The sequence below is a fragment of the Sturnus vulgaris genome, chromosome 3 (assembly GCF_052056855.1).
Source record: "Sturnus vulgaris isolate bStuVul1 chromosome 3, bStuVul1.hap1, whole genome shotgun sequence".
Lineage (NCBI taxonomy): Eukaryota > Metazoa > Chordata > Aves > Passeriformes > Sturnidae > Sturnus > Sturnus vulgaris.
The window spans coordinates 86,173,488-86,301,907 of NC_142245.1; the positions used below are offsets into that span (position 1 = coordinate 86,173,488).

Here is a 128,420-nt window from a genome sequence, read left to right on the forward strand (position 1 = left end):
AGTGAGGAAAGGGGAAAAGTCTAAGGAAAAAGGACTTGAACAAGAAAAATCCTGAGGAACACAGCCATATGGTCACCTTGGAAAGGAGGGAGTAGGATTATGTATAGAACACCTGGCTATGGAAGAGTACCATAGAAATGGACCTATAACAGATAACAAAAATAATCTAACTCTTCCAATTATTCTATGAAAGTCGTGGATGCTAACTATTGTTCTTGACATGGCATTGATTAGATCTTGGCCAGAGCAATATTTCTTGTGTTGAAGTCCACATTTTAAGAAAAATACAGATGTAGTGAAAAGACCTTTATTTATTATGAATTTTTAAAATAATTTATAGGGAAAAAAATGTGTTTTGAAGAGAAGCAGATATGAAGGGGAGGTATTGATGGTAGTTGTCAAAAATGTTGCTATAAATGGAAAAGTGGCCAGTTAGTTTTGATTTGCAAGGAGACAGTAACCAATGAGCATAGAGTAGCAGTAAGACCTGTGTAAAATATCAGGAGACCTTTCTTACCATCAGCATGGTTAGATACTGCATCAGGAGATGGCTGGATTATCATCATGGAAAATTTAGACAATTGCTCCTGGATTGAGACCAGTGGTTGTCTACATTTCCTTTTGTGTCTGGCATCTTTACAATTTGCTTCTTCCTAGCGACATACCTTGATTTTTAAAGCAATTCAGTTTGTGCTACATTCAAATTCCAGCTGCAAGCTCTTTATTTTGTTGGCCATATGCTTTCAAGCACAGAGCAGTGTGCTGTGCTTGACAAGCTGGAAGGCTCCAGGGACATCCTGCTGGGACAGAGAAGAAATACTGGGAAGGTGAGTGAAGGGGGAAAGAACAATATATTATCTCTGTGGCTCAGTGGCAGTGCTGCAAATGCCACCAACATAGAGCCTGTTCCCCAGTGCCACTAAACCCAGCTAATCTCCAGCTGAGTGTGTGAGCTCAGAGCAAGGGTACAGTGTAACTTTTATATTTACAGTATCATGGCCACTGCTAGGGTTCAATGAGAATTTCGGCGGGGGAGAAGATGCCATGAACAGATGGAAAGGCAGCAGTACTCTGCAGACATATTGACAAAGCATACAGGCCAACTGGGTGCTGACCAAGACCAGCTGTCCCTTCTTTTTCATCTAGAGTATTTGAGAGGAAAAAAGAGGAAGAGTTTCAAGTAACACTCCTAACTCATGAGTTTCTGCTTGGTGTTGATATAGTGTGACCCTTTTTTCATGGCCTGTCTTATCCAAGACAAGGATGCCATCTTCACTGCCTTAGAAGCACCACCATTCACAGTCTGCACCAGGAGGCAGCAAACTCCTCTGACTTATTTGTATTTTGTACAGGCAAGCCTGTCTAGAGGAGAAAAATGGGAGCTTAGGGAGGAGATGATTTGAAAAGGTGCCTTCTCTTCCCTAGCCATAATAAATCCTTGGCTGTTTTGGGACTGTAGGGTTATTGGACAGAGATCACACCTTTCTATGTGCCTTTTCACGTTGCCTGCCTAATGTCTCCCAGGATCTGATACAATTACTTATACAAGACACATAAGAGTATAAGATAAAGAGATATCCCAGTTTTGCCAACTAGCTCCCCAAACTTCATGTTTGGGGAGCCAGGCGTATGCCCTACATCTTTGAAATGACGTGACAGTGTCCAACTGCTCAAACACTACAGTGCCATAAATCACTCAGAGATGCCATAAACCACTTATCACCTCAGAGATACATCCTCAATATCCATTTACAAAACACATCTTTATAAAAAACACAGCAGTGTCAGCCAGTTTTTTCCTTATGGTAAGGGCCAACCCCGAAATAAATATTATGTGATGAAATCTAGCCAAGACAAGAAACTTTCCTATCTGCGGTTTCACAATGTGAGGTGTCACCCAGCTGCCTTGCAAGAGAGCTTGAAAGTCTTGTCATATAATACCCACTTACCATGGTGATTGCAAGCTGTCTCAGTGTTACTGCTGTCAGCCCAGATCCGGTTTTGAACAGTGAGATGGAAGATAAGAGACTCATGCAGCACTGATTTAGTCTTCAGGTAGAGAAAATCATGCTTGCCGAGAAGTTTGCTTGCATCTGGCAGTGCTGGTTTAAGTCCGTGCCTGGTTATGCTAAAACTATTTATTCTGTCAATAAAGCCTCAAGTAGGTCTGAAACATAAAGATGTGGGAGGTTCCTTTGTGATTTCAAGAGAAACTGGAGAGGAATCCTTGACTTCTCAAGGACAAAAAACAAACGAAACCAAGCCAAATCAAGCCAAAACACAAATCATCAACTTGAGGTCCTTAGAAAAAATCACAACACAGTGAAGGAAAACATTTTCTTCGTGAGGATTAATTCCATAGAGTATCCTAAAACTGTTCCTTTTTGAGGACTTTTTTTTGAGGGTTCTTTGAAACCCAAAGAAAAATTTGTATGCCTGAACACTAGTCTGCTTGGGTTCTTTTTTTACTGTATCATTGTATCATGCAGTCTACCAGAAGATATGTCTTCTTAAAAGCTCGCTTGACATTTGCTAGGACACTGGTGCTACAACAACATTACCTCATTAATATAACATTACATTACAAAAAAAAAAAAAAAAAACCAACCAAAAAAAACCAAAAAAACCCACCCCATGGAATAAAACATTCAGCCTTCTTCATATGAAGACCAAGGGTCAAGTAGCATTTTTCAACCATACAGCTTTTAACTTTCATCTCTTTATACCAGAACCTACTCAAAATATAAGCAAACTGAGTTGATACCAGAACATGAGGACAGCTCAGGGGTTTGTGATACGAATTATGTGAACACAGGGGAAGGGCAGGCAAACAGCATAAGAATGGTCCTCCTTGCTATTATCCAAAAAGGCAGATTTAAAAGAAGATGAAGGGTTTGCATTTCTGCTAATATTCTTGTAACCAGGGAGAGGTGGGGGAGTAGAGGGAGGGAAAGTTGGGGGAATGGTTTGTGCATTAATTTTTCTAGGTTGAAAAGCAAAGAAACACTTTAATTTTTGTGTAACTTCGTTGCCCCTGAGGGTTGTCTCTGGACATCACGTTTTGCTCAGCTCCACAAACCTTTGCCACTTGAACAAATGCTGTAGTTGTCACCTGGAATGTGGCTCAGCGCCAGCACAAAGGTCACTGGCACAGGTTTCAGACGTGTTTGTTGTCAGCAGATGTTTGGTGAGAGCATTGATTTCCATCCACACCCGTGCCTGCAGGACCTCCTCTGAGCAGATTATTTGTACATCCATTTCCCACCTCTTCCATTCCTCATCACCAGAGCTCACATCACAGAAGGGTAATTGAATCTTTTCAGTTCAGGCTTCAGATCTGCACTTCAAACTTACTTTGCCTTGTGTATAACGGGTTTATTTTCATTTAAGACAAAAATGTTTAGTTTTGTTATGGCTTCCATCCAGCTGTGCTTAGCCCTGTTCACTTGCTCATCCCCCTCGCACTGTGTCACACCCTGTCGTGCCTGCCTCATCCTGCTCTTTCCCTGCATGGCATTTCAGAGCTCTGGGGGACAGGTGTGATACCTTGCTTGTACCAGCCACCCATGACCACTGAGGTCCAAATGGGCATTTGCAGCTCTTCTTTCCAAGAATCTGTCAGTGGTTGCTATAGTGATAAACAAGTTGGCTTATTAGGAAAAGGAACAAAGAACCAGAGAAAATTATTTCAAAATGGTCTACATGCATGGATAAATGTGCAATCTCACTTCTCATTGTCAGCATGGGCAGGTGGTTTCCTGTTTCTGGAGCAGCAGAGACCCCTTATATGTTATTTTAGCAAGTCCAGCCCAGTCTCCACTGACTGTGTTTTCTGACACACTGTGTCCTGTATGAGGGTCTGGGGCTTTCTCTTCTGAGCTGGATGATTAAACTTCTCAGAGGCTCCCATAACTGGATAGGAAAATGTGCTTTCTTAGAAAAACTGTTAGGTGGTCTAATGAGGCTGAAATAAGTGTAAAGGAGCAGAAGAGGACAGAAGAAATTATGCTTTTGCTGTATCCTGTGCTACGGCTTCATTTTTTTGTACATTTTTGCCCCTTGCTGATGCCAGGATAGCTCTGTGCAGACACTTAGAATGTGATCTGTGCCTGTCAGATGGCAGAATATCACCTTCTCTGTAGGATGCCTGGCTTACACATTGGTCTTTTGGACCTTCACTAATGTGTAATAAATCTGTTCTCATTTGAATCCCTGGATACACTGTGACTCCACTGAGATCAGGCTTGTGCCCTTGAGTGTGTAGTACACAGTGGATGTTCTCTGATGCTCCTGTTGGATGCAGCCTCAGTGCCTTTTTTTTTGCTAATTACACATTTTGATTGACTGAGCAATGCCAAAAGGTGTGACTGCAAAACACTAGAAACTACACTGCCTATATTTCATTCAGACAGGCAGGCTACTATTTTGCCTGCTGTGATTTGAGTCACCTGGCATCTGGATTTACCCATCACAGAAACCAGGTTGATGAGCCCCCTTTGCATGCCAGAGCTAATTACCCACCTTCAGTCACCAGCAGTCATTGCTCTTGAAAGAAAAATATGAAACAGCCCAAAGAAATGAACCATCCTTGGGTTTAATCTATTCAATTACAGCCATGTGAAATAGAAACTATTTCTCTGCAGTGTTTCATCCACTAGTTAAAAATAATTGCACATTTTTATATGTTTATCCAACTGATTTTGCTTCTGCTTCCCATGAGACTGTAATAGTTCTATCAGCTGCAGAACCTATGAAACAATAAATTTTAATAGCTTTATTTCAAATGCTATAACTCAGACCAACTTTACAATAACTGGGAAAAAAACCCCAAACAACATAATTCTTAAAGTACCTAGCTTTAGCAAATCCTGATGTTCAGAAACTGGGGAAATTCAAATAGAGCAAGCAAAAGGCTTGGCCAGTTTGTCCCTTGCCAGGCATGCCCAACTGAGAGTCTGGATGGGAGTGCTGGGTTGCAGCAGAAGTCTCTACACAGAGCTGCCTGATGGGTGAGTGACCCTGAGTCAGGAGGGGGAGAAAGGCAAAAAGAGCCGAATGGTTTTAAGAATTGTGGAACAGTACATCTATTGCACAGCTAAGGCCACTCTCCTGCCACATCTATCCTTTTCTACAGACGTTGTAAAGACTGAAAGCAATGAAGAAGAAAGGAGCCAGGGCACACAGCTGCTCAGCTGCTGGCTAGCATTACACAACCCCCTGTGACTGTATCCAGCCAGCATCTGCTGGGTGCTCCTGTTTGAAACAGGCAGCCTCCATGGGCCTGTAGAGAGCCTGTAGGGATGGGATGTCTTTTGTTATGGGTGTGCATATGCACATTTGCACACACGAGCTGCTTTCTAGGACTGTGTTAAGCATTCTCCTGCCAGAGTCAGGCATCCTCTGCTGGTAAGAAGCACAAGAAACTGAGGCACAGGTAGCTGTTTTTGAAAACAAATGAAAAATTGGATGCCAAGTCCTGACATGTCTCTGAAAAAAATATTTGGAGAACAGGGGCAGCAATCACACCACCATAATAGATGAGCCAAACCATAAACTACTGCAAACAAACAATTCTGGACCAGATCCTAAAGAGAAATGCCTGCCCACACACTCTGATACTACCCAGAATATGCACTGTGCTGCATACTATGTGTGAAACCATAGGAACAGCCTGAGTCACACAGAGATTGGTACCATCCATCACAAGTTAGAAACTCATCCTTTGTTTCAGAGTTGCACCTGAGGCCTCAAATCAAATGTGACAATTTTTATAATAACCAGTGCTAAGGTGTTCAGCTGAAAAAACTATCTCTGTAGACAGTTTTCCCCCACAAATAGAGTGGTAATTTGACTGGGTTCTTCCAATTTCCAGAGGAAGAACGTTCTGCTTTGCTTATCGAGAAGCAACAATTTAATAGATAGCAGTTGGCTTGTATGTAGTGTCTTCATTATGATTTACCATTCTATCCAAAATAATCTCCACGTGAAGCTAACAGAAAATGCTGCTGCATTATTTGATATCATACCAAATGTATGTGGCTCATGACCTCCCAGCCTGTTCTGTGGCACCTGAAAATGTTACAATGGTTCTGAGGGGAAAATGTCATTACAATTTGCTATCAAATAACCACCACGTCTCATATTGCTCTTACAGCAGCCCTGATAGTAGTAAAGGAAGTAAGTATTTGCTAGCAAGTGTGGAGACACAGAGTTGCCAGCTTTCAGGAATACAATTAAAGAGATGGAAGATCACCACACAGTTCATCGGGATACCTCCCTAGTGCTATTTGTGCTCCTTCCTAAACTGCTGCAATTATATTCAGCTATTCCTATTGCTGCCCTTATTGAGGACTTACAGCCATAAACTATTAAGTATCCTCTATAGGCTCTGAATACAAGACACAAGTTAGCTAAAGATAATATTGTTGGATGAAAGGTAATATAATGGGAAAAAAACCTGTATTTAATTTTTTTTATATGTTTGGCTGTAAAGAATGCCTATTAAACACATTCATTTGTAACCCTTAGTTTTTAGGTTCTGCCCCAATAAGTTTTTAAAAATTCTGACATGGTATCATAGAGTATTTAGAAGTGGCAAGCTTAGAATTAACTTCTCCAAATGATGGCTGACTTGCAAATGAGAACAAGCAATATCTTCTTGGTATGTTGCTTTGATACACATGTTTGCATTATTTGAACGAATTATCTCTGTAAATAGAATTGTACTGGAAATGAGAAAACAATGGTGTGCTCAGTCACTGGAGAGACACAGTTTAGGTGATCGTCCTCTAGATAAACTGTATCAGCATAAAACTGGCAACTGTAATTTTGTGTCTGAGATGTTCTTGATTTGAATGTATTGAACTATTTATGCTTGCTCCATTCCTCCATATTATTTCATTAATCACGTAACAACCCTTCCACTCCTCCACTAGACATGCTAACTCTAATTAGCTCTCTGCTACACAGATGTTTCTTCATTCAGATGTTCAGTGCCTGGCCAGGTGTCGCCCTCACTTAGTCATGAATTTCAGCTTACATTACATCAGGTCGATGTCCTCTGTGTGTGTGTCCTTTTAAATAACAAATCGATTGAGGACAGATATGAATGATAGATGGACATAGTGTCCACATTATCTACGTTTGTCATACAGATGCAAATGTGAAGGATTAATATAAAACAGGAAAGAAAGCAGTGGTATAAGCCCAGGAGGCTGGCATGCAGGCATCCCCGACTTCTGCAAGCCATGCTATTCCTACCAAAAATCAAAATATCAGTGACGAATCATTCTATTCCTTATCTCAAATAAGCCAGTGAGAACTTCATTCGATCTCTACGTTTTAATCAGAGAATCGTGGAGAATTCAGTAATTTGCAAACTCTACTGCTGTGCTTCTGTGTTCTTATGCAGCATGAAGTTTCAAAAGCATAATTCCAGCTGTAAGGAAGTGTTTAGTTATGACAGCAGGGAGTGTTGAAAAATGCATCGGAAACTTCCCTGTGAGGAAAGGATTTGTAAGACGTTTTAGACTGTGCATTTCATGTGTATAGCAGCACCTGATGAATGCCTTTTTCTCCATATAAAGACAGGCAGATTATTATGAAATTCTGATAAACGTATGCTTTTTAAGAAAGAGCTCTCAAGTTCATGTGAGCGCTGGGGAAGTTGCACGCCCGAACAACGGGGAGATGCGGTCCAGGGAGCGCGGGCGATGCAGGAGGCGACACCGACTGATGGGCACCGAGGAGAGCTGTGGAAAACCTCCGCCTTATTTACAACTTCTTACTTCGGCCAAGGTGGGAACAAAAACACCCAAACCCAAACCGAAGCAGAAATAAAGCGAGCGCCTCTCTGTCGCTCCGAGGGGTAAGTACTCGTCGGGCACGGACCTGTCCGCCTGCCCCAGCCCTGCCCGGCCATCGGCGGCCGGCGCTGTCCCGGGGAAGGCGTCCCGGCCACTGGCCGAAGTTGTCGCCCGCCGCGGAGAGAAGCAGCGCCCCGTGGCCACCCGAGTCCTCCCCCCCGCCGGCCCGAGCCCGGCACCGCTCCCCGAGGGCGCCGAGCGCGGAGCTCCCCCAGCCGCCGCCCCCTCCCGCGGCGCCCGGGGCCGGCAGCCGGAGCGGGGCGGGGCGGGGCGGGAGCCCCCCCGGCCCCCGCCCGCGGGGACCCTCCCTCCCGCCTCCCCGCCCTCCCTCCCCTCCCCGCCCCCGCGCACCGCCAGAGCCGCCCGGGGAAGCGGAGGAGAAGGAGCGTCTCCCTAGAGCCCCCCGCCGAGCCCCGGTCCGGCGATGCCGAGGGTGAAGCGGGAGGAAGAAGAGGAGGAGGAAGGGCGGCCGCTCGCGGAATAGAAGCGCGGCGGGAGCGGGGCCGGCAGCTGCCCCGCCGGGCTGCCGCAGGCACCGCGGGGCTCCCGACCCGACCCGCCCCGCGCCGCCAGCGGCCCCCGCGCCCGCGGGGGGGACGGAGGGAGGGAGCGCCCGGCGCCCGCCCCGGCCGCCGCCTTCGCCGCCCGGGCTGCCCGCGGAGCAGCGCGGTGGGGCAGCCCCGCCGCGCCCGTCTATGGGGCGGCACTGAGCGGCGGCGCGGCGGGAGGGCGCCGGGGGCAGCATGAAGTCCCTGCTCTTCAGCCGCTTTCTCCTGCTGCTGCCCTGGGTGCTCATCGTCATCATCGTGCTGGACATCGACAGCAGCCGGGCGCCGCTGCCCGCGCTGTCCTCCCGCGGCGGCGCCGAGGGCGGTAGCGGCGGGGCGCGGCCGCCCGCCCCGCGGCGGCGGCCCGAGGCTGCGCTGCCCACCATCTATGCCATCACGCCCACCTACAGCCGCCCGGTGCAGAAGGCCGAGCTCACCCGCCTGGCCAACACCTTCCGGCAGGTGTCGCGGCTCCACTGGATCCTGGTGGAGGACGCGGCGGCGCGCAGCGAGCTGGTGACCCGCTTCGTGGCGGGCGCCGGGCTGCCCTGCACGCACCTGCACGTCCCCACGCCGCGCCGCTACAAGCGCCCGGGGCTGCCCCGCGCCACCGAGCAGCGCAACGCCGGCCTGGCCTGGCTGCGCCAGCGGCACCAGCACCTGCCGCCCCCGCAGCCCGGGGTGCTCTTCTTCGCCGACGACGACAACACCTACAGCCTGGAGCTGTTCCAGGAGGTGCGTGCGGGACAGGGGGGTGCGCTCGGCCGCCACGCTCCGCCGCTCCCCGCACCGCCCGCCGCGTCCCCATCCCCGCTCCCCGCCGCTCCCGCCTCTCCTCTGGCTCCTGCCGTTCCCTCGGGACTGTGCCCCATCCCTGCTTTGCGCTGCACTCTGTGGCCCTTACCCAAAAACTCCGGTCAGAGGGGAGTCAAGCCCGCCCCCTGCCCGGACACCTTGCAGCGCCCGTCCCCCACCGGGGCTCCCCGGGGCTGCCTCTTGTGATCACCGCTCTCTTGATTGTAAGTCTCTTGTCCCTTCTAAGCTCCATACTCCCCCAACTTTTTACTGCTGTTTTCTCACTTTGCTGCCGAGTGAGGCAAGTTTAAGGTTTATGTAAGGGATCCTGTGTTTTTGTTAAAACTGGGTTGAAAAGCGCTCTTTGGTTTGTTTTTCTCAGGCTGCATCCCTCTCCCTGTAGGGCAAACTCGCATCAGGAGTCTCCATCCTTCACAGTTTTTTAGTTGGCACTAATGAATTAAGCCAGAGCCGGCTTCTTCATGTGGAGCTGCCTTTTTGAAGCCTTTCGCTCTTAAAAGCACCAAATCGCTTGTGTAACGACTGAGCTCCCTTTCAGGAGTCTCTTTTATGAAGGGACCTGTTTTTGTCTTCATTGCCTCGCCTTGGTGAAAGGCTTTGTTTCATTTTGGTGGGAATTGGCAAGCGCTCGGGGCAGAGGATATCCAGCTTGCTTTCTGGGTTCCTCCTGGCAAGAAGGAGGGTGTTTAATATGTGGACATAAAACAGTAGAAGCAAGATCATGTACATTTTCTGTGACAGCTGGGAGAGTAACTTTGGCAGGGAAATGAGGGAGGGAAACAGGAAAGTAAGCTGGCAGCACAGGACTTGGGACATGCTGCTCTCTGTGTGTTCTGCCCGTGGACAGAGCTGCAGCTCGAGGTGAGCACCCATCCCCTGCCGCTGGCTGCCGAGCTGTGCTCTTCCTCGCGTGCTTCACAGTCAGTGAGTTAAAGTGAACGTGATACGCACAAATGCGAAGCACATGCAATTCCCTAGGGAAAGCTGGTTTAGAAATGCTTAGGTTCGTTTGTGTTTAGGTTCGTAATGCATCCCGTTCCATTTCCAGTGTGTGGGCAGGTGCAGGGTCCCCATTCAGCAGCGATGCCCTACTTCTTTTGCCCACTTGGCATTCAGCATTGAAGCTGCTAATTTAAGGACCTTTGCCTAGAGGCTAAACCTTTGTTGCAATTGATTTTTTAAAATTCTCATAGCTGTGCTCAGTGCATTATAATGCAGAGTAATTTCACATACCCATCTTTGATGTTATGGGAGTGCTCACTTGCATTTGTAGAAATAAGGCTAATTTGACTGAATCTTAGGGAGTCTGTTAATTGAAACAGAAAATACTGTTTGGCACAATGAGTAATGGGGGACAAAAGATATTTGGAGAAAAATACCTACTGTTTGTTTGGGGTTTTTTTTTGTTTTTTGTTGTTGAGTACCAACATTAGGGACAAGCTAAAGGAACAGTATTGGCTGGCGTTTCTCTTGAGTGCTCCACAGCTATTGAATAGTCACATTTATTCCTTTGAAATTTCTATTATTATTCTACTAATTGCTGTGAATTATGAAACAGAAAGGTACAAATTACCTCTCTAATTAGCTAGGAAATGCAGGAAAGTGAAGGGATAAAGCCGTCTGAAGGGTTAAGAATATTGCAAGCATAACAGGCAACCTGTGTTTCCTCTTGCTAAAAAGAATTGTAACCTCCAGCATGAACCTCTGCAGCCCTAAGGCTTCCCTTTCCCCTGTGTTCAGCTTCTGGGAGAGAGCTGTTTGCTCTGAGCCTTGTGTCTGCAGGCAGACACGCATGCATGAATGAGTTTTCCCTGAGAAATGGGGAGCTTGGAAAGCTCAGACACAGGAGCAGAGAAGGAGCTTTTGCTTCAGCTGCTGCTGCAAGTTCCTGTGACTGTTTTTCGGGGTCACTAAGGAGCTGTTGGCAGGGTCTCTGGGATGCCACTGGTAGTACCACGGGGAATGCCTTGCCGACCTGGCAGAGTGAATGGAAGTCCATTGGCAGCCTTTGCCAGCGGGATGCACATTTACGTGTGGGAGGTTACATTTGGAATGAGCCAGGAGCCTGATTTTTCAGTCGAGACACTGCTAGAGGGCTCGTTGCTTTTTGACTCGATTAAAAAAAAAAAATCTATGTATTCATGGATTCTGGTCTGACAGCTCTGTGGTAAATCCTGATCTCTCCTTCAGGAATTGATTGATTTATGAGCGCAAATTATACTTGTCTTCTCCAAGCATTAAGAGAACAGCTTCAGAATGCATTGTTTGCAGATAAAATCTGATAGTAATTCCTGTTCTGAAAATTATGGTAACTATACCTGAGAGGGAGTTTTTTCAGTTTGTTGCCCTGTCAGGAACGATTCTCCAGACCAGCAGCTGCTTTACCAAAGAAGGTCTGATAAACTGTACTCTGCTCACTAGGAGGGAGTAGTTTCAATGTCAGAGGATGAGGCAGGAGCAGTGAATTCTCAACCTAGCCCATCCTGTGCTGGCTGTGTGACTTCCAGCATGTCACTCACATGGGCACGGGGTGTGTGCAGGCAGGTGTGTACATTTGCTGGTTTATGAAGTAGCAGGTCTGTCCTCTTTGTCATGGCTTACTGCCGAGTCAAAGCTGGCTCCAACAGCAGCAGCGAGGCCTTGGGGAGATGGGAACCAAGGCTAGTAGGACTATAAAGGCAACATGAGAGGAACATTTGCCTTAGGGATGTGTTTTGCTCAGAGGTCAAACAAGCAGGACTGTGGAGCAGAAGGCGAGCAAGGGAACTGCACATTGTGAACGATTGTGTTTAAGGCAGCTCTTTTGCTGTGTGTTTCCCTGGTGTCCTTACAGGAGATGGAGCCTTTTAGCAAAGCAAGATCAGCAAAGGCTGTACTGAGAGTTGTAGTGTATAAGCCATGAGGTCAAAAAGGAGCATGCTTTGACATGGAATGCCATGGCATACTTCTGAGAGCTTTTGATGAACAAATTTTAATCTCTGTCCAAAGTACTTCTGCTCTGTGCTTATAGGAATGAGTACTTTATATTTGATGTGGAATGAGGCGGGCCCAATAGACCTAGGCTAAGTGTATTTCATGGTAATCAGGAAAAAATCCCCCAGCTTACAGTAGCCTGGAAAATTTCACCTTTAGTAGTAAATCTGGAACTTCTGGGTACTATTTATAATTATCTTTTTTTTCTAAGACCTACAATGGCATGTGGGTGGATAGGTCATCTTTTGACTGGTGAAACTATGTCCTCAGAGTCGAACTGGGCAGAGTCTAAACAGTTTTAGTTGTCCTTTCTAGAATGAGGTGGAGAGCCTGGTTTGTCTTTCTGCTGCTACAGCATTGGCTCAGCTTAGCTTTTTGTTAGGAAACGTTCACCTTCCATGGAAAGGCTGCAGGGAAGGAACCAACCTGTTCAGTGATTGTGAAATTCTTTAGAGTATGAGACGGGGCTGCATGATGATGAATGATGAAGAAATTTCCAGGAGTAGAGGTGTGGCTTTTAAGTTATTCTGAACTCTTTCTGCTTGAGAGTGTAGTGGTGATCAGGTGAAAAATCATGCTTTTACTTTCATGCCTATGGTTCTGACATATTGTATTTTGTCATTTATTATTTTGGGATCCAGACCTCAGAAATAATTTATGTATTTTCTGCTCAGGTATGATCTATTCATCTGGAGGTGTCCTTGTACATCTCTCCATCAAAACCAAGTCTGCTTTCCAAAAATACCTGTTAAGTTAAAAGTCAGCCTGCATTCATTAAAAAGCCACTGAGAAGGCTGAAATTCCAACTATTATATTTAAGATGTTTTACAAATGTTTCTACATGACTCACCATAGCTTCTATTTTTTACCACAGGCTGTTCATTTTGGAGTGACTCTTACAGTTTCTGGTGCATTTGTGCTTCATCTTATTCCTGAATGCAAGTTATTGTAATATTGTGACTGATGCCTAGCAACTGCTGATTTCACATTTTTAAGCTTCCAGAGAAAAAAACCCTTAGATAATACTGGCATTCCACCTTCACAGAGAAATTTTAAAAACAGGATTAACCTAAGCATTGGAAATTGAAGATAGGCAGCTAAGTTCCACTTCCCTTAACTCTTCACAGAATTCCTGTTTCTATGTCTCAGGCATTTTCTCTGATCTTTCCATGTTTTGAGTAATTGGCCCAAGGCCATCACTTCCATGGTCCATGTTTGGATATGTATGCAAATTGGAGGAATTCGTGTTGGAGATCCATTCTGCTGCTGATTGTGAATACTGCCCTGAAACCTTTGAAGGTGAGGGGTGAGCAGCATGAGGAGTACAAGAAGAGGAGTAAAGGTCTTCAGTATCTGTCTGAAAGTGAGCTTGCTGCATTCAAAAATGCATTGAGTTTTAGAGATTCTTGTCTAGGTTATTTCTGCCACTTTTGCTTATGTTTTGTTCAGACACCTTAACTGAGATATATTTGAAATTAAAATGCTCATATCTAAAATGATGTTCTCCCGGCCACCCTCAGACTTCTGGTCATAAATGTCCAGAATTTCATAGCAATGTTTGCTGGGTGTCTAGAGCATGCAAATGTGGCACATTCCACTGTCTTGTCTGAGTGTAAGGAGAGGATTTGCAGACTGCGTCTCCGTAGAGAAATCCACACTCTAAGGTGTGATGTGGATACAGCCTTGCAGCACGGAATTCAGAGTAGTTCACAGCCCTAATTGCCGTTTCTAAGGGATTAAAAAACCCAACCCAAACTTCAGTAGCTTGGCAGTTAGTCCTATTGCCCACTCAGTTGTGGACCAGAATTCAATTTGCTGTAGCTGTTGCCTGCACAAGAGTGCCCTGAATAGGATGGTAGAGCAGAAGCTGGAAAGGAGGTATGAGAGGACAGAGCTCATCCTGCCCTCCCTAAGATGAGGTAGTCTTTACAGGTAGCTTAAGATTCAAAGAGCCACAAATTAGGACTGAAAGAATTTTCTTGTGTCCCTGCCCTTCCCTATCAAAAGGTGCGTATGAAGGTGGCAGATATTCTAATGGCTTTTAACAGCCATTTCAGTACCCTACAAAAATAATTATTTGTTTTTTAAAATAGAACAGAAATACTTGCAGGCATTGCATGTCACACAGGCTTCAGTTTTCCTCTGATCATCTTTGTAAAATATTTTGAGGGGAACTCAAAAAATATATTATAGGAGAGATGAATATTTACTATTTATTCCAGCTTTGATTCGGGAAGGGTTAGTGTTCCTTCAATAACACTTGCATAACTGTCCTAATCTTTATATACTGTATTAAGCTAAGTTCTGTGTATTTTTTAATGGCTATATTTATGCAAAAGATTTAAAAGTAATATATGTGAATCTCTTAATCTTTGATAACATGAAAATCTTTTGTTGTATCTCTTGGAGCTGTTTGGAAAAATCAGATTTTTTGTAATAGTCTTAAAAATAACATTAAGTAGTCTAGACAGAATTAAATATTAGCTGGCAGTCATTAGTTATTTTCTTCAGAATAAAAAGTGAACCAAATATGAGTTAGCAGTGCATTAAATACCTTTCTAGTATATAAATGATTTAGGAGTACATGACAGATTTTAAATGCACAGTGACATTTTTCTTCCACATAGACATGTAATACCTATGCTAAAGAGGCTGGATTAGAAAAGACTGGCAGAGAATGAAATAGCTTAAAATGAGAGGAAACAGTGACAAAAAAAAAAAAGAAAAGCTGTTTGAAACAAGTCTATGTTCGGTTACCAAATACCAAGCACTCTGTTTCTGCGCTGGCAGCAGCAGCCTTACCTGTGAAACTGATACTGTTACTGTGAAATTAATTACACAGGGTCAGCAGCTCTTCAGAGGTACAGTGAGCACAACCCAGTAGAACGACAGGGAGTAGAATGAGACAAGTAGTAAATAGAAGGGCCCAGAAGTAAAACGAGTGGCAAGTCCTTTGGAAGTTGTCCCAATCTGCAGAAATTGGCTGCTAACTGCTTTAGTTAAATTTGGTACAGTTTTCTTCTGCAAGGAAGCAATACTGACATTTGTGCCCAAGGATGGTGGTAAAATTTAGAAACATTAATCATTGTACCTTATATATAAAATGTTGCTGGTGAAAAGGGGAATTAATCTATCCTCCCTCAGCAATGTAGATTGTGTACAAATCAGCAGAGGAGGTTTAAAGCAGATGCTTGGAAAGAAAGCTTTCTAGCAGAGAGGATGGTGAAGCAGATCACCCGTGAGAGCTGCAGGGGAGGCTGCATCAATGAATGACAATTTTTTTGATTTGTAGATCCTGTCTACAAGTGTTCCCATGGAGAATACCCTTCACAGTCAAATTTGCCAACAACAAACTTGCCTTTTGCAGTTCCTAACCCCTAAGCATGCCAGTCCCTGAAGCACAAAACCCACTGGTACAGGTTTTCTATGCCTCAGCACCTCCTTTGAAATGATGGTAAGTGGGGGCAGGAGCTCTGTCCAAAGCCTCAGTAAATAGGCACAGCATCGTTGCTGAGCTGTAGTGCTCTCACATAAGTTTTGTTGAAGCAGAATTTGGCTTTAAATGGCCTATGAGTAATGCAGAGTACTGTCTGAGAACTGACAGGGAACCTGGCTATGCTTATGCTTTAATCCGTAAAATTTTGTCCTGAGGAAATGTTGTAGTGAAGGAGCTCTAGATCCTGTCTTTGGTAATAATAAATAGGAATTTTGCATAGAAATCTGCTGGAGTATCACTGTGGTGGGCAGGGGTGTGGGGTAGGATGGTGAGCTTGGATGTGAACCTGTAGCCTGACCAGGACAGGTCACAAATCACACTGGAGTTGAAATGATGGGGAGAAAAAAGCTTACAAGGTGTGGCAGCAGGTTTGCCCTTGCAGAGGGCTTTGAATCCCAAACAAACACATTGACATCATGCTGCAAAAACACCGGGATGGTTGCTCCAGTCTGGAAGCCTTCTCACTGTAGGAAGTACAGCCATGTTTCCTTTCCTCTGATATTTGCCTTCATTCCCCTTGGGCTTTTATATTTTGTTACTGGCTTGGTATCTTCCCTATCCATCAGTCCAGCGCATCCCATTAAGCAGCTTTTCTTGATTGACTAATGAGATGCTAAATTTAGCAATGCTTTTATCACTGTCTTTATTGCTTAGCTCCATTTCCTGCATTTTACTTGCTCTTCCTCGGTGATTACTCTGTTGTTACTGTATTTACTGTTGCATGCCTGTCACCTCACTGGCATTTCTTTGGTCAATTGTTACTCATCCCTCCTGTCCCACTTTCATTGCCCACTCCTTCCCAATTCTCCTCCCTCTCCTGCTTCATTCAGGTTCGTTCTACCATCTTCCCCACCCAGTACATCACTCTCCTCCTATGCCCAAGACCCCTTTTCAAAAAGTAAATAGAGGATAAAAGCATTTCTACCTTAAGAGAGCTGTCCAAGCCAGGCAGGATGAATCTTGCCAGTGGGGTCCTATCGCTGCTCCTTAACTACAGAAGTCTAACTAGGACAGAGAAGATGCTTAACTTGCAGAGAGTGAAGTGTAAATAAGATGAATACCATTCATGTAAGCTACCAGGACTTAAAATGCTGAGTGTTAACACAGCTTGTGCTACCGATGTCATTACAATGACAGAAGAGTCATTTAGGAAGCTGTTTGTAAGTCCTAGGATTTTTGGCAGTTGTTTAACCCATGGCACTAAAGCTATTCAGAATTAACACATTTTTGAATTACTTTTTTGTGTGCTGATGATTAGCAGCATAAAATTCCAGGTGCAAGCTGGCCTTTTAATCCAAATAATAGCTTTTTCCCCATCATACATAAATACAGCCTTCACATATCAGTATGTTAACAGCAGTAATGCTATTCTCAGAAGATTAAAAGAAATATTCCTACTTTCATCTTCCTAGCATATCCCAAGGCTGTGAGGAATTTCAGAATTTGCATAAATACCAGGCTAGATGTGTTCTTTCAGTTTCTACTTAAAGGAATTGCTGTATTCTTGACACCTGCTTATTTCATTCTTCAAAAATGTAACCTGTGAGCATAAAGTCACCCAAGGACAAAAGTAGGAGCTCTGTAAGGGATTACTTGCTTCTGATGTGTGGTGGCTTTACTGGCATAACTCACAGACACTGAGATTCACCCAAGATTATTAATTTAAAATTTCTTGGGTCATTTCATGCCGGTTTTACAAGGTGAGTGAGATAGTTTTCATTGACAAGGTTTTCCAACACACTGTGTATCACAAATTATTAATAGAAATCCATCTGGTTCTGCCAGCATAGATGCTGAGGCCACAATTGGCCCAGTTCAGAAGTCCTGTGTAACCTGGCTCGTTTTGCAGTACAGCTGCCCAAACTTTTACTGTGCACACAGGCAGAGCATGGGTGCACTGTGCTCTGGCCACTCTCTTGCAGTCGGAGTGTGTCTGCCATTGTCTTGTGGCATTTTGAGTTTAGGTACAGACAGTTGGCACAGGATGGCCAAAGTACTGCAATTCTGAACACTAATAATTTCTTCATGTATCCACACCCTCCAGGAGGTATTAATGGCACCATGTCTGTTTATCCTGTGGTATTTACTGGTGTAGCACAGTTGGGTGAATGTAGCTTGATGGTGCTGTGTAGACATGCCCAACAAGATGATTCCCTGTGTCCATGTCTGGTATGTTTGGATGTTAATATAAATATGCTGTTGGCAAAATCAGCAAAAGAGTTGTGTCATTAAAAGCAGAGCTAAAAGATCTTCATGAGAAGGTTGGGCTGATGTCCATATCCAAATAGCTAATCACTAACTCTGCATTTCCTACACAGAGGAGTGGGAGAGATTGGAAAGCTAAACTTAAGCAGGGAGAACAGTTGCAGGTAAATACGTTTATCAATAACCTTAGAAAGATTCATGGCAGCCTCTCACTGGCAATTAACCAGGCAATGGCTTGGACAGAATTCTTATCACAAGAATTACCTATACTGCCAGCTGAATACATACCCTGTTCTTGTGTGCTATGGGCTGCTTGCTGCTACTGAGTGAGGTGTTCTAGCTTGCTGCAAGTAGTTATTGGGGGGAAGAGAGAAATTTTTGATAAACATATCTGAAGATACACAAATAATTGGAGGGAGAGAAGGTGCATGTCTCTCTTCTGTGTGTGCCTACATTTTTGTGGATTTTTAAATATGTATTTTATACTATATATGAAAGTTCTAAGAATCTGCTAATGTTTCTAGCTTAGAAATGTGAACCACGCTGACGTGATGTCTTTGTTTTTTCTGGTGCAACTCCTGTGAGTCTTGATGATACGCATGATAAATCTTTCACCTTGGCAGAGAGAGAGGGAAGTGTTTAATAATTAACCAAGGTTGTCTTTTACTTCAGAATCCATCGATAGGGGACTGCAGTTGCAAATATGTAAAACTGTGTTTGTTTTTGCTGAGAGGAGTGCTTGGAAGGAAAAAGGGATAACCTTTCCCCAAGGAATAAGTCTCAACTACAACAAAGGATGAGACTGTTTTTAGAATAGATCAAATTAAGCCCACAGTACACTGAAATAGTTTAATACTTGTTTAAATAGAACCATATTTAAAGCACAGTAGTTATAACAGTGGCTTTTGAACCAGTGAGATTACGCTGTGCAAGTCACTGTGCACTGTGTCACTTGCTCGAGTTCTCACGCCAATCTGATTTTCCCATGGGGAGCAGTGTGTCAAGATTTGTGTCATATGATCTCCTGTTTACTGAAGAAAATGGACCAATGAACCAGTTATCTGAATTCACTGAATCAGACTCATAATCTTTATGGTTAGAAAAGCCCTCCAAGATCGCGTCCAGCTTTTACCTGAACACCACATAAATTAAACTGTATCACTAAGTGTCATATCCAGGTTATTGAACGCTTGCAGGGATGGTCACTTCATCAGTTCTCTGGCTGGCCTATTCCAATGGCTGACAACCCCTTCAGTGAGGAGTTTTTTCCTGATCCCAAGCTGAACCTTCTCTGTCACAGCCTGAGGCTGTTTCCTAATGTTACCTGGGAGAAGAGGCTGACCCCCACCTGCTTTCAGGCTCCACCCTGCCTTCAGACAGTTGTATCCTGCTTTCATTCAGGCTAAACACCCTCAGCTGCTCCTCACAGGACTCACTTTCTAGACCTTTCCCCAGTTTTGCTGCCCTTCTCTGGACATGCCCCAGCACTTCAATGCCCTTCTTGAAGTGACTCTCAGTCATAGACACTTGCTACAGTAATTTTTTCATACCTACAGATTCTTCTATGCTAGATAAGGATTGCATTTACAGTTTTGCATTTAGTTAATTTACACCACTGGAAAAAACTGCTGCTGGTTATAATAAGCATCCTGCTTGGCCTGCTTTTTGTCCTTCTCAGAAATTTAGCAGAGCTTTTAAAGGGAAAATATAGAAGTTAAAAAGACTTAGCCCTAGCAATCTATTTTCATTAATCCTTAATACAGCTGAGCTGCATCTTAGGTCAGCTGCAGGTAGGAAAAAGTTGCGTGTCATAATTTCCTCTATTCAGTGCATTTTTAATAAGTCCCAAATTAATTATACTTGTCCTATTGAAGTGTGTATTAATCATTATTATAACATTTTCTCTCGCTGGGTTTCTACAGTATCTCAGCAATCTATAGACAGAAGCCCACTGCCAGAATGCTGTAGTCTTGCAGATAAAAAAGATCTACTATGCCTTTGGAAACCCAAACAAACAAGGAAAAAAAACCCCATTTTTTTCACAGCTCTAAAATCTCTTGGTATGAAAGATATTTTGAATAGGGTATCAAAGTAGAATTGAGATGCCTGTGGACTGAAGAGGTGGAGATTTCACACAAAATGAGTGGGCACGTGCAGCTCTATGAGCTAGAATTGCTTTTGAGCTCCTAATCTTGGTGATTCCCGTGGGTTTCCAGCAGCACTCAGGGAAAGCCGGCTGGGAGCGCTGCTCTGGAGTGACGCTGTCCCTGCCTCTTGCAGATGCGGACGACGCGCAAGGTGTCGGTGTGGCCCGTGGGGCTGGTGGGGGGCCGGCGCTACGAGCGCCCGGTGGTGGAGAACGGCAAGGTGGTCGGCTGGTACACGGGCTGGAGAGCTGACAGACCCTTTGCCATTGACATGGCAGGTGAGGATCATTTATAATACATCAATGTTTCCATTTCTCAATTGGAGCAGTTTCTTAAACTTCTGAAGTGCTGGCAGAGTGTGCAGCCCTTTGGCACTAACTATCCTGAAAGTCTGAGCTTGTACATCTTGTCTAATTAATTTGCTGCTTGGTGGCATCTGAACTTACTTTAATTTGTTTTTGTTTTTATGTGGCAACTTGGCTTTTATGTTGCATGAATTGTCTGTCTGAAACAAGTTAATTGTAAATTAGTTCATTCTAGCAATTCTTGCAAGGAGTCCCTGCCTGTCATTTTGTCATCAATCTAAACCAGGCAGCATAAATGCAGACCTTCTTAGACCTCATGCTGTAAAATGCTACAAAATTATTCATGTTGCACTGGTTATTCGGAATGACAGTGATAACTGTAGATGGATATAGTTTGAAACACTGGGCTTAGGGGAAAAATCACTGACAGCTGTCGCCTGGTAGATGAAGGCAGAAAAGCTTCAATGGATCTAATCAATCTTCTGCAGTGAAGTTTGCACACCACACAGCTCTGTCTTACTGACAGTCCATGCTTAGACAATCTTTTGTATACATTCACAACTGCCACATGAATCACCACTGTGCAGAGGTCCAATTTCTGATATAGCACAAGCTGGTTTCCTAACAAATGATGTGGTATTTGCACTTAGACTGTACTCAAGAGGGAAAAGCAGGAATACAAGGGCAAGAATGGGATAGAAATAGCCACCTTTTTTTTTTTTTCATTCTGATACCCTTATATTTTGGGAGAGAGAAAAGGACAGTGTACAGTTTTTTCTCATCTTTACAGAGTACTGTATATTAATTGAAATGATTTATAAAAATAAGTATTTGCAGGTGAACTGGTTAAAAAGAATAAATAAAGGAGGACTAAGAGTTGTTAACACCTCAAAGACAAAAAGGTTACCAGGTGAATTTTTCTGTACTGTAGAGGCATTTCAATTCAATAGTACCACTTGGCATAAAAATAAGTACTTGGGTATTCCCAAGTGAATGCCAATGAAGGCATTCCTCAGAAGTGAAGCAGGTATTCAATGCCCAAAACCATGCAGCGTGTTGAGGACTGCAGCTGTGCAGTTTAACAGTCCCTGTGGATTTGCAGATACATATTGATACTGTACTCTAGAAGGGATTACTGATGGCATTATAAAGGTGAGAGCGTGGTTCATAATTCATTAGCAGCAGGCAGAAAGCCATTACACAACATCAGCCAAGGGACTCTAACCCAGACATGAAGATATACATGGAAAGTTCTTAAGTTGTTCACCTTGCAGATGATGGCTGAATCACTGGCATGAGGGAAAAGCAGCTCCATTAGGAGCATTACTTGCTTGTGCTTTGACCAAAGTCATGTAAGGGAAGGTAATAGAGACAAAAAAGCTCCCTAAACTTTTAGAGTACAGTAAGTTATTGCACAACCACAAAGAGTTACTACTTTGTGAGAGAACTTTTATTAGTCTTCAAGAAATACTGAAGAAATTGAATTTCATTTTTAATTTCAGCTAAGAGAGAAATGGATGCAGTGTACACTGCTAAAAAATGATGTGAAATTTGCATCTTCATTCCCCTCAGGAATACAGTGGCAGGGCACAAACAGAACTGCAAATCCAGAACTCTATAGGTGTCTGAGCAGGTGCAGGCTACAGGATGCCTGTCAATATGCAGTTTCCTACACTTGCCCTTCTCTCCTGACTTCCCAACACACCTGCAGGGACTTGCCACCAAACCTGCTGTAGTCCATCGCTGGCATTTTTCCAGTTTTTCATATACAAGCAAGTTAAGTTATAATAAATGCTGCACATAAGGATCTCTTTTAAAAATATTGCCATGCAAACAGTATAGGTGCATACAGTAATACTGATATGGAGACCTATCAGCAGTCTACAGTTAAAGTTCTATGCTCATGTCCCAGTGTACTGGTAAGGAGGCTCCCTTTGCTTTAGTGAACAATCTGTCAGACTGATTTTCACAAGAATTTGTTCATGAGGCTGGGTATGAACAGAGTGACAGCTTAAAAGGTTTGGGATCACTCATTTAACTTGTGGCTGCTCAGAGGAAGCACATCCTTGACTTTAAGTGCATAAACTTCTTATTCTAGACAGCAAAATGCAAGGCCAAATTCAAATGACTGCAAGTAAGACTAGCTGGCCCATCTCCACAGATTCTTTCAAACACACTTGCATACGGCAATCACATTAGGTCAGTTCATTAAACATGGGTTATTTGAGAAATTTGTGCCTGATACTGCTATTCTCCAATGCTAAACTGGATTCCAAAAAAGCAAAGTATCCGTTTCCTGCGTTGCTTCTTGCATGGCAACCAACACACCATACGAATTAGTTCAGGCATTTCCAGAGTTCTGCTTCAGTTCTTAACTGAGGTGGGTTCTAGAGTTTGACACAGACTTGTTTACCTGCAGGGAAGAAAAGTGAGAGAGGTGGTGGAAAGCAAAAAGGTGACACTGAGGTAGGCACTGTGTTATTTAGAATGGATCTGATTTCAAGTCTTCTATATTAAATGTTGTTTCACTTCTGGCCTGTTCCTAGGGCCAGAATTTTGGATCACTCAAGAAGAAAAGTTAGATTGTGATTCTTCTTATGTGAAGGTTGTTCAAGAAGGCAGATGCTTGCTTTGCATTAGCATTCCAGGAGCTACTTCAGTCATAGAGGTTAATATGTGACTGTAACTCAGTCTGTAGGCCAGCAGATTTTGGACTTGCAGTCCAGAGCTCATCTACTGTGCCTTAGCACCTCTGCTAGGGCCTGAGCAGCCATCGTTTTTATTAAATTAAAAAAAAAAAAAAATTGCTATAGTCATGAGATCACCAGTACCTCTCATCTTTCTTAGGGCTCCCTGAGCAAAATGCCAGTCTATTCACAGCACTGCAAAACATGGCATATTTTGACTGAATCTGAGAGAGCCACTGCTGGAAGTCACAAACAAAAAAAAATTTAAGTGGCTATGGCAGCCAGCACTCAAAATCCCCCAAAAGCAAAACAAAACACCAACCTCCCCTCTTATCCAAGGATAAATAATATTTTAAACATTGAGTTTATAACCAAGTGTCTCTTTCATGGAGAATTAATGTCAGCAGCTGCCTTTGTTCCTAACTACAGAATCTCCTGGTTAGACATCTCTGCCTTATTGCAACCCAAAAAGTACACCACAGGGAGAATAGAACTTGAAAGCCACAGAGCCCAAGCCAAAGGTAGGACCTTGATCTATGTGGAAACCAGCACATCTGGTTCAACATCCACACTGAGCATTAGCATTTGTGCACTCTAGAAATGATAAACACTCAAGTTTCCAACTTGCCTTCAGCTACTATCCTATCTAGAACATCCAGGAAGCAATGGCATTAACCATGGCAACAAACCTTTAAACCCTGGCTCAAGTTTAACTGGATGAAGAAAAACAGTTCTGTCTTTTAACAGAAGTCATTGATCTAATGCAAGTCAAGGTGTGAATTAACAGAAACAGCTTACACTGAAAAAAGAACAGATGTACTATCTGCTATGTCTTCCAGGTATCTTGTTCTCCAACAAATTAATTCTTAGGTGGCTCTTCAGCCAATTAGATTTATTTTACAATCTAGCATTAAACACTAAAAAAAACCCGAAACACCTCTTCACACTCCAGCTATGAAATTGTCTTGTGGCATTTAATGTGAAATTATGCCCAGTATGACCTTGTAGGAATAATGACTAAGTACAATAGCTGTATGCATGTAACCACTCTTCAGTTATGCTACACTGGAGACAGTAATCCCAGACAAATCCTTGTTTAGTGATAGAAGTCAAAACAACAGTGCCTTTTAATCTATTACTGCAGGGTCATTATCTACCGAGAGAAATAATTAGTGCCAATCTGGTCAAAACCTGAGCTGTCTCTTCTATTTCTGACACCAAAATGATACATCTGATAAAGCCAACTTAAAGTTGTCACTAGAAAGTGGTTTTCTCCTGAGTCCATCTTACAAAATGTCATACATGTGAAAATAAAGCTGTTACAAAGCAGAGCTGAAGAACTAGAGAGCCAGGAGATAAGTCTCCTTGAATTATTTTATATCTTCAAGTTGCTGCTTTGTGGGATTCTTTTAACAAACAAAGACTGCCTGGACCCTGACCAAGGAAACAAACCTCAGGCCAGTCAGTGCACGTCCTTGCCACCTCCAACACTCAGTTTATAATTTAACTTTTACTTGGCTGTTTTGACAGCACCCTCAAATGACAATTTGCAATGGCATGGTAGCAAGGGCACGTGTCACATGGAGGGCCACAGCCCACTTGAATATCTGTGTGCAGGAGAAATCCACCCTCAGAACTCAGTGCAATTTTCTCAACAGAAGAGCAAGCCTTGCAACAAGAGGAATTATGAGAAATCAATGTATGGATAAGTATAGGCTTTGGGTCCAGGGAGCCACACTGCAAAGATAAACAGGAGAACATCTCCATCTTCTGCTTAGGATTCTTCGTGTGCACTAAAATCTAGGACACTAATTTTGGTGTTTACTTCATTTTCTTCTTTATGCATGGGCTGCTTGAATCTTAAATATATTTAAAAAGAAAAGAGCAGCTCACACAGCTGATCAGGGTTCCCAAAATGCCTTCTCATGCAAAAGAACTTTTTTTCTTTTTTTGGTACTCAAAATTATTAAAGCCCAGTTGCATCCAAAATTTATAGTTTTTGAGGAAAAAAGGCTAACAAAACCTAACCAAAACCACTAAACTGAAGCAGACCATTTTGTTCATCAGTACTAAGTCTCTGGCCCCTTTTCAAGGTGCAGCAAGCTGGCTGTACATACTGTCTGTAGCTGAGGGAGTTTAAACTCTCACCCTCAGCTCTTCCCAAATGATTACTCTTGGCAACCAAGAGCACTGGGATAGAGCCCCCCTTGTGCTCCATCATGGCAGGCTACAAGCAGTAAGAAGCAAGACTGCACTGCAGGGTGTGGGGAAGCCCTGTCCATGCAGACACCTATTCTCTACCTCAGGCAGGACAGAATGTATAAAGCTACATAAAAGATATAATGTATAACAGTTTTCTGTGTCCATCAGTGAACTGGGACCTCAGTTTACATCCAACCCATAGTCTTCATAAGGGTCTAAATCCTTATTGAAAACAAAACAAACTTTCTGGTGTCTTCCTTTGCTTTCCTACAAGCAAGAGCATGATAAAGTGGTTTCAGTGTGCCTTTCTTTACATGTGATGTAGCAATTACTTCCTTATACTTTCTTCTTCAAAAGGCTCCCATAAAAGTCACAGATACTTTCAAGGAAAATACAGTAGCAAGACATTTCTACTAAAAAGGGGTCAGAATTACATTAAGTTATAGAAAGTTATACTCATTTTTAAACTGATAAAATTTTAATACTGGCTTTAGAATTAAATGTTATTGGAGTTTTCCAGAACTGATGTCAAAACTGTTACTACTTATGTCATAAAGGGACAGCTGGAACCACTCTGAACTGATGAAAAAAGGATTTCTTTGGTAGGCTTAGCAATCAGACAAAAGGAGTTAATTACAAATGTAATTTTTCTTTACAAGTCTATCAGTGTAGTTTTTGAGTCATAGTTAAGGAAGCATACATATAACTGAGACTGCTGAAGGAAAATGGGAGAGTTCTATAAATAATGGCAAATTAGAGATTAATGGGAGCTTCTCTAGAGAGGGTGAGTTTGTTCAAACCAGTGATTTCTCAGTTTGCGGTCTCCCTTCAAGGAACCTGATGCACGTTAGTAGAGAAAATAACTGCAGAGAGGTGTGTACATTGAATAAATCCTTTGAGCTGTGCTGTGCCAGGCTCAGAACAGCTGAGACTGCCTGGCAGATCACTGGTGCTAAAAGCCATTCCCAAGGCAGAACATTAGTATGACTTGTCTTTTCCTCAACAAGGATGTTAAAAATCTACAGGCTAAAGCTATCTAAATATCACATTTGTAACATATTTTAACCGTTTTTCCTGACTCTCACCTTGATGTGTAGAATGGTTTGTACAATATAAATTTAATACATTTTATTTTACTTATAATTGAGTTTCATTTCTTAATTAAAAATAGAAAGAATAACCCAAGATTTTAGCAATACCTGACTTTTCAGGCAAGAAAGCATATATTACCTACATGATGGGAAATAGATTAAACATGTTGAAAATATGGTGCAATTAATAAAACCTGTATCTTAAGGGCAAAACAAAACAATACAATACAGGATGTACAAACCTACTAATTACTGTCTATCCACAGAATCAAATGTATATATTTTTAAAAAGAACATAAGTATAACTGCACAAAAATCTAAGGCCTAAAGGTTTTTCTCAACCTTTTCCCCTGTCTTCCTCTCTCCAAGGATTTGCTGTGAGTCTCCAAGTGATCCTGTCGCATCCCAAAGCCGTATTCAAGCGTCGTGGTTCTCAACCAGGAATGCAAGAATCTGATTTTCTGAAACAGATAACAACAGTGGAGGAACTGGAGCCAAAAGCAAACAACTGCACAAAGGTACTGATTGCCACACACTGTGAGAAGCTTTTGTGTTATCTCTGTAGATGACTTTACTGACACACATGTTATTTTCTAGGTTCTTGTATGGCACACCCGAACAGAGAAAGTGAATCTAGCTAACGAGCCAAAGTACCACCTGGACACAGTCAATATTGAGGTATGACGTGGGGGGACAGTCCCACGGCAAGGGTAGGACAATGGACGCGCCAGTGCGTGTTCCAGTTCAGACAGCTAAAATCATCTGCTTCTGCCTGAGACCTGACTGACTTCTGTGGAAACAAAAGGAAGCTTCAGAGACTCTAACAAGCAAATCAAGTGGGTGTGCTTTGTTCTAACTTATCTGCATGCATTTCTGAACTCTCAGCTTAATAAACTGACACTTACCTTTGTTTTAAGGCTGTTTCCACATAAAGAAACATGGCTGCAATGGAGTATTTTCAAAATCATTATTTATGTATATACCTTTTGTATTTATCCAACATAATGGTGTAATTATAAACTGATTTTAACTCACGAACTGTTGGTCTAAATATCTGTATAAATGGATCCTCCAAACTGAACATGTTTTACTTCATTAAAAGTAGTGGTCAAACAGGTCATATGATATTAAATAAAAACCCCACAAAAATAATTTACGGATTTATCCTTTTAATATAGGGAAATAACATTTTATCATTACGAGGCACCATAAAATGTAAACACAATCACTGTCATAAACCTGGATCTCTGCAAGACAAAATATATCTGTTCACACTGAGTTACCTTGAATGCATATTGTGCTGTCAGTTCTCAGCTTTAACACTGTGCGCCTGCCTCCTGAGCCAGGTCGGAGACCTTACCACAGGAAACTCAAATGCATCAAATGCTCATCTTTAAAAGAATAAACTATTGATTTGTAGAACTACAGTAACATCCAGGTTTATCTTTCTTTCAATAACCACATTCCCTGTTATGCACACCATAACAACATCACAGTGAAATGTATGATGAAACGAAATTTGTTTGATACACTAGAAAACATTGCTCAGTGATACATTTACATTCTATTTATATATGATTAAACATTTGTTCATACAGTACCTTCTACAGGATTACTGGGTAATTTTGGGGAGTTGGGGGATCATATTTTTGGATATTACTAACATGATAGCTACATCCCTTATATGCAAACATTTGATCTAGAATTTTGAGGGAAAAAAATCAGTATGTGGTTAAGCAGCTTCTTAATATGGTCTATGAAATCATACGCATTGTATGAAAATGCTTCCAATGATGTATAAATATATTCTTGATCTGCTTTTCACTACATCAAATTTAAATCAATATAGACCACAACACGGTCAGTCAGTTATATTCTTAATCTGAACAGCTGGGGAAAAAGAAAAAGAATATATATGTACATGGAAGGAACAGCAAAAGTAAATGTATTTGAACAAGGAATGTTAGGTGGCTGTTCTGGGAAAGATTTCTATTGCAACTTTCATTTCCACAGTTGTGTGCTGAGAGTCTGGCCAGAGGAGCTTCCAGTCCATCCTGCGGCTGTGCTGGGGGGCTGGCCAAAGCCCATCACGTTGCTGGAACTGCTGAGGTTCATTCCAGCCATTTGCTGATTCATCTGCAAAGCACACACACACACAAGCCTGGTCAGCACTGGCACTGAAACACAGCATGCTGCTAGCCAAAAGAAGTCCTGCCTCCAACCAGTCACCCTGTAACACTTTCCTAAAAATATTTATCATTAAGTAAAAATATAGACTCTATCTAAGTTTCTAAGCTTTTTCTCACACTACCAGCTTTTCTGGAGTCCTTCAACCACCAACATACACCACTTGATGGGCTGCAGCACTTGGTGCATGTGTCACATGAGAATTGACAGCATGTGAAGGAGGTGGCCCGTGTGGCTGGTTGATAAAAGTTTGCTTTCACAGTTTTAAAGCTAATGAACAAAATTGTAGTAACTGCGATAGAGAAACACCAAAGCCAGTAATATAGTCTTGTCTGCACTTGAAGCTCCAGATTTATTTTTTTTCCAGCAACATTTCTTTGGAGACTTCATAATCTTGACTACACCAGTTTTTACAGAAATTGTCCATTTAGGCGAAAATCAACAAAGAATGATGTGGATTTATAAACTTGAGTATTATTTAACCATCCTTGCTAAAAAAATCTACTCCAGACACTGTAATTCCTTAAAAAAAACGAGTAAAATAATCCACATGAAATTAAATTCACATGAATTTAACATCTAGTTAAAGGTGGGAAGGAATTCAAAATTCAACACATTCATTTCAGGGCTGTTGCAAAATTATTTGTAGTCTTTACAAATACCTAGTCACTGTAATTTTAAGTGCTCAATGTCAAAATGAGTTTGAGAACAAAAGAGCATTTGGAGCAATTAATAATCAGAGCCAATGAACAGAGATGTTGGATAAGTAACATTTGATTCAACCTAAAGGCAGCACTAGGTTAAAGTCAAAGTTCATTTAAACATGAGCAAACAATACCAGGTTGCAAAATGAAACTGAAACACTGGTGAAAATTTTAAGTAAATTGCAAACTAGTGTTTCAGAGTAAAATTAAGTTCTATGTACTTTCATAGAGAACTGTGTATCTGCAGAAAACAAGCCACCACTGAACCTGGAAATAGAAAAAAGCTGATGAAAACATGCTTTACCCAGTGGTTCATCTCTTCTGGAGTAGAATTCTTAAGCAGCACACTGTATAAAACACATTAGTCTGGTAAAGCAAGCTTTCCCCCTTTCAACTAAAGTCAGAGTTTAGATCAGAGTTCTGCAGACCGTGGAATGTCATCATACTGACTACATCTGATGTGCAAGGGGTACAGGAACATGTGAAGAGCTTGTTCTAGGAGCCAACTTTTAGCATGTAATTGATAAGAGGCAAGATTTTAATTTCAAAGCTGACATAGGCCTTTTCAAAGCTAGCTACCTAGGAAAAGACTGCCACCAGTATATCCACAGGTATTTTTTGATCTGACATTTTGAAATTCTCACCTTTAAGAATTACTTTTCAAAGAGGAATGACAGCCTGTATTTTCAAACAGGGGCTGTTTTATCCACGGAGCAAATGCTGTTTACCTTCATAAATGTTCACACCATAAGACGGAGCAGAACAGTAAATTCATATCATCAATTTTAAGTCAGTCACTAAGTTTCTCTTCCTGCATTACTAAGTAAGCAGCATAGAATTATTTTATGGTTATCATAATGCAAACAACAGCATGAAAAAAACAGTTGCTATCATCCATGCTGAACTCCAAGGGAATAATTTAGGTCTGATCCTTCTGCCTCACCCTGCCCGAATAAACGTTCAAATACCCGATTTTAAGATGTTTCCTTGGAAAATGTAAAAATACAGTACTACATGTACATTAACCCTTCTAGAGAACCTTTTAAAACATGTTAAAAAATAGGATGGAAATGCTACAGATAAATAACAGATGCAACTAAGCAAATTATCTACAGGAAAATGTCAAGAGCACAAAGCACTTCACATTCCACCAAAATTTATAATGAAATCTGTGAATGAAAGTATTCATTGTTAATGGCTATCTTCAAGCAGTTAAATTCTGCTTTTAGTTAAGAGGTTGTGTTTACATTTCAGAACTTTGTAACTCTAGTTGAGCTAGGCTTTTTACCTGGCTGGCTCAGATGACAGGATGAGAAGAGCTATGGAAGCAGAGAACTGAGTTTGGTTTACCTTGGCAAAATTATTCTCTGCTTTCATAGTAGTTATCTTTCATTGAACTATTCACTGGTTTGTTAACATGTGTGTCTGAGCAGTTCACAGTCCAGTACTCTTTAACTTGGCTACACTTGACCTTCCTCCTACAGCCACACATTTTATATTAGAAAAGCATCATCCTTCCTAAAGCACTCTTGCCTGGGAATGGCCAGTCTTTACCTGAGAGAGGTTCCATTGAGCTTGTTGGTTTTGTTGCAATCCATACTTATTTTGTGGTGGTGTGACCATCTGTCCCACCATTCCACCTTGAGGTCCAACGACAGTTTGAGGAAGTCCCATCACACCAGTTGGTGCAGTACCAGTAAATCCATTGGGCATTCCCACTCCTACCATCACGCCTGTGCTTTGTCCCATGACTGGCACTGATTGTCCCATCATGTTTCCCATCATCCCAGTTGCTGCTGGCACAGGAACTCCCATGGCTGGAAAGCCTTGAAAGTGAGTTGATGGTTGTGTGGTGAATGGCATAGAAGATGATCCCATGAACATACCTGTACCAGAGAAGGGAAGATTTCAGCAGAAGTGTCTTGTGATTTTCCTCCCCCTCCCGTAAGTCAGAAGTGCACCAAAATAACTGTAAAGATAACTTTGTACATCTGTATGTCAGTGCTGCCAATTTAGCTTCTGGTAAAAGCAAAAAATTACTTTAAAACTCTCAAAGGAAAGGGCGAAATTAATTGCCATGAGATTAACTGCCAAGAAATGTTTGGCATCCCTGTGGTGAACCAAATATTTCAATTGCTGTATTGGAGGTCTTTGTGTTCACACATACACAGCTAACCAAAGCTCTGACAGTTCTGTAGGGATCCTGACAGCCTGCTGGCTGCACACTCAGATGCTGCACAGAGACCCTCACTGATGAATTGCATGACAGAAGCAGACTTCACAAATTTTTCACTTGATAATTTGAACAGCTATAAATAAATTAAAATCACATCTATGTTTTTCTTTAGCATTCTTACTACACTTGAGTAATTTTTCTCAGTTTTATAAAAGCTGAAAATAAAAACCTTCATTCGAATATAGTTAGCAGGTATCCAACCTTAGGTTTATACTTGTAGAAGATAACTTTTCTAGATAAAGATTAAAATAGGACTGCACAGAAACCTTCAGAACATTATTTACCCGGAGCATTTTGCTGCTGCATTGTTCCTGTGCCATACAGTGATAAAATGGAGTCTTTGGAGAGCTGTTTCTTCGCTGACTCTTCGGATTTTGTTGTTTGCTCAGTAAATAGATCAAGATCCCCGGCTGCTCCAGACAAGGTGGCAGCTGCTGGTTTAATGGAAGTGCTCTGGGAAATAAAAGACAAGACAGACTACTGAAAGAAACCAGCAAAAGATGATGTTAAATATTTACTGTACAGCCTTGCCCCTCAACTTAATAAAACCTCATTAATTTACAGAAACTAAGTGAATGAAAATTTTATAATATGTGGTATGACTAAAGACAGAAAAAGCAGTACAGGCTTTTATGGAAAGACCATCAGACCAGATAGAGGTTACAAAACAAAGAAAACAAATCCTCAATCAGCTTCAGGGTGTACACATACAGATTATTCATTCCTGTTGTTTCTACATTTTTCATCAGTGAGAAGCATAAATCAAGAGCTGGAGTTAGATTATGAAAAATAATTAGGAAATCAATAAGGAGATTAAAATTCACATCTCATTAATCCTCTCATTAATCCTCTCAGAATAGATTAGAGAAGAGCTAAAACAAAAGATTTAGTGATTTGAAATGTATCTTTGGAGAAAAGGCAAAATTTTAGTTATCTACTTCAAGTAATGAAATTCTAAAATACATTGTTTATAATTGGCTTAGAGTTCTTTAAGCACGTTTCACTTATTGAGAAAGCATAATTATCTAAAACTTACTGCAGTCTGCAACTGAAAAACTAAAATAAAGGCAGGCTGGCAGGCTTTGTGCTGCTCTTGCAATAGAATGTTTTGTAAACAAATTACATCCAGGTGTCTCTCAGTGCTGGTACATTGCTGCTCATACCCATATAGTTCCATATGGGGGCCTTCTTGGGGAACCAGGCAATACACAGGTTCTTGTTATATTCCTTAAAATAAACAACTCATCCTGTTACCAGTGAGAACTTTTAATGCAAATTAACTGCATGCACAGAGAAAAAAGAGACAGGACTGCAAATCATACTTAAACAATGGCCTTATTTTAGTCCAGCTAAATGATCCCCACCTGCTTAGCATATACCTACTGCACCGACAGCTTGTGTGAGTTTCAGCTCTTTTCCACACCAAAGCAAAATCTTCCTTGGAATACCACTTTCAATGAACTCAACAAGTAATCAGGTCTGTTTATTGAGATCCCATACCCAAGTTTATCAGACAGACAAGAGGACACCACAAAACACACAGATATGGAACACTCCTGTAATCTTCCTTAAAGCAACTATCTGTGATCTGCTGCTTTTGCTGCCGACTAAGCCCTGAAAAGTCCACTATGGTCATACTGGATTTGTTACAAACACTACAAATACAAATGTTCAATACCCAGCTTCAAAAAACACGTGAACTGTGTGACTTCTGAAGTGCTAAAACCTGTAGAACAAAGCAGTGCCATCAATTAGAGGTAAAAAAAACCAACACAGAACAATTCTGTTACCAGCTAAATTTGCCAGAAACCAGCAAGAGAAAGGAGTGCATTCACACTGTTGATGGTGAAAAATTTCCAAAACTGCTATACAAAAGGAAGAGAAAAAAACAGCAGGCAGCAAGGAAGATGTTTGCTTTTCTCTAGAAGGCAGAGCTGGAAACCTGGAGGTCTGATCCTGCTACGTTTACAACCTAAGATTAAATGCTCATTTAATGTCTCTTCATTCAGTTTGGTTTTGGAAGATCCTCAAAGGAGCCAAAGCACCAGAAAAGCACTCCCTGAAGTGTTCATGAGCTGAATAAATGGAAGGTAATGCAAAATACATGGCAAGAAAACAGCAGGTGGCATCCAAGTTAAAAAACAACCAACATTGACATGATTTTTGTATCTCTAACACTGTCATGCTACCCAAGACCTCTGTAAAAACACACCTGGCATTCATATAATCATTTTCCTACACACAGCACTCTCAGATAGTCATTATGCTAAACCTAAATGCTCATCAGGTGCTTAAGTATCATACTGATAAGCAGTTTCATTGTATCAGTGCAACAGAATTTTTCCTACAAATTGAAAGAGAGGTGGCAACAGAGGAAATGAAAGAAGGAAGTGGACAGTGGGACACATGGAGTTGAGAGGACTGAAGGAGAGAAAAAAGCACATGTGCACTTTCCTGATACCTGCATGTCTCTGGCTCTGGCTGGTATCTAGGAAAGCAGGGATGGCCTGTAGAAAAGGCCTCTACTGTTTTCCATTTGTATGGTGATTAATAATGGCCCCACACAACATTTTCAATTTCTCCCTCTTGACTGCAAGAGCTACCTGCATAGGGAAAATACAGCCTAGCACATCATTATTCTTATGTAAGCAAGGTACTAAGTACATCATTAAGGTCTTAAATTCTGTATACAATGCTTACTCTTTCTATCTTTGCACTGTAAATGGACTTGATGTTTATTTCAACTCTTCCTGGTTTTGATTTTGCATATTTCTAGACATCTACCCAGTTCCATTAAAAATAATCAACTGTTATTTCCTGGTAATAACTGGTGAGGAAATGAGCACTCAACTATATTCAGTTCACTAAGAAAAACATCTCATCTCTTCTCTGGCTTTTTGGAATTATCAGCAACATCTGAAAAAGTCAGATTAAGATTTCTATCACTTTCTCAGATCACATCCAAGAACATAATTAACCTTACAATACGATTAAAAATTCAACTTTCTTTTTTGATGTATGTCCAGTACTCACAACAAGTAACACAGTGTTTCCTTTGCAATCATCCTTATCTAAAATAAGGATGAAAATATTTATCTTCCCTGCAGTCCCACTTCTAACTCCTTCTTCAGATTTCCTTTCTCTAGAACTCAGAATAAATTTCTGTTCATCTAGAATGTTTAGCTGACTCCTTCTGATTCTGGAGTATGATGCCAGCTCTTCCACTGTGCTCCCCCTAAGGCATGTGAAGAACCAAAGAGAGTATAATCATGGGTTCATAAATGGTTTGGGTTGGAAGGGAGCTTAAAAGTCGTCAGTTCAAACGCCCTGACATGGGCGGGTCACCTTTCACCAGATCAGGCTGCTCAGAGTCCTGTCCAATCTGGCCTTGAACACTTCCAAGGATGGGGGCATCCACAACTTCTCTGGGCAACCTGTTTCAGAGTCTCACCACCTAAACAGTAAAGAATTTATTCCTAATATTTAATCTAAAACTACCCCTCTTCAGTTGGAAGCCATTTTCCCTTGTCCTGTCACTAGACTCCCTGAAAGTGTCCCTCCCCATCTTTCCTGTAGTCCACTTTCAAATACAGAAAGGTCACTATAATGTGTCTCCAGAGCCTTCTCTCTTTTCCAGATTGAACAACCCCAGCTGTCTCACTTCACAGGATCAGTGCTCCATCCCTCTGAGCATCTTTGTGGCCCCCCTCTGGACCTGCTCCAACAAGTCCATGTCCTTCCTGTGCTGGGAGCCCCAGAGCTGGATGCAGCACTGCAGGTGGGGGTCTCATGAGAGTGGAACAGAGGCGGGGAATCACCTCCCTTGATCTGCTGATCACACTTCTCCTGATGTAGCCCAGGATACTGTTGGGTTTCCAGGCTGAAAATACACATTGCCAGCTCATATTCAGATCTGCATCCACCAGTGCCCCCAAGTCCTTCTGAGCACCTCCTTCAACCCATTTATTGCCCAGCTTGTAGTCACTTTTGGAATTACTCTAACTCCATTTGAAGGAATGAAATTTTGCTTTCATGTACCTGAAAATACAGACAGGGGTAAAATAAGCAGAAGCTACAAACATTTCAACTGATCATACTGGAATAGGACTAAATAGCTCTCCAGTAAGACTCTGCTTAAATAATACTCATGATAAAGCAAACTTCTGAAACAATGCATTTTTACATAAAATCTGAGGACTTTGACACATTAACATCACCCAAACTGATTAATAAGTTGAAGCTTGTTGGCCAATCTAAAGCAACCATACTAGATACATACACCTGACCTCAGGGAAAAACGAGTATTTATGAATATCTCTTTATCTAAAATATGCCAGCAATGTTTTTCAGATATGAATCATGAAAAACACACACCATTTCTAGGAAAATACACTTTTGTAGCCATTAAATTGATTCTCAACTCCCAATACCGTACAATTCAAATCAGGCCCACAGAGACACACACACACACAAAATCCAAAAAAGTTTTAAGTTGACTAGATTTTAGTATCCTTCTTGGAGAAAGACTTATAATAAATATTTCAATGAATTAATACTTCCAAAGTTAATACCTCCCAGTTCTTTCCTTCTCTTCCTCCCTACAAATTTCACTGAAGAATGAAAATCACACTTTTGCTGGAAGACATATAATACAAAATTTGAAATTAACATCTGGCTAAAACAATTTAGGAAATTGTTTTAAGTATAGGTAAAAATTACATACCCTTGCTCAGTTCCTATACAATGTCTGGCAACAAACCCTATTCTAATACCTATAATTTAGCTATGCCCACTTCACACAAAAAAACAACGAAAAAACATTATTAAACATATGAAACGTTCTTCTTTCCTTTCTGTGGCCATGAATAATGCATAATTTATAGCACATGCCTTTTATCTAGTTCTACCATAGGAGCTGCTTAAGGTAACTCTTCTTAAACTCTCCTGAGTTTGCTAATAGGCAAAATTCTATTAAAAAATTACTCTGTCACATATTGTTCTTTACCAGTCTTTTACAAATTCAACAGTTTGCATCAGCATCCAGCTATAAAGAACGGCGGGAAGAAACATTTTAAATGTTTTTGAAAACTGTGATAAAGACACATCTCTGAAAGCAGAGTCAAAGTGCTCATGATCATCAATGCTCAAGTCACATTTAAAAAGGAGAAACAAATGCTTTTTTTCACTTGAAAAACATGTCTTGGCTATGACAATGGACATAAATCCTAAGTTTTGCAGACATCATGATGTTTCAGTCGCATAATATAACATTCAAACAGACATTTCTGTGCTCCACAGTGCCATAAAACAGAGTGCATTGAGCATTAAATGCTGCCTTTCAGGTTAAAATGGAGAAGAAATGAAGTCTTGTAAAAACTCAAGGGTCATACAGATCAGTTTGAGGAGCACCAATAAATTCCCTTCTTTTTCAGAAGAAAAGCTCTCAAATCCCATTGTGGCACCTCAGACACACCTACAATGCAGAACATAATAGTAAATATCTCAGTGAGAAAGCAAGCCATGCTATTCCACATCTGATCCCTTTCTTCTACTTCATTTCGAAAAATTTCAATATGGTTTGTTAATAAATATTCAAACAAGTTCAAGTTAAGGTTTGGCTATGGACTTCTATTTTAAATTTTCCAATTTCAAGCATAGGAACTGAATGTTAGGGTTACTCAACTGCTGATCTGAGTTCATGCCCACTTCACCAATTACAGCCTCGCACAAAGTATTTTCACATTAAATTTCTTGAAATAAATAAGAGGTGGAATTATAAACAGACCAAGTCCTTACACCCTTTCATAATAAGGCATCTTGTATTCTCCTTACTCTTCTCTGAATCCTATACAACTTTTATCCATGTTGCAAGGTGAAATCTTACAAAATTCTCCTAGCACTGCCAAATGAGAGGCAACTCTTGCCCAGCCTCAGTTCCCAGACTAACCACCACCATCCTGTAACAGAATACGTACAAGGTCTTGATGATTCTGAAGAAAAACAAAGTAATATTCTCTTTGCCCTACTTGATAAAGCAAGCAACTCACATAATCACCACCAGAAACCTATCTTTTGCTACCTACCCGTGTTCCTGTCTCTTATCTGTAGAGATTATCTGATTACATTTTCTCCGAGATTACTGATTAAAAACGGAAGATAACCAAGATTTAAATCTTGCAATACACCATAAGGATTGTGTGCTCGTTAAAAATGCTTGCTGATTACAGCACTCAGAAGAAAGAAAAATGTTACTACGAATCTGGACAGGTTTGTTTACAGCAAGTGAATATATTCATGCTTTCTAGTATATAAACAACGTGATATCTGATATTGAGAACAGTATTGTCCTTTCTACCATTTTTAATTCAATTTAGTAAGTACCATACTTAGTCTAGAAACTAGCACAAAGATGAACAACATGTCAAAATATTCTTCTCATAAAAGGTCCAGTAACCAAATCTTTATCACAGAAATGCATTTAAAATGTTATACGTACATACAATTCAGTATGCTTTAGCAGCTACTCCATTATTTAATCCATCACTAGTCATCATCACCTAGGGTATCACCCCTTACTTTGCTTTTTTTCACTCTTAAATATTTAGACTTCTTTTGTATTTCTGACATTCTATAGCTAAATAATTCTTTAACCAGCAGGTCACATCACAGATCCATGGAATAGAAACAAAAGAAGGCTTTTCCCTTCTTTCTCAGGCTGCTCTTTTCTCCTGAGCACACAGTAACTACATAGAGAAGTCATCATTTCCAGCTTCAGAACGGCTGGAAAGGGGGAAAAACAGAATTCAGTGCTACCCATTATGTATGGGTGCACATATTTACACATACATACAACTAAATACACTTTTTAAATTTTACCTGAGCAGGAGGTACTGCAGCTGCTGGTAAAGGATTAGAGATCATTGGGCCAAAGATATCCAGGTCATCATTCAGTGCTGTGACAGCAGCAGTGCCTCCATTTGTAACAGACGCTTCAGCTGGACCATCTAAAAAAGCAAGAGAGTCACTTTTAAAGTGAAAATTATTAACATCTTAACACCATGAGAAAAATTAAAGCTGTCTATTCCCTCCTATCCTGCCCCAATCAAGGATGTGCTCTATTTCTGAGATATTTTTCAGACTGTTCAGATTTTGCAAAGACTTCTTTCCAGAAGAAGATGGCACATTCATGTCCTTCAGAAAAAGAACAAACAAAAAACAACCAATGACAAAAAACCCACTTAAAACTTTCGTAAGGACAACGACATCAACTTAGCAGTACACGCTACTCATTTCTCAGGAGTCTCTGCACACCAACATTTTTAGTAAGAATTTAAATAGATATCTTACTGAGAAGGTCCAAATTTGGTAGCCACGTATCAGACAAAATACACTCATCTGTATTCCGGAATTAAAATCTGCATTTTAGAATCCATTAAGTTATTCTTGATATGCTAATTTACTCAAGAGTACATAAATAAACTTTGCATTAGGGAAGAAATCCATTCTTCCCCTTTTTCAAAAGTACCTTGCACAGACTTAATTCTATAGCTCCATATGAACACACCTGCCAGGCACACTGAGCTAATTATCCATAAGAACCTATGGCTCTCACTCAGAGCCTTGGTGTCTGTAAGTCATTTTAACACATTTAGTGATCAAGGTGAAAGTCGATGCATGCATGACAAAAAAAGATTTATGCTTTAAAGAGAATTTGCAATAAAGTACTTTAAAAGATATAGGGACAAAAATATCATGGAAGTGTTTTTAAGGAACAGAGTAACCATTTATCTTTTGATTTTATGCTGCTCAAGAAGAAGTGGTAAGAATTGGCTTATAAATTTTTACCTTAGCATACCACAAGTAGGTTGCCATTACATAGACCTTGACAAATACAAAGGTGACTCTAGATTCTGCTGAACTTTCTAATGAATGAACAGTCCCAGCAGCAAGTTTAAGAAAACTTTCATAGACTATAGAAGATGTTAAGTCTAAAATTAACCAGTCTCAGTGCAGAAGTCAGACTTCTCTGGTAGAACAAACCAGCTAAATTAAGTAAAACCTTTCTCTGCAAAAGAAACATTGCCATGACTGGCACAGTTGTTTACTCATGACAGGAGAGTCAGTATTCCAAAACTCCTAGATTGCAGCACACTGAAAACAGTACACTGCTACTAACATCATAAGACTGCATTCTGAAACAATCTACTCAGAAGGCCATTATCCACAGATGCTGGGCTGGTTTTGGCTGGGATAGAGTCAGTGCTCGTCTCAGTAGCCAAAACAGGCTCTGTTTTGGATTTGTGCTGGAAACAGAGATGGATAACACAGGGATGTCTTCATTATCACCAAGCAGAACTTGCACAGTGTCAAAGACTTTTCTGACCCCATCCCACCAGTGAGGAGGCTGGGGGTGCACAAGGAGTTATGAGGGGACACAGTCAGGACAGGTGACCCCAACTACCAAAGGGATATTTCATACCCTAAATATGATGCCATGCTCAGTATATAAAGCAGTGGGAAGAAGGAGGAGGAAGACCATTGGAGTAATGGCATTTGTCTTCCCAAGTCACGGTTACACATGATGAAGGCCCAATTTCCTGGTGATGTCTGAACACCTGCCTGCCTATGAGAAGTGGTGGATGAATTCCTAGTTTTGCTTTGCTTTGCTTTGCTTACACAGCAAAGCTTTGCTTTACCTGTTAAACTATTTTTATCTCAACCAACAAGTTTTCTCACTTTTGCCCTCTTGATACTCTTCCCCATCCCATGGGGGGAGTGAGCAAGTGGCTGTGTGGAGCTTAGCTGCCACTGAGGTCAAACCATGACAGATGCCTTCTCACTTCTATCTGCCTTCCATGAAGGTGAAGTGGCCATGGGAATGAGTTGACACTATGAGATCTTCTATGCTGAGTAAAAAGTGAGTGGCTTGAGGAATGTGAAGTAGCCACCTCAGTCAGTTTTATTACTCTGCTGTGACCTGACTTTGCTGGGGGACTGCTGTTGCAATGATTCTGAAAAGCAAAGTTGCAAACTCAGCTATGATTATGACAGAGCTACTTATACCTTAATGCAAAGATCTCCTTCTTCCCTTATTTCTGATGAATGGAAGCCAGTGGATAGCAAAATGACCATATGTATAATCTGCTGCACCATTCGATGCACATTAGTGCTTTGAGATGTGTGTAAATAAATGTACTGGTCATTTAAGCATAAGCTTCTTTTGAGGTCATTCTGCAGACTGGCAGTTCCAAAAACATCTCCCCAAAGGATCACTGTTTCAGATAAATTTAGGAATGAATGGTGCCAGGAATTAATAATTTAATGTTCTCATTTTCTGAAAATGAAGACTGAAAATTTAAATGCAATCATTTACTGAAACAAGCACTTCACATATTTAGAACATTCATGATAGAACCCATTTGCAAAAATATAGTATTTTTCAAGTATTTAATATGCTGCTTATAAACTAATATTATGAAACCAAACATTTTTGCTAGAATTGTTCTGTAAGAATGTTATTTGGTAATGCACATGCCTTTCATCTCTTACTGAATACATACCTCCCTGTCTCCACTGGTGCAGAAACCAGACATTCTGAATTACTGTTTACAACAGTGTTTTAAGCCTGTATGAATAGTATTAATAGATGATCCTGTTTTACTGATTTCTCAAAATGCAATAGTTGAAATATTTATAGCTATTAAAAAGAGACTCCAAAAACCTTCCCCCTTCCCTACTGAAAGAACTAAGTTTCAGAATATAGAAAAAACTGAACAGCATTTTCATTCCAGTTTCTAACTTGTAGCAATATTAGTGTTTCCATTTAAATACATTTGCATGCAGGCATGTACAGTCTTGTTTTTCAACCTAATAATTCACAGTCCTTATACAGAGATTATGGATAGTCTCAACTTCAACACACAAGGTCATGGACTAGAATGTATTTCCTCCTTTCTCTTCTCATTTTAAAATATTTCTGTAATATAAGAAAGATACTCAGCAGAGTTCTCAGTTTTAATTTATTCTAAGTATATCACTATTCATTCAACTAGTGCCACCTACCATTAAAACCTGATTAGAAGAGGTGGTGTGTGTATGTCAGAAGGAAACACAGCTGTAACCTTTCCAGGGAACAGGTAAACATCCGATTAAGTTACACGGGCCTGTTTGAGTATTTTGAGAAATTTATAGCTTCAACCATCACAGGATCACTTTGAAGCAATTAGTTTTTGAGAAACAGTACTTCCATCACTTTTCTGGAGAATGCATCCATAGCTAGGAATGAAATATTAGATGTAGCAAAACCCACTGCAATGAGCAGATGCAAAGCAGAGCTTCCATGCTCAGTCAGAGATGGGAGCATGAAGAGTCAGTAGACGCTGTTCTTCACCCTTGCTCCTAGATGTGTTTCCAAATGACTCTTCTTACAGTTTATGACAATATGAGTTCATGAGTTTAAAACAATACAGTTTATTACAATTACAGATGATATCTGACTGCTGTCTGCCACACTGTAACAGCAGATGATGCTTGTGATTTCAGATTATGAAGTCTTGTTTCAGTTTGATAGCAGAAACAAAACCTATTTACCAGGATGTATTGAATAATATAGTGAAGGGTTCCAGTGAAGTTCACCTTTACAGTTCTTCTTCTGTATAGATTTTATGAATCCCTGACATGACAATTTTCAATTCAGTGCTGCTTTCTGTCATTCATATATATCATAGCTTTCATATACACCATCAATCCTTGGTATATTTATCTGCACTGACAGTGAGAAAGGACCAGCAGAAGAGCTTCAAAGGGACAGCAGGAGAGGAAACAGTGAAAAAGCAGATCTGGTCTTTAACTCTGCATTTCTGAAAATCAATTTTTATGGACCAAACTGTTTACAAGAATTTTGTTACTAAGCAGCCATGTTTTTAGATACACAATAATTTATGACAGCCATACCAAGACTTTCAATAGAGAGAATATGCATATGATTATTTTTTACACCAAATTACTAGAAAGGCAGAACTGAAAGAAATAGGTCAATAGTTCCAACAAAAATCTGGGGCAAAGATTCAAACAAGGTCTGTCTGGCCAAAATTATTGCAGAATTATTTAATGCATTAGTAAAATTTTATTTATTGCTGAAACTTTGCAGAAGGGAAAAAGCATTCACAGGGAGGCAATTTCTATATAATACTTCTGAAAATAAAATGTGGAAAGCCAGAAAGCTAGTAATGCTTCAAGTGGTTGTAAATGTTTTCCTTTTGGGTAGATTTATTGCTTACCTAAGCACAATCTGAACATTGCAGCAATACTATAAATGTTAACATATTTACAAGCTCAATAAGTGGGGCCATGCAAAACTCATGAGGTTCAACCAGGCCAAGTGCAAGGTCTTGCACTGGGTCAGGGCAATCCATGCTATAAATACAGGCTTGAGAACAAATGGATTGAGAACAGCCCTGTGGAGCAGGACCTATGGATCCTGGAGGATGAAAATCTGGACATGAGCACACTGGCAATGTGTGCTTGCATCCCAGAAACTCAACTGTATTGTGGGCTGCATCCAAAGCAGCATGGCCAGTGGGTCGAGGGAAGGGATTCTGCTTCTCTACTCCACTCTGCTTCTCTACTCCCCATCTGGAGTGCTGCATCCAGCTCAGTGGTCCCCAGCACAGGAAAGACATGGACCTGCTACAGCAGGTCCAGAGAAAGGCCATGAAGGTGATCAGAGGGATTTCTCCTATAAGGAATGTCTGAGATAGTTGGGAATGTTCAGCCTAGAGAAGAGAAGGCTCAAGGGAGACCCTATTGGGCCCTTCCAGTACTTAAAAATCTACAGGAAAAATCAGGACAGATTTTTTATTAGGGTCTCTAGTGATACAACAAGGAGTAATGGCTCTAAACTAAAACAGGATAGATTCAGACTAGATATAAGGAAGAATTTTTTCACAATGAGGGTCGTGGAAGGTTGCCCTGAGAGGTGGTAGCTGCCCCGTCTCTGCAAAAATTCAAGGCTGGGCTGGATGGGGCTCTGAGTAACCTGATCTAATTGAAGATGCCCCTACTTATGGCAGGGAGGTTGGACTAGATGACCTCTAAAGGTCCCTTCCAACACAAACCATTGTATGATTCTAGGAGTTTATGATCTGTATTTGCATATATGATATTTATGTACTTATGAATGTATCTTTACTATTTCTTAAATAAAATTTTCCAACTTATGACCAACCATGCTGCTTTGGTACCTACCCAACAGTCCTGACAAAAGTACATTTCTCAGTTATGCAATATTCAGCTAAATTTCGTATCATGATCAACCTCTCAAAACTTCAGAGAACTCTTTCAGAGAATATTTCCCATGCTGAAGCAGATAAGCAGCTTTTAGCATATCATATTTTACCTCCAACCATGCCAGATGAATGCCCCACACATTAAATTCAGTAAATAACAACATAATAAATCAGTTTTCTTCTAGTTATTCATTGTAGTGCTTAATCCAGAATATGCAATTATTTATTTTATGAAGGGTGCATCTAAACGTGGCAGATGATGCAGAATATATAAAATGCTCTTTTTTCTGGTAATTCTGTCAGATAATGTAATTTTAAAATGCTATTTTTTTCCTTTATATATCAAAGTAATTTCTAAGTGGCATACCTTGGCAAACACAATGATCACAAACTGCCTGTGTAACATTCCAATATTCCATCTGTATTTGTACACAGCTATCACACCATTTTTTACTAAATATTCAGAAATAATTTACATCAGCTAATCTGGCATAAGTGGAGACTTCTACCTTGTAGGAACAAAAAACCAAAAAAGAGCACAGAGCATAAGGTTAACACCAGAGAGATGAAAATACAACACTGCCAATCACTTAAGTGCTGAAGAACTGTGGTTTACACACTGTGACTTTCACACTGAAGACTGTTTCCTATAATTACCCTATTAAAAATTCATTTTATAAAATCCTGTATTATTGATTTCAGTGTCAATTTTAGGTCTACACATTTTCAACAGGGCATTCCTCCAGCATGGGTAAGATCCAAATAATTGTAGAGATGACTAAAAATGCAGCTTCAGGCTTGGCCTACAGAAATAGGCTGTTATTTCCCACTGCTTGGGAAGAGAAGGAAGGAATTTGGGGCTGCACAGCAAGAACACTAACACTACTGCTTGTAGAGAGCATAACAATATGCTTGTGTATGTCCATTTCTCTACCTTTCTCTATGTGGAGTTCTGAACAAAATCTATTCTGAATCAAAAACCAAAACCCACAAATGTTGTTGCATCATCAAAAAGTGAGTATCTAAACAGCATCTCAATAACAACCCTCTGATCAGGAAATCAAGGGAACCACAAGAATCTATTTAAAAGGGCTCAGAAAAAACACAATATGATAGTACTTATCACTGAGGATATTATGCCTTTTCTCCTATTACGAGATTTAAAGGTACAATTTGCCAAGGCATATTTTCTTGAAAATTTTGCAATTTGTAAAGAAAAGTGAACGTTTCCTTTTAGAAAATTACCCAGCAACAATTTTCATAGGATAAGTCCTATCTAAGGAAGTTAACATTCTGATGAAATCATTACTGCAAAACCGAGACAAAAAGAACAATGACTCAGACACCAACACCATTCCCAAAGCTAGCAGTGAGGGTTACTCAAGAAAATACTTTGCAAAGAAGCTGGGCAGTTCTGAAAGCAAAAATTACTCTAGCATGAATTCTGATCCATTAGAATTACTTAATCTGCTATCACAAGTGATTTTGAGCTGCCCTACTAAAAGCTACTACTATTCTTCACTTGCAGAAATGAAGTCCTAAGAGAATGAATCCTCATTAGAAAAATGTCTGCTAAGTAAGAAGAATGAGCTAAGCAATCATATCCATTTTAATATTATTTGATATGACACATCAAACATTTTCATCAGCAGTGCATCACTGCAGCAAAAAAGGTGAGTGAAATCCTGGAATGTATCCACAGGGGTGTTACTTGCTGAGGCACAGATGTGAACATCCCACTCGACTCAGCACTTCCCAGGTTTCACCTGGAGTCCGAGTCCAGTTCTGGCTCCTGCAATTGAAGACAGAGACAGACTGGAGCAGGTCCAAAGGAAAGGCATGAAGAGGCCAAAGGGCTGCAGGACCTGCTCTGTGAGGAAAGAGTGAAGGAGGTTGGTCTTTTCTCCCTGGAGAAGGGAAAGCTCAGCAAGACTCTCATCCCAGTATGCCAGTACTTAAAGGGCACCTGTGAAAAGGACACAGCCTCTCTCTTCACAACACACAGAGCCGCACAGGGAAGACACAGGGCAACAGGTACAAGTTCGTCAACTTAAGACAGAATTTTTTTACTGTGAGATCAATTACTGGAACAACTCCACAGACTGCTGGAGGTCCACAGGCTGTGCCCAGATAGGATGCTAGACAATCTCCACACTCCCCTTCCCATGGACTCCTTGGACCAGAAGGTCATTTGAGGTGCCTGCATTACTCCATGGTTCTATGATATATTGGTTTGACATGACCTCTCTTATAATACTATCTGAAGTCTTCTATTGAAGATGCTAATTAAAAGACAACTCTTCAAATGAAATATGCAGGTCTGCTCTCATTAACATGTATTTCATTTGCAGTTCAGTGGATTCCAAGTGCTAGTGGCCTATTACACTGCTTTTCAATTTGTTATTTAAAAGATCTTTAAGCATTCCCTCCTCTAAAATTATGGGGTTTTAACATACATATTATGAACTTTGCCCTTTTTATATCTCACTGAACAAGCAGAGCTGTTGAACACCAATTATAATATTATTTTCATTGCACATTACATCTCAAGTTAGCCAATGTAATATAAGTTCATTATTGTATCATAGAAGTGTTACCAAGACACTTTTCAAATCATGACCAAAAGAATACAGAAGCCTAGCAATCTCAAAACCACATATTGATTAAATTCTAGTTTTTAATTAGGTTGTTGGTCTGCTAAAGGAAAATAAAGGAGAATCAGCTTTCCATCAAGTCTAAATTACTTTTTTTTTTTAAATAGGCTCATTCTACATTCATTCTACGGTGTTAATTAAGATTTGCATGCCTATTGTAGCAACTACTTAGAATGAGATATGGACAATATACACATAACCCATGCAAAAATGGTACCTTACAGTTAGCTCTACATGAGAGGGATAAAACCACACATTTTGGATGAGACTGTGAATTATAAAATGCAGAAAACATTTCAAGTTTTGTCACATTATTCATACCTTGAAACAAAAAAATAAAAAAAGCCCAATATTTTTCCACAAAGTGAAGTTCTTAGAATTACATTTAAAAGACTTATTAGCCTCCTCCAATACAACATAGAAATTACGTAGAATATTAAGAGTACCAATTACATTGATAGAAAGTGAATACTCTTAATATCCACTGACAACTTGTAGATGATTTTCCTAACACTGAATTTCAAAAGGAAATAAAAATACTGTAATATTTTATTCTTCCATTTCCGTGTTAAGATTCCATCAAATAGAAAAACACATTTAGAGCAACACTAGATAAATGAAAGACATATTTTATGAGAATGGCCTATACACACAGACAGTGCCAATTAAATTATTTTACTATAAACTATTTTATTTACAGGACAAATGCATAGTTATCTGCCAGTCAGAAAATAAAAAGGTGGATTAGATAAAAATGAATGATGGTTGCAGTCAGTACAGAACACTGAAATGCCCACTATATTAAGTTTTACAAGGTATTAGTCAGCTGCAGTCTGACAGTTTATCGTTCTTTTAACTAATATAGGAATTGTGTGATATAATGTATTTTACAGATACCTAATTCAGATGACCTCATTATTTTCATTAAAAAGTACACTTGTACTATAAACAATGAAATAATACAATCTACAAGGCCTTTGAAGATCTTTGATAACTTCGATAACTTCCCCTTCCCACAGGATCTCATTACTCTTACCAGCAAAACATTCATACTGATATACCCACGTCCCAATGGAATTTTCCTTTATAGTTTTAATCGATGCATGCAATCTTATGGTTTTCAAATTAATCTTTCAGCAATCACAGAAAAAAAAAAGTACGCATATTTTAATAATTAATATACAATATGTTAATAGTATAAAATTACATATCTATGTTTGATTTAAAACCAAGTAATTATGTATTGCTTACCAAGTCCTAAAAGGTCAATAGTGGGTTCTGATGACTTTTTCGGACTTGCTTTAGCTTCTGACTGCTGATCCTCTTTCTTCTGTGGCTTGTAAGTGAAAGAAAATAAACACAAGTAAACATGTCTGAAAAGACTCAGTGCTTAAAAAATTCTCATTAAAGATGCTGCTTCAGTATCAGAGGCAATAGTCCTCTTCCATATTTGTTTATCATAATGAATTTGATTTGTAATGAAGTATGTAGCAGTTCTAGTCAAAAGGGACATGGCACATGACTAAAAAATTATTGTTGTACATTCACATGCTATGTAGTAAATTTAAAAATAAATCTAAGTTTGAGGATAGCTTAAAAGTCTTAAACTGAAACACTGCATATCATGCAGTAGGCAAAAAGCTGTCTAAAATTTATCCACTCATTTCAGCAACCAAAATACACAATTCTGCATCATTAAAGAAAAAAAAGAAGTTTTTAAAAGCTTAACTTTAAAAAGTAGAAGCATACTAATGACATCATTTTACCTTTCTGCAAAGAACATCTGCAGAACATGCAGAATTTACAGATGCTGACACCGATACACACCACCTGAGTTCATGCCCTTTTCCTTTATAAACCTGAATGCTAATAACAGCATTCTTCTCCTTCTGAAAATGGAACTCCTTGTCTTTTCTTGCCTAGAGACTTCAAAATGCATTATGGTATTGATGTGAAATTTGATTATGAAAATTACTTCATTAATCTGTTTATAGTTCTCACACCAGTAACAGGCTGATCCCCTGAATCCATCAAAACATCAATTTCTAAAATGAATACCAACTGGTTAATAGTAGCAACATGACAAATGCATTTCTTCACACGCATTTAATGTGCCTTTGCTCCATACTCATCACAAAATCCCAAAGTAGACTGGTTGATCAATGAGTGCAGCCTTTAACTAGAAGAGATTACTCAATAACAGTGGCAGGACACTGTCAGGATGGGCACTGGGCTGACACCAAGAGAACCTGCTTCACTCACACCTTTATCACATACGTGTCTTAGGCTGCAATACAGGATGTGACCAAAAGTATGTATTCTATCACCATCTGTTGAAACCAGGTGGGGCAGTCATCTTTTCATAACCCATCCTTCCTCCAGAAAGATATCAGCTGTTAATGGGCCATTGAGTTCCACTGCATAACTGATAAAATTACATCATCCCACTGGGAGATGCTCCAGCCAGGGGAAGGAGCCAAGCCTTTCCTACCTACATAAAAAGTAACATTCGAAACACGAAAGCAGCCCTTTTTTCCACTGGCTTCCAGAGGAAAACCAGACCTTTCCACATCATCACTGAACCTTCAGAGGAAAACTGCACCCTCCTACAGGACCATTGCTTCAACTGAACCACATCTGTCACTCCAGGAGGACTGCAGCCACCACTTAATGGGACTGCTACTAACACTCTGACTGATGGGGTGTCAGGTTGTATTCTGAGTCTGTCAGTGTTTCTGGGTTTGTTCTTGGTAATACTATATTTCTATTTTTAATTTTCCTAGTAAAGAACTGTTATTCCTATTCCTGTATCTTTGCCTAAGAGCCCCTTAATATCAAAATTATAATAATTTGGAATAAAGAGGTTTACATTCTCCATTTCAAAGAGGCTCCTGCCTTTCTTAGCAAACAACTATCTTTCAAACCATGACAATACATAACGTGGCTTTCACAGGTCACTGAGGCTCCTGAGGTGGTTGAAGTCATTGAATCTTAGTATCTAGCAATAGGAGAGCTTTAAACTTCAACACATTTGTATTAAAATCTGTTTTAGGTAAACCTTTACTTTCTTTCTCTTGTGCAAAAGAGGGATAAAGAGTAAGGAACTTGGTGTTTGCAAAGAGTAGTGAGGAAAGTCAAGAGTATTCAAAGGCAGCTCAAGTGAACAGAAGCCTGTTACACTACAGATACTCCTCCTGCATGAGCAAATCCCCACTGAAAACCTTCAGCAAAGAGCTCCAATAACCGAACTCCATTCCTGCACCTACTGTGAACAGGTATCATCACAAATAATCTAACCCTTGCTAATATCTCAGAGAAATACTTGCTCCCTCTTGCCAAAAATCCTTAGGTTGACTTTACATATCTTGCTCAAGATCCAGCTGATTGGGAAAAAGCCTGATGAAAAAAGAGTCCACGAATTCCCTGATTCTATACTGTATTATAACTTTCAACATTGCATTTACAATCTGAAGCACAGCACACCGATTCCAAAAGCTCAAAAAAAGTATCATTTTTGAAAGTAAACCATGACAGCATATAAAGATTTTTTAAAGTGACAATTCAAAATGAAGTTTTCTACAACTGATGATATCTCAGCAAATATGTCATAAATCAACAAAATTATTATTATAAACACTAATTAGAATTAACAGTGAGTACTTCAGAACAGAATGTGCCATAAAACCTTGAACATTCGAGTTTTCTCCCTCTCTGCAAGAAACACTATGGGTCACAGAAGCTGTAAAAAGAAGCATTTCTGACATGCTCCCTTATTTCATGTAACTGGCTTTTTTCCTTTTGTTTAAACAGCTTAAAAATTCTGAATATAGAATTTATTTCTTTCAACTGAAAGGAAAAACCATTAGAATTATATGAAATGTGCAATTTCTCATTACACTGTATTAGATTTCTGATAACTACCTAAAACCACAAGTTTGAAATAATTTAAAGCTTGACAGGTTAGTTTTGAATGCAAACTTTTCACAGAAGTCAAATACTTCTGCATACGTTAATAAGAACTAAAGAGGAATTGTTCAAACAGCACTTTCTTTTATTTGGTACTTATTACTGGGGCAAATGAATCTCATTATCTAAACTAAAAATTTAAAAATATGGCAGGAAAAATCTACTTAGGTCCTCTGCTTTGGCAAATAAACATTTTCAATAAATATTAAATGCATATTTCTGTTTCATCACTATCTAAATAAGAAAGGCAATGATGATACAAGGTATAAAAATACGAATTTCTATAAAAATATTATTCCTTAAAATGCTCTTTTCTAATATCGTAACTGTTATTTCTTGATCAAAAGTTTCTGTCCCAGTTTGCTCTCCTTGCCAATACGTAAACTACTAGATTTTAAGGTGACTTCAAGGTTAATTACTTCTAGGAAAAGTTCCAAAATTATTTTTTCCATAAAGCACTGTTTAACATCTTTGCAGCTACACAGTTTTCACCAACATTCTAACCTTCAGTCTGAAAAATGAAAAAACACATTAGTCACCTAACATTTGCCAATAATTCACCTGTATAAGAGCAGACACACAAAGCAATATTCAGCAGCTATCTGGAACAAAAGATCTTCCTCTTTAATTTTACCTGCAGAACTATTTTGCTGCCCCCATTCTCTCACCATAACAAGCACCATTTCCTGGAATTTCCTATCCTCCTGTCTGAGATTTCAATCAATTGTGTAATTTGATATGCCTTTATTTCTGTTTAAGATGCTTCATGGCATATAGGAAGACTTCTGTACAAATCCAGAAGACATTTGTTTGGTGCTTAAGGTCTGCCATCATTCACAGATTCACTTGTCTAAAGTCACCTGCACTTAGGCATAAATTAAGTAAGACTGGCACCACTGGGATGAGTTAGAACAAGAAACTTGCATGCACACAATTACTCTTAAGAACACCAAAATAACCCTCACTACCATGCTGCTTCTTGAGAGAGTTTTGTTCTCTGTTCAGTGCCATGGATTCTGCACTGTGGTCCACGTGAAGCAGATATAAGGAAAAGCAATGGCTTACTTCAGTGTTCTGCAGCAGAGATCATGTTGTATTTATGGGTTGAGGAGAGAACCTCAAGAGGTCTCTTCCAGACCATATAATTCTGGCATAAACAAGGTATTGAAACTTTTGGACAAGAACAAAAAGGATGCCACACTGGAGTCACTAGAAAATTTTATTTCAAATAATAAAGAGAAATGTGACGTTTAATTTCTTTTTAGCAGTTTTGTCCCAATAGGACTCATTCGTGACTAAGCTTTATGTAGAGAGTGGCCTTCCAAGATGTTAAGCACTGCACTCAGTGAGCACAGAAGTGTGCAACAAGAAAAAAGCCTGCATAACAAGGCAGTGACATTTCTTAGACTTACTGTTTAATTTCGTGTTGTGTTTTATCTAAAAAATACCACATTTTGTAGAGATGAAAGGTTGCATGACAAATGCTTGGGAGCCTTGCTGCACTAAGATTCATCTCAGTTTCTATTACTAGTCTCCTTGACTCCTACAGCAATTATTTTTTAGTATTGACAGCAGTACTAGATAACCTATTCCTTGTTATGCCCATTGGAATATGACCACATTAAAAATAGCAGACTAAGCAGCATTAAGTAAACTAAAAATAGCATTAAGAATCTGATATGGAAAAGGCAAGTAGAAGGAACAGGTACACAATTTTGTGCATTTATTTCCAGGTGGAGCCTTCAAGGTTACTGGGGCTACTATTTTTTATTACATTCAAGATTGTCTTAGTAATATATGTGAGTTTAGTGAACTAAGTACATGGTTATAGCAATTTCTAGATATATTTACTTCAGGTCATGTATTAACAGCTTCTCATTCAAAATCATTTTTATGCTGCTAGGACATTCTTCTGAAATACTGTCCTTGCAAACAGCAGAACATCAAGACATCTTTGATATGCAGGCCTTACATGGCCATTTTTCACAGTTGTCACTAATGGCCATTACATTATCCTTCAGGGTTCTTCTCATGTTAGAGACCTACTGAAAGCAAGCAATGTCTGCTGCCTTCCATTATTCTGAGATTATTGAAAACAGTTTGTTTGCAAATATCACTGAAAGAAAGTGAAGCCAGAACAAGCTTCCAGGGAGTTGATTCTTTCACATCCTCCACATGATGAGCTTATTTTCTAGCACAATTTGGAATGTTTTACCTAAAAACCCTTGAGACCTTGTTATGAAAAGAGCCACAAAACACAATTTAAATTAACTCTTGTTCAGCAGGTATTAGATACTTTGGCCAAATTAAGGAGGTAAATAAAGAATTAACCTTGCAACTTACAAATATTTTCACCTATAAAGCACATCTTTTCAGGAGCAGGGACACACTCATTACCCAGATCCAATATGGGCACTATAAATGTTTGCAGTCCTGTAGATGACAAGTAACTGGGATACAATACTCCTTCATTGTTTTATTTTCCAATGCTGTCCTTTTAACCTTCCACTCCTCTTATGATCTTCTGTCAGTCCTTTCTTCAGGAGCAAGAAGCAAGGTCCAGGGAACAACTGGCTGCTCAGTCTCACCTCAATACCTAGGAAGGTGATTCAACAACTAACCTGGAAGCCAGCTCCAGGCACATGAAAGACAAGAATGCTAATGGGAGGAATCAGCATGGCTTCATCAAGAGGAAGCCATGCTTGACCAAACCAACAACTTTTAACAGTGTAATGACAGGCTTGGCATACAAAGGTGGAGCATCACAGGATGTCTTTCTTTACTTCAGTAAAGTTTTTTGATGGAGTTGATAACTGATAAAGATGCCATCAGGGAAACAATCTCCTCTTCAAGCTCTTGCTCTCATTTAATTCTTAGTAACCAGTGATGAATGACTTCCAATTTTATACCCAAATCAAGCAATGTCTTAATCTTGTCTGCTGTACATCTACAAAATAATAATGTGACGGTATGGTGCTAATACCACATCTGTAAGTAGTCCTTACAGAACAAGATAAATCATCTTTCAGTATCTAAAAAGCAAATATTTAAAAATATTTACCAACTCCTCATAACTTCACCTCTACCAAAACAAACCACTGAGAAATTATGTCTACACATAAGAAGTAGTATCTCATTCCTATTTCATTAACATGGAAATGCAGAAATGAGTATTTGGACCTTCATTTAATTTCCCACACACTGTCACTGTAAGTGAATTGGCTTCAAATTACTGGATAGAAATTTATATGCTGGTAATCTCCATATACCTTCACAGTGCACCTTGGCTAACTGTAATGTTCTGTGCTAATAAACCATCACAAACAAAATCCAAAAGCAGGCAACAGTGGAGAAGACCAGGTCACCTCTAACTTACCTGTTTTTAATGCAACCAAGTGCACAAACCCAACTTTAATCTCACACTGAAATGATGCCTTTATTAGTGGAAGCTGCATCAGCCAGTCTTCTTGTAATTCATAGAGATACTGTCTGTGATTTAATTAATCTTGCTCCTTTTCCTACCATTAGAAAATGGCAGGGTTAGTCACTTATCAATCCTGTTCATTTATCCAATATCAGCCCTAAGATTTTAAGGTAATTTCTGGTCTGTCAGTCAGGTTTTGATGGAAAAGCTATGAAAATTTGTACCAAAGTTTTGAGGTTTACTCTGTTGTAGTTCTGTCTACAACCTGAAAGATGAAAAGAACACCATTGTCAAAAACTTCCCAATTTACACAGAATGAGAAAGTTTTCCATTCCATCATGAAAAAGCAACTTTTAACTCAGCACCCTGCATTTAATGTTGCATTACTGTGGCACCCTCCTTCATTCTTTCTTTACTAATTTTGTGCAACAACAGAAGTTATCTGAGGTTTAAGTTTTAATAAATGGGTAAGAACACCAGGTTAGGTCAGAAAAAAGAAAAGTCTCTGCTAGATCTCAAATTAAAAAAGAAAGCTCCATTTTACAGAAATCAATACTGGCCGTTATTGAGCTCTCACAATATACTGCCCTCAATATACTAGTTACACCATTCTTGTTCAAGCTAATTTATGCAAAATACTTTTCTTGAGTTAAATGAAACCAAATAAATCAGCAAGTAACAGTGTTAACTATTCTATTCACACCTTAAGTTCTAGAGTTGATTTTACTGACTTGCTTCTCTTTCTTATATGTTACTCTAAAGCAAATTATTAGTGAATAAAGATGTTTCTTTGACACAGACAAGGGAACTGATAGGCACTTTATACGGTATATTTTTCAAACTAATTGCCTGTAAAGGTCTGGCTGGGATGGAGTTCACAATCTTCACAGCAGTCGATACAATGCTATACTTTGGATTTGTGGCCACAACACTGTTGATAATACACCAGTGTTTTAGCTATTGCTGAGTGGTGATACTTTGATAACTGCATCATTTTAGTTTTACTAGCCTTGTACAATTATATTTCTTGTTCTGCTAATTTAAGCAAGCCAACCTCCAAGCACGTTGTTAAGTGTATTCAAGGACTGCACACACACACAGACATACATACACCCTTAAGAGTTAGCAGTGCTTCTCTACTGGTAGATTTTCTTCACAACCACCTTCTCTTCCCTTTTTCAGGCACTCTGTAGACTTTGTCAAACAGATGCAAATAGCACGTGAGCCAAGTGAATCAATGTGTACACAAACCTCATCCAACAAACTACAGTGAATTCCCAAATTCAGTTTTCCCACTGAAGCTCAGCATACACAAGCCTGGAAGATCTGAATCTGAGTATTACAGTTTTGCAGTTGACTCATCCAAAGGTAAACCCAAAATCCCTGGAATGGGCAGAATGCTTTCTCACAGAAACTTGGACTGCAAGTCTGCAGGAGATGGGATTGTGGAGAAAATTGAGTAACCTGAAGCATAAGTCACATACTGTAGAAGTCCAGTCTATCAGAGGGGTATTTCATCAAATTTTCTTCAGCCAGCTATTTTTGGAGATAAGCATTAAATGAGTGATTCATTCTGCCTCAGAAAAAAAAAAGAGAGTATTGCCAAGTCAGTTCTCTTCCTTCCTCTGTAAAAGATTATACTATAGCACATAGGATGCTGCCTATAGGGGATATAGTTATAATACATATGGGCAAGACAAAAAGGAGGGTCAGTACCACCATGACTGACTGTCACACACCAATTCAATTCACATATGTAAGAGGATGCTATGAGGTCTATAGGTGTTACAACTGATGCTCCCCTTCTGCAAAACAAGCTTATCCATTCCCAACCTTCAGCACTGTGCCCGAACACATATGGTTATTAGGTGCATAAGATGGGCAGGGAAATACAAAAGCGAAGTAGAAAGCTTTAGACCAGCTTGCTTGGTTGACAGAACAGAAGGCTTCTGCTAAATGTTACACTCTGGATAATAAAACTAAGACTATTTAGATCTAGCATCAAATACATTGCTCTCCAGTCAAACCCAAAAGTTTGCCTCTTTTTAATTATTATTGTAGTCAAATAGGAAAATAGTACAAGTTTGTTAAATGACTGAAGACACTGGTATCCTTTCAGAATATTGTTTAATATGATCATACATTCCAGGGCCTGTGGTCTTAATGTATGGGCTACTTCTCTGCACATTCCTCAGAATACTCTCCTCTGACAAGCAACTCAGGGCATTTTGCACTGGAATTGACAGTTGTGAACAAACCTTTTTGGTAAGGCCTGGCTCAAAAGTGCCAACCCACAGTGAAAATACTGTGATTATTTTTCTTTATAAATGAGAGATTCAAGTTTCCATCTTCTGCTTCTGTAACCTTATGCGTGTTACCGCCATATGTACAGATTTTAAGTGTTTAACAGTTCTAAAAGATATGACACTCAGTAAAAATGTAAACTACACCAAATACTTTAAAAACAAGCTCATTTTTGCCAGATTCACTACTGCAAGATGATACTGTAAATAATTTATCAGATTTCAATACCAGCATTTAAGATTATTGTTGACCTTATTCTCATCTACACTGTGAGAGCATTTAAAGGGGTAGCATACATAGTGCAGAACATGAGACACATGATTAACTGGTCTAAAGTAGAAAAACACATTCAGAGAAGTCATAAGTTACTAATCTAAAAATCTCTCCTGCTCTCAAGCGAGATATCAGGTGCTGTCAAAAATCTGATTCATCAGCTGTCCAGTCCACTTATCTGCTCCCATTTTCATTCACACTTTTTCCTCAATTTTCCACTTCACTGAAAAATTTGTATGGATCTAGAACTCAGTCTGTTTAAAACACATCTCATTACCAATGCATTTCTAACTCATATTCCCTACCTTAACTACAAGAAGCATTATGAAATCTGAAGATACATAAAATAATTTTGTGAAAAGCACTTCTAACTTACTTAAAAGCAATTTCCAGTTTACTCACTACAGTCCATATATGCCTCTACAGTTAGTGAACAAAAGCTCTCCTTTGCTCTTAATATACAGGAATTCTATGCCTTGTGCATAAAGCAATTGGATTCCTTCACTCTTCATTACCTGCTTGCAATAAAACTTGCAGGAGAGCATAAACATTTGAGAATTGCCATATGAGAAAATAATGTTAGTAATTTACTATATCTTGCAATAAATATGATTTTTCCTGACACTTATGCTCTAAGAAGTTTAGTCCGTATCCATTTACAGCATTACTCACGTAGCCACATCCTAGAATTTTTAAAGAATATTTTTATAGCTTTCATACCTGACCTGAAAATAAACAAAAACTAATATTTTCATAATATTTAATTTAAATGGCATTAAAGATGAAATGTGTTATTTTGTTTAACCCTCCTATAAAAAACCAGCACTTGTTTTTTCAGACTTGCAACTAAAGATGAAGAAATTTAGAAATTGGACTAACTCTTCAGAACTGAGGATACTTTTAGCAAGTGAAGAACTTCTGTTTTGCTTAACTAGCAAAAAAAGTCAGAAAATCAAAGTACTATATTGAAACACAAGTAAAACTATGGTGGTATCATTGTGAAGTTGTATAGACTACAGCAACTCCACAATCAAACTGTGATGCATTTCTAATCAAGAGAAAAACCCTGCATGTCAACAACAACAAAAAAGCCACCATTCTTATTTATGAAACTAAATTACCTTGGACCAAATAGCCAAGCCAAGGGGAAAATTTATTATTTAAGAGTCTATTGTGATTATTTCAGTGAATCACTCACAGACACTGAACTACTCACACTCACCTGGATAAGCCTATTTAAGGCATTCACATTAAGCAAACAACAAAAAACAAATTGCCTGTTGCTAAATATGATTCTGTACACATGAAGGTCCTTCAGTCAAAACACATACCCAAAGGAAAACTTTTTGAAGTAGTCCTTGATCTACATCTTCACTTTAAAAATCCTAGATATGTGGATTTCATTAGATTTCACAGTTAGAGCAAGATACTTGAGCAAGATTATGTAAAATGCATTATATCTTTAGTCATATGAATTAAAAACTTCATGGCAGAAAAAACAGACCCTGCACCATAATCTTATTCCATTAATATGATTTTATCTGGGTCTAGGCTAACACACTAATCATTCCTGTGAAAATGGATTAAGACTATTCCTTTGTTCTTACTTATTCACCAAGTAATACCAACATTGTATTTTAACTGAATTTATAATGTTGGCTCAGATCTCATTTACTTTAGTCAATGTATTCCAAGAAGGCTTAAAACCTTTTGTCTTATACTTAGCTGAGTTTAGCTCCTTTCTAAAGCATCAGTCTGATGCCCTTTTACCTTGCTGAAAACAACGTAAGAACCATGTAGAAGTACAACTTCCTAAAATTAAGATGTCTTTCTTTTTATACTTACTGCTGAGACTACAGCAAAGTATCAGAGATAAATCCTTATTCTTATATTAATGCCTTAAATCTATATAATAACAACCACATTTGAAATAATAGTTCTATGCATTCAGATTCAAATATATTAGGTTCTTAAGAGTGAAAAAGTTCTGAATAAGGCCTGAAAAAAAAGAGGAAAAGCCCTTTTTCCTAAATTTGATACTTGGAAAAAGCATCAAAAGATAGCAAGATGATTGCTAGGTAATAGACACAACGAGATGCAGTAACTTGAAGCTGAGCTAGGGATGGCAAGACTGCAGATCAGGAGAGGCACACAGTCTGAGTACAGAGGTATTCAAGTTTTCCAAAGATTCTGGGGGCAAAGGCTTGAGCAGAGTTTCCTGAAGCTGTAAATCTTTGAAACTACAGCATTTAAGCCCAAAAGCAAGGATCTGTTTACAAGGACACAAAAGGCAGAGGAAAAGCTGTTTATCAACCCTTTTCCTGTTTTGTATTATCTTGTCATGGAACTTGATTTAGATAAAATGGAAGAATTCTGCTTTTAATCCAATAAAACCTGGGGCTTGCATCTTATAGAACTCACTATGAAGCAGAAAACCTAGACAAATCCATCTTACAGCTAATCCAGTGTCCTGTTATGAGATCTATAAATTAGGTTAGGGTCAAAATGTTTTAATGCATCTCAGTTTGCAAGCTGTGAAATGCAATAAACATAGTTTGTATTTTTGTAAGCTATTTTAAATACACCTTCAGTTTTCAAATCACACATTCTGGTTATACGTACTCAGCTTACACATTTCTATTTGATTTCTATTGAGCTCATTAGACTCAGCAAGATTACAATAATGCATCTATATTAGTTCCAGTTTCTCATTAAACTATTTTCTTTTATAACTTTACTTTCAAAAACCTTTCAAGTAATACATAATACAACATCATTGTACCCAATCAGAACTAAAGAACATTTATTTGTAATTCCTTTTTCATATATTTCCAGAAAGAACAAGCTGTTCCAGGCACGGCACCTGACTGAGCTCATAGTAAAAAAACAATAAAAGAAATGCTTTCCAGCTCTATTCATGAAGGTATGCTTCTCATTCTTTTCCTTAACTATAAAATTTTTTTCTGAAAAATGCTTTTTATGTGAAAGTTCATTCAATATCAAGACCCTACACCCTTAGCCAGCAATCAGCTCATACCTTAGAACTTTCCAGGTGCTTGTTTCTTACTCACCGGTTAATACAACATGAAATGTGCTACCTGTTAACACAAATGAGTGTGATCACAGTATGTCTATCTCCAGCAGCTGGTGCTACACACGCTGCCTATGCAAATAGCTGGCTTCTAGATACTGGCCTCTGCAGATGCTGACCCTCAAATTCCTCAGGGCCTGCAGCCTCTGTCCAGTGGCCAGACCAGCCTCTTACTACACGTCTCTGGTGGCTGAACTTGAAGTTTGCAATTGTTTGTTCACACACAGGCAAGGCAGAGACAATGCACTCACGCTCAATAGTTGCAAACAGCATTTGCCAAGAATACAGAGTAGCCTGCAGAGATCAAATGAAGGCTCAGAAAATCCTACAACCCCCCAGCAACCTGCACAACTACCAGCACGTATGAGACTGCCCCTTTTTATCCATTTTTCCCCTGCTTCCTCATGCTTGTTACACCCCAATTCATCTTGATTTCTGTATTCCCCTGGTTTGGTCTCTGTCACCTAAATATCCCAAAATAAGCTGCGTACAATACTCTCTGTCCCATCCCCAAATTCTTTTCTCTCTGCATCCCACAAAAAGTCCTATATCCAATTATGCAATCACCCCTTACTTGCCTGGTATTCCTGGGAGAGAATCTTTTCCTTTGACACACTTGACTACTTTCCTTTGATGTAGTAGAAGCAGATCACTGGCTCTCGTTTTACTAATTAGATTTCTCCACTTTGCCTCCCTGTTGTTGTTCATCTGATTCTTGCAGTCTTTATGTTTTAGTCAGTCTTACAGCATCACACTTAATAGTGTTTCATATAAACAACCTCTGTGTTAGGACATTTTACTCAGTGTTAGACTCATACTCTGTGCTGGTATTATTTCTGTCATTATCACAAAAAGTATAATACAAACAGTTTATGAAGTCTAAGGATACTGTTTCTCTAGAGATGCATTTGAAAAAGCCTCTCAATTAGCTCCACAGATACTCAATCCTCTCAGTGACAGCTAATCAGATTGAAATAGCCCCACAGGTTAATTTTTCTTACTTCTGTATCAGCTTGTTGCCTTCTTTAACTACTAGAGAATGTAGAAAAGAGCTGATGAGTCCTTTATCATCCTCAAGTACGTATACGTAATTCTGTTTCACAAATGCAGAACTTAGTGAGAGGGAGAAATGCTTAATAAATACTTATGCATCATTAGCTACATTAGTTTCTTCTGCCAGTCAGGATATTTTTTCCTCAGTTTTGTTCTCATTTCAAAGTTAATCACTTTGAAACAATTACTTAAAAGCTAAGTAATTTTAACCTATCATATACAATACCAAAATGGATTTTGCTTTACTTGGACAAGCTCCATTTTCTTTGTCTTCATCCTTCATACCATCATAATCTCTAACATGAACTATCAATAAGCACTGCAGCCTCCATCTCAACTGGAAATAAGTCAAGCTTTTCTACTTCTAATCCTCCAGTTTAAATAAATGTGAACCTATATGAAATTTCTGTGTATTCTGAAATAGAGTATTTAAGCCATCCTTACAATATGTAAAAGCCTTTTACAGCTTTTATCTTCACAGTTTCAAAGCCTTCACAGCTTCAAAGATGCCAAAGTTTTAAAACTAGCCCTTCAGATCGATATTACAAGGCCTCTGATTCGTTTGTTCAGTCATCCACTTCAACATTTATGCTAAGATTCAGCCCAACCTGTTTCATTTACACTAAAATAAACCACTTTTAAACCAAGGGGAAAAAAACCCACTTATATCTACTTAGAGTGTAAACTGAGGGTTAAATAGGTAAGACAAAAAAATCTGTATGTTCTCTTGTGCAGAAGTCATCCATGTTACTACACAGTGTAAAATACACTTTCTGCCAAGAGACGAGCCCGCAGTACCTTACTCTGACATGAAGTACAATATTCTCAAGATGAGAGACAATACTTGCTGAGCAGAGAGCCAGGACAGATTTATTTTGCAACAGTACAGTGGCATGCCTGGGGACCAACCTCAGAACTGCCTCCTTTTCTTCTAACTGCAAGTACCAATTTTATAAAGAAAAAATTTCAAGTAAAACTGGAACACAAGCTCATCCAGTTGCAATTATTTTTTTCAGGAGAGCCAAGAGGCAATTCATTGCAGACAGGTTAACATTTCTGACTGATATATGTAAGGAAATTAGCATTAAAGAGCTGCCAGTTATTTGAACAACTAGGTAATTGATAAATTAATTTTGCATCATAATTATAATCTTAAAAAATTATTAGAGTGAGAAATGTGTCAATTTCCTTCAAATTATGTTGAAAGACCCTGCTTCTTTCTCTTGCTTCTACCTTTACCACAATTACAGTGCTATTTTCCAACTATCTTTGAGTTAACTTCGTGAAGACATAATTGTGCAACAGCATGAATGCCAGAGTCAGAAAAGGTTCCAAGCAACTGTTCTAGTGTCAAAAACAACTATCAAAATGCAATAAATTCAACAATCCAAAGAAATATTCTTTTTAGCAAAAAGGCACACAATCAATACCTATGTCAACTACAAATTTAAAATGGAAGACACAGTAAGTTGTTGCATGACACCGGAAGATTGCTGATACATCTTATGGTACATTAATATTATTCCTGTTATTATTATTATCATCATCATCCATTTAAAGCTTAAGCTCATGTTGGAGATTTAATTTTGCTGGTGATATCTAAAATAATTTTTAATGAAAAATAAGTCAGTATCTTTTCAGTGAGATTTGCACAGCTGACAGGATTTTCCTCTATGCTATTGCCCTATTTGACAGTCGCACACCGGAGTGAGATTAAGCACGTTCTAGCTTAAGCATGGTAAAGCGAAACAGAACATACAAATGCACTTGATTGCTTTGCCCATGCTCCAGTACTTGCATTATTTTATGAAAACAAAGGAACTCTATTATTCAAAACAAGATAAGATTATTATTTTGAGTGACATTATTTAAATTAAATTCTTTTTCCTCTTATCAGTTTCATCTTATCCAATCCTTATCCTCCTTTACATTCAGTTCCATGTTTCAGCACCACTTAGGTAAATGCTTTGTGCATTTTGTTCCTGCACATCTGAATGACTGTACACAATTGCCTAACTAGTACTGTAATTTTTATAAACTTTTTAGATGAGACTGTATATTTACAGTTTTAATCATGCATGGTCTTGTGGTTTCAAAATTATCAGAATGTCTTTTTTCTAAAGACAGCATCCACCTATGAAGAAGGCTGTTTTAGTACATGCTTGTTTAAATGTGTCCACTTAATTTTGTTCAATAGACAAATAAGCATATGTAATGTCGTCTCAATTGTCTCAAAGTCACCTGGAAAAAAGATTAAGCTTATGACAAGCTGAAAATGCCATCTGATAATTAGTATTATCCACTGAAACCAAGGCAGAATTCTGTTTTGAACCTGCATGGAGTAAAAGTATAACAGAGGATCAATTAAAACTAAACAAACTTGAAACAGCATTCTGTTAAAAACAGTTTGGCAAGTTAAACAAGGGCAAATTTAACTAAAGCAGCCCCTATTCAAGCTTTTTCTCATTTTTTTTAGATTCTACTCATATAGAATTTTTAAAAATTGCATTAAAATACTGTTCCGCTGCAGACCAGAGCTGAGAGGATCAAGCTGACACAGCAATCATACACTGGGCTGAAGAAAAAAAAGTGATACCCCCCTTCCTGAACACTGACTCCTTTTCCAACATTAAAAAGATAAAAACTTTTTTTTCCTGACAAAAAGGGGTGTCTTTCATTGCTTCTACCTGCAATATCTATTTCTTAATTTCTTTGTCTACAACTGCAAATATGTAATAAGAGCCATGACAGCTTAATTTCATTAAGTAGGCTATTTTTCATGGCAATCCTCAAACAGAAGTCGTCCTTTGTTACCAGCAAAAGGAATGAATAGCACAGTTTCGGGAAGAATCCAATTTGATTTGCTTTCCTCCAGGTCAGCATTAAAAACAACCAAAGAACCCAAAATAACCTGATCTCTTCCGTAAGACTGAGAAGGTATGATTAGAAATGTAAAACCAGGCTGGGAGAGGTCCATAGACTGTAAAATGCAGGCTGAGAGAAGCAGAAGCCTTAAAACTCTTCACTCTTTTTGTGGGGGGTAGGAGGCAGGGAAACAGGCTGCCCTATGTCTTATCACATACTCCTAAATCCTGAGCTTTAATTCTTATCTGCTTAGTCTGAATTTATGAACACAAGGACTAAGAGTATAAATAAGGTATGTATTCAACCAGAGAGCAAAACAGGTTTCTATTTTTCTGTTGCCATGATATAAATGATTGGTATTTTATTACAAATAATATTTCATTTTATGTAAAAAGCAAAAGAAAAAAATATTTTAAAAAGAAATCACTCAGGCAAACAATGCTAAGGCATCTAGGGAAATGTTATCAACTGTTCAAGTAATTTAGCAAATTATCAAAAATACAGGATTGAAATAAAGAAAACATTTCTAATGTTGATAACGGGATTCTGCATTTAAATTATCATTCAGGTCAATATTTGTGAATCCACTTATTCCTACAAGCTAAAAGTAAACACTTAAACAGATCATTTTCACCAAACTGGTGGACACCAAATATTCTACAGGCTTTCATTTCTTCAATGCATTCTTACAGGGTTACCTAGTTTTAAAGAAGTGAAGAACACTAAAGCACTATTTGCTCCAACTAATTTCTCCTCGTACAAAATTGTTAGGATGATAACTTGTAATACTTTGGATAAGCAAATTACATCCCAGAGAAATAAGGGGGACTGATAGTTCCTCTTGCCTCTATTGTCCAGGCAGGTTGATTTTTTTGAGTTTTAGGTGTCTTTGGGGGAAAACAAACACACCATCCTAGCAAGCTATTAAAGTTCTTCCTATTTGGTTAAATGAGTATTTGACATATTGTTTTTTCCTGTACGAAGGGGAAAAGATGCTAGTATTACTTGCCCCCACTTTTGAGGGGTTCTCCAGTACATTTTAAATGCAAATAAACCGATGTCTGCACCTCTGTAATACAGGCCATCTGGTGCTGCCTGGTACCAGCTGACTGAGAGGCAGCAGCTCACTGTTACTGCCAAGTTAGTCTTCATTTTGGGGAAGAAAAACAGCATTTGATATACTACCATTGAAAAATAACCTCCAACTGACCCATTCCTGTCACTTAAAATAATTTTATACAAAAACAAGAGCCAGTTTCAAATTCAAAATGCAATATAACAAAACAAACTCACAGTGTCATATCGAACTTCAGTTAATCAAGTGTAACTACTGCAGTCCTTCAGAACCATTCATCATCCTGATATGTTCAGTAGAATGAAAAAATCTTTGAGTGTTGAAATTAGTTTGCAAATGCACAAATACTTAGTGAAAAAAAAGTAGTTTGTTCTTTATATCCTACTGTCCCAGTATGACACAATCTTGTCTTCAAGGAGTTTACTTTCATAACTTAGATGGTCCTCATCACGCAGTATTTTACAGTGAAACCATCACAATATTTTCATGACAGTATTCAATTTATGTGAAACCTCTGAACTAAACAGTGGAGAAAGCTACACAGCGGTGAACCCAAACACTTCCAAAGCATTCAATGTCATGGACTTAGCTGAACTTTCTAATTTTAGATATTAGAAATACTTACCAAGTTTTCTATGGACAGTTTTCCAAGTAACTCCTGGGTTGTTAGCACAGTTGCACACCACATTTTCTTTATTTAAAAATTAGACTACATAAAAAATTGAACGCTACAAAAATCTGAACATTTAGGCACACCAATTTTCTTCTTTACTCTGGGAGCCTCATAGCATCATATCTAGTGATGCCTTTTTAATTTGAATTTCTACTGCAGAAGTACATAAACAGATACACCTTGAAAAAAACTAAACAGTCCTAGTTGCTCTGAAATTCAAGAAGTCATTCATACAGCTCAGTCCACCTTCTGTGGTCTAAACAGTGCAAAGCAAATGCATTTACTAAATGAAGTATTATTCCTTATACTCTTTGATAGCTTGTGAACAATATTCCTCAGTTCACTCTGCAGCTCTTGTTTATCTTTGGGCACACAGTCTCCCCAGTTCACACACTGGCCATGTCCCAGCCATGCCCCTGATTGCTCACCCTGAATGACCCAAATGCATCTCATCTCCTCCTTTTCTGTGCTTCCTTTCAGTGGAATACAGGTACAAAGCACATGGAGTGTACACAGAGCCTGCTCCAACCTGCTGCATGAAGAATAGCATGGAGCTTACCTTAAGTGCTTCTCTATGCTCCAAGGAGAAACTTTACCTAAATTATCTACACAGGTTAAATTTTATTTCAGAAAACTATTATGAGGCTTTGAGAGCTATCTCACACACAAGTAGAATACTTATGTAACATATTCTTTTTAAAATCACTAAATAATTCTAAATTGAACACATCCAATTAATCAAGGAAGAACAAAAATTCTACTCATGCTAGAAATAAAAAAGGAGTTCGTGGTTTAATCTGTTCCTGAACAGAGAACTCGTTGAGACAGCTTATGCAGAAAAGAAAGGAAAAAAAAAAAAAAAAAAAAGAGTATCATGGCTGATTTGGGAAATTTCACTACCTTCAGCTGTGCAGAAGAGTAATTAACAAGAAGGGAAGCTCCTCAGCAGCTGATGAAAGGGCAGGCAGGATGATGGAGTTTAAAAATGGCTAGCAAAAGTCTAGCTGTTTTTTCCTGCCTACAAATTAAAGATTTTCTTGTGTAACTACCAACAAAACATGTAAGATTGGTGGCCAAACTACAGACTTTCTTCCCCTCCCACTAATAAAACGCACTCTTACAACACGAGACTTATTTTTTAGTCAATTTAAAATCTCTTTATCTTAATTGTCTGTACAGAACATACAAAACTTCTTTCTCTACGTAACAGTCTGCCTCATGCTATTATCCTGCTCTTGGCCCATGGGAAATATTATCAAGCACACAATCAGCTCAGTTTGATTATTTATTCCCGCAATTCAACACATTTTTAATCTTGCTAAAATTTGCACTTCTGTTGCTTCCAAACAAGCTGGGCTTTGAGTGAACACGTCAGCTTCAAATAACCTGGCACGAGTTTTCATGTCATGAGAAACTACATATTGATTGTTACAGCAGTTTTCTTGCAGAATTTTCCCTGTTTCTCCAAAGTAACTGTAAGGATAAGGCTTTTTCAGGCAGAAGCACTAAGGAAACTTGAGATCTTCAACTGTGGAAATAGCATAAAGAGAGAAGGAGGAAAGACCCCAGGTAACTTACACAAGTTTCTTTCTTCAGTTAGACTGAAAAAAAACTTACAGCCGTCAGTAGCTTGGCAATGTGGCGTGTTTTATTAAGAGTTCTGCAGATCTGATGTGGAACATCTCGCTGTTTGCTGCTTCCAACACAATGTTAATCACTGGACTAGACTCAGTCAGTAGCTGATATAGTAAAATCTTGCTATATTACAAATTACCCAGTAATTTCATCAGAAAAAGTGAATAGCCCAGAAAAATAGAGTAAAACAACTATCCTTGCTACTCACTATCTGCAATAGATCTCTCTGATCTTGAGGAAATTCTACACTGCATCTGAACCCTCCAATGTGAATGCTCACAAAAAAATATTTCCCCTGAAACCCACTTCAAGCACTTGATTCTTTACTGAAAAGCAATTTCAGTAAGAAAACTCACTATTATTAAGTCAGTTAAAATATGATGTTCTTTGTTTATCAAAGCATGATAATCAACAAAGAAACTTCATGCCATAATTACCTGACACATTAATGCAATATTGGGATCATAAGCTTACTAAATCAGTGCTAGAAGCTTTCGGTAATATTTGAAAATGCAAAAGAAATCATGCTAGACATTTAGCTTGCTAAAGGCTTAGGATCAGTTAGTGACAAGATCTAGTTAGTGACAAGAGGAAGACTCTCAAATGGATGTAGGAGCAAATTAGGCAGCTCTATGAAGCACATATAAGAACATGAGAATTAAATGTGAATGTTTTAAAATTTTGGGATGCATAGTCCTGTTTTAAGAGCTAAGAAATTTAATCTCAACAAAAGATAAAATCGAACTCACTAGGAACTGAAGACTTGTAGAAGTACATGACACGAGAATAGATCTGAAGTTTTCTCTAAATTCATCCTTTTACCAGTTTAAGACCTCTAATTTTTTCCACCTTTATTGGTTCTTCTATAGGATGGCTAAAACACTGCTTGAATTACCTTAATCTAAAATAGGCCTCAAAACTGTGACAGAACTGCCAACTGCTTGCTCACATATTTTTAATTTATTAACTTTCCAAGCCTGGAATAACTAGACTGGAGAGAAACCATGCCTGTAGCAAAGGCAGCCAGTGACTTTACAGATGAAGTGTGCAGACTTCTCATATCGTTTCCTCCTTCAGGAACTGGGAAAAATAACCATCTGGATGTGGTTGCTATAAACACCATAGATACTATGGTAAAGATGCCTGCACTCCCCTGCTGATTCAGAAGGTAATATTTAAAAGATCACATAGCTAGTCTCTAGCTGGATGTGAAGTGTATCATTATCACTGAAATACTAATGTTTATCAGCTCCCTAAAGCAGAATCACACCACAAATGCAGCAATATGTTATTCCATGTATGAAAACAAAACCTTTTAATTTTCTACTTCACCAACACTGTCCAGCAGAAACAAACATATGATACAGCTCTCTTTCATTTGGATTACAGAAAGCAACTAGACTTTTAAAATAAAGTTTACAGTCTAAAAGCAGTTTCTTTTGAATAAATGATCCTTTAAAAGACCAAGCTTGAAGAATGCCTTAAATTAAAAAGATGATACACAGATGAGTTCCATTTGAGCAGACAATGCTGACACATTAATGATCAAATAAAATATGCTGCAGTACTCCAAACATTCTGCAGCTGTTACAACGGCACTATTATCTAATACAGATATATTTACCAGATCCCACATTTTATAGAATAAGCATTTAAAAACAAAATACTTCTTTTTATTTGCCTAATCATTAACTGGTAATCTAATGACTTTTCAAATGTAAATCTAATCAGTGGCATTAGAATTGTTTTTTATTTCAAGTGGCAGGATAATCCCTCAGCTGTAACTATGTTCTGCTGTCACTTCCCCTCAACCAAATATTCCCAGCCACATAACAAGGTTCACATATCCTTTCAAAGGGAAACCCTCTCTCCCAGTCCAAAAGTACATCTTTGGACTCTAGAAAGTTAATGTTTCCAAACCACAGAAATATTTTTAACCTGCATAACTGAAGTATATTATTATAAGGACCAAAATAAAAAATTTAACTTGGCTGGACACCCTCATAAAGCTTCAGTAATCAACAATTCTAATGTTTTTATTGTCATTCATAAACTTACTTTAAACTCATACCATATCAATAACAATAACTCAGTGAAGCTTCACAAATCGTCATAACAAAATTTGCTTCTGCACTAACTCATTCCAAACTTGCTTTCTAATTTAAGAGAAATTATATTTGTATTGGGGAGGGGCATTTTTTCCCCTCCAAGTATGCATGTATATATTTTTGTATTTTCTTTTATTACGTAAAATGAAAAAATACTTTATTTGAAAACTGAATTAGAAATACATCTGCAATCCTGTTGCATACACATATTTTTCATAACTGTAACACAGCACTATCAGAGAATAAACCGACAGATGGAGACTCCAATGCATTCTGTAGACTACACTACCTGAGTGTATTAATGGATTCACAAGACTGAAGAGACAGCATATGTATTAAAAGAAATTAATACATTTAATACTAAAATTACCCATTTCAGTTTTGTTTAATATTAACTCTGCAGAAGTGCATATGAATTTTAATTGCACCTACATTGCTAAGGCTGCTCATTATGCTTTGACATAGCTGTGGAAAGAAGCAACTTAAGTTGCTTGCTTGTCATGCTTTGTGACATGATTTTAGTTGCAAATTTTTAAGTTACTTAGACTAACTAAATTCTACAGATTATACATTCATGTTTAAAATGGATTCATTTATCAAAGACAGCATTAGAGGATAATACAGGACTCAATAAAACTGACAATTTTCTGTGCAAGAATAGCAGTGGTCCATGACCCTGAGGTTAGCTCAGCTGGTCAGAGCATGGTGCCACCAACACTAAGACTGGGGTTCAATCCCCATATGGGCTGTGTGCTTAACAGCTGGACTTGGTGATCCTTGTGGGTCCCTTCCAACTCAAGACTATTCTGTGATCTTAAAAACATTAATGAGACTTACGGTCTGAGCCTAAAATTTAACAAAGCTTAACCTATTTCTCTCTTCTAAACACATTCCTCATTGTATGGTCACTCAACCTTTGTATGCAAGTAACAGCACAAGCAAACAATTCATGTAGATTAACCAGATACACACATATATATATACAAACACTCACACATGAATTTTTTCCCCCGAATCTTGGAACACATCTAATACCATGTGCATTTTTAAATAACTGGAAAAAAGATAAACTCTTATTACCTTTTCAGCTGTCAGCTGTTTTGATGGTTTTTCTGATTCTCTCTCTTTCTTTTTTTCTTCTTTCTTTTTTTCTTTTTCCTTCTGCAAAAAGAAAAAGCATTTTGCTAGTAACCAATTTGCAAACATATCTAATGTCTACAGCCATACAGACTATAAATAGAGATCTTCAGTTACTCTCTTTTAAATCAGACTTTATGCTTCTATATGCTCTCCTTCCAGAAGAGACTCATTTTTCTCAAATACTAATCCTAAAAATACTGTAACTTTTAGATTAAATTCAAGAAGTTTCCTTTTCCACCTGTTCAACTACTTTTCTGCTTAATAAGCAGAAGGAAAAAAGAACCAGTACTGCTTCTCCTAAGCTAAGCAGAGCTGAAGAGAAAAAAAAATCTACAAGTGTAAGTATCTCCTTTAACTCTGATAGCCTCTGTCACTGAAGGTGGATGTCAGCTGCTTTGACCAAAGAACTAGACTAAGGTAAATTGCACACTGCTTTCTGCAGAAAGGTACTAATTTTTAAAAGAGAATCCAGTAGTCTTAAAAAATACTCTTGAATATAAAAAAATTGCCTTGGCCTATCTGACAGGCATGAGACACGATGACATTCCAGAAAGTGAAAATATAAAGAGCCCTTTACTTTGAATGCATCATAATGACATCACAGAAATTTCTTCACTTTAGTTTTTAGTGAATGAATGTGCCAAAATTACTGACCTATTTGACTGGAGCAAAGCATAAAATATTCCTTAAGAAATAACATGAAGATACAGATTTTCTAGGTCAGCAATTGCTTTGACAAAGTGCCTGCCTGCATTTACCTCGTACAACTACAGCATAGTACTAGTGAGTGTATTTGAACACTAAATGGATGAAACAAAGGTTTTCCACCTGTAATAAAGACAATGAAACAGTAGCTCTTAAATGCTCTTTCAGCCATTAGACTTGTACCTGTATGTTCAAAGCTTCGAAACAGCCTTGTTTCAGAAAACACTACTGTTTACAAGATTCCCAATGTTAGGAGGAAGGCCGAGAGCCTGGATCTGCCCATGCAGCTCCAGTATTAAAAATAAACAGTTAATAGTTTATGTCAGTAAGGAGTGTAGTTTGTGGGTTTTTTCTTCTTTTTTTTAACATCCAGTATATACAATGTTAAAGTTTTTATAACATGGCATTTACTTAATATAATTCTAACACTCAGATGAAGTTTTCTTGTTTGTTTGTTTGGGGATTTTTGGAGGTGACGGGGCACATGGGGATCCAAGTAATACATTCTTCAAAACTTCCAGTAATCCATTTTCAAACCTTTCACCATATTTATCAGATGGATGGGGGCTACTCAAGTCCCAACTAAACCATGTGAATTATTTCATGAGGCATTAACCTGAACACTTAGTTCCTGGAAAATCAGACTATCACACCAAGCACCTGCTTACAAGTAAGAGAAAGCAATGACCACAGTTATGAAATGCCAATAGGGGAATTTGGAGCATCTGTTTTGATGAAAAGAAACAGAGAGCAACTTAGATTTCACTGAATATAAGAACACAAATGTGAACAAGTGATCCAAACTAGAGGCCTTGCCAATACTGTATCTCAGCTGTGGTAGTGCAAGGTGTTCAAGAAATGTCTGTTTGAGTAGGAAAAGTATAGAGCAGTACTTTATTTTGAGGTCACATAATAACCTTAGACTTGCAGTATTATTGAACTAAGATCACAAATGCATAGTCATGCCTTTCAATGAAGCTCAGCCTTTCTTCCACTACTGTTTCTGTGACCCTAGTACCAATCTGCATTCTAATAGATACAAAAACTACACTGTCAGAGCAATACGTTGTTGAAAACTCTTTCATTTTCTGTTCCCACAACCCACTCCAACCTTCTCAAGTTAACAAGTTTGAAAAAACGTAATGTCTTCTCCCATGGAAACTTAAGACAACTGCATCAAAAGAAGTGTGACCAGCAGGTCAAGGGACATGATTCTCCTCCTCTGCTCTGCTCTCACAGACCCACCCTCTGCAGCTGAGGCCCCCAACATCAGAAGGACATGGACCCATTGCAGCCCAGAGAAGGGCCACAAAAATGACTGGGGGCTGGAGCACCTCTCTCTGAAGACAGGCTGAGAAAACTGGGGTTGTCTGAGTCTGGAGAAGAAAGAAGACTCCGGGGACACGTTATAGAAGTCTTCCTATAGTAGTACCTAAAGGGGGCTTCAGGAACAATGGGTAAGGACTCTATCAGGACAGTGACAGAAGGGGGAATGGCTGTAAACTGAAAGAGGGCAGGTTTAGATTAGATACCAGGAAGAAATTCTTTACTGTGAGGATGTGAGGCACTGGAACAGATTGCCCAGGAAGGCTGTGGATCCCCTATCCCTGGAAGTGTTCAAGGCCAGTTTGGATGGGGTTTTGAGCAATGTGGTATAGCGGATGGTGCCCCTGTTCATAGCAAGGGGTTGGAACTACGTGATCTTTAAGGGCCCTTCCAACTCAAACCATTCTATGACTACAATTCTATTATTTGATTCCTCTCCTCCTGGGATAGGTTGCTTGAAGTACTCTTACAATTCAAAAATAGTACCCTAAATTTCCTTGAATACATTTAAGTGAAAGCAGAGTTAAAATTTTCTTATTTTTTCAGTATGTCCTGATTTCCAGTTTGACTTCAACATTTTTTAAAAGTATGTTTTGTCAAAGAAACCTCACTTCTGGAGTAAAAAGTATCTGGAAACATTTATTTTTCAAGACTTCAAGAAGGGTTTGCAGCAAGTTTCATCTAGCAAACACTCCATAAAGGTGACCAAATATAAATACACGCCTCTTGTTGCCCTTAACAAATCTCTGAAAGCTTAATAGTGAATATATTAAGACTTAAAATAAACTGTTCTCCTATGTTTCTACCTCCACACCTCAGAGAGTCTACAGAAACAGTCTTGATTCCCAGCAACTTTATTTTCATTCATTTAATTTTCACTATGGACTTGAAAACCCACAAGTCCTTCATCTTCACACTCCCTGAATTCAATATTCAAGCTTTCTGCCTCAACTCCATTAGATAAAAATGAATTCAGACTAAATAAAAACATTTCTCAGATGTTGCATTCATGCCAGAACTTCAACTCAAGTGTTTCATTACTTGCAAAAGCAGTCAAAAAGCACTATGAAGATAATAAAATTAAATTGACTTTATATTGGTCTTAAATTCTAAGCAAAGATTATTAAATTTTTTTCCATTCCATTTTTTCATTTCTTATAACAAGGCATACTAGTTACACAGAACTTTCAAATGTGAATGCACCAATAGAGAGGGACAAGAAAGTAAGGGCAAGTTTTATTCTTAGCAGCTGATGCTACTCCTGGTACAACTTAAAACACTTCAACAAGGCTTGTGGTATTAGTCCATGACACTGTCATTTAAATTTTAATTAATGTTTAAATATAGCTGAACCTAAATAATTTATAACTTCTATTCAAATTTTCTGTATTTAGAAAGAAAAAGCTTGATTTATGTTCACATCATAAATTATTTAATATACTGCAGAGTCTCAATTTAGAGTTAGGTATCCAAAAGAACCTAACACTGGACATTCACGTTCTAAAAATGCATTTTATTATTGTTGCAAACTGTGACCTTTACTGAAAGTTGACATAAATGATGCCTCATCTACTACTTGCTTGTGTGTTATGTTTTTCAAAGCCCCATCTAAACAGTGAATGTGTTAGCATACACACATATCCCAGCCAGAAGATATATTAAAACCAGTGTGAGTCAAATTAGTTCTATATTTATCTCCAAGGAGAATGAACTAAATGGCTGGAACAATACTGATAATTTAGAATCTGGAACAAGCAAGTAATACAAAAAAATATATCAGAAATCATTCCTAATGAGACAGGACAGTATCACTTATGCCCATTAACTGGGAATTAAATGGGTTTTCCACAGTTTTGTGACAGTAAAACAGACGAGAACCAGAATTTTGGCATATAAGTACCAAGAGGTAACAACCACACATACACTTTGCAGTTGTACTGGCTCTTTTCATTTAGCTAGTCCAAGAAAGAAGGAGAGAGTATTTCAAATGTGTGAAGTATTAACAGCAATTCAAACTCTCAAGTGACCTCAGTGAGATTACTCTATAGAGATGTAAACATTTGTGCAAAGCAGTAACCTGATAAGAGTTACACCCAAAACCAATATACCTCTGCTTTGCTCTTCTCAGCAGCAGCTTGCAGAGAAGGAGAAGATGCCAAAGGCTGAGCAGCATCAGATGATATCTGTACAAAACAGAGGAAAGAAACGAGAAAGAAAATAAGCAAGAACAGCTGGGAAGGGAGGCAGCAGAGACCGTTAAGAGACATGATTTTAATTCCTTTTTTTTTCTCCAATAATCTTGGTTGTAGTGGTTATACAACATAGAAGAAACATAAAGAGGAGACAAAGGGTTGGTTTTTTTCCTGAGTAGAATATTTAAAGGAAATGTTTCAGGTAGGAAATTCACTAGGACAGAATATAAGAAAATGAACCTGGATAAGATAATATCAAAGCCTTAAGAAAAATAATTAGGTTTCATCCATTGTTCACTTTTTTCCAGTGTAACTACTGAAATATTAATGTCCTGAAGCATGAAGGCAGACTGTCCCAGAGGAGTGGGAGAGAAGAGAGTGCCTTTGTTCTTGTTCAATGTAACAGAATATTTTTATTAAGAGGAATTCAAACTAACTCTGAAAGTTATACATTAATTAAAGTTCTAATTAACTCTTCTCTAATAGCACTCCAAGCACATAGAGAGCTTAGGTTTAATATAAAGCCGCTTCTTAGCAGCAGGTTGAAGGATCTCAGACAAGTGACACTTCTTTTCTAGGAATTTGTATGTAAAATTGCTATTAACACCACTAGACTTCCAGAATTCTCCAAAAGGTGTAAGTTAAATATGCAACAGATACAGTTTGCTCAAAAAAATAGTATTTCTCTAATGGCATTTTCACACATCTTCCTATCCAATTTTTTATGCATAGCTGATCACTTTAATGGAAACATTATCTTTCTATTCCCCTTATTATAAAAATGCAACTGAAATACATTTTCCAAATATGTAGAAGATCTTCAGAGCTATAAAGCTGACACTTCTACACTGTTTTGTATCACCTCTATTATATAGAAGGAAAATTTAGAAATAAATGAAGCTATAACAGAGTAGGTCATTATGTTAGACCAAAATAAGCAATTTAAATGACATGTTTTTACCTAGTTTAAAACAAAATAGCTAAATGGAAACTCCAAGCTGATAAAAAACCTCATCATATCTCCTGTCTAAATACCCCATATCTCTTACAGAAAATCCTACCAGTTTCTTTACTTATACTTCTGGAATATTAATAGAATTTATATATTTAGTATTTTTACAAAGTCAGAAACTATGTCTATGCTGGAGGAATGATATTTACAAGGTTTAGTTATAAAACCAAATTTTACCTGCAGAAATATGAAACAGAATTCACATTTCTAAATTTACTGTTTTAAAATCCTCGGGTTATTAGCAGAGTTATGGATACACCTGCTGCAATGATGCAGTTTTGCAAACAGTAGCATTCTGTTGCTATGGAACATTGGGATCCTGTTTATTCTGACTGCACCACATTGTAACCAAATAATGTCAGAAAAATTATTAGGTAGCTACATAATATAGTGAACTATCTACTCTAATATCATGCTCCTTACTTAGTTTTCAATTAGATTAAAAAGTGTAAAATTCTGATAATGAATCATCTTAGGTATACCTTCAACCTGTTAACAAGTGGGATTTTTGGTTTGGGTTTGGAGTTTTTTCATTCTTTTGTATACTTCAGATTTTAGGAGAATTTAAGCTGGATAGCTCTCACAGGTAAACAGCAGGTAACTGCTACATGCCACACAGAACAAGGAAAGCAGAATTTCATTTGGGAGTTAGGGAGAAAATCAGCACTGTAGGTGTTTGTCAATTTCCATCCTTCCATAATAGCTCTCAATCTTCAAATCCTCTTCATAATATAAAGGATTATCTAACCTAGAAGAACGTCCTATGAAGGCCTGAATGCAATTTTAATAGTTTTGCCAATCAAGTAGTGGAATCATAGAACCAGTAAAGAAGTGTTATGCAAGCTATAAGCATGAGACAGAGTGAAAAGCAGTTGTTGTCTAGCCTCGGATATGGAACAAGATTTACAAGTTAAGAAATACTCAAGCATAATGTTTAAAGACAACCAGCAGCACTACAAAAAAGAGCACTTGAAAGCACACTTCACACATGCAAATATTCAACTAAGCAAGAGAACAAAAGACATATGACTGAAGCTAATCTTTAAGAGAAAATGCATTACAATGTATAAAGAACAGATTAAGTTTATATAATGAAAGCAACAGTACAAGGTTGAGCTGCTGAACAGCTTTATCGTCACTGCATCGTGTTGAATTTGTTATCTACCAGGCTGCACCAGATAAGGAAAGCTGAATGAAAAAATCAAATCAAACCGAGTGCCTAGACAAAGCTAAACATGTAAATACTGTCTACCTAGAATTTTGCAAAGACTCCGACTTCATTTTCCAGAGCATTCTCCCGGAGAAACTTGCTGCTCATGGCTTCAGCAGGTGCACTGCTCCCTAGGTACACATGAGCTAGGTGGCAGGGCCCAGAGAGCAGTGGTGAATGGAGTCACAAGCAAAGAGTGGCCGGTCACTGGTGGGGTTCCCCAGGGTTTAGTACTGGGGCCAAGATATATCTTTAATATCTTTCTTTACCCGGTATCTGGATGAGGGGATGGAGTGCATCATCATTCACCAAGCTGGGCAGGAGTATTGATCTGCTGAAGGACAAGAAGGCTCCACAGAGGGATCTGGACAAACTTGATCAATCAAGCTTCCAAGGCCAACAGTACAAGGTTCAACATGGTGAAGTTCTAGGTCATGCACTTGTGACTCTTGGGGATGAGTGACTGGAAAATTGCCCTGGTGGAAGAGGATCCGGTGATGCTGGCTGACAGCCACCTAAATTTCTCCATCAAAATCCGAAAAGCAATTTCCAACCCTATTCCAGAATCCAAGTGAAAAAGCATACGCTGATCCATTGTGACAACACATTTGCACTGTGCTCTGGAAAATAGTCGACTAAAGACATCTTTGGTTACTGGCACCTTAAAGTATCAAACAAAATCAATGGTGACCTCTGTAACTAATCATACATACCACTAGAAAAATAATAAAGTTGGGAGATTGTGTGCATTACCAATGCACTGCAGAATGACAACTAGCATATGAATACATCATTTTAACTTTCAACTTAGGAGTAGTTAAATCTTTTGATTAAGAAATTAATTCAAAATTGCCTAAAACAAAGAATGACAGCAAGAAGCTGTGTCCTGGTTTAGGGCAAATTTGTGAGGAAACAGATTCAAGCAGTCCCTCGCCCAGCTGGTTTGGGGAAAACATTTCTTCGGAGAAGTGGGAAAAAAACCTGTTTATTTAACAGGCAAAGCACTTCTCAGCACTAAAATGAACAATACTAAACAGCAAAACCTCTCTCTGCTCTGAACAGATGACAGATTCAGCAGAGTGCTTTCCGTGGGTTGCAGCCCAGCTCACTCAGGCTGTTCTCAGTCCCTCCGGTGCTGGGAAATGCCACAGCCCAGGCCAGGCTTGGTGGGATACAGGTGTGAGCTCCCGGTGCTCCTCTGGGTTTTCAGTGCAGAGCAGGTTCAAACAATTCCAAGAAAAAGGAAAAAAACCCACAGTTCAGGGAGCTTCTCTGCCTCAGCTAGCCAGAAAAACTAACCAAGAGCAAAGGAGAGCTCTCTCCTGCTGTCCAGTGCAGACAACACAGTGTGTGAGAAGGATGTTGAGGAGCCAGTGCAGTCTCTGATAAACTCTGCACCTCTTCTCTCCCCCTTCGCTCCTGGAACCAGTCTTAAAGCTGCAGAACTCAATATTTAACACCAACAGAACAGATGACTGGGGATACAGCATCATAAAGTCACCTCAAGACAAGCTGTTTCTTAAGTTTTCACATTTCTCATTTTTCCACAGAATTTTGTTCACATTTCAGACCAGAAGACTTGCAGTCATTTAACTTTTAGCAATTCTTGGATCTCCTTCCATTGTTTGTGTTTTGTGACTCATTTTTAAAAATATGAGACAGCAAAAATAACCATTTTGCAAAATGAAATTCAACAGTCCCTTTAAAGAATCTGGTACCTTTAGTGCTGAGCAAGAAATTACATATGCATGCAACAGTACTGTAAGATTTCAGTTTCACCTGTGCTTTGTGAGAAACCCTTTGGTGCATAAAAAACCTAAGATCAGAAAGGAAAGAATCTGCAGATTTACAGTATTAGTCCAGTTCCTACTCCTTTTAACACATGTAAATGTGTTACCTGTCCCCATTATCCTTAACAGATAATACACTTCTGTATTATCTGTTATTACTTAGTGGTGGCATTACTTAAATACATGCTAAGTTAACAGTTCATGTAAAAGCCACAATGCAAATAGTAGTTGGCCCAATATCTTCGTGTGGTCTGTTGACCAGACTACTATTCCAAGTTTAAAAAAGTAAGCTTTAAACAAGAACTAAATGAAGTTACCAGAAAACATAACATACAAAAACTAAGAATGATTTTACTTTAGTTTAGTTTGTACTGACATGTTTTTGATGCTACATAACAAAACATACATAGTCATACAAACACTATCAGTCATTAACGTGTAAATACTTAATAAAAAGTTTTCACTGGCTTTTATTTGTCATTTTTCAAAATCCTACATTGATGTCATTATTTAGCCTTTTATTAAAAAGGATTCAAGTTGAAGCTTTATAAGCCTACACTAAGCTTCCATTCAAATATGAAATGCAGAATGTTAGCACCAAGATTCAAGACATTAAAGAATGAGCACGTTATCAAACCACTCAGGAAGTCCACAGCTGAACCAAATACAAAAGTGCCCTCGAGTGGCCAGTTCATACACACACAATATGCAGAGAAACAGCATAAATGAAGAGGACTATTCTGCTTTCATTTGACAGGTTTTAAGTTTAGCTGCTACAAATGTTTTTTTCTTATTTTAGCAGACTTTTGACTTTATTAGTATGTATCTCCAACAAAAATTGACAATACTAAAATCAGTAATTTATCCTAAAGCAGTAGCAATTATAGACTGCTAGTAGATGGATATAAATACACAAATCAATTGCTTAACACTTTTTAAAGAGGTCTATTCTTGAAACAGTGAAAGGAACGTAAGAATACTAATGTACTATTAACAACACTTATCTACGAATTTTTGGAAGTTCTTAAGGCTAACTGCCAAGGCATGTCTTAAATTACAAAAATGTCTCCCTGTGCTGGTTTTGGTTGGGGTAGAGTGTAAAGTACATTTTCTTCATAGTGGCTGGCATAAGGTTATGTTTTGGATTTGTGCTGAACATGGGGTTGATTAATTATAGAGATATTTTTGTTATTGCTGAGCAGGGCTTGCACAGAGCTAAGGCCTTTTCTGCTTTTCACACTGCCAGCCTGGTGAGGAAGTTGGGAGGAGACACAGTCTAGACAGGTGACCCAAACTGACCAAAGGGATATTCCAGACCATGTGACATCATGCTCAGTATATAAAGTGTGGGGAAGAAGGAGGAAGGCGGATATTTAGAGTGATGCCATGTCTTCCCAAGTCACCATTAGATGTGAGATGGCTGAATACCAACTTGCCCTTGGGAAGCAGTGAATTAATTCCTTGTTTGGCTTTGCTTGTGTACATAGCTTTTTTTTCCCCCTATTCAGCTGTCTTTATCTCAGCTCACAAGTTTTCTGGCTTTTCCCTTTTCAATTCTCTTCTCAATCCCGCTGGTGGCAGAGTGAGCAAGCAGCTGTGTAACACTTGGCTGCTGACTGGGGTGAAACCACAACGCTCCCCTCTTCTGTGCTGTAACACTGGACACCCATAAGAGAGATTCAGAGTCGGATGTTTCACAAAAGAGAGCAGTGGTTGGCTATGAAAGAAGCCAGTATTGCTCTTCTGTAAATACTGTGAACATACTCAGTACTCCTCCATCTCTTCAGAGTTACCATCCTAATGACAGGAATAGATGAAGCTTATGCATAAGCCAGTTGTAGTCCTGAACATGCGCAGAGCTACAGACATTTGTCACATTTACATCAAAGAGCTGCAATTATATACTTTTCTGGGAAATACAGATGTATTTAATAGATTTGAGAACAAAATATTTTCTTCCCAACTCTTAACCCAGGACATCCACACCTAGTGTTGCCCATTTTTTTTACATTATTTATCTTCTCCTTTCAATAACCACCTCTGTGAGGTATTACAGAGAGTCACCATGGCTTAATTAAATGTTGACACTGGATAAACAAAACCGATGCTTTTAATCTCTTATGAATTACCCTCCTGTCCAGTGTTTTCTGCATTTGTTCCAGGGAAAATTGTCTTCGGTGAGACTCCCTGAACTTCAGAACACCACCTTCTTTTCCCCTAAGTAGCCTCCTCTGCTGCATGCAAGATCATTTACATATTCATGATCCATGATAAACTGGCAAAGTAGTCACTAGAGATTTCATCTTTGGCAAAGTTTTATTTACTTAGACATGCAGTCCTTGGACATCATCCATGTCCAAGGTCCTATGTGTGAAGTACTCCTTGAAGTACTTAAGGAAGTGGGGAAAACAAGACCTTTCATGTGGGAGCTACTGGGAATGCAGCTGGCTTACTGAAAATCCAGTCTGGCTTCTCCAGCTCCTTCATTTATTCCACAGCTTGGCAAAGTGCTGCTGCAGGGCTGTCATGTGTGGTACACCCAGGCACTGGTACTAGGGCAGACATGATTTCAATTCTTCAGGAATGACCCATGCAGTGGGGAAGAGTACAGGCTTGCAAAGGGTACAAACAGGAAAAGTGGTTCATGTACTGTATAGGTGCACTGCCATTCAGAGCACCAATGACAGGATGGGCCATCAGGAATCACCTGATATTCAAAGGGAAGTGCCAAGTCTCACACCTGGGGAGGAATAACTTCATGCACCAGTATGGGTTCAGTACCAAGTGGATGGAAAGCAGATTTGCAGAAAGGGACCTGAAGTCTGGTGGACTGGACAAGCTGGACATAAGCTTGTGCCATGGCCAATTCTAGGCTCACAAGTACAAGAGAGGCAAGGGCACACTGAAGCAAGTCCAGCAAAGACACACTAAGATGATTAAAGGACTGGAGCACCCTTCAGACAAGGAAAGGCTTAGTAAGTTCAGACTGCTTAGTCTGGAGGAAAGAAAACTGGGAGGTGGGGAATGAGCAGGGAACAAAGACAGACCATTTTCTGTGATGCCTGTGACATCCAGAAACAGGACCAAGAGGCACTGAACATAAACTGAAACAAAGGAAACTCCATTGAAACATAGAAATAAATTTCTTGATTTCTTTTACTGTGGAGATGGTTGAATACTGGAACAGGTTTCTCAGAGATGTCAGGGAGCCTCCAGGCCTGGACACATTCAAAACTAAATGATACATGAGACTCATGTTCTAGATGATCCTTACTTGGAGCAGGATGATGTCCAAGGGTTGCTTCCAACTCTAGCTATTCTGGAAATCTATAATTTAAGCCACTCTAACAAAATGATCCTGAAAATAATTAACCCTCCTTTCCCTATCCCTGTTTGCAAGTCCTAATTCTTGTAAAGTATTTCAGTGCTCCCTATTGCTGCCTATCTTGAATAGCATATTTTAAAAACATTTCCCATCACTTGATTCCAAAGTTGTTAATAGACCACAAAAAACCCCAGTAGGCTTACTGCATTTTTGGAAGGGGTAACTGGTAACCATTCCCTCCTCAATAACAACTGAATGCTGGCTACTATAAATTGAAACATTCATGTGTCCCTTTATACTCCGATTTGTACATCTTAAGATGCCTACCTAATATATTTTTGTGGAGTAAATGCATTACAGATTTAATCTCCTTTAAGATAACTTTCCGGAAAGTGTGCCATCACAATCTCTAAATGCACATCACATTTTAGCCAGTTGCCTAGGTTCATACTTCTTAAATTATACACAATGTCTTAGGAAAACATGAAAAATGTAGACCCATAATTCTCTTTCTTCAGTGAACTTAAGAGTTACATGAAACTTCTGCTCCATACATAATTCACATCCTTTCTTAAATACAGGAACTGTTTCCTATTCTCTAAACATTGTCAGGATGTGATAATATATTCCCACTTCATGTAGTGGAATAGATTGTACCAGTTCATAATTTTTGAGACTGAAAGTATTTGAAATCTGCTTCAGCTCAATCATCATCCATTCTGAATAAGGTGATCCCTATATGCATTCTCCTATATACTTATTTTTATTAAAAGATACAGAGATTGTCTATGATGATACCTATACAGCTAACCTTTATCCTCACTCAACACAGTGACTCCATGGCTTTTCCTCATTACTTGTATGGCATAAGGGTCATTGCATTAGATAGAAAATAAACAATAGTTCAAGAAAGATTGTCTTTTTATAGGTTTTATTTTAAATGAAAGAGGAGGTGCTAATTTTTTTTATTGGCAAAAGATCACTGCATCAGACCTGATTTTCTGAATCTCTGTGCAACCTTAGTAAACCTTTAACTTAGCAGCACATAGATAGGGTCAAATACAATTATTAGGGTTGTGAACCAGAAAAAACTTCTTTAGTACAGTCCCATGTCTCTAGGAGTAACCCCAGCAATTTCTTACTGCATATTCTAGAACACCATATTCTAGACAGATTTATTCTTTCTTGAATCTTGGTTCTAAAAATTACACATTTCCTCTTTATTTATTGATAAACTAATCATCTACTTCAATGCTGAAGTCCTCTAGGCTAGTAGTTATGGAAGATTCTTACTAACACCACAAGACCTAAAGCAAGCAGGATTTGCCACTTTTCCTGGCCACTGCATCTAAGATCATGAGCCTCATTAACAACTGTTCCTCCATATAACCAGTTGCATAGCTCTGGTAAGCATCTGAGACTCAATACAGATTGTCAGTCAAGATGAATACTCTGTTCAGACATTACTTTCAAACCCCACACTCCAGAGCATTTCTCATGGGTCATATTTTTCATAATGGTTGCATAAATGTAAGTGAGGCAAAGTCCATCAAGTCATTTATTTAAGCATAGAAGTTCAGACTTGAAAGGTGTTTGCATAATTGTAAACTGTGCTCTTTTAAGAGTGTTCCAGGCAACAATAAACTAAAGGAGCATAACCAGCTTAATGAGAGTCCAAACAAAAGGTTTAACGTTGTTCAGGACTAAGATGGTTATAGATGAAACTGTTCTTCATGCTTTACTCTTTAGTTCTAGGATTGCTGCATTCAAAAAACCCCCATGATAAATATAAAAGGATTTGTGTATGCCTCAGAGTACAATTTTAAAGTGGAAGAAAAATATTCCCAGTTTCATGTCTGTACTACCTGAAGGACAGTTTTACCATACAAAATCACCTCTTGCTACTTGACCTATGGCAATTGTCTGTTGTTAACTACAAAAACAATGCAAGCTCCCACTTGCATTTTAGAAGCTTTCAAGAATAAATGAAGTCAAACAGCACAGCATATTGCACAGGAAACTATTCCTGTATCTTAGAGGCACAACTTACAAAGATGCTCTAATTGTTACACTGCTATGTGAAGTTTGATTTATTGGATCCTATGCTCTACTTTACATCATTCATAGCTTATGTATGCCTAAAAATCGAGAATGAGGTCTGGCAGAAAATTAATTCCAGGACAACAGTATTATGCCAAAGATATTTAAAATATGTTTACTTACTAACAGCTATTGCTTCTCCTAAGCTGATTACTCAAAGAACAAAACCAGTTCTTTCCAATAAACAATACCACATCACATGCGTTATCCACAGGACAAACACAAATATATTGTTCCAGGGTATCAGCCTTTCAGGTCTTCCTGTAAATTAGCCACAAGCCTGCACTGAGTCTATGCAAGAAAATGAGAGTAACTATTTACTGATAACTCACTTAAAACAGCTGAGTAAATTGCACCACCCATTTAGTCCTGAACAGTGACACAGAACAAGCATCTCACATTTTTCCAAAAATGACAGATCAGAAAAGTCTGAGATAATATGCATTTTAGTAAATTTAAAAGATTTTTAAAGTCAAGTTGCTTTCAGTCAGCACAGGATTATCCTAATGTATATTTGACTTCTATTTAAATGCATTATTCTATTTAAAATGTAACTAGCCAATAAAATCACAGGTGCTTTTTTTGCCCACAATTTTATCCTTCATCACTTTTCAGTGAACCATGAAAAAATAATTTTTCATATTTGCTATTTTTAGTCTGCATGTTTGATGGCACTACTGGCCTCTGCACTAATATTATTATACAGTGCAGCTCTAAAAATCAAACTTAGTAATACAACAGTCTTCTCAGAAAACAAAAGATCTTCTATATATAAGAATAATAAAATAAGAGATCTGCAGCAAAAGACATTTGTAACTCATTGTAACAAATGAATCCTGACAGTCAAAAACATAACCTTGACATACTCCTGGGCTTCAACACACAGAACACATTCACAGAGATGTACTGGTGGACAAACTTGAAAAGCTTATGAACCCATCAAAATCACACTAGGAGAAATATTGTACTGCATGTTTTAAAATAATCTATTCAAAACAACTTTTATGTTATGGGAAGCTTTTATCACGAGCAACTTGCATTGGTAGATGAAATCTGGGAAAGCCCCTTAAGTTTTCACATGCCACCTCAGTGAAATTACCACATTAAGGAAAGTGACCCTTAGGCATTGCAACCCTCTATCTGCACTTCTCTATCACCTGCTTGTACCTAGAAGGGATTCATTTTACCAAAAGACAATATATGTATGCACCTCTAACTTAAATTAATCCTAATCTAAGCTGAAGGCATTTCCATTTCAAAGGTGATAACAAAAAGTGTACTAAAAAGCTCATGTGTCCCACCAAGAATGCTAATATTGATTAAAAATAGGGTGCAAGGTACTCTTTGCAAAACTAAGTACAGTAAAGCAATTTTCCAGAAAAGCTTGTCATGGTGTAGCACTGACACCCCATGGGAACAGCTCACAAGAAGTGTTTTTTATTCACTATTATTCACCTAAATATTGTATTAGCAAGTGCTTTGATGCTACCAAAACATCTGGTGGGGGCTGAAGGCTACAAGCAAGAAACTCCCCCTTTCTCCACAGCTGCCCCTCAGTTGCCAAGGAATTTCATCCACCTTCTAGCAGAGTAGAAAGAGAGAAGGTGGCTCAGATGTCATTAGGACTGCAAAACAAAAGCTTTAAAAAAGCTGTCACCAACCCCCTGCACAGGGGTGTGGAAACATGCACTCCTTTCTCACTTGCTACTCAAACCCCCCACAGACCCCCATGTGCTGGAAGCATAGGGTAACCTGCCCTCTTCCCTGCCAACAGTTCCCAGCAGCAGAAATGCAGAGTACCAGACAAGCAGAACAGAGGACTAACTTCACCTTTTCTTCTTGTCAGCCCCAGGCCCACAGAAAGACAATCACTGAACACCAGCTGCAGCACGACAGGCACATGTGAGCTGGGCTAGGGCCAGAGAGGATAACCCAGGACAGGCATCACACAAACACTGTAGGTGCTACACTAGTCCAGCTCATTTACTGGCATGTACTTTTAGGATCTGTCATAACTGACTCGAGATTGTCCACCTCAAACCTGATGCCTTGTGGTCTTGAAGAAACACAGGTGACTCTGAATGTGCACAACTCATCTATTGCTAAAATACTGTACAACCAGATTTTGTTCCCAGAAAGATTATGCCATTTGCACTAGTAAATGAAAGAAAAGCCCAAGGAGGAAGAGAGTACTCAAAAGTAACATGTTTCTCTTCAGCTTGTCTGGATTCTATCCTTGCTGCTATGGAAGGCAAGTGATTCATCTTACTCTACAATATGAAAAAGCAAAATCTGATTACTCCTTCAAACATATTAAGGCAGGCGTGAACTGCTACATTAGACACCAAGGCTCTCTTTTTAGAAAGATTTTGAGCATCTTTATAACTTTTTAAAAAAGTATAAAATTATACTGTCTTTCTACTTTCTATTTTGGAATAAAAGAAGGGTAACCAATTTGTAATTTAAACCACAATCGTATTTTCCATCTTAAGAGAAGAAGTTTTCCCCCATTTCAACAGTACTTAATGAAATACCCTTCTGTACTTCCCAGGTTTGCTTTTTTTTTTTTACACTTCTAAAATGAAATCATCATTCAAAGATCCATTTTCTCAAATGGGAAATAAAGCATAAACTCTCATGCTTTAAACCTACACCTGCACTTGTCCCTGTCAAAACTCACTGCCTATTAAGGCAGAGTAGTAAAGATGTGTTAGGCCATATTTAAATAAAGCAGGCACAGAGCTGTGTATGTTTAAGCATAAATATAGCTATATAAAGAAAAATGTATGAGCTAGATGATATATCCCAGAAACAAGTGTATCAAAAAACAAACAAAATCTAATGAGACTCTGAACTTCAGTAAAGGTTCAAATTCTCAAAACTCCTTTGCCAGAGAAGCACTCACCATGCATAGGAACAGTATTTACAGGATTTAACAGCAGGCTCATCATACTGCCCGTGTTTGCTACTACAGTGCACCTCACCACAAGCAACAGTCTGAAATTCAGCAGAAGAAGGGCTCAAAACACCCTAAGATTTCTCATCAAGGTTTACAGAGAATGAGGGAAGACCATGTCACCAGAAAGAATAATCCTGTCTTACCCCTGCAACATGGAAAAAGATAAACAAAAAAATTTCCAACTATACCATAAAAGAACTAGCCACGAGTGAAAAACACAATATAAAAGTTCTTAAACAAGCTACCTGTTGGATCACAATGCTTTGCTGATGTAAATGTAATAGACAACATACATAGAATTTATGGAACCTAGGAACAGTCTTCAAAAGATAGAGGAGAAAGCACTTAACTATGAGTCAAAAGTTTTTCAACTGTAAAAGACATTTTAACGTGCATAATGTTTGCTAACATTTCTCTTACATAGCTTTAAAAAAAAAGTGACAAAATTCTTGGTTAAAGTGTTTACTTACATTGAAGGCATTAACTGCATTTTTATCATAATACTTCTTCTTTTCATACTTATCCCTGATGAAAAATTCCACAGCTCTGGAAATAGCTAGTTTAAGGAAAATATGCATTCATATAAATAGTAACATCAACCTAAAAGCTCATTGGTTATTCAAATTAAAAAACTACACCTGATTCATCTCATTGTGTATTTTTAAAACAGCAGAACAAACCACTCTACACAGAACAGTTACTGCTGCAGTGCCTAAAGTGAGTTTCTTTGTACTATAAAAAATTTATCAGTTTAATCTCTGAAGAAAACAATATAAGAAAGACAGAGCATAAGTAACTCAATGTTCCACAATTAGGACATTTTCACATGGTATTTATAATCTACATAGCTGTTCAAGTATTTTCAGTACTACAATGATACTCATTTATGGTAAATAATGATAGCTTACCATCTTAACTTGGGAAAAAATACTTCCTCTTCATAAAAAAGGTGAAATGTATGTACCTGTTCTCTTATTTGCACGTTATACCATTTACCAAATGCTGATCATAAATACTTCTCCGAGATCACTAAGTCCTCCATGAGAGTCTCCTGTTAAAACAAACATCCCTGTGGAAGGGGAAAAAAAGCCAAAACAGCTAGTGATAAAAAGGTATTGAAACAAAGATGGAAATAGCAGCAAGCATATTGCTGTAGAAAACCAGAACTGACAACTCAGTAGTTCAAATGCACAAAAGGAAAGCCAGTTGTTTTCCTCAATTATTCTCTCAGCTTCATAAAGTAGCTCATCCAAAGCAGTGTGAATACTTTTTAATTTTAGTAAAGCTGACTCTCTAGGATCTGAAGAATAAATTTTAACTACTTTTTCCATCAATGTAATTATTCATTCAAAAACTGATATTGCAACTGTGGAAGCTCAGACTCATTGCCTCAAACTTGCAAAGCAATTTTTCCTCAGTTGATGGAAAGATACCCTTAGCTCCACATACTATGTCATAAGATTAATACTGAATTCAAAGCACTCAGTCCCTTCATTCTGTGCATCAAATGATATTGTCAAAAAACCATAGTTTCAAACTGTATGCAAGTGTCACCTGAAGACAGTTTCATAAGTTACAAAAATCAAAACACTGCCTTCTACCTCTTTCCAAATATATATAAATTGTAAAAGGCATCCTGAGCACTTTGAAGGTACAACTATCTTAGTACTAATAGTGTGAAAAAATTATTCACTGTTTTTGGAAAAAACATTTTTCAACAGGAAACTAAAGCTGCCATAAAAAAAAAAAAAAAAAAAAATCGCAATGATGCTACAAGTTAGCTTCTACACTACAGAATCCCTGCCAAGTACAAGGGAAGAAAAAAAGTGTTTAGAAAAGTCACTCTTGTGATTAAGAAGCAGAAGTGAGGAGGAATCTTTAGCAGGAGATTTTGGGCAGATCCCACATACACAGTTCTCCCGTGTCTCCACTTCACTGCCTTAAAGCTAGAAGTATATTCTAGTGCTACAGGAAGTTAAACACTAATATAGATGAACATACACAAAATTGATCATCACATGCAAAATATTTTCATTGTAAATCCAAAAGAATATTCTGAACAAAAAAAATATTCACAAGCACAACACTGATGACATACTAAGCTGATTTGGTAGCAGTACAACGGGCAAGGAAAAAAGGCAAAACATACATAACACAACAGCTTGTCATGAATGCCAAGTAGGTAACTATCTGCCAAAGCTATGGGAAAATTGAGAAATAAATCAGAAAATGTTGGAATCACCTCTCTTGGCAATACAGTGTTAATAAAGAAAACACAGGGTATGAAATATATTCAGTTGACTAAGTCCACCAGTTAGAAGCTAACAACTATTCAAAACGGTATGTAATTAATTCAAGGCATACAGTGTGAAAAAAAGAATTATTTTGAAAGTCTAAAAATTAAACTTTTTGTCTGATCTGACAAGACAAGCTTAAAGCATTATTACTTCTCCTGCAGTAGCACCAGTGAATTTATGTTAGCTGAAGCAAAAACTAAATATACGTCCTCAAGACTGATTTTTGAGTAAATTTTAGATAAAATATTTTGATCATATGGCTAAAATAAAGTTCTAGAATATTACAGCTGGAATACTGTGGTGCTATCTGGTTCCAGTTACTTTTTTCTTATGAGAACGTATGTTTAATTTAAAAGCTAATAGAATATGAAAAAAGTATCTGCTTTGCTCAAGTGCATTTTACAATGAGGAGTCTAACCCTTCAAAGAAAAAATCTAACATATTGAGAGTAGTATCAAATAAACAGAAGAACCAGAATTACCTTTGTATATAACAAATTTAAATCAAGTTACAAATAAGTCTGTTTATCAGCTCCTGTAGCTGGGGAGACTCAGCTCACTTAAGAGCAGCTGTTTAGGAATTCATTATAATTAAATAGTTACAATAAAATTTGGTGAAGCAAATCTTTCCTTTGGAGTAACTTCACTATATCAAGAAAAAAACCCAGATCTAAATTAATATCATTATATATTATCCTAGTGATTCAGTAAAGGTATTTTGTGAGAAAAGTTATTTATTGCCAGCAGACAGTTTTCCTTCCAACCCTTCTTGTCCAGGTACACAGTGATAATCACACACAAACACACCTGGTGGCCCTCAGAGAGCTTGGGTTTATTTATGTATTTCCATGCTAGTCACCTAGAGAAAGGAATCCATGCTTCACTGGAGTAAGATGCAATGGCTTATTTCACTTTACCATTCAGCTCATTATTTCCTGATCAAATGCTTCTAAACTTCAGATGGCAGTTACTCAAGATAAAGAAAATATTCAAGAGCTCTCCAGTATCACTCTAACTTCCTACATACAGTGAATTTATGAAGTCACCTCTTCTGAAAGCAAAAATAAATGGTGCTTGCCAAATCTCATTACGAAGTAGATTTGCTATGACTGAAGTAATTTAAATCTCTTCTGAACTGTTCTCAACTTCCACTGTCATTTCTTATACAACAATATCAATGAAATAAATAACATAAGCTGACAAATGTAGCAGTTCCTTGAAACAGTCATAACATCTCAATTGCATTAAAAGTCATTTCAATGTGAAAGCCAAAACAAAAAGGATACTGATCTGTTTGAGGTCTTCGGAAGTTCTCTGGCAGATTAGCTTCATAGAGTAGTCTTGCTTTAGTATTTCCCATTTCCTGCATGCACTAGGGAAAAGTGGCAGAAAACAGCTGGTTCATGCCTGTCCATACTTTAAATTCTGATACAGTCAGAACACTACTGGAGTGCTTAAATGACATCACAAGTTTTGAACTTGGTGACTTCCCTGTTGCCATATGTCTTGGGAGATATGACCACAGACTTGATGGACAAAGCTAGCAACACTGATGCTGTCTGCAGTGAAAAATAACCCATCTTGGGAAAGATGAGCTTTGATCTCTCAGGATGGCTCTTCAGACCAGGAAGACAAAGAGTAATAAAATTTGCCTGATGACAGGAAGAGGCTTCAGACTGGAGCATACCTGGAAGACCCAGTGCTTGATACACCAAAAGAACACAACTGGCATCACACAGATATGTGAGTGCTACTATCCTGCCCCTTATGAAAAGGCTTAGAACACTTTTTCTACAGATACAACCAAGAAACAGCCTTCAGAGTCTCTGGGGCAAGGTAAAATACCTCTAAAATGATACAGAAATAAGAGATAGATCAACTTCTGGAGTCAGTTTTATAAACTCAGGTTCACTACAGTACAAGTATGATACATGCTAGTAGGATTGAAAAACATGTAAGCTGGGCATCATGATAAATGCAAATACTTTCAGAAGTACTCCTGACATCCCTTCCAAACTGGAAACATAGTTGAAGATATTTTACCTGTATTTGCTCTGGTGTCCATTGATCCAAGTTGACAGACTTGACCCTTGATATGTGAACCCCAAGATTTCGATGTATTCCAGCACATCTGATGCAGATAAAAACACCGGTGTTCCAAGAAGCCCATCTTGGTCCTAAAACGAACAGAGAAACAAATCAATTATTTTCAAAACTTCACAAACTGTGAAGATTTTCTCTGGCATAATTCTATACCAACAACATGAATGAACAGGCTTGAATAAAGGCTTGCCTCTGCTTCTCTAGAATATCTATCACTTTGTTAACCATTTCCAGTGTTAGCAATTTTATTCACAGATTTCTACTTCTAAATAATGTCACAAAATATTAACTAGTTGGATTTATCTAGAAACTCTTATGTTGTGCCCACCTCCCCACCTCCAGAACAACACAACAAAGTTTAGAAAGTTGGCTTACTAGCAAAAAGATTTTTCTGGCATCTTGAATAATCTTTATGGCTATGCCTCAGATGAAGCATCAACAGAAACCAGTAGAAGTTGCTCCTTTTTCTCAATTTAAAAGCTTCTTAAGACATGCATCTGTACTTAACTTGAAATTAAATGCAGGGCAATCTTATATTAATGCAACAAATACCTCACATAACTCAGAATCTCAGAACAGTAACATGCAAGCTTCTTAGGATATGATTATGCAGAGACTTGCAAAACCAACTGATAAAAATATCCATCTGAGAATGGTGGAAAACTCAGTATGTTCAGTATCCTTCATTTCTGAATTAGCATTCATAGCCAAATGGATTTGCTAACAGAATCAGGTTGATTTATTAACCATCACTGTTTCTCAGCTGTGTTGGCACGTTTAGACAGTTGAAGTATGCTGGCCTGAATTATCACAGTGACACTTAGGATTTTTCATTCATTCTCTAAGTAAACACATATACATAATTTTATTCCAGCCCTGTACATCACCACTGTTAAAAGTACTATTTTGAAGCCCATCTAGGTCTGAGCTCTAAGGAGTTCAAAGATTAAATAATTACCATCAAAAGCAAGGAGGCATATTGAAGAACTGGAAAACATTCCAAGCAGTTATTTTCTGCTTTTGTACAACAGACGTGCACCTAGACCACTCCTGCAACTGCAGTTGTTTGCATTTCAATATCAATATACGTCTGAACACCTTCCTGGGACCTACAAAAGAATTTTACGCTTCCCTCTCCGGATCTTTAGCTTAGGACTGTGCTGATTTGACCTGGCAAACACCCACAGAGTTGCTCACTCACTCTCCTCTCCTACAGGGAGAAAAGAGCAGGTAATTGAGAAGACTTGTAGACTGAGGTAACAGTTTTATTAAGTGAAGCAAAAACTGCACACAAAAGAGGGAAAAAAAGAAAAGAGAGAATTTCTTCATTACTTCCCATGGCCAGGGAGCTGCCCAGGCACTTCCTAGAAAGCTGTGCTTCAGCACCCACAACACTTGTTTTGGACACCACCATAACCAAGATTGTCCTTTCTTCCTTTCCTTGAGCATTTGTTGCTTGAGCACTTTATCACACGGCACAGAATGGCTAATTAGAGTCAAACATCTCAGCTGCATGCCCTGCCCACCCACTACTCAGCCTTTAAACTCTGGGCAGCAGAACAAAAAAAAGAAAAGCCCTGATGGTGTTCAAGCAATAGCCAAAACAAAGAAGCAGGAGAAATCCTTTCAGTTGGACTCCATTCTTTAGAACTGGTATTTGAAAATCCCAAGACATATTCACAGATCCTCACATTTGCTGCAAGAAGCATTACTCTTACTAGTGGAAATACTGCCAATATTTTGGGTAATCACCTTGCTTTTAATTCATCTTGTTCAAGATCACAAAAGTCAGAGCACTTGATGTCCACTGCCTTACCTTTAAGACCATAATCATTAGAATAACTGGCAGTTTTCAAAATAAGTGCTACTATCATAAAATTAGATTTCAGAGGTCAAAAGATCTAGGAATTACTCACCAAAACTAACATATTTTCCCACATGGCAATTTTACATTACAACTACTACTAGCCAGGTAAGAATGATCAGACTGTTTGTACTGTGTCTTAAATATTTCAATAACTAGCAACCTATTGATCTGCCTTTTTATCTCCCCCTATAAAACACTACACACACAAAATACTCACTCTTGCAGAGCAGTAGATACTCACTCTTAGTAGATTTATATTACATGAAGGTCTCACTTAAAATTTATACCACTTTTAGTTTTAGTGCTCCAGGATACAGTTTTGCAGGTCATTTGCCTCAAGCTATTAATCAAGTTTCAGCTAAAATAGTGCACCAGAAGAAACTTTTTTAAAAAAAGACCTTCTTAGCAACTCTACTAAGGCAGCTCAAGTACCTCAGTTTATGCAAAAGAATAATCTAGCCATGACTGTTTAGAAACAGATAAGATAAAGTCTTATGTACCCAACAGCTTCTCCAGTTTTTCCCCCTGAAATATAACCTATGTGTCTTCTCAAAACTGGAGCCAGTTCTGATCAGGTTACTACAGGGATAGAAGGTGTTTAAGTATAGTACCTGTATGCTGTCCAAGTTTTTATCCCTACAGGGTGTTTACACAATCACTATGAACTTTTCACCATGGATGAGTTGGTACAACTACACATCACGTGAGTTTCCTATTCTTCAGGTACTGCCTCAGCTCAGATCCCAGATAGGCAAATTCTACATTAATGAGACAAGACTGGAAGGAGGAACTGACATGACTGAAGTCTAAATAAATTAAGAGGGAGATTATTAACCTTGTAGTTAAAATATTACAGTTGAAACTTTGTTAAGTAAAAGACAACTTCTGAAGTAGACAGTTTTCTCATGGAAAAGAACAGTTTTTTATTTTCCCAAAAGCTCAAATTTCATTAATTTGTACTTATTTTAGAAATAAATCTGGGAAATCAAATATATTTAAGCAACAAAGGAACAAATTAAACAATGAATAACAGGCAAACCTGAGGCCAGACAAAAACATTCATGTGTAACCTTAGAATTTAATTCCAAGTAATGACAATATGCAATATTAAACACTTCAAATGAAAAATGTTTTCATTAATACAAATCAATCATAACCACAGTTAAGCACTAGGCAAGAGAAGTCAGAAAATATTTTCCATGTGTGCATCAAACCAACTGTGCTTGATTTAACCAATCAGTCAACTACAGCCTAGGCTGCAAACCTTGGTGTGAAAAATGTTTAACAGTAATTTAGAGTGATTCAATAAACAATTTACAGTTTTGCCAATTCTGTATGAAGTCAGGATGCTTATTTCTGTATATAGGAAATATTTTGCACTAATAGAAATATTTACAGGTTTCTTTTGGTTGAGTCCTTAAAGACAGTTTCCTTCAGAAGAATTTTCAAGAATAACGTGGTTCAACCACTATAATTTTACTAGGCAATTAAGAAGATGGATATTTGGCTTCAGAAATGAAGACTAGACATCAAGAATCTTGATGACTGCTATTTTAAACACCTTTGATGTCATTAGTAATGCTATCTTATCTACCAAGAACTGCACTATACACTGCAACTTCAGTCAGCCAATAATACTTGCCATGAATTTTTACTAGAAGTGCCAATGTGCACTTCAGCAGCTTGCTGCACCACTCCAGTATAAAAATACACTTGAAGTTACTTTTTCAGTTATCTAAGATACAGATAACTGCTTGAAAATATTTTCAGTCTCTTTCATCCTTTACCGAAGTTAACCTTAAGAAAAAAGCCATAGGACTGAAAATGACCAATATTTATATTAAATTGTACAACTAGAATACTGTTAAGTCCCTGGAACACTGCCCAGCTGAACAAAGGAAAAAAACTTCAGCAACCCTAAGACAGATTGCTGCTTCCAAGATAAGAATCAATACTTTTTTTCTTCACTCAAAACTTTCTTTTCCATATTTCTATACATCATCTACTGGTTAGACCTGAATTCCCATTTCAGTTCTTAGCAGGTGGCTATGAAGGTGTGTGTTGTATTCAAGAGAAATCATGACAAGATTATTTATGAATGCATTAGGTCATGTACAATTTAAGGAATCCTTAAAATAATGAGGTTTTTTTTTTAGGCCCACAAGGTTTATCGCATATATTTAGTCTTACTGACAATTGCAACTCAGCTACCTTCATAAAAAGCAGTGATTCGTTTTGACTGGAAATTTAAACACAGCACAAGTGCAAGTTTCTTATAAGAGCCAAACAGAAAGGTGGATTTGAGCCACCCTATGGCTTCACAAAAGTTAATCTAGAGTCTTGGCTATTCCATGTTAAATGGAAAACACCAAGCAACATTTCCCAATATTGGGCTTGGCTGGGATGGAATTAACTTGCTACATTGCAAGTCCTATGGAGATGTGCTGTGGATTTGTGACCACAACAGTGCTGGTTACAGTAATGCTTTGGTTACAGCTGGACAGTGTTTGCACAGAGTCAAGGATCACTTTCCCATCCCCACTCAGCAGGCAGAGAGTGAGCAACAGGCCAGGAGGGGCATATGACCCCAACTGACCAAAGGGACATCCCAAATATATATTAGAATTCAATCAGGTGTATAGAAACACCACTAACCATTTAAGCAGTCTTTATTAGAGACCATATGGGCTCTAAGAATGAAATATGTAGCCACCAAGAAACAATGTAGCCTGTTACATCTTTAAGTTTTCAGAGGATTTCGATAACTCATGAATTTAAGAAAAAACCTGGAGAGTTTATTTCCAGTTACAGTAGACATCCATGCTAGTATAGTTATTGTATAGAACCAACATTCTCCCTACTCATAGAAATATCTACCGCTACTAAAAAGCCGTGAACATTTCAAAAACCAAATTCAGCTGTTTAAATCTTAAGCAATAAAGAGATAGCCTGAAAGCAATTTACATAATTTTAGATAAAAGTCTTCAGATAAGTTGATTTCAAGCCAATTTTTAAATTGCTGAAAAAGTTATCCAATCTCACATGCCATTCTTCCATTCTAAAGTGCACATCAAAGTGTGAATGTTGTGAAAAAGGCATCATTTTTACATATTCTCTGGTGAGGTGAAAGCTTCTCTCTCAACATATTTCAAAATCTTTCCCACTTTTCCCTCACACTTTTCTTTTTTCAGGATACAATTTTGATGACAGATTTCTCCTTCATATTATTTAAACTGCACTCATACCTCACACGTGCTTAGTGTTTGTGCACATACTCCCAAACACCACTTTCTGTCTCCATTAACTCACTGAGTAAGGACCATGTGTTCTGGTCCACTATTTTAGACAGAAGCTGATTGAAGAAGCCACAATAAAAATTCACACATTGCTGACAAACTCTCCTAATGCACTTCTACATGACAAGACTATTTATTTGTGAGTACAGCTGACATACATCTTTGGGCAAAAATAATGAGGGGAATTGTAATGCTGAAGTCCGTATAGTGCATTTTCAAAGGAAACAAAATACCAATTACATTAGTGTTTCTATGTCCAAGATTTAAGTTTTACTCCAGCTGCTCAAGTTGAGCATCAGCACACGCATAGTACTGCGTCAGATATGAAACAAGGCTTACACAATACAGTTCATTTAAAATGCTGAGGAAAAAGTACTTTTATCAGCATTACCAAATATGTGAAAGCCTCATATACTAACTGTATATGAATCCAAGCAGTCAATACAGTGTGAAACATTGCTTTAGCTCTCCTTTGATTAGTTAAAAAAAAATTTTTAACTGTTTTAAACATCTCAGTCAACACTCCATCCTCTACTCAGCTTCCACCTGCACTAAGAAATTAGCGAAAAATGTTATACTATCAGGCAAGACTAGGCTGGAGTAGGAGAACCTGTCACACAAACATGCTAGGAAAAAAAAAAAAAGGAAAAAGGAAATTAAAAGAAAATCAGGCAGTGGAGACCAGAACAAACTAAAACGATGTAAAAGAAAACAAAAGTATTTGAACATGACATAACTGCGAGACCTCCACAAAGGAGCAAGAATAAGATCACTGCAGATTTGACTATGAAGTTGAATGATGGTTGTTTCCCTTACTACACCAGTGCAGAGTTTTCTTCCCTCCATCAGTCCACCACCACCTGTTCAGCTTACTGTAACTGCAGTTAATACTGAAACACTCATTTGCTCAATACAGGTGCTGACCCCTCTTAGGAAACATCTAAAGTTCTAGAGAGAACAGAGGTCTGAACTGGGGTGAAAAAAGCAAGCATGAAGCCATTCAATTTTACATATGTCAAAAGGAAGACAACCGTTTTATATCTCAGCAAACAATTCTGAATCCTTTACAACACGTGCATAAAACTAGCTTGCCATGAAAGTAGTAAGTTTTGAGACAAAGTTTTAAATGGAGAAAGCTTGTTAAAAATTAGCTTTAAATAAGGCCTGTATGATAGAGGCACATAAACACAGTTAGTTTTCACTTTACATTCTTACAGTTACCAGTTAGAAATTCTACAAGGAGAGAAGCAAATTATTACACATAACAGAGGACTAACTTTGCATCTCTAATACTGTTTGTAGCAAACTTATCTTGGGCAAACATCTTTAAAGACTTCTGACAGACTACAAGTCCTTTTTTCTCTCAACAGCGCCCTGCCTATCCTTTACCCATAAAGCACAATGAAGTTACTTTAATTCTCATTTGTTTCCCCAAATTCCGCTGCTGTTTGACAGACTTGATTTGCCAAAGAACTGGCTCCATCTTGTGGAACAGAGAATTAACTACAAGAAAATCTACACACCCGCCTCATCCTGAGTGGTTGATAGCCAGTTCCCAAAAGCCATCACTTTTGGCCAAAGAAAGCCTCGGTTGTTGCATCAATCCAAGCATACCCATGCAGTGCTCTCTCTCTGCATTACTCCCACACCAAATTCATACTGCTCAAGTGTTTTGCTACTCAAGATTTCAACGAAGTTAGGAAAGAATATCTTTAGAAAACATGTGCAACTTCTCCAAGATGAGATACAAATAAAGACTGCAAACAGGAGACAAGCACCCTTACTAGCAGGTAGAGAGAAAAGAAGGAAAATAAGTAAGCAGCAGTTGAATTTTATGTAATGTAATTCAATACAAGAAGATCAGCGTCAACACAAAATAGTCCCTTCTTTAGTGGCTACTCAGGGAAGAACAAAAGAACAAGGCAGAACTTAAAGAGATTCCTCCAAGTTTCTCTCCTCAAAAGATAATACTCTAGAGATAGCAATTTAATCAAAATAATACTGAAGTGCTCCAAACAAATAATTTACTACCATGCATTTTCAGTCTAATCCTGCTGGTTCAAAGACCATCTCTTACTAATTTAATTGGCAATTGCTTAGTTTTTCATACAAAAGGTAGATCCACCATCTCCATTTCTGGTTCACATCCTGGGCTGGATAGGGAGTTTGAAACAAATCCTTCAAGAAAACAGCACCCACTCACCCCCAACACAAAAAGCTTAATCGCAATGTTAATGTCCCTGAAACAGACTTTGTGAATTAAGCAAATCTTTGAAAGAATAAAAGATCTTGCATAAATATCTTGAAGCAAAGGAAATCATGCAAGAACCACAGTACAAGAATCTTTATTCTATGAAATGTTCTTCAAGGTCCTTGAACCTTAAGTCTTTTGAGACTGCTGATAAAGGGCTATTTACTTATCACTTGATCCACTGAATTATTTTCTGATTAAACAGAACAAATAGCCTGAAGCATGTTCTCATGTCACTCCCCACATTAGGCATAATTCCTTCACAGTAGAAGAGGCTTGCTTGTTTTATCTCCATACCCCAAGACTAGGAAAAATCACACAAGCTCAGTCTTTTAAGGTGTCAAAGTATGCAGCAAAGGGCATAAATGGCAGGTGTTAGCAGTCTCTTACAGCTGGCTTAGTAAGCCTGTGTTAGGAGAGTCAAGACCAGAATTTGAGAACTTCACATTTACCACATTTATAAAAGCATGACAGGAGTTCAAACAAGAGCTGTTTTTACAAGGCTGTTTTCATATTTTTCAATAAAATCAATCTCAACAGCATGAAGTTGCACTGAAGGCAGACAACTCAAGTACACTGTTCCAAAGCCCAGCTTAATAGCAGCTGGATTCATATGGTTCAAGGTATACTGCACAAAGAGTGGGAAGACAAGCCTTGGAGGCATTGTTTAGCTATTTTTAGCCAGTGTCTGGTAGGTGGTAAAGAGTTCCATGGACAAAATTCTTCCAAGTTTGTCTTTTGGTTTGGATAACCATTTTTCATGAAAGCCATCAAAAAACCCATGAAGTGCAGGCCTATTCATAACTCCAAATAGGCTCTATAGAAGTATCATGAATGGAATTCCACCCCTGCACAACCCTGTCCCACCTCTACAAGTCAGCAGAAGAAATATGTATCAGTTTCAATTATTCCTTCAGCTCACTTATCCACTTGCTCCTGTAGCATCAAAATCTGCTAAAAGCATTTCAAAGAAATTACAAGGGTTGTATCAAGCCTCAACTAGAAAAGAAGTACAGTGACATGAATGTTCCTTCAATTCTATGCTTAAGCCACAAAATCAAGTGGCTAGCTTCATAACAACTTGAATTCTGGAATGCATCCAAGTAATTTTAAACAGAAAAAGCTTTATACAGAAAATTAAGTGTGGAATATGAAAGCGCAGTTTGTAAATTAAAGAACTGGTTGGTTACATCAGCTATCAGAGAAACAGGTAATGTCAGTTTGTTCTTAAAATGAACAGGTCTTTTTCTTGTCTAACAGCCATTTGGCACAAGCAATCTTTTAAGGCAACAAAGTGAAATATTTTTAGTAGCTGACTATTTGTTAATAAGGCAAAAAAATTCCTTTTGACTGTGAGAATATAAGCCTCCTTTTCCAAAATAAAGTAACTTTATCAAATATTAGGTGATTATAGGACATAAAAGCTAAGATGTGAAATAAAATACAATGGAGTTCACCATAAAGTTATGTACAGAAATACACACTTGATCTCATCTCACGTAATTATTGAGAAAATTGAGATTATGATGTTTTTTTGAGATTTGTCCCCTAAGACATCACCAAGACCCCCTATTTATCTTAGAAATGAGATTACAGGATTTAAAAACAACATCTAATTAAAACACTTATTTTTAATGAAAATATCAGTTTAACTCAGCGTTTTGCAATGAAACTTCCTTTAAAACCATCTCCAAAAGTTTGCATTCCTGACTTGGCATTACTTCACACCTCAGATTTCACCCATCCTCACACTACCTAGGCAAGCAGAATCATAAACAACTTCTGAACTATCACAAGAGCAGCTCCTGACCCTGGGCTGGCAACCACACTTGGATAGCCTGAGCATCTGTCTATGACTGTACCAGGCGAACACATGCAGAGTGCACAGGACACAGCCACAGCACTCCTACCAGCCTTGTGGGTGCTACAGCACCCTTTGGAAAGTAAAGTCAGTGCCCCAAGTATCAGAGATGACAGGGGTGCCAACCCTGGTACATTCAATAACCTAACAGCTTCAGAAATAAAATTTCAATTTGGCTAAGGGGTAGTGCTCCCATTTTATCCTGCCTGTTCACTCGTGAAGACTGTTTGTGTCAGAGTTCAGGCTGCAAGAATAAGGTGTGCAAGCTGTCATTTCTTGTTAGCAGCATTTGGTACTTTCTAAAAAAGACAAGGTTATGTAGCATATTACAGTATTAGTAAAAAGCTTCTGGAGCAGGTCTTGACTGCAATTTTTCCCTTGTCAGCAAGGAAATGCTAAAACACTTACTGTTTTAAGTTTACAATTTATATTCCTTTTATATGGAGAAATAAAAGGAAACTGGGGAACAGTGAGCTCTTACAAAATGTTCTCATAAGCTGATAGCTAAGCATTAAGTAAAAGCATCGCTGAAAAGAAATGTATAAATCTACACCACTCTGTTAGCTGTAACAGCCCCTCTGCATACCCAGGCAAAAGATAAAGATTATATAAGCACCTGCTTCAAAAAAACCCTTCAGTCAATAATTGAAGTTCTTCCTTTAACTACAACAAAAACCTCAGAGATAAGATTTATTTGCAAGACAGGCTTATAATGTAGCCTGTTTGCCCTTAACAAGAATAAACCTTTCTCTACCAGAGACATTACCTAGCAATTGCATTAATCAGCTTCCCTTTACCATTCTTCCTCAAATATTACTGAAGAGATCCTTAACTAAACACTCCATGAACTGTACAACCTCTATGCAGTCCTCAGTGACTACACAGATGTGCTTTCTTGTACATAACAAAGAAGGTAAAATGCATCCCCATAAACCCTCCAACAAGAACCAAAATTTGAAAAAAGATGCAGAGAAACCAGAGATTCAAGTTTCTTTATCCAACAGCCACAGAATCAGAGTCTTAAAGGCTGGAAAACACATCTTAGATCTTGAAGTTCTACCATTAACCAAACACAGCCAAGTACCACATCTACCTGTTCTTTAATTCTTCCAGGGATGATGATTCAGTACTTCAGGCAGTGGAGCTGGGCAGGCTGTTCCGATGCCTGGCCAACTTTTCAGTGAAGAAATCTTCCCCAGTTTCTAATCTATACCTTCACTGGCATAATTGGAAGCCATTTCCTCCTGGTCCTGTCACTGGCTGCCTGGGACAAAGGGTCAACTTCCACCTGCCTACCTCTTTTCAGGGAGCTGTAGAGAGTGATTAGGGGGCCCCTGAGCCGCCTCCTCTCCAGGCTGAGCAACCCCAGCTCCCTCAGCTGCTCCTCACAGGACTCGCATTCCAGATCCTCCACCAGCTCTGCTGCCCTTCTCTGGACTGACTCCAGCATCTTAAAATTCTTCCTGCAGTGAGGGGCCCAGTACTGGACACAGAATGTGAGGTGCAGCCCCACCAGTGCCAAGAGTGCCAATCTTATTGATACAGGCCAGGATGCACTGGCCTTCTTGGCCACCTGCACACACACTGGCTCATGTTCAGCTGCTGTCACCAGCACCTCCAGGACCTCTTCCATCAGGCAACTTTCCAACCACTCTTCCCCCAGCCTGTAGCACTGCAGGGCATTGCTGTGGCCCATGTGCAGGACCCAGCTCTTGGCCTTGTTGAATCTCATACAACCGACCTCAGTCCATTGATAGAGTCTGTTGGGATCCCTCTGTGGAGCCTTCCTGCCCCCTTCCAGCAAATCAACAGTCCCACCCAACTTGGGATCATCTCTAAACTGACTGAGGGTGCCCTCAACCCACTGATCCACATCATTGATAGAGATATTAATCAAGACTGGACTAAAGACTGAGCCCTGTAGAGGCCCACTAATGACCAGATGGATGTGACTCCATCACTCTCTGGGCCTGGCCACTCAGTTTATATTGAGTGAAAAGTACACCTGTCCAAGCCATGAGCAAAGTGCCAAATTTCAGGTTCTAGACAATAGAAACACATTGAATTAATCTATAATGACCAGCCAGATTGCTTCTGGTACCAATCCTCTCTGCTATATTCGTTTGTGTGGGGATGGAGTTTATTTTCTTTATAGAAAGCCATATGGTGGTGTGTTCTGAGTTTGTGACCAAAACAGTGTCAATAACACACCAATGTTTTAGCTATTGCTGAGCAGTGCTTACATAACATTGAGGCCTTTTCTGCTCTTCAGATTGTCCTCGCAGTGAGGTGGTTGGGGGTGAGTGAGAGGCCAGAAGGGGACAGAGCTAAGACATCTGACCCCATCTAACCAAAGGGACATCGCATACAGCACTGTGCTCAGCAATAAAAGCTGGAGTAGGAAGAAGAAAGGAGATAGCTGGAATGAGTAACTAACATAACTGTTACATGTGATGGAATCCTGCTTTTCCTGGAGAAGGCTGAACACCCACCTGCTGATGTTAAGTAGTGAATTAATTCCTCATTTTGCTTTGCTTGTGGGCACAGCTTTTGCTTTACCTGTCTTTATCTCAACTCATGAGTTTTCTCACTCTTCTGAGTCTCTCTGCCATCCCACTGGCATCCACATCCACAAAATCCACATTAATTGCAGACATTCACCTGCATTACTTCTCTACATACTGTCTCACTTCCTCTTCAGGTTATTGTAGATCAGTCAAGTAGATTTTTAGGCTGCACCATTCATCTCTTACCTACAGAGAGCCTATAACCCTCAAACACTAATATACCACAGTTTTCAGGCATATAAATGGTCTGCAGTTACAAATGTAACTCTAGTCTTGACCCCCAAGTTTACTGCAATGATATTATATATATATATATATATATATATATATATATATATATATATATAAAAATCTTCAGACCAGAACTTTCAGTGGAGCTGAGGATACTAAATTAGCAGAGCGGGGAAAAGAAGGCTGAAGAGGACAGGCAGAATAACACCTTTTCTTCACCTGAAGCTCCAGTGTCATAGATACAAACCCTTCCCACAAATGCCCAGGACCTGCATGTCGGGGTAGCTACACCCCAATACTGCACTCTGCCCAAGTCTCAGCAAACAGATCACACCTTGGAGTGCTTCAACACCCTTCCCTGAAGCTGAGTTTGAACCAATACACACAACAGAAGGTATCTATGCTCTGTGAGATGCATCTTTTAAAGAGCAGGTGTTAAACGACTTCTGTATTTCCTCAGTCAGTAAACAAAAACCTATAATCTAGGCATAAATGGACTTCCTGAGGTCACTTAGATTAACCTGATGTTTCAATCAGGTCTAATTAGATCATGCTGCTTAGGGCTTTGTTCAGTTCTTTTGAACAGCTCCAAGGTATATTTCATCATCTATTTGAGGAAAAACTCAGTCCAGTATTTGAAAATTGTATTCTTTTAAACCACAAAGTAGCTTATTTATATCCGAGTCAAATGCATCATGCCACACATTCAAGGCTTAAGCGTGCTTTGCATTTTTCTAAAGGCATCTTCTTGCTTCCTAAAACTACACAGGTCTCCTACATGATGACACTAAATTAAATATAATTCAAACTAACACAGTTAAACATTCCAGCATGGCAGACAATCATCAATGCTCAGACATCATTATATCAGCTACATGCAACTAAGAAAGGAAAGAACAAATTTACTTTTAAGTAGTGTTCTTCACAGCTGATTTAACTAGGTTTGCGTTTCAAAAAAATAGAGAGAAAGTTGGGAGGGCTTTTTGTGCAAGTTATTTTTCCAAAATGATCTTCTGTACTTTGAGAAGAAAATAAGTTGTGGCTGTACAGTATTTTTCCTCAAAACATAATTTTCTTCAGACGCCAGAAGAGAAATGGAATACGATACCAAAGCAGTCAGCTGCATTCAGTCTGGAATACAGAATTGTGAGTACGAGTTCAAAGTAAGATTAACGTTGCTTGAAAAGTTATCAATTCTCCAAATATGCTCTCAAAACTCTGCAAGACTCTCAAGCATGAGATCTTGGATCTGTTGTATTTTTTTAAATTCTCACTTATAACCAAATACTTGACAGAATCCTTTCGTTCTATAAATATATTTTTGGAGTAACCTTTTTTAAGCAGGGACTCCATGAACACCCAAGCTCCACAGAAATCACAGTGTACAAGACAAGTGTCAAGGGGTATTTAGCACCACTTCTTTCAGAAGTTGCTTACTCTATGCTGCAGAACACCTAGAAAATTGAACCAAGGCTTCATAGTCTTTATTAATGAGAAAGACAGTTACTTTGTACTTAGAAAACACAAGAAATCCTCATCAGTTGTGGTGGATAAACCTTGTCTGGTCATCATGCACTCACCAAAGAAGAGAAAATAAGATAAAAAACCCCATGGGTCAAGATAAAAGCAGCTTAATAAAGAAAAGACCATGTGCAGAAGTAAGAAGAAAAATATTTATTCTCCTATCAGCAGGTGATATCCACTTCCTGGGAAGCACGGTCTCAGTACACAGTTGGTTGCTCTGGAAGACAAACAGCCTAACAACAAAACCTCTCCATCCCCTTGCTTTCTCTTAGCTTTTACTGTGTAACTTATAACCTATCCCTTAGGTTTGTTTGGGTCAGCTGTCTTGGCTACATCCCCTCACAAACTTTCACCTGCCTCTAGTCCAGTGGCCTTTGGGGGGAGGCTGAAGAGACAGCCTTGATGCTGCACTTGCACTGCTCAGCACCGGCTAAAATACTCGTGTGTCATCAACACCCCTCTAGAGCTGCAAAGGACAGCATCATGAGCGCTGCTGTGGAAAGTTTGCCCCCTCTCAGACAATACCGGTAAAGCAGCTCTATGCATTTAGCCTTTAGGATAACCCAGGTACCACTTGGCAATGAGAACAAGGACCAAAAAGCCTCCACTCAGTGTCTGACATGTCTCTCTGGTTTCACCCCTGCCGAAGTGTGAAAGCACACTTCCTCTGAAGATCTAAAGGGTGCACATAAAGCGTGCATTTGCCAAGTTTAAAGGGATATTTGTGTCATTCTACATGTAACAGGTAACTGAACAAATACTCCATATATATACATCTTAATGGAATTATCAGTCCCTATATTATAAAATCATCATTACTCATCAATACATTGCTCACATCTATAAATTGCTATGAACGACAAACCCAAATGACTTCAGCATACATTACAAGGAGCTAATTTCAAATTATCCTAATTCCTGATTGTCCCTCACTGCCATGTTTTGAATCCACCTACAAGTGGATTCAGCTGCATTCAGAAATACCAGGTTACATGATTAACCACTTCCATTGTCTTTTACAGAATTTCTTATAGGACTACTACTGCCTTTAATCCTACCAATGAAGTCCTGTACTATGAAACTTTATTCATTTCCATTCAAAGACTTCAGTAAAAATGCATTAGAATACTATAGAGTAATCAATAGCTGAATGTGAAATATTGCACTCCTTTCCTCATCCATGCAAGAGAGAAAGTTACCTACTCTTTTTTTCCTCTTCTTTTTTAAACACAAAATCATAGCCTGGCACAGCTTTTAGAGAAAGAACTGCTCCTTTACCAAACCATACCTGCAAAGTCAGTTGCTTGGCAACATTGCCTCCAACTATCACACATGGCTGTCCACTGCTCCACTCTTACAGGCACTGAGATACAGTCTCTACCTCCTTTTCCCCCATCACCTACCTGAAACAAACCTTTCCTGAAGACAGGAAAGGAGCAACTGACAGTTTAAGACTACTGAGACAGGCAGAACACAAAAGACACACAGATCAGCTTCCCCCATAAAACTTGCCACCAACTCCATAAGCTCCAACATCAGCACTCTCTATATCCACATATACCACAGACTTGCAGCACAGGGATATTCTCTGTTCCTCCACGCTCCTCCTCCTCTTCAGACCATTACCTCAGAGCAGAAAAGCATGTGGCTTCTCTGATCAGAGGAAGACAAATCTCATCAGTATTTTGGACAAGCAGGAAACAAGGCAGGAACTCAGGTTTTCTTAACTGGGTTGTTTCATAACACTGGGCAGGAGCTCCTTGAGAATACATAATCAAACATACATGTTTATAGCATAATGGAAAGCAACAAGTGATCAAGACAAGACAGTGGAAGATAAGCTGGAGTTAGGAATATATCACATAGAGTCTATTGTAAACAAAGATGAATATAAGTAAGTATCATTCAAATTTTAAATTTGCCAAGTCATCATAAAGACAAAGCAGTTTTGTTTGAATGGATTTTTGTGAAGCCATTCAAGAGAAAAATGTTAAGAGAACTAATATTGCTCAAGCTCTCAGCAAACATTAATCAAATATGAGGCCCAAACGGAAGAAAAACAGGAATCTGTAGTAGTTTCTTTTTTGCCCCAGTCTTCAGAAGAAATAGCTGTTAGTCATAACATGGAGTTCAAACCAGTAGTTTCAAGGTCCAAGGGAATTTCTGACACAAGGGACACTTGCTCTAAGCAACTTTCTACCAGCTCTACAGAGCAGTTAAAGTTGTGAAGATACTCTCCTAGCTAGACTCAAACATTACAGTCAAACACAAGATATGAGTAACCCTTTTACCACAGCATCTCAATTCCCAGTTGCTTCAAATAGCTAGATTTGGTCCTTTTTGTCTCTGGATGTATATAAACAACAGGAAGATTTCTGTATTTCTTGAAAATTCAAATCTCTACTACAGTCTGCATTTATTACTATTTAATCACTTTCTCATAAAGGACTTCGATTTTAAACAAAGAATCTATTTTGAATTGACACAAACTGATACTTGCACACTGGGGAGAAACAGGAAACAAATTACATGGTATCTGCAGTGGGACTTCTCTGTCAGCTTGTAAGGGATTCAACAGCTGAAATAGATCTGAAGTAGCAGAGACTGGAAGGGACCCTGGAAGATCAGCTAGTCCAAGCCCTGGTGCTCAGAGCACAGAAAACACAGCAGGCTGCTTAGGGCTGTTCCCAGTCAGATTTTTGGTGCTTCCACACTGCACGCTCCACAGCTTCTCCAGGTAACCTGATCCTATTCAGCCTTTCCTAGAGTAAAACAAACAAGCCTCAGACCAAAACAACTTACCTTTCAGTAGAATTTTCTGTGTTTTAATTTGTATTCATTGCGTTTTGGTCCTATCACTAGTTATCACAGACAAGTCTGCCTCCATGATCTTTACGTTCTGTCACCAGGTATTTACACACAAGCATAAGAATCCCCCAGCAGCCTTCTCCAGGTTAAACAACCTCAGTGCTCTCAGCCTCTACTATGCTGTAAGGCACACTGACTTACCCCTTCATGCCACTTTGCTAGACTTGCTCCAGTCTGTCCCTGTTTCTCTGTGGAGCCCAGAACAGGACAGCACTACAGAAGCAGTCTCAGCAGTGCTGAGGAAAGGATCTCCTCCCCCAGACACTGACCACTCTCTTCTGGAAATTGAGTCCAAGATGTTGTTTGCCTTCTTTGTGGCAAGGGTGCATGACTGATCCATCACCAATACTTGATCCACAGCATCTCTTCTGCACCACCAACACCCCCTCCTTGGGGACAGAGCTTTGCATTTGCCTTCCTTGAACGTCGTAACATTCCTGTTGGCTCATTTCTTCCACTTGTTCACTTGCCTGTTCCCCAGTAGCAGCATATCCATCTGGTTTATCAACTGCTCCTCCCAGTTTTGCATCTCATCAAGTTTGCCAAGGGAGGGGTCTATCCTGTCACACAGGTTATTAATGAAGATGTTAAAGACTGCTGGCCTCAATAACAACCCCTGAGCTACACCAAAAGGGACTGGCCTCCCACTCAACTTTAGGATTTGATCACCACCCTGAGCCTGGCATTTTAGCCTCTAAGCTATTTTCAATCCATCTCACTATGTCTTGATCCAGAAAGCATTTCATCAACTTACCAAAGAAGAAGTTACAAAACAGTTTCCAAAACCACATGAAAGGTCAAGGTAAGAAAACACCCATTGCTCTCATCCACCAAGCTGGTCATCTTGCTTAGTTCAGTGTGAAGGCCGCCACCAGGCTGGTCACACACTACAGCCTCTTGATTAATCCATAACAACTATTGCCCATCATTTTTCTTCATGTGTTTTCAGGATTATTCAGTCTGTCACTTTTCCAGGAACAGAGGCAAAGCTGACTGTACAGTTGCCTAGATGTTCCTTCTGGCCCACTTCAGAGATAGTAAGGACATTTGCTTGAGTTCAGCCCCCAAAATGCATTCCCCCAGTCACCATGACCTTAGTTAATGAGAGTCACCACAAAATTACCTTGGCCACCGTCTCACTCCTGGCTAAGAACAAAGTGAAGAAGACTTTAAAGTCTCAGATATTTCCATATCTCTTATGAGCATTTCCACTCCAGGTTCAGCAGCAGGTCTACATTTTCTCCACTCTTTTTCTGTCAATTATCTGTAAATGCCTCCCTTGTTGCCGTTCACATACACCTTGTAAGACTAGACTCCACATGGACATTGACTTTCTGACCTAGACACATTTGCACGTTTGATGTCTCCAGGCTCTCCCTGGGCCACATGTTTCTGCTTCCACCTGTTATATGCTTCCTTTTTATGTCTGAGCTTTTTCAGCTCATTCATTCAAGCAGGACCCTTGGTGCCTTTGTACCATTTCCTATTTATTGCAATATGCCACACTACAGCTTAAAGAAGTAGTCAACCAACTTTCCTGGCTCTCTCTGCTCCGAACCATCTTCCAAACAATTCTTGCAAAAAGGTCCTTGAGCAGAAGAAAATCTTCCTTTATGAATATTATGGTTGCAATTCTACTCTTTGCTATCTCCAACTGAGATCCTGAACTCTTCTACCTCATGACCACTGCAGCCAAGACTACTCCTAACCTTTACATCCTCTACCTGTCATTGCTTGTTTGCAAGAAACAGATCTTCAACCACTTGTATTGAGATATGGGCATCAGTGCATTCTAGAAGCTTCCTTGATTACTTATTCCCTGCTGTGCTTTACCCCCCAAAAATAATAAGGGTGGTCCAAGCACCCTATAAGCAAGGAAGCCTGTGAACATTAGGCTTGAGTTGTCTGAGGAAACCCTCATTACTATTCCTGACCCATAAGCTCCCAACTGGCTCACCCATCTCCAGATAAAGCTGCAGGCAGCCCCACTTCTCTCACAGCAAATGGCAACTCTCCATTATCACCATTCCAGCCTGCCCTTCCTAAGCACCTGTACATACCCATTGCACTACTCCAGCTGTGAGCTATCCCACTGAGCAATGCCAATAAAAATCATAGCTCAGTCCTAACTCATTTTACTCTGCCACAGTATCTGAAAACAACTTGCTGACAGTACAGTGAAGACAGATTTAACTAGTCATGGGTTCATCAGCCTAACTCTTCAGAACAATCTCAACGTGGAAATAAGATATCACTGAACAACTTCACCTGTTCACAAGGCAAAGTCATTATGTCTTGGAGAATTTAGCTGCAGCCACAAGAGACACTATGAAGCACTAGAGTTCCTAAAGTAAAGCTGAATCACGCTCAAATGAACCTTACTGAGCCAGTCTAAGACAATGTGACACCTGAGCTAAATCAACTGCTGACTACTCCCTGAGTAATGTCTGATAATTGACTCTCTTAAATCCTATAGGATGCATACATTAAAGAGGGAGTCACTTCCCAGGAAAGAGTACCTCCCTAAAAGTCTGCTTCTCACAAAGATATATCTAATTGCTTCCTCTGTATCATGTACAAGGATCTCAAGGCAGCAGCACAGTTGCTCTTTCTTCTTTATAGCATTCAGACCAAAGAGGGAAGACAGCATCATTCCATTTCGCAAAAGGAAATTCAGGAACAAAGCAAAAAAGGAAATTCAGGAATAAGTGGTATAAACAGCATCCTGCAGTAGCAGCTTTTTCTTGTCACTGAAGAGTGGCAGAACTGCAGCTTCATGACCACTCTAAGACACACACCTGTAGTCCTGACCAAAAGAACCTGGGTGTTTTGCACTTAAAAAAGGCAAGAGCATGGTCTGTCTCATCAATAGCAGTAATCGCTTTTAATCCTCATGGTCCACACAACAGAAACAGCTTAGACTGCCAGTAACTTCTGAATGTAGGGCAGCAAACTAAGCACGTAAGGATTTCTGCATCTGTATAATACACCTCAGAGAATCTAAAGATTTGCAACATAATAAAAAAAATAAAAAGAACAATTCCCTCAAATATTTCTATTAGTAGCCACAGAAATAATTAGGTTGAAAGGGACCTCTGGAGGTCACCTAGTCCAGCCTCTTGTCAAAGCAATGCTAAGTTCAAAGTTACATGATGCTGCTTTGGGTCTCATCCAGTCAAGTTTATTCAAGTCCTGAAGAGCAGAGATTGCATCCACTTGGGTAAAAAGCCTTCAACTTTGCAAATAACCCTGTTCTATTACAAGCTAAACATATTTCCTTTGACTTACTTGAAAATATTTTTCTGCACTGCAAGAGTCAGGAGATAGAAACAACCCCTTTCCTTACAGGGGCCACTAGTGTCACCCAACACTTCAACATCCCCTTCAGAAGTCCTAAGCTAAGGGTGCCATACTTTTTTCCCCACCAAATAAGGTGTCTTAAGGGCTCTTTTCTTAGGGGAGATAATTATCCTTCTCAGAGCTGCAACCAGCAACTAATTCCTAAGCTTCAGTCTCATCCAACCAGCGGCAGCAACAGGTGAGAGCACAAGGAATGAGAGCGTTGAGGTAGTTTTATTTAGTAGCAGGAAAGCAGAAAAAAAAATCTGCTTATACAGCCCCAAGAGAGACAGAAGTGAGTTTATGGTTCCTAAGGGTCTCTGAAAGCACTTTGACAAAAAGGCCAGAAAACTACCAGCTTAAGTACCAGATTATCACTAGGACTTCTAGTGATACAGTTCCTTACTATTATTAGAGTTCAGGACGTATCATTCCACTTGCCAAGCTTAAGTAAGACCAACCCTGAATCAAAATGCTTTGCCTTCATTATTCCTTATAGAAGGATATTGCACAGCCTCACTGGACAGCCAGAGGCCTCCAGGAGATACAAAGATTCATATTCAGTCTGTTACACTCACAGGATCTTTACAAAGCTTATCTTGCAGAAGCAATGTGAATCCTGCAACAGAAACACACAAAGAAATACCAGCAATTTCTTAAATCAAGCGACCCGCAGTAACATTTGATATTTGCAACAACTGGTACAGAATATTAATACAGCACAATCACCGACTAATAAACTAGTACTTTGTGTTTGAACTTCAATATAGAGCTAGAAGTTGCACCAGAGAGGACATGTGAAACTGACCTCCAGCATAATCCAACTGTGCTCTATTCCCCCTAGTGTCCTCTCAGGGGTTTCTCCACCTTAGGAGGAAGACAGGAAAGACCTTCACCCGAGGAGGTACAGCAACCAATGCCCTAGTGTAAGCTCAACGAGCTGTCACAAAGCTTTCTTACACTGACAGTGAGGCAAAAGCTGATGGCTCACACAGGCTGAGGGCAGTGAGCTGTAAGAGTCATCCATCTGCTCAAGAAAGAAGTACACCATCTATTAAAGTATACAGGCAAGATTAAGACAGTTAAAAGACCAGATATCAAACAAAAACAGGAAAGGAGCTTCACAAAACGTGATGATCATACAAAAATATTTAAGTTTTTCTCCCAGCCATAGAAGAGATTGTATGTAAGACTTGAATGTCTACACAAGAGAATCTGAACAGCTGTAAAACATATCTAGAATACTCCAGATTTCTTTTCATAGCTAGTTTGCCCCCTTAAACTATATTTTTTGTCTCCCCCACTGGTAAGACACCACATTTGGAATTGGTTAGTTGTTAGCAAAGCTAAAGTTAAGTTCTAGCTACATAAATGTTGGTAACACAATCCTTCCTGTGCAATCTCTCTCCACACTCTCAAGTGCCTGTATTTGCCACTCTTCAGTTGCAGACAGATATTCAATGACTGTACAGTACAACTATAAATACTGAAAAGCATTTACATTAATATTATAACCAAAGCAAACCAATTTTAATCTGATTGAACAAGCAACAGTGTCAATGTGCTTCTTTGCACTAGGATTTTGGTAATGGATCATTTAAACAGGCTTCAAGCACTATGAGGCATGAAGCAAGTAAACATTTTTTAAAAACCCAAAAAACAAACCCAGAACACTTCCTCTGATACAGAAATTTAGTCACCTTTTCTGAAGGCCCAAAACATCTACAATTGTTTACACTAAGGTTGCAAGTTTCCAATTATATTATTTTACCTTGATTACAGTTTAAAAAAAATCAAAAGCAGCTGATTTACAGCTCAGGTAATTGCCTTTTTGATTATTCTTGAGATGAATTTACAGACTTCAGTAGTCAATACATTGGTATTAAAGACAGCATCCAAATATAAGCACAACAGACAGAAAAGGTACGTCAGAGAACATTCACATTGTTTTTTCCTGGAAGCAGACAAGATATTCAGCAGAATCAAAAGACTGTCCATCTAAGCAAGCAAGCCTGTAAACTGACCTGGTCTAGTGTGACTGTCTCTGTAAATGGGAACATACGACTGATTACGGTTCCTACTGATGTTTGAAACGAATCTCCTTTTGTGCTTCATCACACACTTCAACTTCTAAGTACTTGATTCAGCATTTAATATCAGCATCCTAACACAAGCCTTGCTGCCAAGCAATAAGAACACAAGTCTAGGAGACTTCTAGCACGTTATAAGTAGGTACTAACTATAAAAATACTTAGAAATAGCCAATTATAGCCCTATAGCAAAAGGGTCCCTGATTGATGTTAACAGTTTGGCTTTATTTTTTTTTTGGCTTGATTTGACAGATTTCTAAGAGGTGTTATTGCTTAAGGGATTCAAATCTCAGTATTGAAACGACTTATATTCATTACCCTACCTCTAAAATGAAAAGTAAGAAAAATTCAAATGCAAAGTAATTTCAGTTGCCTCTCTTTCAAAGCTTTGGGGTGACTTAAGCTACTGCCAACATACTCTACTATTTCCTACAAGTATCAGAAACAGTAGTGTAACTTCTTCACAGTAATATAACACTGGGAAGACATCTATTGCCTTATGCAGACAGCTATTCAGATAGGGATGTAAAGAACAGACAGTACACAGACAAGAACTGCCTTGTCAAATGTCAACCCAACCTCCTCGCTTTTCAAAAGTCTCAGTGATTGCAAAGACAGTTCCAGAACCTTTTAATTTTCAGGCTTCTTCCCCACAGAAGATTCATCTAGTCTTTCTGACAGCTGCAAGATTTACAATTCGAAGGTGACATATGGCAACTACCGTATGGCCCTACAACAGGTAGTTTCCAACACATTTTAGCAGCAACAGTCAGATTCATAGCAGCTATTTAAACAGGCAAAAGGCAAATACAGAAGGAAAATCACTTCCAGAAACTGTTGGCAGGGTCAGCAATCCAAATTATTACTTAATGTTACTCTGGCAGATGTGTCCTCAGCTGTATTCTTCACCTTACAAAGCCATCCAATGTATCTGCATACCTCACACTTGAAGAGGTAGGCAAATCAAAGGATGGATTTGCTCTTGATAAAAGACCACTGCTAATGACAGAAATAATTTTGAGGATGACCAAGAAATAGCTCTTCTAATTCTTACACAGAGCAAGCATGCAATAAATACTGGAAAGGTGCATGCTTCAAACTTCTTTTCAGGCAATGCATATGGCAGGCCTATACCTGGGCAAGGAAAGCTAACACAGTAACTTGTGAGTGACAGGATGCTAGTAAGATCCTGTATCACCTTTTTGATGCGAGAAGTAAAAACCAGCAGAAAAGCTTTATTGATACGAAGGAGGAGTTCAACAGTAACATTACAGTGGATGCAATGAAAATAATGAGTGGTAAATATGCTAATAGGACCACATTACATTTCTGGGGGTCAAAAGGATATTTGTAAGATTTTAAATTGTATCTAGCTACTTAAGAATTCCCAGAGCCTCAAAGAATAGCAGTTAAAACAGATATACAAGTATAATCTGCAAGATCTCCACAACCTTCGGATGTGACTACCTGAAAAGAAGCTTAGGGTAAATATAATACTTCACGTTTAAGAGATACTACAATATCTAGGGTGAGAGAAAGGAATTAGTTTCAATTAAGTGCCCATGCTGAACCAACAGCTCTCTGAAAGACCATACTGAAGACAGTTTTTAAGTACTGCCAGAATAAGATCCAAGACAACTGCAACTCAGTTAAAACAACTAGAGTGAATCATGAAGATGTTATTACCCACAATTAGGTGAACAGAAAAAGAAGCAAAATAGAACTTGGAAGGTCCTACTGAGCAACAGAAAGGAAAAGGACAGACAAAGGAGCAAAGCTCACACAAGAGAGGAAAGTAACAGAAACTAAAGAGGACAACATTTCAAAGAAAAAAAACCAAAACACTGCATTAAGAAAGCTAAAAACATGCTGAACTACGACTGACACAACAGAAGCCCTAAGTATTTTGTCATGTTAATGACAAATGGCTTCATGTTAATTTCTGCAGAAGCCAGGATAAAGAGGCTCTCCAGTGAAACTGACCATAGGGAACTCCAGACTAATGTCAAACATGACCAGATATGAAAGGGATGCTGGTAGTGTTGCAAGAGGTGAAGGAGACCTCACAGGCTGGGGAATGCCAGACAGCTGGCAGGCTGTAGTTAGTTAACAGAGCCACGTTAATAGCTGCTGCCTCAGACAGCTCTGCATTCCAGGACTAGCAAAACTACAGCTTTGCCAGACAGCAGCAAGTCATGAGCACTCAAACACCATGGATTAAACATGAAACACGTTCGGAAAAAAACAGCTGGCTGCAGCCTTTTCACTTCTTTTGGTAAATAAGTTTCAACAAATTAATATAATAAGCATGAGTTCAGTAGTGGCATTGCATGCTCATGACAAGCTTGAATTTCAACTTAACAACTGACAATGTTTCCTTTTTTCTGAGCTGTCTTCTGGAAGTATACAGAAATCCAGACTTCAGGGTGTAGTGGAGGCAGCTCAACATTGTTCACACAATTCTCCTTCTCAGAAGGAAACTTCCTAAACCTCAAGTAAGAAATCTCCACAAACCGTGTACAAATGGCCACATCTCAGTCAAGTCTCTTTAAAAGAGCCACAACTAAAGCAAGTTTATAATTCCACACTCTTCCATCCAACTATAAAAAAAACTCCAAATATACACAGTACTGGCAAAGTCAGATAGCACCACAAAGCTAACATGATTACATGATTTAAAATAAAAATTGCTACAACAGGATGATGCAAATTAAACTTGAAGGGAAGAATAGAATAAATAAAGAAACCACCAAACCACAAGTCCCTCACATTGCATCACCCAGTATTTTCATGCCAGCTTTCCTGGGGACAGGGTGAAAGCAAGCCATGCTTCCGGCATACACAGAGACAGCAAAGGAGAAGTTGAGCAAAAGAGAAAAGCAAGAAGCTTTCAAAAATGCCATCAGATTTTAGTAGGTACCTAAGTAAAATAGTCTACTAGAAATTTGGAAACTGAATTAAGATGTACTAGCAGAAGACAGCCTGGTCAAGATACTGGTAGGTCCTCCAGAACCTGAACAGGAAAAAAAAAAACAAATTCAAGATACACCAAAGCTTTATCTTGCAAAAGAAAGCATCAAAGAAAAGAACAGTGAATAAAAACACTCAACGCAAATAAAAGGAAAAGGAAACTGAAAGTGTCAGCGCTGTTGAACTGAAAGGGCAAAAGATAAGGAGTACTGAGGGCTACAGAGACCTACAAACATTTTGACTAAGCAAGAGTTAGAGAAAACTCAGAATACAGGACAAGTAATCAGAGAATTCTGGACTCTAATCCTGAGTGACACAAGACTCAGGACGATGTTATAGAACAACTCACATATGGAATTCCATCAGCAAAGAACACCAAGCACCACTCAGCAAAGAAATACAGAGTGTCAATAATACATAAAATATACACACATGCTTCTCCCAGAAAGTTACTGGTTATGAAGAGTCATTCACATGGCAACCAAGGTGTCAGTGGGCAAGAGGAGCTCTGTCAGGAAATGGCTCAGCAGAATTATTTACAAAATATAAAGACCCGCTATCTTTGGTGTAATCCATATCATCTATTTTTATGAGTTTATATTAGGATAATACAGGCTTTTTTTTATTGTGCACGGTATGACTGGTGTGCACAGTGAAAAAAGTAGCTGCACAGAGATGGGAAGAGAATTTACAAACGCAGCGCCATTTCTGGTTGCTCAAACGAAGCTCACTCACAGTTCACCTCCACTTTATGTGGAGAAGGACTGAACGAGGCAGCTCCGGCATTAATCATACAGTGCGAACTCCCAATTGCTATTCAGGAAGCATTACACTTCATAACTTACGGTGCAGTCACCTTACCTGGAGTAAGAGCTTAATAAATTGACTCTATATGAAAGAGGGATATGCTACAATTTTTCATCACAGAATCCAAGGTAAACACAAATGCAAATATATCTACTTTTGTGCAGAAAAAAAAAAAACAGATTAAAGCACTGTAAGATTTGCCAGTGATATAGTCTTTAACATTCCATTCATCGCCAAAGCCACATCTGTGACACACTCACCCAGACTCAGACACCCAGATTCACAGAGCCTGGCATTCTGACTGAGTCAGCATGGCAGGATACATTGTTTTGGACACTCGACATTCAACTCATCTGGCAGCTACCCCAGCAGCATCGGCCAGTCCCTTCCCGAAGGCCATAGCCCGCTCCGGATCGATACCTGGCAGCGCAGGAAGCGGACGCGGCCGTGAAACTTCAGGAAAGGGCTGGGCCAGTCATTGCATAAAGCCCGGCTGGGGGTTCCCCGCTGGAGGACAAGGCGGCTGCAGCCCAGCCCGCTCCCCGGCACAGCGGAGCGCGGCTCGCACGGAAAGGTCAGGCTGTCGGTCTGTGTGTCTGCCTGCCCGCCCCGCCGCTGCCCCCGAGCCCGCTGCCGCCCCGGGCCCGCTGTCGGGAGGAGCCGCCCGCCGGTCCCGCCGCCCCTGCGGACGTGGCGCGGCGCCGAGCCGGGCCCGCAGCCGCCCCGAGCCGGGACCCGCCGGGGCAGCGCCGCGCCCGGGCCGGGTCCCCGCGCCCTCCGCCCCGCGTACCCTTGGCCTCGCAGTCCGCACAGTACTTGTTGTCCTCCTCCCGCAGCAGCTTGGCCAGGATGGCCTGGTGCTGCTCGTTCTGCTTCTGCGCCTTCTCCCGGCAGGAGCGGGTGGCCATGGCGGGGCTGGAGCGCGGCTGAAGCGGGGCCGGGAACGCTCCTGCCCTGGCGCGGCCACGGGAACCGGCGGCCGCGAGCGCCGACTTCCTCAACCGGATCTACTTGCGGACGCGGACGCCTCCGCCTCCCTCCCCGCCCGCCGCCGGGATGGCGCGCGCACACGCCCACCCTGGCCACGACAGTCCCTTATTCCGGGGGTGACAAATAGTCCGCCGGGTCCCTAAGCCCGCGCTGCGATGTCGCCCCTATGCGGCGCTTCCCAAAGAGCGAAAAACGCCGTCCTGGCTTTAGAAGGTCACGGAGCGGTGCCCGCGGGTAAGGGGTCACCTGGCGACAGCAGGTGATGTATCCATCCGCCGGAGCTTGACCCCGCCCCCCAGGTGGTGCCCGCGGGAAGGGCGGGGCCCGGCGCGAGCCGCCGCACCTGTGCGCGCGCCTGGCCCCGCCCCGCTCCGCCCCGGCCCGGCCCGGTTCGGAGGGGCCGGGGTGTCCTGGAGCCGGTGGCTCTGCTGCTCCGAGTAAATACCCCAAAGCACACAGCCGAGGGGTCTGCCGGTGTCCGCGGGAATGGACACCCTGTATCCTTGGGATCCCCCGTATCCTTTGGACAGCTGTCTCCTTCTCCAGGCCAGCGCTGGGGGAGAAAAAAAAAAATCTCTTAGGGCCTTTTGATTGAATGCACAGTGCCATAGCAGGAACTTGCCTTCTGAACTTTCTCCAAGAGTACGTATTTCTGTCTGAAATAAAGCTTCACAGGCAGCAGACACCTTACAGTGAGGAAACTGGTGCTTTTCCATTCTTGTGTGGGTGGTGGGATGCTCTGGGGAAGTCAGAGTTGGATCCCAAGTACCTGCAGAAAAGCACAGCCCAGGCTGATTTTCTGGGACCAAGACTGAATGCACCTCTACACTTTGCCCCTCAAAATGTCTCTGTTGTCCCCTTCCTCCATTTTGTATCAGGTCCCTTTGCCGCTGCTGAGTACTCTGTCACAAGAGTCTGTTCGCCACTAACATCCTTTTTGTCAAATCAATTCTAGCTTGCTGCATTTTTTTGCCTCTAATCCAACCCTTCTGGAAAGAGCTGAAGCCTATATATAGCCTATAAAATGCTTATGTGAGGCAGATGGAAATTCAGGTCTTTTCCCTCTCAGCCACTAAATTACTGAATCATTCTCTTGTAGCTTTCTTTTTCTCAGACACAACGGTGAATTAAATATCCCCTAAGTGTAGGACAGTTGCAACAGAAAAACAAAAAGAAGAAAATATTACACAGCAAGTTAATTAGTAGTTAAACTAGCACCTAACATGGCAAAATGTGCTTAGATCGCCCTCAAATAGAGAGTTAAGGTCTGCCTATACACTGGGAGTCTCCTGGCCAGTGAGTTACTGGGTATGAGCTTGCAAAATGAGGGTATAGTATAAATATATGATTCTAATAGAGGGTTTAGCATCCTACTCGGAGCAGGTATTAAGGGTTAAAACCAGAAATAGAGAATGGCCCAGCAAAGTTGAGCTCCAGCTGCCTTACAGTGCCAAAATAGAAAGACTTGCTGCAGCAGAAGGTGTGTAACACAAATGTTACTGTATCCTAATATTTGCCATCAGCCCTTGCCTAGAGACTCGATTATTGAAGCACAATAGTCCTGGCTGCTTAAACGTGGCATTAAGCAGGACTGACTTCTACCTGAATACTTTATCTACAAGGGTACAACTGTTTTCTAGTCCAAAGGGGTTTTAATTACAGCATTTTGATTTTTTTTTTTATGAGAAAACCAGCTTCAGCTAGAAAGGGAGCTTCTACTCCTTGCTGTTATCCCAGGACTCTGAGAAACAGGATGCTTGTCAGAAAGGCAAGAGCCGTGTGTAGAGAGAGAAAAGGACACGAAGTTGATTCTCATGTGCTAGGTAAGCAGCAGCATTGCCATTTTAGAAGAAAATAGTAGTTGCTTTTCTATGTGACAGATTTGACCTGTAGGTTACACGTAGTCTGAAACTCCCTGCCATATTGCCAGAGTGCCAAATAGCTTTAAGCAATTGGTTTAATGTGCATCAGTTTCTCTGATTCTAAAACAAATACAGTGATGCTTCCCATGAAAAGTGGCTATTGATCCAGTTTCTTTGCTTGAAAAAACCTACACAAGTGCAGACTGTCTTGTTTATGTGCTTTTGCCCTTAGTGCCTTCAAACTAGATGCTGTGTGTTGATTGATGTGGGATATCATCTTCTAGCTGTTGAGCATGAAGATGTACTTCTTATGTTCAGCTCTGAAAATTATCCTTCTAAGTACTTCTGCTTGTCTAATGTAGTAGAAATGTGAAATCACCTGTTTCACCATAGGGTGAGAATAGGTTATTAATATTTGAATAGATAGTGCTTTGAAAACAGCATGCTGTAAATACATCATTAGGTGTTTCCCTCGGAGCGCAAATGAATTAAAGGAGGAAAAAAATGTATCCCTTCTGTGCTTTGCTGCTTTTTCCAGATCCTAAAGAGTAGCAGAATATTGTAGATGTGAAGTTATTGCCAAAAGCATTTTTCAGAGGGGGAAAAAAGGAAGAAAAGATCTTTTTCAGGATACAGTATGATTTATAGAATGAGTTCAGGTCTGCCCACACCATGCCATGACATGTAGTGCAGAGAGGCCAGAGATGTTGCTCCATCAAAAGAAGATACACAGTTGTCATGCTGAGCCTGTCAGCTCGGTGCCCTTTGCTTCACCCTTCATTAAGCCCTGTAGTGCACAGCCTATGCAACCTAGTTTTGGAATTGTTTAAAGTACATGCCTTGTGTTTCAAGACCTATCTCTTCAGAATTGAGTGAGTTTCACAAGGTTAACTGAATTTTCCATAAAGTAACTTTAACACTGGACTTCTGTGGTTTGCAATACTAGAGACTGTGTTGTGTTTGGTAAAAGCAAAGATTTACCCAGCATGAGAAAAATCTCTCCCTAATTGTCACTACTTGTCATCCTGCAGGCTATTCCACTGTTTTGCAGAGACACTTAGAGATAGTTTGTGAACTTCATAATACGATAGCTGAAATTCACCAAAACTAGACACCTACCTTATTCAGAAATCATCCCATAAACCAGCTTTAAATAGTATTTGCTAATCAGGACAGTATTAGCATAAATTTGACTTAATGGGAAAGAATGTATCAGGTGCAAAGTTATTAACTGGATTAAAAGCAGGTGTTAAAATAGCTGTGTTTCTCTTATGCCTCATCTTCAAATATCAAAGTCCAGAAATAAATGGCTTTCCAGTTAGAGTTGTTGAGTTGAAAATTCCTGATTCATAAGAAAACTTGGTGCTTCAGATACTTTCTTAAGAAAACGTTATACATATACACACACACACATTATATATATACATACACACACACACATATAATATATATATAAAACTTCCTGGGAAATGGACATTTCAGTAATGTTTTTGAAACTCAGCTCTTCCAAGCTGGCTCCCCATGCTGCAGTCTGGGCAGCCCACAGGGTCAGATAATATGGTGCCTGTGATCCTTGGCTGGCAGAGAATGGCAGAACCTGAAAAGTTTACCATAACCACTGTGTTTCAGCAAACACTTCAGATGCAATTTCTATCACAAACTTAAGAAAATCTTCAGTTATGAGCCTGTCACCGTGTCTGCCCTTGATGGCCAGTGGAGAGAAACAGACATTGGTGAAGGTGGTTTGCCATGTTCTCAGACAGGTGTCTGACTGGAGTGAGCTCAATCACCATCTGGAAGGGCCTGTGCTAGAAGGAGGGGAATGACTTCCTTGATCATTTATGTCTCCTAATTGAGAATAAAGGGTATAGAGGGTGACTGTCTCCTACCCAAGTGGTAAAAGACACTTAAGTAGTGAATTCTCAGCATTGGTTTTAATTAATGAGATTTTTTCAGCAATGTAGGAAAATTCCTGCCTAGCTCTAGCTCGTATTTTCAATCAGAAAAAAAAAAAGGAGGAAGCCACAGTAACATCACATGACATGCAATAACACCTGTGTCAGAGAGTCTACAACTATACCAAGAGTTTCCACATATTTTTATTCTTTGTTTAAAAAGAAACATACAGCCCTGAAAACAAATTTAATAGTATTAAAAGATTCAGTGTTGTTTTACAAAAAACCCTCAACAAAACATAACAAACCCTAGCCTTAGAGAATCAGAAAGTTTAGTTTTCAAAGCCCAATTTTACATCTGCCTTGAGAAACCTTTTAAATGTTCATATACAAACTACATGTATATTTGAATATAATACATTAATTTATGCCTTACAAAACCTAAGCCATATTGGACAGAATATATTGATGCAATAAAAAGAATTTTATAGAATGCAAAAGTTGTCAGAGACATGACTTATGAAGCTATAGTTGAATATACTGCGTACACAGGAGTAACAAGATCATATCTCATCATCCCCAAAATGAGTATTATGTGTTTGACAGCCTTGTAGGGTCACTGCAATGGGAACTCTGGTTGATAAGCATTGTGGGCTTGCCCCAGGAGTGGCATGAGTCGTGTTCTTACAGCACTTACTGCCTGGCCAATGAACCAGTGATAGTGTCACTCCTAAGATGGTTAAAAAGTATTAAAGGACCAAGATTTATAGGTGAGGCTGCATTTTCAATGAATTCTAGTTTCTCTACAGCAACTTGACTGGAGAGATGAGATATTAGAGGCAGTAAATCTTTCCTCCAGTTTCTTGGTTCTTCCTTTACTTCTTTTCAGAGACCAAGCACCTGGTATTAGATGAATTATTGACATTATAACATCCCAGATAAGGCAGTCTAATTTCTATAGTTGCTGAGCATTTGAAATACACTGAAATAGAAAGATTATGATGTGACTGTAATTGTGAAAATTGAGACAGAAATTCTGATGCTTCACCAACAGTCTTATTTTCTTGAGAGTTATTAGTAAATCTGAATTTTAATTGTAAACACAAATTAGGACCTGAGAAGGAAACTGCCAATTAAATAGAAGGATGACTAAATACATTTCAATGGCCTTTGCTGTCAGTAATGATTGTGTAAGCTCAGGACAAAAAAATACTGTACCATACTGTAGAGCTAAGATGCTCTATTATGTTTTAAACTGGTGCATGTATTAGGCCACTATATTCTCAAGTGAATTATAATGTAGGATGGTGTAGGTGTGGAATATAAGGAAATGTAAGCTCCATATGGTTCCAGTGGAAGCATGGAAGTGATCTTAAAAATTAAATGCTTTGCATTTGCATTTCCAAGCTCATGGTGTATTTTCAGTTATTTAAGGCTGTTTGTATGTTTCAGTCTGAGTCTTCTTATTTCAATTAATCTCATTTTAAGACTGGGTTTTCTGAACAGAGAGACTGTTAGATGGAACTTTGTGAGTCATGCATTTGGCTCAGTTGGGCTTTGAGGATAAGAATACCAGCCTTAGGTATCAGCAGTCGTTGATATCTAGCCAAGATGAAGAGAAATAATCAGATTTAAAATCAGTTGCAAAATAACAAATTTGAAATACTAGGGAAAAATATGAAAAGAAAATACAAAGAGGGGGAGATGAGCTCTATTGTTATTACTATTTGATGTCCTACTGTGCAAAAGATAGTCATTGACGCTTAAAAATGTTTTGTTGATGGGTAAATGACTAGATAGAAACTAAAGCTGGACAGTTTTTGATCTTCACAAATCTTAATTTTAGCTCTTCAGCAATAGGAACTGTGATTCATGTAATCCATTTTTTCCCTCCATTGAAGTCAGGAGTTGCAGAGAGTGTGGGTTAAGGACTAGTTGATGAATTGCAAGCTTCAGACTGTTGCAGACAAAATAGAATCTAGATATACATAGCATTTGAGATGATTTTTTACTCTATAATGTTACGCTTTTCCTTCTCTTTTCTGTAGTACTCTTTAAATACTAGGGTGAATAAATTAGTGTTTGTCTTGACAGCTCCCTTTATGATAAGGAGTAATTAATAATTGTGTGATATATTTTATCTGTTTGGAAGTCTGCAGTGGCCCTGCAAATTCTACTATTTTTGTCTTAGAATTATCCTCAAAAAAGTGAAAAAGTTGAGGACAAACATTTTAAATACTTTTGTTTTACTTTTTCTCCTTTGAGATAATCTCACACTGGGGGAGACTGAGGGGGTCAGGTTATAACAAATCATACTGGCTTCTGAGTGTCTCTGCAGTCCAGAAATGCTGAAGGAAAATAATTTCTACTTCAAAAGCTGGATATTTTTAGTGATCAGTGAGTCTTTTATCAAGAAAAGAATGTCCATAGCACTCACAAGCTGAGCTTATATCTGCAGGAAAACGGTTTTTTCCTCAGCTATTGGATACTCAAGAAATGAGAGAAGTGATTTGCTGTACAAAAGAAAATAAAATAAGCTCTTCCTTCAGTCCCTCTGTGATCTATCACTTGAGGAGAAACATATTTGGGGGTGTTCCCAGGGCAGTGGCTACATCTGGAAGATAAAAAAATCTCCTGTGTTTCTGCCTCTAGAAGCATGAAGCCCGTGATGGTTGATGTGATGTTTTCCTTGGGTTTTGTACAAAACTTGCAGTTATACTGCACAGGAAGTGTGATGTCAGGAGAACATGAGCTCTGACTCCAAGAATTTGAAGCTCTCAAAGAGTTGCATGGCCCTGCACAGCATGTGCAGGAGAACAGGAAATCTCTGGACAGGCATCTGACTGGAACTCTTCCCAGCTGAGTAGTTTGCTTCAACTTTTTACTCCTGGCTTTAGGCTGACTCTGGAATTCTCTCCAGATCAGATCAAGTTTTCACAGAATAGGAAATATTTTGTGGAAAGTCCCTATAACTGCATTACTTTTCAGGAGGAGGTTTTCTCTCCATAAAAAAATCTATGCTGGTCTTCCCTTCCCTTCCCTTCCCTTCCCTTCCCTTCCCTTCCCTTCCCTTCCCTTCCCTTCCCTTCCCTTCCCTTCCCTTCCCTTCCCTTCCCTTCCCTTCCCTTCCCTTCCCTTCCCTTCCCTTCCCTTCCCTTCCCTTCCCTTCCCTTCCCTTCCCTTCCCTTCCCTTCCCTTCCCTTCCCTTCCCTTCCCTTCCCTTCCCTTCCCTTCCCTGTTACTTCTTACCTGCCATGTTTGTCTTTACTGACACAGACCCACACATACACGTCATGTAAAAAAGAAAAATTACCATTGCAGTGTCTGTGCTTTTATTACTACAGCATCTTTGATACCGAAGTGCTGCTCAAAATACTTGTACAGAAAAGCAACAGGGATTTTCTAAATGCAGTACTATTTTGGTAGTTTAAAAATAGGCTTCTATCTTTAGAAGGAATATTGAATTTTGTCTTTTATAGCTTAGTGATTCGTTGTTATGACAGACTTAATCAATCTGATTAGTTCATGTTCAGTGTTCTGGCAAATATAATCAGCCCTGGAGCGTTGTCTTACTCCCCAAAGGCACATTGTTTCTGTGTTTATTTCATTCTGATGTTTTATCTGGAAAACATATTTCTTTTTCTTGAAGTGTACTGTTCTGAGACATACACTGAAAGCCATGTGTTTAGTTTACTGAATATGAAATGATCTTTTTATTTAGGAAGTCAAAGGAGAAGGTTATTGAACAAAAAGTCTAGTAAGGTAATAAGTGCAGAAGTCACAGAGAGAAAAGTGAAAAGATTGATCTTGTAAGAATTACAGGGCAGATTTAAAGCCAGTTTGTAGTAATAAAAAAAGACTGTTAGAGACTCCAAGACAAGTCCTATGCCTCATTTCCAAAAATGTTCTACAAAATGTACACTTGTATTAAAGCAAAATCAAGACCTACTCTCCACACAACTCATTTCTTGTTTCTGAATCTTCATTTTGTGTTCTTTAATGTCACTTGTCTGCCAGATTATTCTAGGGCCTTTGAAGTGCAGAAAGATGATCTATTTTCAGGCTTTACTCCCATGCACAGTTCCAGCATGCACTGCAAGTCTTTAGGGGTGGTATTTGTCTCTTAAAAATATGGAGCTTGTAACGGAGTACTACAAAATAATGAATAAAATAGACAGCAGAGATATTCAAGACTAAAAAAAAATATATAATGTATCTTATATGTGATATTGAGACTACTAAAGAGGATCATTTAACAAGCAAGCACTGCATTCTTTTTTTAAATTTTGAATTTCAGTACCTGCCTCTGTGAAGGCAGGTATAAGTGCATGGAGCAGCAAAGCTGATTGTTTCTTTTCATCAGCAAGTGCAGAAGAGAACCTGTGGTACAGAGTGGGGTGTACTTTCCTACTGCAGGAATGGCAAGAAAAAGCTATGCTATGTGGTAGCAACTGCTGCTTCATACCAACAGATTTAGTACATTGCTACACCCTGCTCATTTCTTGGATGTTATGCACAAGGGTCTTTATTAATCAAATCAGTTACAGGAATGACCTGGAACATGCAGAGTATTGAAATAAGGTGTTCTACATAACACATGAATACTTTGTGTGTCAGGGTAATTTAGACTCAGAGCTCTGTTTAAATGTTGTAACATTGCACACTTAATAACAGTGTAGTGCTAGGCAGAACATAATTACTTGCTCTCTAAAGCACAATTTGTAATAAGCAATGTTGTTCTTACAACTCTGATGACTGAGATCATCTCTGAATCTTCAGCTGAAATGACACACCCAAGGTCAGCCTTTATGTATTCTTGCTATCATAGTCTGATAGGAATTGTCTTTAATATCCATGCATAGAGCATTCATGTCCATGATGGCTCTTTAATGCCAGGTAAGACTTTTGGTATTCTCTTTACTAGGCAGTAAAACTGGTTAGCCTTAGCAGAAGGCTCTTAATAAGTGAACCAACAACAATTAAAGTTAAAATAAAATGATAGCATATTTTAAGTAATGTCAATTAATTTATAGTTCTAACAAACCTTAGATCTTTCCAAACTACAAAAGTTCTTAAATTCTGGTAATCATGCAGCTATGTAAAATGTCATCCTTTTGACATACTATTCCATAGAAATCCAAATCAGAATACTGAAATAGCTGAACCCCTTCAACTCACTCAGGGAGAAAGGTATTGTTGGACAGGTGTCTTCTTCTGCTATTTCCATGGGAGGTAATTTTTTGTTTGATTATACTTGGATGTTAATAAACATTTAATTTCATTTCTAGTTTGGGGCTGTTTTCCACAAAATCTTTCAAGATCAGAAGTAAGTATGGTTTTTCTGTGTCCCTGGTGATTCTAAAGTCCTGGCAGCCAAAACACTGCAAACAAATCACACCTGCCTCTGGTTTTAGCTGAATTTCTCTACCTGAGCCTCAGATAAACAAGCAGCAAATTTCCCTGGGTGTCACTCCTGTACTGAAATTTATCCATGTCAGTGTTATACAAGTTCCTTATATTCTTGGTGACTTTTATCACTTTGCATTGCAACAGTAAAAAGTCTTCATGTCCTTTCAGTTGCAGCCTTCAGAGACAAGACAGATTAACTAAGCTCTTTAGGTGGCTCTCTAATTTTAGGGTGAGTTGCATGACATTGACAGTGTAAATGAAAACTACAATTCTGAGATTTTTCATATTTTTTTTGTAGCATGCATTTTCATAAGCTACTTGTATCATATGAAAGAATAATTTCCTGTGCCTTTTTTTTTTTTTACTAAAGATTTAACCAACTTAAACCAATTGCAACAGCCTCCTTTCTGCACCTCACAATAATGTAATCAGGTAGATTTGTCAACACATGTAAGTCGGTTTTCTTATACTTTCCTGTGATGTATCTAGTGGCTATAGCCAGAGACAGCATATTTTCTGGATAAAATGGGTCCAGTCCAATACAAGTAGACCCAGATCTAGTTTTGACCAAGTCATTCCACCTCCAACTCGACCCAGATCTAGTTTTGACCAAGTCATTCCACCTCCAACCACTTAGTTTCCCCTTAATACAATGAACTTATAATGTACTGTTCTCCTTTTAATGTGATACCAGATTTATAGAGGTGAAGTGCTGCTAAATAACATTTTATCATCAAGTTCTGCATTCCTGGAGCTTGGATTAAGGTGAAGGTATTTGCTTGGTGTTCATTTGTTCTTTCTGAAATATCTATCTTCTTTGCATTTGCTTTTAGAAGGTAGCATGGATTTTGAGGTTCAAGGAAATGCTTCCTGCACTTGAGAGCAGATGCCTCACTTTGTTCACCCTTTACAGCCTTAAGATGTCTTAGCTACAGGAGAGTTTCTGGAATGACTCATCCTGGAATCGAAGCTTCCAAGATATACATCAGGGGAACAGAACTGGAAAGTAAGCAGGTTTTCCCACTTCTGACTCTATTTCTGGCTGAGGTTGAATGCCCCATGTGTCTTAGATTCTATATCTCTTAAGCTGAAGACTCTTCTTAGAAGTTCTTGTGCCTGAGACAACCAGAGTGAAGACTGAAGAGCCTGCAGAGCTGGTCTTCAGCTGAGAGGTGCCCAGTGCATGGGTACCAATTGGGCTTGAAAATGCATGCACTGGGTGCTCTATGTACTTTGCTTTAGCTGTGGTGTTTTTACAGGTGCAGGTACAGCCTTGTGTTTTAGTCCTAAAGTTACCGTTTTTTATCTGTGGTCAAAACAAGAGAGTAATATTTTCTGGTAAGGAAAAGCTCCTTTCTAGTAAATTAAAAATGGAGCATAAATATTTTTGAAGTGTTTTGTTAATACAAATGTGGGTGAAGGAAAACATATTAAAATATATCAGATGAAATTTGAAGCTTTGCTATTATTGAATGATTGTTGTGAGGAGTCCTACTCTTTTCCTTTAAATTTTCAAAGATAAGCAATATCCACAGATGAAATTTGTTAAAATTGTACTTGTAGCA

At 39.0% G+C, this 128,420-nt stretch overlaps 2 protein-coding genes across 6 annotated transcripts; one reads left to right on the forward strand and one right to left on the reverse strand.

Annotated features, from left to right (window-relative positions):
• Positions 1-8,225: 8,225 nt before the first annotated feature.
• Positions 8,226-27,487, forward strand: B3GAT2 (beta-1,3-glucuronyltransferase 2). The gene is made up of 4 exons (XM_014870185.2): positions 8,226-9,148; positions 20,184-20,328; positions 26,705-26,853; positions 26,933-27,487. Exons 1-4 carry the CDS (start codon positions 8,609-8,611, stop codon positions 27,017-27,019), a joined length of 921 nt encoding a protein of 306 aa, XP_014725671.1. The 5' UTR covers positions 8,226-8,608; the 3' UTR covers positions 27,020-27,487.
• On the reverse strand, positions 27,488-117,866 carry SMAP1 (small ArfGAP 1). 5 transcript variants are annotated; one of them, XM_014870241.2, is made up of 11 exons: positions 117,490-117,866; positions 90,969-91,102; positions 90,212-90,297; positions 87,100-87,175; positions 74,150-74,224; positions 69,951-70,031; positions 47,655-47,739; positions 38,339-38,466; positions 31,747-31,915; positions 30,781-31,112; positions 27,488-28,471 (listed from the first exon to the last, which is right to left on the reverse strand). In XM_014870241.2, exons 1-11 carry the CDS (start codon positions 117,605-117,607, stop codon positions 28,337-28,339), a joined length of 1,419 nt encoding a protein of 472 aa, XP_014725727.2. In that variant the 5' UTR covers positions 117,608-117,866; the 3' UTR covers positions 27,488-28,336. The 5 variants fall into 5 exon arrangements, with proteins under 5 accessions (XP_014725727.2, XP_088018338.1, XP_088018341.1 ...); XM_088162212.1 differs by having other exon boundaries at positions 47,655-47,733; positions 117,490-117,864; XM_088162215.1 differs by lacking the exon at positions 117,490-117,866 and adding an exon at positions 116,960-117,129.
• Positions 117,867-128,420: the final 10,554 nt, after the last annotated feature.

Coding starts and splice junctions, on each gene's coding strand:
- B3GAT2 (XM_014870185.2), top strand. CDS start 8,609: ATGAAGTCCCTGCTCTTCAGCCGCTTTCTCCTGCTGCTGCCCTGGGTG. Junction 20,329..26,704: donor CTTTGCCATTGACATGGCAG/GTGAGGATCATT, acceptor CCTCTCTCCAAG/GATTTGCTGTGAGTCTCCAA. Junction 26,854..26,932: donor AAGCAAACAACTGCACAAAG/GTACTGATTGCC, acceptor GTTATTTTCTAG/GTTCTTGTATGGCACACCCG.
- SMAP1 (XM_014870241.2), bottom strand. CDS start 117,607: ATGGCCACCCGCTCCTGCCGGGAGAAGGCGCAGAAGCAGAACGAGCAG. Junction 31,916..38,338: donor CTGCAGTACCTCCTGCTCAG/GTAAAATTTAAA, acceptor TTTATTTCCCAG/AGCACTTCCATTAAACCAGC. Junction 31,113..31,746: donor GCAGCAGCAAAATGCTCCGG/GTAAATAATGTT, acceptor TCTCTGGTACAG/GTATGTTCATGGGATCATCT.